The 113492-nt window shown below is 38.3% G+C and overlaps 2 protein-coding genes across 3 annotated transcripts; both read right to left on the bottom strand.

Annotated features, from left to right (window-relative positions):
* Window positions 1–2326: 2326 nt before the first annotated feature.
* LOC102508145 (complement factor H-related protein 1) lies at window positions 2327–26866 on the bottom strand. Of its 2 annotated transcripts, none has more exons than XM_032466790.1 (6): window positions 26707–26864; window positions 24215–24409; window positions 23682–23858; window positions 13312–13485; window positions 10091–10273; window positions 2327–3685 (listed from the first exon to the last, which is right to left on the bottom strand). In XM_032466790.1, exons 1-6 carry the CDS (start codon window positions 26762–26764, stop codon window positions 3660–3662), a joined length of 813 nt encoding a protein of 270 aa, XP_032322681.1. In that variant the 5' UTR covers window positions 26765–26864; the 3' UTR covers window positions 2327–3659. The 2 variants fall into 2 exon arrangements, with proteins under 2 accessions (XP_032322681.1, XP_032322680.1); XM_032466789.1 differs by lacking the exon at window positions 2327–3685 and adding an exon at window positions 7549–9640 and having other exon boundaries at window positions 26707–26866.
* A 15061-nt stretch (window positions 26867–41927) lies between these two features.
* CFH (complement factor H) lies at window positions 41928–112861 on the bottom strand. The gene is made up of 22 exons (XM_032466788.1): window positions 112684–112861; window positions 100509–100694; window positions 100087–100192; window positions 96489–96565; window positions 95097–95285; window positions 93602–93772; window positions 89416–89589; window positions 85768–85956; window positions 85191–85367; window positions 77515–77697; window positions 75666–75848; window positions 61580–61756; window positions 60604–60786; window positions 60310–60489; window positions 57669–57848; window positions 56152–56334; window positions 49702–49911; window positions 48809–48985; window positions 47948–48124; window positions 46742–46915; window positions 43537–43719; window positions 41928–43086 (listed from the first exon to the last, which is right to left on the bottom strand). Exons 1-22 carry the CDS (start codon window positions 112739–112741, stop codon window positions 42890–42892), a joined length of 3714 nt encoding a protein of 1237 aa, XP_032322679.1. The 5' UTR covers window positions 112742–112861; the 3' UTR covers window positions 41928–42889.
* Window positions 112862–113492: the final 631 nt, after the last annotated feature.

Below are 113492 nucleotides of genomic sequence, written 5' to 3'. Positions count from 1 at the left end.
AGGTGCGAATTTGTAATTCTCCCCATTTACGCAAAGCTCTCTTCCTAGGAGAGACAGCCCCCTGTACAGTTTCATTATACTGATGACATTTGCTAATTAAATCTGATGAGTAAGAAATAGCTGTCAAGAAATGTGAGGATCTGAGATTTTTAGCCTACTAAAGTTTTATTGGAGCACAGTGGCACACATTTGTATACATATTATCCACGACGGCTTTCACGTTGAAACGGCAGAGTTGAATAGTTCCAGCAGAAATCATATGGCCTGCAAAGCTGGAAATATTTAGTGTTCGACCATTTACAAAGTAGTTTGCTGACCAGGGGTCTAATCTGGAGAACCATATAACTGATAAGGCGAGCAACATTCTATTATCACGTCAAAGTGGGACATACCAGCCCAGGGCTGAGCAGTCCTTGAGTTCACGAGCTGCACAGACAACTTGGGTCCAGTGCTATCTCCTCCTACTACTTTGCTGACTCTAATCTGTACCTCGGGAAAATTGGAGATTTCTTTGTGGCCATTTCATAAAGGAAGAAAAAGCCTGGTTTATGGATGGATGTGTATGGGAGGCCAGATGCAAATAGAGCCACACTTGGGCCTCCTCCCAGGGTTAGGTGAGAATACGCTAGGTGAGCACAATTGTGGATGGTGATGCATCTAGTCCACTTCGGAAGGAAGAAGACATGTCTAAGGTGAAGCTCTCTGCTCACTCATGGGCAACAGCTAACAGGTTGGCCAGCTGGTCCAAGCTTTGAAAAAACAAAATGTAAAACTGGTGTCTAGTAGGTTCGGGGAGGAGAGGCACGTAAAAGGGCCCCTCGAGGGACAGCAAGCTAAGAAGTTTGTTTCCCAAGTAAATGCCCATCAGAGATCCAAGGCAAAGGAGCTCAAAAATCAGGCAAATAAGACAACCTGTCCTGTTGGACATCGGCCTCTTTCCTTGCTTGGGGAACCCATGGACGAAGTGGCTGTGGCAGCAGAGATGGGGGCTATAGAAGAGCTTAGACTCTGTCTGCCCCTTACCAAGGCTGGGCTGATGTGCCACTGCTGATCCGTTACCAGAGGCCAGTGCTGAACCCCCAGTGTGACTCCCTCCCCGAGTGGGACCAAGCTGCTACCTGTGGCATGCTGGTTACAGTGAACCCTTTCTATCGTGGAAGAGGTGACACCTTCCTCTCTGGGATAGGTGCATCTTCTGAGTATACACTGTTGTTGTACTTGTACCCCCCCCACACCCACAGAATTGTAGAATGCTTTCTCTAGAGCCAGTGAATCTGTGGTGGTTTTCAAAATGTGTCTAAAAAGTCTAAGCTACACCTCCCTTCAAGAGGGGAAGCTTAATTTGTGTCCCTTGAGTGGTGTGGACTCAGTAAGTCACAGGGCAGCGTGACGCAATATCACTTCCTAGATTAGGTTATAAAAAGACTGCAGCTTCAGTCCTGGCTGTGTTCTCACTCTCTCTTTTTCTTCCGCAGGGGGAAGCCAGCTGTGTATCACCAGGTAGCCCTGGGGAGAGAGGTCGTGTGGGGAGGAACCACCTCCCAGAAGTGCGCTTGGAGGTCAAGCCTGCTCTGGGACGGCCCCTGGAGACTCAGCTCCCGTGAACAGTGGGCTTCGACCTCACGAGAGATCCCAGCCAGAGCCCCGGCTCAGCCTCTCAGCCCTGACCCACGGAAACCGTGAGGTGAGAAATGTCTGTTGATTGAAGCCACTACATTTGGTCTCATTTGTTACACAGCAAGAGAATTAAGTGTCCCACACACCACTGCCTCCAGAGGGAAAACTTACTTTGCAGAAATGGGCTCCTGCCTATAGGAGTAACTGGTCTTCTAACACTTGGAAGCAGCTGCCTGCTGAGGCTCTGCTGTGGATGGTGTGGATGGAGACCCAGCGGGCAGGGTTGGGCATTGTCCTGGAACACTGTTCATGCCTTAAAGCAGCAGTGGTGCCTGAATGAGAGGGTGGGGTAAGAGTGGCCCCTATCACTGTTACATGCAGTCGCCCATTAGTGGGGTTTTGCTGCTGCAGACTTCTAGCCATAAACAGCATGTGACTGCTTCATGCGTATCAGTCACTATTAATACCTGAGTTTATATTAACTAGCCACTTAAAAACCATTAAATAGTTTGATAAGTTATTCATTAAATATATTAAATATTTCAAAATGATATCTAGCTTATGAAAAATAAATAAAACTTTAGTAACTGTGCCCCAGACACTGGTTTTCTGTGTCTGGTGTTCTGTGGTCTTTTCCTTCAGTTTTTAGGAGGTAGGCAGAGTACTGCATTGCCATGCTGTGAAATTGTTCAATAAAACTGAGAGATGCTTTATTAGGACCAAAGAAATTTATATTTATTTTAAATATCAAAACAACACAAAGAACTAGCTCAGTATACAATACACTTCCTAGTCTTCACAGAGAACTGAATTTTTCTATAAAGACATTTGTACTCAAGAAACACAAGACAGCCAAAATATCTATAAAGTCACAAGATACTTTACACACAGTTGACAAAATAATGAATTTTGATATTTTAGATTTATCTTTGTAATTGTTTTTAAGAGTCCTTAATGATTGAAAACAAAACTTAGGGCTGGAGACTGGAAAGTAAGTTCAAAGGCATTTCCACTGTAATGCACGTCATGAACCCCGCAATGAGAACAGGTGCTACACAGCGTGGAGCAGCCAGAGGCCCACCTCTGTGCTCACTTTTGGGCAGCCACGCTCGCCACTTGTAGTACACTTGTATTCACAGGGAAGCAAACAGTCCGCTTGTTGGGAGGAATACACATTTTGTGATTACACCACAGTACACTGTCCAACTTTAACACAAGCAGGAAAGCAAAGAGCAAAGTAACAATAAGTGTACGTGCTCTTCATTCAAGAGATGTTTTAGAATCTCCAACAGTAACGCAAGCACCGAGATTACTTCCTTACCTAAGAATTTGGGAAAAAGCAGAACAAAAGGGGTGTGTCCATCTTTGTATAGCCTCTACTCTTGGAATATAATTCTTATTTTCTCTTTATATGTATGGTTGCAGAGGCCAAATTTAAATTGTTCAGGGAGTTTTCAAAGTCACAGACTTAAGATCAATGCACATGAAGTTGAAAGATGAAGAGTGAGTGGAGCACACGCTCCCCCCCGAACCTTCCTCCCCTCCTCCACACACCCTGACCCTTGTGGCTTCAGCCTTATTAAGGCCACTTCCAAAGAGGAAGAGCAGGAAGTGTGCCTCAAGTAGAAATAATTTAAGAGGAAATAAGGGAACGATCCCCCCAAAAAGATTCTGCAGACTTGACCGACTGAGGAATGTGCGAAAGAAAGGGGAGGATCTAAAAAGAATTGTCTCTGGTTCCTAGAAATTACTAGGATATTCTTCTCACGTTACCCATTACTCAGTCTAACAGTACATAACATTTACTGTAACACTATGAAAAGTTTTAGAAATGCTACTTGTTCCTTATTCAAAAATACATTTTGAGTGACTTTAAATTTGGCACTGAATCTTAGAATAATCCAAACACGACTTTAGAAGTCCTAATGTTTCCCTAGTTCATCGACTCAAGTTGTCTGGTGGTTGGTGTTGCTGCTTCTAAAGAGACTCATCTGAAAGCCTCACCTCTGGTTCAGCTTCAGGCAAACTGGGAAAGAAGCTGTTTAGTGCAGAGCTGGGTGGTTGGTAGCTGATTATTGAAAAGAAAAGGGGTGAATGGGAGGAGGATCGGAGAGGCAGACACATTATTCTTTTTATTTTATTTGTCCGAGCCCTCTGATGAGCATCTAGAGACAGGCCCAGTGTGGCTTCACAGTGACTATAAGGGCCACAGTAGCAGAGACTGAAAAAATAGAAAATCACTCTAGTACTTGGTGGCAATTTCCCTACATAAACATAAAGCAACCTCAAAAGAGAACTTTCTTGGAATACACTTTTTCTGTAAGGTAAATATACTTATCTTTAGTTATTACTGTAGATAACTTAAACCCAAATAGTGGTTTGCTCCTTTATAAAGTGCTTTCACAGTGTTCGTATTTAAACCTCATAGCTGGCTCTGAAATAGATGGGACATGCTGTATTCCCATTTTATTTTTTGGTTTTTGTGGGGTTTTTTGTCTGAGTACTTTTATTTTTATTTTTTTTATTGAATTACAGTTGATTTATAATCTTATATTAGTTTCAGGTGTTCAGCATAGTGATTCAGTATTTTCATAGATATTTTCAATATTTCACAGGTTATACTCCATTTAAAGTTATTACAAAATATTGGCTGTATTTCCCTGTGCTGTGCCCTATATTCTTCTTGCTCATTTACTTTTACAAAGCAGTTTGTGTTTCTTAGCCCCATACCCCTATGTTGCCCCTCTTCCCTCCTCTCTCCCCTCTGTTAACCACTAGTTTATTCTCTATATCTGTGAGTATGTTTCTGTTTCATTATATGCATTCGTCTTATTTTTTTAATTCTACATGTAAGTGATAACATGGAGTAATTGTCTGACTTATTTCACTAAACATAATACCCTCTAGGTCCATCCATGTTGCTGCAAATGACAGAATTTAATTCCTTTTTATGACTGAATAGTATTCCATTGTGTGTTTATACCACATCTTCTTTATCCATTGATCTGTCTTGATGGAGACTTAGAGTGCTTCCATATCTTGGCTATTGTACACAGTGCTTCTATGAACACTGGGATGCATATATCTTTTGAATTAGTATTTTCATTTTCTTTGGATATACACCCTCAAGTGAAATAGCTGGATCATATGGTAAGTCTATTTTTAGTTTTTTGAGGAACCTCCATACTGTTTTCCATAGTGGCTGCACCAATTTACAGTGTACTAGGGTTCCTTTTTCTCCACATTCCCGCCAACATTTGTTATTTGTACTTTTTGATGATACCCATTTTGACAAGTTATTTCATTGTGATGATTAGCGATGTAGAGCAGTGTTCACATGTGCCTGTTGGCCATCCATATATATTCTTTGGAAAAATATCTGTTTGGGTTTTCTGACCATTCCTTCATTGGATTGCCTAAGTTTTTTTTGGTATTGAGTTGTATAAACTGTTTATATGTTTTGGATATTAACCCCTTATCAGCCATATTGTTTGCAAATATTTTCTCCTATCAGTAGGTTGCCCTTTTGTTTTGTCAATGTTTTCCTTTGCCATGTAGAAGCTTTTTAATTTGATTTACTTTGACTTGTTTATTTTTGTTTTTGTACTTTTGCTTTCACTGTCAGGCCTGAAAAAATCATTGCCAAGATGTCAAGGAGCTTATGCCTGTGTTTTCTTCTTGGAGTTTTACAATTTCAGTAAACTTTTTGAGTCTTTAATATATTTCTAGTTAATTTTTGTGTATTGTGTAAAATATTGGATCAGTTTACTTCTTTTCATATGGCTCTCCAGTTTACCGAACACCATTTGTTGAAGAGACTGTTGTTTTCCCATTTTAAATTTTTGGCTTCTTTGTCATAAATTAATTGATCATATAGGTGTTAGTTTATTTCTGGGCTCATTGTCCTGATCCATTGATCTATGTGTGTCTGCTTTTATGCCAATGCCACACTATTATAATTACTATAGCTTTGTAATATAGGTGTGTGATGCCTTCAGCTTTATTCTTCTTTCTCTAGACTGCTTTGGCTATTTGAAGTCTTTTTTGGTTTCATGTCGATTTTAGAATTATTTTAGAATTGTTTATATTTCTGTGAAAAATACCATTGGATGTTTGATAGGGATTGCATTGAATCTGTAGATTCCTTTGAGTAGCATAGACATTTTAACAGTATTAATTCTTCCAATACATGGGTCCTGAATATCTTTCTAGTTATTTGCGTCTTCTTCAGTTTCATTTATTAATGTCTTGTCGTTTTCAATGTATAGATCTTTCATCTCCCTGTTTAAATTTATTCTGAGGTATTTTCTTCTTTTTGATGCAATTGTAATTGAAATTGTTTTTTAAATTTCTCTTTCTGATAGTGCATTCTTAGTGTAAAGAAACAAAACAGATTTTTATGTATTGACTTTATAATCTGTTAGTTTACTGAATTTGTTTATTAGTTCTAACAGTCTTTTAATAGAGTTTAGGGTTATCTATATATAATATCATGTCATCTGCAAATAGTGACAGTTTTACTTCATCTTTTCCAATTTGGATGACTTTTTAATGTTGAAGAATATTACATTTATAACCTCTTCACTGAGATTTTTTACCATAGATGGATGCTTACAGACCAAAAAAATTTTTAATGAATTTTATTTGTACTTGGCATTCTGAAATATTGGGGCAATTATAAAACAATCTTGCTTTTTTCCCCCACTCTCACCTTTACAAACTCGATATATGTAAAATAGGACTCCACACCTCTTCTACTTCTTAATTACTTTAGTCAAATGCCATCGTACCTGGGGTTTAGGAGAGACTGCATGTTCCAGTCCTTTAATCACATGCTTGTCCCCACTGGCAACCAGCCCCTATCCTTAGGTGCTTTCCCAAAGTCACCTTATTAAATAGCACATATATACATTTATCACTCTCAGCACTTAATAAATTCACAGAGTTTTTAGAACTGTGAGCCAGGAACCTTGGAGGAAGACTAAATGTGTATAAGAAATATATTTTGGTCATCTGAATGACAATATAGATACATATTTTTATAAATCACAATGTCACAGGAAGAAACTCTTCCAGACTCATTTTATGAGTCCAACATTACCCTGATACTAAAACCAGATAAGGAAACCACAAGAAAAGAAAATTACAGGCCAATATCCCTGATGAACACAGGTGCAAAAATCCTCAAAAAAATAGTAGCAAACTGAATTCAACAGTACATTAGAAGGATCATACACCATGATCAAGTAGGATTTATTCTAGTGATGCAGAAATTGTTCCACATTCACAAATCAATCAGTGTGATACATCACGTTAACAAAATGAAGGGTAAAAATCACATGATCATCTCAATAGGCGTAGAAAAAGCATTTAACAAAATTTAAGACCCATTTACATTAAAGCTTTCAATAAAGTGGATACAGAGGGAACATACCTCTGCACAGTAATTGCCACATACGGCAACAGCACAGCTCACATCATATTTAACAACGAAAAGTTGAAAGCTTTTCCTATGTCATCAGCAGAGACAAGGACGCCACTAAAAGAGCTCCTGGACCCAGTTCCAGTGTGCTTGTGTGCCTGTGTGAAGGCTTCCCAACACCAGTGTATGATTCCCAGACACCAGGAGGGTACCCAAGAAATCAACTTAATTCTGATACTGTTTACCCAGAGATAAAAGCAGATTCCAAGGGTAAAGGGCTCAGTCCACCAAGAGCACCCTTCTCTTCAGACACCAGTTACACGCCCAGGTTGTTGCCGGTGCTTCTGACCAACCAGCTACAAACTGGAGGTTCCAACAACCCCCTCCAACTCAGGAAGCCAATCAAAGTCCAGGTTGTTACATATACTTCTGACCAACCAGCTGTAAGTCAGAGGTTCCCATCCGCCTCTCCTTGGCTTTAATTAATTGAATAAAATAGCTCATGAAACTCAAGAAAAAACCATTTACTCACTAGATTTACACCTTATTACAAAGAACGTTAAAGGCTACAAATCAAGAGCCAGATGAAGAGATCAAAAACTACAAGATATCACCTTACACCTACCAGAATGGCTGTTACTGAAAAGACAAAGTTAATAAGTGCTGGCAAGGATATGGAGAAAAGGGAGCACTTATGCACTGTTGGTGGAATGCAAATTGGTTCAACCACCATGGTCAATAGTATGAAGTTTTGAAAAATTAAAAATACAACTACCACGTGATCCAGTAATTCTACTTCTGAGTATTTATGCAAAGCGAATGAAAATACTAATTTGAAAAGATACATGGACTCCCACGTTGACTGCAACATTTACAATAACAAAGATATGAAAACCACCTAAGTATTCGTGGATAGCTGAATGGATAAAGAGAATGTGATATATATATTCAATGGAATACTATTCAGCCTTAAAAAGAATGAAATCTTGCATCTGTGAAAAAATGAGGGCGTTACGCTAAGTGAAATAAGTCAGAGAAAGACAAATGCCATATGATTTTACTTACATGTGGAATCTAAAAACAAAAACAAATAAAACAAATAAACCAATGGAAAAACTGAGCTCATGGGTACCAGGTATTGATGAGTGGTTGCTGGAGTCTGAAGGTGGAATGGGGGCTTGGGCAAAATGCGTGAAGAGGGTTAAAAAGTATAAATTTCCAGCTAAAAAAAAAAAGTCACTGAGATGAAATGTACAGCAGGTAACTCTAGTTAAAATACTGTACTGTATATTTGAAAGTTGCTTGGGGAGTAGATCTTAAAAGGCCTAATCACAAGAAAAAAATTTTGTAGCACTGTATGGTGGTGGGTGTTTAAACAACACAGCAACAAGGTATTACCTTAAAATATTTTACTTCAATTATTTATCTCTTTATTTTGATCTTCAAGTGTTCATGTTTTTGTGAAAATTTAAAATGTTTCTTCTAGTCAACAGATTTTTACCTACACTGTTTGAAATTAAAAACAGAAGTATCATATTTCAAAAACTTGTGATTGAATGTTTCCCAAACTCTCTGTATGAGCAAAATCATGAAAATGTTATTAGATCTGGAGATCATTACTAAAGAGGTGTCTATAATTCTCAGCATGTATTGTCTGCATCATATATATTCTTATTTTAAAATAATTATTGGGTTCAAAGGTGATATACTTTAAAGATTACAAGTTCAGAATACACTTCAGGATAAAGCAGTTAAACACCAAATCTTTCCCCTACTATCTCTAAATTTTATAGTTTTAAAAAATATTTTGTTGTGCTTCTTGCCAATCTTTGTTCTATAAAAACCTTTATTCACCACCAAAGCATAGTGTGTGTTTGTGTGTGTGTATGTGTGTGTGTGTTTATACTTGATATTGGATTTTTAAACTACTTTTTATGTCAAGATAATGATAGTTATACACACAATTAGATTCTAATTCCTCTTTATGACTTGTTTGGTTTATTATATGTGCTAGATAGACATCTTGTAGAAGAACATGCATTTCATCCTTTTTACTATACTTTTCTATTAATAGAGAAGCAAAAGTAATAACTACTAGATCTTATTACTAGCATAGGTATGACACAGTGCTTTTTACGTGTTTGTGATGTTGTTTCACAGATTCAGACAAGCATTTTTTTTTTCCATTTTCTCTGAAATAGAGTCTCAGAAAACTTTAAGAAAGTTGGGAGAATGATGGATGGAAGGAGCACTGGAGTGATTCCACCTGATTTCTCACAAATTCTGATTTATGAATAAAAGGAGTTAAACAATACTTGATCAACTGAGAAGAATTGGTTCAACAATGAACAATTCTGAATACATCTGCATATTTCAGTTTTATGGCTGCATTTTAACTGTTGTTTTATCCACAAGTAGGATACGCCATTTGTCCTTCCCGACAGGTTGCTCGAAATGTATGGGCAGGTGTCACTCTACGATATCCATGTTTACACTGAAATTCAACACTCTCGTTGGTTTTAGAATAAAGTTTTTTATCATGTCTCCATCTTAATTCTATATTATGTGTTTTCATAATTTCTTCTGAAATTACACATGCCTCTGAATTTTAAAAAAAAACATAAGACATTAAATAGTATACAAATGTTTTCCATAGAATTTCAGACTTTCAAATACAATGTTCTAACTGGGCCAGGACTTCATCCTCTAAATCTTTTCCAAACCAACTCACTGAAAATCCTTTATGGTAGATTCCATCATTTTAAACAGTTAATGATGTAAAATGACGTACTATTTAATGTAAAAATTAACTGCTATACTTAAAGAATCATAATGTCAGTGATCATATGAAAAGCTTTCATTAAGCAATCTTTTCTTGCTATTGTTGCTTGAAACAATAATTGTCAAACTTTATTTCTGCTCATACTAATATCCGTTAGTCAGCCTACAGAATGGCAATTTGTTAGTCCTTGGAAACTCTACTATAAACAGCTAAACATCATATTCATTGCACTCATTTCCCAGGATCCACGAGAAGATTAAAATACTCACCTAAGCATTTGGGAGGTTCTGACCACTCTCCATTCCTACATATTACATTCCTGTTTCCGTCCAGTTCATAGTAGGATTGGCACTGGTACTCAACGGTCGAGCCTGGAGGGTACACTGGCAACGGGAACGAGGTAATGTCTCCGTTGTCTATAGGTGGAGGAGGCCCACATTTTCCTTGAGAGTCTAAGGAATATGTTGTTAGATTTATTGAAGGACCAAAGAAAACCCTCCACAGTTCAAAATAAAGAAAGCAGCATAGTGTGCAGTATTAAAGCTTGCGATATCTAATAACATGAAAGTTACTGAAGAAATTTTCATCACTACACTGAGGCCTATTTTACAGCCGGTCCTTTCACCCCACATGAAAGTACACATAATACATTAACAAATATGTCTTCTTTGTATTATTCCAGTATTAAAAAATGTTTTCTTAGTGAATATACGCCGTGCAGATGGGTAGGTAAGATAAACAAAAAGTTCTGTGTCCTTGTATAGAACGTACAACAGTGCCTACTGAAGCCCTAGTCATTTTTAATGATTTTCATTCTTATTAGAAAAGAAACATCAGCTCCTTTAATAAAAGTCAAGAATTACAAACGTGAATAGTGGGAAAGGGAATGCTGCCTTCTTTTTCTGGACAAGGTGAGGTGGAAACATTCTGTTCATTGCTTCTGCTAAGTATTCCTTCTGCTAAGTAAACACCCCGAACATATGATGAACACCAACAGAGGAGACTGTGGAGGATGGAGAGAAGTCAGTCTGGTTGGCGACCTTGGGATTCAAGGAAGGATATTGTGTTTTCACTTCGCCCCCTGTGTGTCCTGGACTGGGCACTGAGACTGCAACCCAGGAATATTACCCATTCAGACAAGAAAAAGTGCTCATGAAGTGTTAACATCTTTCTCTTTAAGTGCAGGCCTGGGAAAGAAGTCACCTAGCAAGACAGAAACACTTTTACCAATCCTGACTCACTACAGAAATATACCGTAGAAGGAAGCTGACAGCCCTCTCCCTGCCTTGATCTGCAGAGGCCAAGTAAGGAGCCTGGACTTCCACCCACAGGCTGAGGGAACAAGACGCCTCTCTCCGTTCTCCTGCTGTCAGTGGAGGCCAAGTGGGAAGCCCAGACTTGCACCCTGCATGGCCGTAATGGAGGCCTGATAAATAAAAGATTTCAATAAAGTCCTTAGTCTCAAAAGGCAATACTCCAAACGCTCAGGATACAACTGAAAATCACTCAACATAGCAAGGACCAGAAAAGCCTCAAAACAAAAAGGAGAATCGACAGAAGACAACACTGCAATGACACAAATATTGAAATTACTGGACAACAGTTTTTAAAAATCCTACTGAATTTATAGAACTAAAAAATAGAGTAACAGATTTTTTTTTAAAAAAAAAACAAACTGGTTGAACTCTACAATATACTGCAGCTGACAGAAGGATAAATTAACTTGAATATAAACTAATTTTGAAAATAGACTGAAAACAATGGACAGAGCTTCGTGGACCTCTGGGAAGACAGCAAAAGATTGAAAAGAAAGGGGTTGGAGATCAAAAAAACTTTAAAACTATGGTTAAAAATTTCCCACATAGGGCATAAGGCATAAATCTACATACTGAAATATCTGAGTGAATTCCAAAGAGAATAAATGCAAAGAAACTTTCATCAAAATACATAAGACATACCAGATCAAACTGCTGGAAACTAAAGAAGAAGAAAAAAATCTCAAAAGCAGCTAGATAGATACTATGCAATACCTATATGGGAAAATGGTTCAAACACCAGCAGGGTTCTCATCCATGGCCACAGAGCCAAACAGAAGTCACAGCATTTCCCCAAGGCTGGAAGAAAAGAGCTGTCAACCCCAAATTCTGTATCCAGTGATGCTATCCTTTAGGATAAAAGGGAGAAATAAAGACATTCCCAAACACAGGAAAACAGAGAATTTGTCTCCCGCAGACCTCTACTTAAAGAATTGCTAAAGGAAATCTTCAAATAGAAAGGAAAATATAACAGAAAAGGGATTGAGAATTTAGTAAACAAACAGTGCAATGGACTTTAAAAATAGGGGTAAATATAAGACTATCTTTTCTCTAATGAGTTTGCTAAATTACGTTTGTGCAAAATTGTATCATTTCATAAGGTGCTCAATGTATGTGGAGGGACCACTTAAAATATTTATGTTACAAACGTGAGGAGATTAAATGGGCCTAATGGAAGTAAGATTTCCACATTCCACTTGAAGTGGTAAAATGTCTATACAGGTAGGGTGTGATAAGCCTGAATGTATGTGTTAAAACCTAGAACAATGACTTAAGAAAACAATGCAAAGAGATATGCTCAGAAGTAACGCAGAATATCAAAATTAAACTACTTCATCATGTTGAAAAATCCACAGGAAGGACAAGAAAGGAAACGGGGATGAGAAACAAAAACACACACAAAACAAACACTAAAATTTTTGGCTGCCATGGTCCCTAATATGCTAATAGTTACTTTAAATTAAATGGTCGAAATACAGCAGCTAAAAGCTGAAAATGTCAGGGTGGACACGTAAACAAGACCCAACTATATGCTGTCGACAAGAAATTCATTTCAAACATGAAAACATACGTGGGGGCAAGTGAAAAATTAGAAACACTACATACCAGGCAAAAGTTAGTTCCTTTGAAAACCACAAGTGGCTGATCTGTTATTTTCTTGGCTTCCCTTACTTCCTGAACTCTAAACACTCACGGGTCCCAGGACCAAGTTCCCAGACTCTTTATTTAATGTGCACACTAAGTCCTTGAGTAAGCTCAGCCAGTAACATGCCTTTACATACAATCCATATGCTGAAGATGCCCAAATTATATCACGTCCTTCGCAAGGCCCCAGGTCCCTATCCCATGTCTCACAGTGGAATTTCGTGTCAAACTGGAATATGTTGGGGTGTCAGAGGTACTTCTGGTATCTTTAACCCATTTATTCTTCAGGATCTTAATACTTAAGACAGGAAGTTTTCCATGATTCCAACTGTTCAAACCTGGTCACATCTTTCACAAAATAAATATGTCAGATTACTTATTCAGTCGACAAAAAAACTGGACTTTAACCGCCACTGTTTCATTTGCACTTAAAAATTGTTCCATAAGAACTACTTCCTTATATATTTATATTAACATTATTTGTCCCTGATAAATTCTTTAATATTGGGAGAGTAGGTAAGATACTCTACCTTTGCACTGAGGTGGTTTTGTCCAAGTTCCATTTAAACATGTCACTTCTACGTCCCCAAAAAGGTCATAAGGTTTGAGGCATTCATAACGTACTCTGTCACCAGACTGATATCTAGGCTTCGGGTTTTGTAGAGCAGCATTTTCCACACTGGGTGGATTCACACAGGAAACATCTGCATAGAAAGAAAAAAAATCTCTAACATAACAATCATTTTGAGTAACACTTCAACAAATGGGATGTCATTCTTGGATACGCATCACTGTTAAATTTTTGAACAGAGGCGTTGCCACGCGTCTGCAATAACAGTGTTACTCTCTTACCTACATTCTGAAAGACACCAGAGTCAGAATTACATTAAAGAATGGCGGCTGCATCTCCTTCCTTTGGGTGAAAATTTTAAAAAGGTTGGCAATCAATGTACAAGATGATCTCTTGCATTTCCATCTAGTAGCCTTAGTTTACAGAAAAGCGACACACTTTGACTACTGACAGATCAGAAAGTGACAGGTGTAAGCAGTGAGCTGAAGCTGCTTGTTGTCAGATGGAGCTGGCCGCCACCTTGTGGCCATACGTGCAATGAACACAACTTCCAGAAACCTGGCTGTGAAGGAGCCTGGGAAGAGCCAGGGCAAGCTCAGCCAAGTCTTTCAGTCACATCAAAACAGCATCAAACTCATGGAGACAGAAGACGGGTGGATTATTTCCTTAAAGAAGCGCAAGAAGCTCACGGTACAGCCCGTACTCGTCTGTAGCAGGAGCTTCTATTTCCAGAACTGCCATCAAGGAGCCTGTGAAACAAAGAGCATCTACCTGAGTTGTTCCCAGCCCAGGCTGCAGAGCTCACTCGAGGGGTTTGTGAGAAGCAAAGACCCCAGACCCTGCCCTGAGCCCTCCCCACGAGGGATGCTGCAGCGGGGCCCTCGAATGGCTGGTTTCAGCTGCAGTCAGGGAGCAAACGCCACGGAGCTCAACCCCATTCAGTAGGGCGGGTGGCGATTTTAACTGAATGTCCTCAAAAAGACCCAAGTTATTCTGTTCAAACACAAACCAACCAACCCCATACACTACGGCCGTCATATGGAGATTCTAACACACCAATACTGTCCAATTAACAAAATGTTTAGAAGATTAAAAGAAACCCCAAATTTCATTTAAAATTTTTCCTTGGATAGTTTACCCAATAACCCTGCTCCACAAAATATATCCCCACTGACAGTCTCCTGACCTTCATTCCTTTTTAGGCCTAGGTACGTGAACCTTGTAGATTCACTTTTATACTAATAGTGAATTTCTCTTTCTCTTTGGCAAATATAATACTTTACCTAGTAAAGTTCTGTGGTTCTTGAGCTGTTATCTTTGTACATAAAACCTGTTTAACATGCAGTTTTCTGTACTTGTCCCCAGAAGTTCACGTTAGTAATTCTGCAGTGGTGAGTAGAAATCTCCCTTAATTAACAAGCAGCGCAGACACGTCTGATGCAAGTGGCTGCCCTGATCTCAGACACACGCTGCTTGTCGCTGTGACGTGCTCCTTCACCAAGGTTGGGGGAGGTGTTTCACTCAAGGGATGTTCTAATATTTCTTTTCCACTACAGTGGTTTTCCAAAGGCGGGCCCTGGACCCAGTAGCTCAGGCATCACCTGGGAACTTCTTAGAAATGCAAACTGTAGCCCTAGTCTACGCCTAAGGCATGAGAAAGTCTGGGGGTGGAGCCCCAAAAGCAGGTTAGCCAGCCCTCCAGGTGGTTCTGACGCACTCTTAGTCTGACAAGCACTGGTCTCCTCAGAGCATCCCAGACCCTTAGGGGCTGTTTGATGGAGCTTCTTCTTGTTCTTCGAATTTCCCCCTCATCCTCCTGACAGACGTCTTTAGGAAAGAATCATGCCCCGTGCCTATAACAGTATAAGGGAAAGTGCATGGCATTTCAAACCACAAGACCTGGATGGGAATCCCAGTTGTCAATTGCTCGGACTAAAACCATGCAGAAGTATTTTTACCCTTTTATTTCCTCATTAAAAATTTGGAGAACATTTATCCGGGACACAGAGTCAAGACCTCTGACTGAAGCTCTCTCTCATTTGAGCACCCTGCGCAGCTGTCATTGGCACGACTTCCAGGTTATAGATGAGAAAAGAGACACACAGAAGACTCAGGATGTGAACCTGCCGGCTACCTTGCCTAGCCCTGACCCATCGGACACAGACCCTTTGACAGTGTTGCCTTCTCTGCAAATGTGGACAGTGCTTCAATGAGTTTGTTGTGAGGGTTAAATAAGGCAACAGAGTTTAAAAGAATTCCAAAAAAGTAACCATTACATTTGTATGTGTTATCTTAGTGGTTTGGTGGATTGAGTGGAATCAGCGCTCATACCTGAAGGTGAGGGAATTCAACACCTAATAGAAGAACAGTTTTGTTTTAAAGGAGAAACCATAAACCATCATAAACAGATGGTTATAAAAGATAAGATCAGTGAACTTTTACACTAGAAAAGCATAAATTCTAAGAAAACGAAACCAAAAATCTTTAGTTTCATAAAACTAAAAAAGAACAAGTAAAATTATTATGTAAATAGAAAAAAGTACATATCTTTCCATGAAAAGAAAAGCAAGCATTTATAAAATAGAGGAGAAGGGCAGGTACTTAAGTGGAACTGAACCACTCTTATGCACAAGTCAATGGACCTCAGATTAGAGCCTCTTCTCACAGCCTTGTGAAGTGGTTACTTAGATAAGGAGTGAGACTCCCTCATCTAATGTTTGTGTTTTTGCCCCAAAGACTTTCAGAGGCTCTGTTCAATGGAAAGACCACAGCAGTCAAAAAAACAACTTAAATTCCCTGGCTTTTGGTTACAGGAATGGGAGCACTACTGCGGCCAATGCAATGCAGACAAGCTACCTAGGAAGATCTTGAAAAAAACATTCATGAAATTAAATCAGATTCACCATTAAAACTACACTACCGCAAAGGAAAAAAAATCAATTAAAACACTGAAGTCTGCATACTTATTGAAAATAACCGTGAAGAGGCATTTTTGACTTTGTTTCTAGAGACATTTAGGCAAAACAAATCTCACTGTTTCTCCAGAATAGGTGGTTATTTAAATGGATTAAATGTTCCAATCAAAAGACGTGGAATGGATACAGAAACAGGGCTGTCTAAAAGAGATGGACCTCAGAGCTAGAGACACATGCAGGCTGAAATTGAGGGGATGGAAATAATACTGTATGCAAATGGAAACCAAAAGAAATCTGCAGTGGCAATATGTATATCAGACAAAATAGATTTTAAAATAAAGACTGTTACAAGAGACAAAGAACACTACATAATGCTCAAAGGATCAGTCCAAGGAGAAGATACAACAATTGTAAATATATATGCACCCAACATGGGAGCACCTCAATATATAAGGCAATTATTAACAGATATAAAAGGAGAAATGGACAGCAACACAATAATAGTGGGGGAACGTAACACCCCACTTACATCAATAGACAGATCATTCAGACAGAAAATCAATAAAGAAATACAGGACCAAATGACACATGAGGCCAGATGGACTTAATTGATATCTACAGAGCATTCCATCCAAAAGCAAGAGAATACCCATTCTTCTCAAGTGCACATGGAACATTCTCCAGAACTGATCACATGTTGGCCCACAAAGCAAGACACAGTAAATTTAAGAATACTGAAATTGTACCAAGCATCTTTTCCAACCACAATGCTACGAGGTCAGAAATCAACTGCAAGAAAACAACTGGCAACACTGCAAACACATGCAGACGAAGCAGTATACTACCAAACAACCGGTGGATCACTGCAGACATCAAAGAGGAAATCAAAAAATACACTGAGATAAATGAAAAGACAAGGATCCAAAACCTCTGGGATGCTGCAAAATTAGTTCTAAGACTGAAGTTTATAGCAATAGAAACCTACCTGGGGAAACAAGAAACATCTCAAGTAAACAACCTAGTATTACTCTTAAAGCAGCTACGAAAAGAAGAATAAACACAGCCAAAGTTAGTAGAAGAATGGAAATCATAAGGATCAGAGCAGAAATAGATGAAATAGAGACTAAAAAAAAAAAAAAATAGAAAAGATCAATGAAACTAAAAGCTAGTTCTTTGAAAAGATAAACAAAATTGATAAATCATTAGTCATACCCATCAAGAAAAAAAGAGAGAGGGCCCAAATTAATAAAGTCAGAAAGAAAAAAGAAGTTACAGCCACCACCACAGAAATACAGGGGATCATGAGGCTGCTATGAGCCACCATATGCCAACCGAAAGGACAGTGTAGAAGACATGGACAATTTCTTAGAAAGGCACAGTTTGCCAAGACTGACTCAGGAAGAAATAGAAAATATGAACAGACCAGTTACCAGTACTGAGATTGACTCAGTTATTATAAAACTCCCAACAAACCAAAGTCCAGGACCAGATGGCTTCAGAGGTGAATTGTCCCAAACATTTAGTGAAGCGTTAAGACCTATCCTTGTGAAACTACTAGACAAAATTGCAGAGAAAGGAACACTTCTGAACTCCTTTTATGAAGCCACCGTAGATACCAAAGGCAGACAAGGATATCACAAAAAATGAAAATCACAGGCCAATATCTTATGACTATAGCTGCAAAAATCCTCAACAAAACTAGCAAATCGACTCCAACAATGCATCGAAAGGATCATACACCATGATCAAGTGGGATTTATTCCAGAGATGAAGGATTGTTCAGTATCCACAAATCTATCAATGTGATACAGCACAGTAACAAACTGAAGAATAAAAACCATATGATCATCTTAATAGATGCAGAAAAAGCTTTTGATGAAATTCAAATATATGATAAGAATTCTCTGGGAAGTGGGCATAGACGGACCATACCTCAACATAATAAAGGCCATATATGACAAACCCACAGCTAACATCATACTTAATGGTGAAAAGCTGAAAGCATTTCCTCTAAGATCAGGAACAAGACAAGGATGCCTACTCTCGCCACTGTCATTCAACATAGTTTTGGAAGTCCTAGCCACAGCAATCAGAGAAAAAAAAGAGAATCCAAATAGGAAAAGAAGAAGTAACACTGTCACTGTTCATGGATGACATGATACTATACGTAGAACACCCTAAAGAAGTGATCAAAGAACGACTAGAGCTCATCAATGAATTTGGTAAAGTTGTAGGATACCAAGTGAATGTACAGAAATCAGTTTCATTTCTATACACTAACAATACAATTCCAGAAAAGGAAATTAAGGAAACAATCCCATTTACGATCTCACCAGAAAAAATAAAATACCTGGGAATAAACCTACCCAAGGAGGCAAAGGACCTGTACACTGATGAGAAAAATTGAAGATGACATAAACAGATGGAGAGATATACCATATTCTTGGATTGCAAGGATCAATATTGTTAAAATGGCCATACTACCCAAGGCAATGTACAGATTCAATGCAATCGGTATCCAATTACCAATGATATTTTTCACAGAGCTGGAACAAAACAAAAGTTAAAATTTGTATAGAAACACAAAAGATGCCAAATAGCCGAAACAATCTTGAAAAAGGAGACTAGATCTGGGGGAAATACACTCCCTGACTTCAGTCTGTACTACAAAGCTGCAGTAATGAAAACAGTATGGTACTGGCCCCAAAACAGACACATAGATCAATGGAACAGGTTAGAAAGTGCAGAAATAAACCCACGCACATATGGTCAATTAATCTACCACAAAGGAGGCAAGAATATACAATAGAGAAGACAGTCTCTTCAACAAGCGGTCCAGGGAAAACTGGACAGCTACCTGTAAAGGGCTGAATTTAGAACATTCGCTAATACCATATACAAAACTAAAGTCAAAACGGATTAAAGACCTAAATGTAAGACCAGATACTATAAAACTCCTGGAAGAAAACATAGAACACTCTTTGACATAAGTCGCAGCAATATTTTTTTTTCAAACCATCGCCTAGAGTAATGGAAATAAAAGGAAAAATAAACAAGTGGGATCTAATTAAACTTAAAAGCTTTTGCACAGCTAAGGATACAATCAACAACAAAAAGACAACCCACAGAATGGGAGAAAATATTTGCAAAGAATACAACTGACAAGAGACTAATTTCCAAAATATACAAGGAGCTCTTACACCGCAATATCAAAACAAAACAAAACAAACAAAACAAGCAACCCAATCAAAAGATGGGCATAGGATCTGAACAGACATCTCTCCAAAGAAGACATCCAGATGGCCAACAAGCACATGAAAAGAAGCTCAACATCACTAATACTTTAAGAGAAATGCAAATCAAAACTATAATGGGGTATCACCTCACACCAGTCAGAATGGCCATCATTCAGAAGTCCACAAATGATAAATGCTGGAGAGGGTGTGGAGCAAAAGGAACCCTCGTACACTACTGCTGGGAATGTAAGTTGGTGCAGCCACTATGGAGGACAGTATGGAGGTTTTTAAAAAATCTAAAAACACTTACTATATGATCCAGAAATCCCACTCCTTGGTATATATCTGAAAGAAGATATAATTTGAAAAGACATGTTCACAGCAGCACTATTTAAAACAGCCAAGACATGGAAACAACCTAAGTGTCCATCAACAGATGACTGGATAAAGAATATGTGGTACACACACACACACACAATGGAATACTACTCAGCCATAAAAGTATAAAATAATGCCATTTGCAGCAACATGGATGGACGTGGAGATCGTCATTCTAAATGAAGAAGTCAAAGAGAAAGATAATACCAGATGATATCACTTATATGTGGAATCTAAAAAAAAAAATGACACAAATGAACTTATCTACAAAACAGAAACAGACTCACAGAACAAACTTATGGTTACAAGGAAGTAAATGGCTGGGAAAGGTAAAATTAGGAATTCATAATTGGCACCTCTTGGGGAGTGATGAAAATTGTAGCTGTCTTGACTATGGTAGTGGTTTCATGGGTGTATACATCTAATAAAATCATCATATTGCACATCTGAAATGTGTGTACTTTACTGGACAGGAATCATACTACAATAAAAGTGTTAACGGCCCCCTCCCCAAAAGAAATTCATCCTAATTTGCTATAGATTTCTTCATCAAATAATAAAGATCTTTATGTGAAAAAAGAAGATGTTCAAGTGACCTGAAGCCATATGAAAATGTGCTCAACATGACCCCTCATCAAGGATGCGCAATATTATAATGAGAAGCAAACACTGCTCCACAGCCACCAGAATGGCTAAAACCGACAGACTTGCAACGCTTAATGTTACTGAGGAGGTGGAAGAATTAGAACTCTCATACATTGCTGGTGATCATTCAAAATACTAGTCCAAAGACATTGAAGAACTTTGTAGCAATGTCTTGTATAGTTAGCCCTGCTGCTAGTTTGTTATCCAGCAATTTCACTTCAGATATTCACTCAAGAAAATTAGAATGTATTTCCCCGGCACCCACTAAAAGGCTTAAACAAGACTGTCTACGGCAGGCTTATTCACAAGCAGAAAAAACAACGGAAATTAACACCAACAGGAGCATGAATAAGCAGACTGTGATATATTAATATTAAAACAAAGGAATGCTCTTTTAAAAAATACATGAATTACTGATACATTCAGTTACATCTATGAATTTTTAAAACAAATTTTGTTGAGTGAAATGTGTCAGACACAAAGAGTACATATTGTTTAACTCCATATATATGTACATACACATATATAGATATTGCTTAATAGGACTTCCCTAAGATCCTTCATGATTTATTTTGTTTTCGGCTCATTAAAACATATACTTGGCATACAGTAATATTTAAACTGTAACCAGCAGTTCAATTTTATTTTTCTACATAGCGAATAAACAAAAACAGAAAATCCATCTTTTCACCATTTTACTCCACCCTAGAACATACCACAGCTGGATTATGGTAATATTCTCCTAACTGGCCTTCCCCTCTCTTCTTGGACATCTCGATCCATTTTCTAAAGAGTAACCATAGTGATCTTGTTTCACACTCACTTTGTGTCATTTCCCTGCTTAAAACCTCTCAGAGGTTTCTTTTTCTTTTTTGAAGACATCTTTTATTCTTTAATTCAAGTAGAGTCAGTTACAGTGTGTCAACTTCTGGTGTACAGTTCAATGTCGCAGTCATGCATATGCATATACATACATAGATTCATTTTCATAGAAGGGTATTACAAGATATTGAATATAGTTCCCTGTGCTATACAGAAGAAATTTGCTTTTAATTTATTTTTGTATATAGTGGCTAACGTTTGCAAAGCTGAAACTCTCAAAGTTGATCTCTTCCCACCCCCTTTCCCCTGGTAACCAAAAAATTGTTTACTAGGTCTGCAAGTCTCTTTCTGTTTTGTAGATGGGTTCATTAGTGTCCTCTTTTTACTCTTTCTTTAGATTCTACATATGAGTAATATCATATTTTTCTTTCTCTTTCTGGCTTACATCACTTAGAATGACAATCTCTAGGTCCATCCATGTTGCTGCAAATGGCATTATTTTATTATTTTTTAAGGCAGAGTAGTATTTTATTGTATAAATATACCACAACTTCTTTATCCAGTCATCTGTTGTTGGACATTTAGGTTGTGTCCACGTCTTGCTATTGTGAATAGTGCTGCTATGAACGTTGGGGTGCGTGTATCTTTTCAAAGTAGAGTTCTCTCTGGATATATGCCCAGAAGTGGGATTGCTGGATCATGTGGTAAGTGTATTTTTAGTTTTTTGAGGAATCTCCGTAGTGTTTTCCATAGCAGCTGCACCAAACTACATGCCCAGCAGCAGTGTAGGAGGGGTCCCTTTTCTCCACGGCCTCTCCAGCATTGATCGTTTGTGGACTTTTGAATGATGGCCATTCTGACTGGGGTGATTTGATATGTCAGTGTAGTTTTGATTTTCATTTCTGTAATAATTAGGAATATTGAACATTTCTTCAGGTGCCTGTTGGCCATTTGTATGTCTTCATTAGAGAATTGCTTGTTTAGGTCCTCTGCCCATTTTTGGATCTGGTTCTTGTTTTTTTGTTGTTAAGCTGTATGAGTTGTTTGTATATTCTGGAGGTTTAACCGTTGTCAGTCACATCATTTGCAAGTATTTTCTCCCATTCCATAGATTGTCTTTCTGTTTTGCTTATGGTTCCTAATTGAACATGGACTAAAATCCAAAATCTTGATCATGGCCCTAAAATTCCTGAATTATTTACTCAACACTTTGCCTCGTCATGAGCCACAATGGTCTCCTTGATTTTCTTCAGAGAATACAGGCTTGTGGTGCATTAAGGCCATTTATCTGACTCCTCCTCTCCAGATGTCAACCCTAAGGTTGGGGGAGATTCCTAAACAACCTTACACGAAATATGCCCCCCACCTCCAGTCATGTTCTTCATATTATCTTTTATAATGTGCGTGATTCATAATTTTCAGTCCTCAATTTCTTCTTTTTTTTTTTTTTACCATTAGTGTTATTTCTACTGTCGGTCTCTCACTTGACATTATAGCCTGTGAATAAAGAGACAGTGACTCTTGTAGAGGATTGATTTCCAACACTTACGGAAGTGCTCGGTGTGTAAAAGGTGCACAGTAAATATGGACTAGATGATTTGGTGATGCGTGCAGACGTCCTGAGGACGAGAGTAGAGCTTGTTCTGAGAGGCTTTGACTGTGCTTTAGGAATCTTACTCCCAGGGTTCCCAAGTCTCTTATTCATTGAAGTAACATTTAAGTAACATTTAAGCAAAAATATGAGAAACTCCAAGTCAACTTCAACACCAATATATTCTTATTTCTAATATGGTTCATATGAAACAGTTTTCCATATTTTAAATTACAAACTGTAAGCCTAAATTTTGGAACTACGCGGTTGTAACGATGTGGAAATTATTGATACTTTTGTGCTGATCTTTTAAATTTAGCATTTACCAAAAAAAAGATAAGTGCCAAGTAAACTTGTTTGCTAAGCCATATGATTTTGCAAATGTGATATTTTCATTATCTCTCTATGACAAATTTAACTTATCATGTTATGTCAGCAGATCTTACACAGTTTTACTATAAACATTAACTTCGTGCTACTTAGACATAGAAGTGTCTTTCAAAGTTTTCCACTGTGTTTTTGCTAGTGTTTTCTATCATTACCTACATTAAATTTATGCAAGCAGACAAAGTAATTCTTAAATGACGATCCAAAGATTTGCATGTCTACCTAGACACAGTTGGACCCCTGAAACTAAAAAGATTAGGACAGTAGCAAATAGCATTACTTCACATATTTAATACTGTTGTTTCTCCGTAAGATGAGAAGAATGCGGGATCGCAGAGGACAGTGTTTTACTTACGGACACGACTGCATTTAGGAGGGAGGGACCAGCCGCTTTCTGTACAGGTGATGCCTCTCTGATTATTTGGAAGACTGTAGCCGGTGTCACAGACAATTTGTACAGAGTCACCCTCCTGGTGTATTTGTCCTGAAGATGCAGAATGACCATTTTCCACCCAAGGGAAAAAGCACTGTCCTAAAACCCAAAAGATGACTGATATAGATGTTGCATTGAAAGAGTATTACATTTTTCGTACTTCGAAAGAGAAAACAAGGGCAAAAGTTGGTTTCATAAAAATAAGGCCATGCATGTCAAAGTTAATATGCAATATCATTAAGTATTATTTGCATATATAAGAAACATTTTACGTCTAAAAATTACTTTCCACAAATATCTTCTTATAAAGGCGAATGGCACATGTCATCTTTGCTGGTCCCCCCAGTACCTGCCACCATGACTGTCTAGACTCTGTGGTGCCTTCAGGCACACCCTCTCCACTGACTGACTACGCTGAACGGTTCATCTGGATAATGATGGGGGTGTTTACTCACTGAGACACTTTGGAGTTGGGGACCATCCTTTCTCTGTACAGGCTATTGGAGTCCAGGGTGATTGTGAAGGAGACACAAATTTGTGATCACAGGTGTAGTAGAAATATTTCCCCATGTCAACGGGAAAAGTTTCTTTGTATTTGTTTTCATCGTATATGTTTCCATGTTTTATCTCCGGAAAATCGCAAGTTCTCCCTTGAGAAAAAAAAAACGGTATCCTACATGAATAAATACGGAACACATTTTACTAATCCCACCGATGAATTTATTATTCTACTCAGTTTAATTATTGCACTGTATCAGTGAGCAGAGATTGGGACAGCCTGTAGTTAGGAGTACAGAGGTACGTGAGGGGTTCCTGATGTTTAAGTTCTTTGGAAATATTTCCAAGATGAGAATCACACAGAAAAATGTAAACACCGAGGAAGAGGATAAAAGTGGTTGTATCGACTAAACCTCCCAGATGTAGGAAGTTTGCTTCTGGCCAGGTGGCAGGACTGTCTGTGGCTCTGTGTCCCTTCTTGCGCCTCTCCTTCCTGTGTCCTCCACAGATGTCCCCTCAGCATCCCAGCGCTTTCTAGCCCTCTCCTCCCAGGCCGGGTCACATGCTGCGTGGGCTACCTGTGTGAACAACTACATGTGCACGTATGAATATACATATGTATTCAGGCATTTATGTTTAGTCATACATGTATCTATGGCTGTGTGTTATATTTTCGGTGAAACAGTGAAGATAATTTGAATGTTAAATATATTTCCTAAAGGAAAAAATTAGCAACAGAGTATCCCAAGACATATTACTAAATGCTGACGAGTGTCTTCTGAAAGTACCTATGTAAGAATTTAAATATACTTGAGTGGAAATCAGGAAAATAATTTTTGATTATTACTCTACATTTAAAAAATGTAGGATTGTGTTTATTTACTAAGGCTGCCGTAACACAGCGCTATCAACAGGACGGTTTAAATAACAAACATTTATTTTCTCACAATTCTAGCGGCCAGAGGTGCAAGATTGAGGTATGAAAAGGTTTGGTTCCTTCTCTGGCCTCTCTCTTGGCTTCTCCCTGTGTCTCTACACGGGCTTCCCTCTCTCTGTCTGTGTCCTGATCTCCTCCCCTCAGACCAACACTAGATTTAATGACCCAGAGCCCACCCTAATAACCTCATTTTGACTTAATTACCTTTTTAAACAACATACCTCCCTGTACAGTTACATTCTGAGGTCCTGGGAGTTAGGACTTCAACATATGAATTTTAGAGGACAGAATTCAACCTGTGCCCACTAAATACACAAAGATGTTTCTATTTACACAAAAGTGTGCTTCTACAGGGCGGATTCCTCGCTCTGTTGAGAAACATTGCTACGACTCAAACTTACAAGGCATTTAGCTCAAAGACTCCTTTTAGAAAGAGCTCACGGAAGGAGAAGAGTTTACACTGGACAGGAATCTTTGTTATATTGTTGTTATTGCTGTTGCTAGTGAAGGAAGTTGCCCCAGTAGAGACTTATTTAACATACAAAACCAACCATGCAGCAAATTATTAAAGTGAATTCTTTTTGTAAGTTAAGGAATAAAACATCGTGATTTGCCTTCAGTTCATAAATGGTGCAACGAGGAATCCTAAAGCATATCAGAGGTTTTGTTTACAGTAACTTGGAAAGGAGATTTGTTTTTTATTTTGAATAAAGTAAGACAGTAAAAAGATATTGTAATGAAGGATTTATAAAATGTTTAAAAGAAGGAGAGAACATATTTACGTTAAGAAAATCTTAAAGATTGTATATATTTATAAAAAGAGCTTTTAGAAGTAATACCTAGAAATACATTCGTTCTTAATTTAAAAGTAAGTTAAAGACTCTACAATTATGTTTCTTATGTCTAAAATATAATTATTTAATCTACAACAATTGCATTCAGATAAATTAACATAGACTACTTCACTGTAAACGTGAAAACACTTTAGTGAACAATGTCCTAGGGTTAATGCTCTAAAAATTATTTACTGAAATATTAAATCGATCATGATATTAATGACTTAAGTTGTATTAAGGTATAATTAACATAGTGAACTGAATATATTTGAAATGTTTGATTTAATGAATTTTGCCCTATGAATCCATGAAACCATCACCATGTGCAAGATCATAAAGATACCCATTGCTCCCAAAGTTTTCCTTGCATTAAAAATAAGAACCCTTCATTTATTTTGAAGTCAGAAGGTTCCTAATGTTGTGTGAGCATATTCACTTCGTAATGAGCGTTGAGAGTCTTTTTGATGTAGAAGTCAAAAACCAGAGAAAGCATAATTCCTTTTTCCCTTGGAAGAGTATGAGATAATTTTCCTCTAAGGTTACAGTTTGTAAAGATGACACAATACAGTCAATTCCTACGAGTCTATTATTGAAATATAGAGACACGTGAGAGTAGATAAAGCATGAAGTTACCTTTAAAAGGCAAACTGAGGGTTCAGCTCTGTTTTCAACTTACTTTGTCCGTGAGCACAGGAAACCCACAGGGGGAGGAGGACAGTGGTTAGTAGCAGCATGTCCGATACGCCCACCGGTACGTTCGTACAAGGACCTCCCGTTGTGTTCCTTGGGGTTTTAAATCTGCTTCACTAGCAGTTGTTAAGTGTGACTCTGATTTAAGGGCATTACCATGATGCTAGTTAACTGAGGTCACTTTGTAAATATCAAAGTTCAAAGAGCTTTGAAAATCCATGAATTCCGGGTAGTGGTTTCACAATAATTTCTTGAGTTCATTCCCTGACATGTACGTGTACACCTGTTTCAGGGACGGTAATAGACGGGCTCCCACAGTGATACAAAACACTAATTTTTAAGTTAAGCACTTCTTAAAAAAAGGTGAAGTTCTTTCTCAACCCGGTGAATCACGTGAATAACTGAGTCCATGTCACTAACGCCTTCTTCTGTCCTTTATTTACCTTCACCACCTTCTCCACTTAGGGGTCTATGAAGATCAAAGTGTATTTAGAATTAATTTCACCATCTGTGTTTTCTTGTGCTTAAGGCAGCAGTGATTTTTAAAAACTCATATGGGATCACACTAGTGAGTACAAGAGCTTCAGCGTATTCTTGGCATTAAATATTTTTTAACGTGCTTTGAGGCACCATTGTTTTAAATAATATCTTCAGGTACATACAATAGTATTGCTTTTCTTTTAGGAATGTAACTCAAGAATTCTCACCTGTTCTTTCACTGACACTGATTGCATTGTTTCTTTATTTTTTATATGTATGTTTATATTTATATAGCCATTTATATTTGTCATCATTTAAAATACAATTACTTAATATAAGAATTCTTTTCAAGCAGATAATTAATGTGGAAAATATAATATTAGTATAAAGGAGAAAAAAAGTCACCCTGCATTGAAATTTATTTATTTATTTCCTCACTGTAACTACAATGGTTTCAAACTATTAAATAATTTATTAGGGCTATGAAATGAAGACTTCCAGAAGAGCAAAAGAGCGTATATTGGACTAAACATTTTATAAATAAAAATTATAAGCTAACACATATGATTGAACTGACTACATGAGAGAGGAAAAACAAGGAGAATAAAGAAAGCGTTCAACCTCTGAAAGAATGGAATCAAATTGTGAGATCCGAACTTAATTATTTTCTGAACTTAGACAACACACTCACGTCCACGTGGCACATGGATGGTGGAGCTCAAGGAGAAAGCAAGGGTCTCATTTGTGTGAAAGTTCAGAGATGTGCCTCTGGGGCTGGCGGAACATCCGCCAGGTGAGAAGAGAAATCTATGAAGGTCCACCCGGGAAATTCCTCATAATCTTCATTATCTCTCATTAAAGTATCTACTAGATCTACATGAGCATTCATGGGGCAAGACTCCAAGCATCCCAATGGAAAGAAATTGCTGCAAAGCAGAAAACTAAAAATTTCAAATATGTGCAGTGAGGAGGACAAGGAGTTGGGAGTTCAAAGCCAGCATAGCTTACTGAATACTTCACATTTTACTTGAACCCAGATGAACATGTCTGGAGTAAATACTATGTCCCTGGACTTGACTGACGCAACACTGAAACACACCGACCTTAAGGAAAAACAAACCTTAAACCCAAGACCGCACGGGGTAATAGTCTTCCACTAGGAGCATAACTTCTATTCTGTGTTCCTTTGTGAGACGGTTAGACAGGTGCAGCATTGAGGGGAGACAGAGAAAACAGAGTGGCACTATTTTCACTATTTTTAGGAAAATAATGAATAAAACGAGCAGGAGGTAGTTCTGCTGGCTTTCCCTTGGCCTTCCTCCCCATTACAGACCTCACTCACTGCTCAGGGAACAATGCATGACATCTTCCTGTTGCTCAGCGTGTCTCTCCCGCTTCTGCATTCTGGAATAGTCCGCCATAGGGAATAATGACAAGATGTGTTCAGTGGCCCACTGGAGCCACTCTGAGACTGAACTGAGCTAAAACTCTACTGTTCAGCTGACCTCCTCACGTCCCTGCTCTTACTGGCTGCTGTGGATCATGGTCACACTCTGGGTCTCCTGGAGTGTGCTGAGACCCAGTATCCAGTAATCCCCAACATTCCTGATTATTTCTTTCCCTCAATGCACGAACACCTTGGTAAACATCCATAGGTCCCTTTGGGGAAGGCTGGGAGGAGAACGAATACTACAGATCTCCGGGAGTGTACCATCTTCCCTTTTCACAGATCCAGTAGAATTCCCATCCACTGCATCCCTAGGGACAGCAGGCTGCATGAACTGCCATAGGGCTCTGTGAGCACGGCTGTTCTGATTGCTGCTTTCACTCTTCGTCATGCTGGCCACAGTCATTTACCTTTGGCAATTAATTGCAGCCACATGGCCTTTTTGCTTCAATTATAGCCATCACATTTAAGGTTCCCACTGTCGAGGCAGCGTTTCCCACTGTGACTTTCTGACCTGGAGAGGAGAAGAGTCACAGAGCTCTCCAGGACACTCGGGCTCCCACTCCCAAGCTTGTTTCGCACAGTCGTGGTGTAAGGGCCCTTCAACAGTGCCGGAGCAGGTGTTCACTGCTAAAAGCACTCTCATAGTCCAGGCTCCCTAAGCCTTTGGAGCTCTTCCATTCTGGTACACAGAGGCAGTCCTGGCATTTCAGCTTCACTTAGTGTAGGCCACCTTGTGGTCAGGGGATGAGCAAACCTGCTAAACAGAGCCCTATTTAACCCCCGAGTTACAACATTAGTTCCGAATCTCTGCTTCGTGGGCCCATAGCAGTATATTCTGCTGGATTCCACTTTATGTTCCTTCCACCGTTACCCCCCACCCTTAATATCCATTCCTATGCGTATTTCCTCAATTTCTATCCATATAAATGGGTCCAAGATACCGTTCTTCTGGAGTACAGCACACCGCCTCACGGGTCACACATTGGACCTCACCTGTCAGAGCTCCCTAAAACTTGATTCTCCTGATCAGTCTAGAAACAAAAGGAATGGTAGTGGTGTGTCCCGAGGGAATCAGCTGTGTCCTGCAGGGCAGTGTCTCAGCGGAGGCCGCTGGAGTTTCCTCAGGCAAAGCAGGGCTAGTCCCTCAGATCCCGTTGGAAGGACTGCTTCTACCGGTAAAGGAGACAGCAGAATTTAGGGGTTCAATGTCCAGTTTTGCTAGGTTCTTTCCACTTAACTCCTTTTCAGTTTTGAGGATGTGATTCCTTCCCACTTTGACAGCAGACATCCTGTGTGGTTGGAAATTTAATTTGCGTTGTAATTCAGGCACTGGTAGGGTGAGACTTGGTTCATTTTTCAGCGATCTCAGCTCTGAGGATACAGGAAATAAGCGTTTCTTTCAGAACCAACGTAAAAATTTTAAGGGGATTGTGCAGCATCTGAACTGTGACTTTGAATTCCTGAGCTCCTCTTTTCTACTCTTCACTTATCTAGTAAAATTAGGATCAACCAGCCAATCTAATTATACTCATTAGTTTGACAAAAACGTGCTAATATGTCAAATACGTGCCTCCTGTAAGTATGATTTATAGCGTCCGCTGTTGATAGGCCGTGCGTCTGTGTTTCCACACATGCCATGGCCATCAGTGCCCTCTTTACTGCTTGTTGTAGATTCCTTAGTGCTCTGCGAATACGTTCCAGAAATACCAGAATCAGTTCCAAAAACTCATCATTCTTCTGGAACCACTCACGTTACCAAAATCTCCATCAGTCAGACTTCTCCAGATGAACAGAACCTATATTCTCTATCAGTATAATACAAACACACATACACAGGGTGACAGAGAGACAAAGAGAGACAAACAAACACAGAGACATTGAGATTTGTTTAAAGGAAATGGCTCATGTGAGTGTGAAGGATGGCAAGTCTGAGATCTGCAGGGCAGGCGGCAGCCTGGAAACCCAGGAAGGCTGTACGTCGCAGTTTGAGTTTGAAGGCAGTCTAGAGGCAGAGTTTCTTCTTCCTTGAAGGATCTCGGTGTTTTCTCTTAAAGCCCTCAACAGACTGGATGAAGTACACCCACACTAAGGAAAGTATTTTGCTTTGTTCAATGTCTGTGATTAAATGTTAATCACATTAAAAAAAATGCTTTCACAGAAACATCTAGACTGATAATGTGACTAAACAGCCGAGTAGTGCCGCGTAGCCAGGTTGACTCAACGTAAACCAGCACACTGATGAACTCGGATTTTTCCTTCAGGAGATTCCCAACCAAACTATGGAAGATCCACCTGGTCTCTTCTTGTTGCTTGTAGTCAAATACATGAGATCAAATATACCTTGAAGGATGAACTGTCAAGCAGAAAGGAACCAGCACTAGATGATGTGAAAATTCTCAGCTTATCCACGTGTATGTACTCACCATCAAGGCAAGAGGGGCTGGTCAACCCTTTGCTTAAAAGGTGAGGCATGTGACTCGAGATGCAATCCGACAGCTCATCCTAGGCCAGCGCCAGGGACCCTTTATGCAGGAGAGATCTGTGATGGGCCCTCAGGTCTGAGAGCTGGCGCCTGCCAGAGACTGACGAGGCTGTTGAGAATGTTCTCCCAGCAGAAATGCCTTCAGCCTGGCCTGAAAGCAACAGGGACCACACAAAGTAAAGGAAGAATGTCTTCCAAGATAGGTCCGTGGATACAGAGGTCTGGGCCAACAGGGTCTCTCCTCACCGTGGTCCAAAAAGTTGGGGCTGCCACGCCAGGGCACCCACAAACAGAGCATCAGTTTCACAGAGGAGTTTTCTCAGGCTTGACATCAAATGGAGTTTCTCCTGCTGGGTTTTGGATTTGGCCAAGACCTCAGACTCCCTCTTTGTTTCGATTTCTCCCTTTTTGAATGGTAATCTATCCTATGCCTATCTTAACATTATATTTGGGAAGCGTATGACTTGTTTTCTGGTTTCACAGGGTCACAGACACAATAGGAATTTTCCCGAAGGTTGGACCAGAAACTGAGTCTCACCTGTAAATGCTTTAGAAGATATTTAGATGGAATTTGGGCATTAGAGTTGATGCTGAAAAGGGTTAACACTTTGGAGGATGTTGGGATTGGATGCATATATTTTGTACCTGGGAAAGATATGAATGTGAGTGGTTGCAGTGTGGACATTACGTGTTGAACAGTGTCCTCTAGAAGATCTTTTAGAATCCTTACACCCAGGGCCTTAAAATGTTGCCTTATTTGGAATTCAGGTGTTTAAAAGGTGTAATCAAGTTAAGATGAGGTAATTATGGTGGGCTCCAATCAAATGTGAATGATGTCCTCGTAAGAAGAATGTACCAAATAAAGGCAAAGACACATAGGGAGGATATTTTGTAACAAGAGAGGCAGAGATTAGAATGTCGCAGCTGCAAGCAAAACCAAGTTTGGATGGCCACTGCCAGAAGCTACGAAGCAACGGAGAAAATTCTACCCATTCTCAGAGAGAGCATGCTATCAAAGGCACAAATGGAAGCAAGAGGAAGCAAGCGCTATTGTTATTCTTTTTTTTTTTTAATATATTTGTTAGATTTTATTTCTTGAGTAATAAAATTCTAGTGTAGAGCACAATTTTTCAGTTCTATATGAACATACATATATTCATTGTCACATTTTTTTTCACTATGAGCCTCCACAAGATCTTGTTTATATTTCCCTGTGCTATACAATATAATCCTGTTTATCTATTCTACATTTCAAAATCCCAGTCTGTCCCTTCCCACCCTCCCCCCCTTGGCAACCACAAGTTTGTATTCTACGTCTATGAGTCTGTTTCTATTTTGTATTTATGTTTTGTTTTGTTTTTAGATTCCTCATATGAGCAACCTCATATGGTATTTTTCTTTCTCCTTCTGGCTTATTTCACTTAGAATGACATTCTCCAGGGACATCCCGTTGCTGCAAAGGGCGTTATGTTGTCGGTTTTTAAGGCTGAATAGCATTCCATTGTATAAATATACCACTTCTTCATTATCCAGTCATCTGTTGATGGACATTTAAGCTGTTTCTATGTCTTGCTTATTGTAAATAGTGCTACTATGAACTTTGCGGTGCAAGTGTCACTTTGAAGTAGGGTTCCTTCTGGATTTAGGCCCAGGAGCGAGATTCCTGGGTCATATGGTAAGTCTATTCCTAGTCTTTTGAGGAATCTCCGTACTGTGTTCCACAATGGCTTTCCTTGCTTCCCTCTCCCACTCTTAATGATTTAAATGTCTTCTTTTACAATTTTGTGATTATTCTTTTCATAATTCATGGCAGTTATCACCTTTCCAGTTATGAGTTTCTCATTTTTATAGCATCCTGCTTCTTTTCAATTTTGAGTAGACCTGTCAATATTTCTTTTAGCATGGGTTTAGTGTTGCTAAACTGTTTTAGTTTTTGCTTGTCTGTGAAGTTCTTTATCTCTCCTTCTATCCTAAAGGATAGCCTTGCTGGATAGAGTATCCTAGGCTGCCTCTTTTTTTCATTCAGGACTTTGAATATATCTTGCCACTCCCTTCTGGCCTGTAGTGTTTGTGTAGAGAAATCAGCTGAAATCCTTATGGGTTTCCCTTGTAACTCACTCCTTGTTTTCCTCTTGCTGCCTTTAGGATCATTTCTTTATCCTTGATTCTGGCCATCTTGATTATAATATGTCTTGGTGTGGGTCTGTTTGGGTTCTTCCTGTTTTGGGGACCCTCTGAACTTCCTGTACTTGGATATCTGATTCCTTTAGGTTTGGGAAGTTTTCAGTCATGATTTCTTCAAATGCCTTTTCAGTTCCCTTTGTTACCCTTCTGGAACACCTATTATGCATAGGTTGGCACACTTTATATTATCCCATAGGTCCCTTCTATTGTTTTCATTGTTTTTTATTTGTTTTTCTTTCAGCTGTTCTGATTGGGTGCTCTCTGTCGTCCTGTCTTCTAGGTCACTTATTCGTTCCTCTGCATTTTCTAGTCTGCTTTGCACAGCCTTTAGGTCAGCTCTCATCTCAGCAATTGAGCTTACTAATTCTACTTGGTTCTTCTTTATAGCTTCTATTTCATTTTTGACATATTTCATATCTCTAAACACTATCTGTTTTAGATCCTTCAGTACTTTGATCACTCCTTTTTTGAAATCTTGATCTAGTAGGCCATCAATGTCTATTTCCTTGATCGTGCTTTCAGGGGATTTCTCTTGATCTTTTAATTGGAAATGGTTCCTCTGCTTCTTCATGCTGCTCATATCTCTCTGGCACTGTGGCTTAAGGAGTATGAGTTATCTAGTTCTCCTGGAGACACTGTGCTCTTAATGATTTTATTGAGAGGTCTTTGTGTCTTTGCCCTGTTTCTCAAACTCAGCTTGCTGTTTCCAGAGGCCCTCCATTGGCACCCTGTTGTGTGCTCTCCCAGTGGCTGTAGGCTAACAGATCGCACCTCCTCCCAACACTGGGTCAGGTGCTAGGCTCTTATCTGGTGGGCAGGCAGGTCACTCCCCCTCCTGATGCTGCAGTCAGATGCTGCGCTCGGGGGAGGCAGGTGGGCGGATCACGGCCCACCCCCAGCACCGTGGTCAGGTGCTGCGTTCCTGCTAGGAAAGCAGGTTGTCACCTGCCCTTTCCTGGCGCCAGTAGCTCCGCTGCTCTGTGCAGCTGCCCGCTCCGCCTCGGGTCGGCGTTCCGAAGGTGGGCTCAGGGAACACCGAGGAAGGGCCCCGCCCCTGCTCCGGGCCAAATCTCAGCTCCTTGTTTGTCTTGGCAGCAGGAGTTCTCTGAGGTGCCAGGGCAGAAAGATCCTATCTGCCTCCAGCTGTAAAGAAGTCTCAGTCCTGCCCAGGAGGTTGCAGAGCCCCCAGGCGCGGATTCAGGTCTCAGCACCCCCCCCACCCCCGCAGGCAGCTGCACACAGGAGGAGGTGGCGGCTGTGGCTGCGCCTCTCCTCTCTTCTCGGGAGAAGCGCCAGCAATGGTGGCGTGGGTCTGAGGAGATATAGGCTACGGCACCCCTCCCCCCAGGGCACACCAGCCGTGTTGCTTTCCTTTTTTCGCAGTTTATGGGGGACCAAGGTTGTCCTGCTCTGTGTCCCCTCCCAGCCACGGACCGCAACCCCCTGCCATCCCCCGGGGCCGCCTCAGTGCAGCCACCCCCGTCCTCCACCCAGCTTGGGCGGCCTGTCCCGTCCCCAGCTGCTGGCTCGCGTCTCGGGCTGGGTGTCACGGGGACCCTTTGTGCCTGTTTAACTCAGTTCTGTTGGTCAAGGGATGCTTGGGGCAGATCGGAGCCTCAGAGGCTCCCTCTCCATCCCGCTGGCCTCTCCGTTGGAGGGGGGAGACCCAGCGAACGAGCGCCAGTCCTCCTTTGCCGCTGCCTCCCCGCGGGATGGGTCCCACACTGTTTTGCTTTTTCTTATTTCTTTTTTCCTTTTTTCCTGCCAGATTCTTGGCATCTTTGTCTTTCGAAGAGGGTGATATTCTGTCGGTGTTGGCAGGAGCTCTGGTTGGCTGGATGGGTCCAAAGATGTGAGTTTTGGTGTATTTGTGGGAGAGGGTGAGCTACCAGCGTCCTTCTACTCCGCCATCTTGCTTTTCTCCCTATTGTTATTCTTATGAGAACCCCAACCCCATCCATAGCAGCCACCCTGATGGCCTCATGTGACCACAGTGACTTCCAGAGATCCTACCTCTTAGTCCTATCACATTAGGTTTGGTTTCAACATCCAAACTGGGGCTTTATTGCGTCTTGTTTGCAATGCTGACAGTTCTTTGAAAAGGAGCTAACGAGAGTTCTCTTTCATGTGTATTGATACTTTTACGATGTTGCCATGTGCTACCTGAATTCAGGTCATAAACTGATGAGCAGTGATTTGTACTTAATGCAGATCTCAAATATATGTTGATGACAATATAATAATATTGGACACTGAACAGTAAGTTTCAGTGGTTTTAACTATAGGAGTGAAACATATGACTAACAGAATTTGGCCAGTAAAAACAAAGGTCTATTGACTCAACAGTTGATGGACACTTGGGTTATTCCCATTTTGTGGCTATCCATTGCAGAAAAGGCAAAACTGGGCACAGAAGAGAGATTAGTGGTCCCCAGGTGTTGGTGTTGGAAGGAGTCAGTTGTCTGCAAAGGGCCAAGAGAGAGCCTCTCAGGGTGAACGGACTGTCCATAGCTTGATTAGCTGGTGATTATGGAACTGTATTCATTTGTCAAAACTCCTTGAACCATCAGGTAAAAAGTGTAGGCTTTACTGTAGGTAAATTATACCTCAGGGAAAATGAAAACAAAACCCAAAAGGTCCAGAAGAAACAGTAAAATTGGGGGGAATAACCAGGGCAGTAACCACTTGAAGAATTCCAGAGATAAGTGAAAATAAATTCTGATCATTGTGCCTCAAAGTTAAACAAAAGGCACAATGTTCTGTTAGGTGTTTTGAATTTTGTTGAGCACGTGTTCCACATTTGCAAGTATTGCTAGTCCTGATCCACAAAACTCTCTGCAGGAAAGTTGTATTTGTAAGCGGGCCTGGGCACCATCAGGCTGTGTCTTGCCATAATATTGTGTTTGATAAAACTGTCATCTGTCATCTCCTGGAAACTAAGAATGCTGTTGATCCTTAAATCTTTCAAGGAAATCATTGCAAAAAAATAGTAATAATAAAAACCAGAATGATGTGGGTTAGGCACTTCTTGCTTCATTTAAGAAAGATGTCCAAAGTAGGGGCATGTGGGCTCAGACTAGAGATGGCCATTTTATAAAGGGATGATGGAGGAATGTAGCTTTGAAAAGGGATTTGAATACTTTGTGGTCTTTAGTCTAAATGGACTGAAAATGGAATGCTGTGTAGATACATAGATAGTGTTGAAAAGGCAACTATTCCTGTGTCCCAAACTGGTACTCAAGCATGCATGGCTTCTAACACACAGCTACTTTCCTCTTGAGTCTGGATTGGAAGAGCACATGGGAGACAAATGGATTTATTTCCAGAATTTCAGAAAGCATCTGTCTAGAGTTCAGATACAGAGGAACTGACCTAGAAGTCTATTAGGTTTGTCAATGTGGAGAGACAAGGTTCAGTAAAGAAAATGTGCAAAGCAATAAACCAGAAGCTTGAGATTTGTCAAGCAAGGGACTGACTCCCCCGGCAGGGTTTTCCTGTGGTTCGATATTCTCTCTCTAAGGACCTGCCACCGTGTTAGGGTCTAACCAATCTGAAGCTGCCATGCGACAGAGACTTGGGGAGAGAGCACATGGAAGATATGCTTATCTAAGGTTTTCAGATGCTGAACATAGACCTCTTAGCTGTATTATTTCCATTTAATTTAAAATAATTACATAACTCTAACAGGAATCTATTTTTATTACAGAATAACTGCAAATACCAAACATCAAAATTTAAAAGTCAACACCTGGTGGTTCTTCTATCAAGCTCTGTAGTATACTTTTTATAGAAATTTTACAGCAGCTCCTTAAAATATTACATTCTCAGTTTCATTTTTTAATTTCATGTTTGTGAAATACTTGCTTAAAATTACTCTTTTTGGTAAATTAGACTTTAATAAAGTTAAATTTTATGCTCTTCAAAAGACAATGTGGAAAAAAGGAAAAGAAAAGCAACGTACTGAGAAAATATTCACAAAATGCCCACCTGACCAAGTTGTTGTATCCAGAATATATTAAAAAACGATTGCAACTCAATGAGGAGACAGACTACCTAATTAAACGGGGGAAAAAAACTTGAATAGCTACTTCACAAGATATATTAATAGGCAAAACACATTAAAAAATATATCAACATCATTAGTGATCAGGGAAATGCAAAGTAAAACCACGGGAAGATATTGCTGTACACTCATGAGAATGGAGAAAGTCAGAGGGACAGTAGAGCTGAAGCGGTAGGGCATATGCTTAGCATGCATGAGGTTGAGGGTTCAATCCCCACTACCTCCCCTAAAAATAAACAAGCAAACCGAATTCTGCGCACCCAGAATCTTTTTTAATTAAAAAAAAAAAAGAACAGAGAAAATTAGAAAGAATGACAGGACTAAGTATTGGTAAGAACGCAGAGCAACTTCAACCCTTATATGTTGCTGATGGGGATATAAAACGGAAGCAGCACTTTGGGGAACAGTTCGGTCGTTTCTTATAAAGTTAAACATACACTGAATCATAGAACCCAGCAGCCTTACCCCTAGATTTTTGCCCAAGAGAAGACATATATCCACACGAAGACTTACACTTGGATGTTGATAATAACCTTATTTATAATAGACAAAAACTACAAACAATCTAAAGATCTATCAGCATTTGTAGTACAGGAACAAACTGTGGTCTATCCATACGGTGGGGAACTACTCCGTGATGAACACACATGAACTCCTGGCACATGCAACGACATGGATAGATCTCGAAACAATTGTGCCGAGCCAGAGAAGCCTTACACGAGAGTACTATATGATGACATTTCAGTGAAATCTTAGAAGAGCCAAATCTGATGCACAGTAACAGGAAACAGATCAGGGGCTACCGGAGGGTGGGGAGTATGGGCCTGGATGGGCACAAGGGCATTTTGGGGGTGATGAAACTGTTCTATATATTTGATTGTGGTGGTGGTGCTACATTAGTGAATTTCTCTAAAGTCGTCAAAATCTTTTGATCATTAAAATAGGTGCATTTTGCCTTATGTGCACGTTAAAATTGATTTTTAGAAAAATGAAAGGGAAATAAGAGGCATTAGCAACATAATCTGGTTTACATTTTGTCAGTTCAAATCAAATCAAATTCTAGTTCGGCTTCTCTGAGCCTGTTCTGGTCATCTCGACTGAACGGGGATAGCCAAAAATATGAACTTCGTATCTCCAAATAAAACTTCTGAAGATAATTTATATTATTTCTACAGCTAACGAGTTCTTTACACTTTTACATTGTGTCTACGTTTTAAATTTCAATGTCTCCCAGGTTCTGTGATGGGACTGCAGGGATAGTGGATGTCCTCACTGCAGCCTTCAGGATGCTGACAATACATAGCGCACACAAATCACTGTTATTTAGAGAATTCAAATCATAAGAAAATATTCTTTATGAAGACCACTGTTAAATAGAGTCTACTGTTCCTCTAACTCTTCAGAGCCACCTCACAGCCTTATGTTTCATTTAAGCACAAAAATAGTACTCTATAGTTAAAAAATTTCTTGCTGGTCTTTTGAATTTTTAAAAAAATTTTAAAACTTTAAAATTTATTTTTAAACAACTTTATTGTGGTGTAATTTCTGTGTGGTAAACTACACATATTTGAGATGTATAATTTGACGAGTTTTGATAGACGTATACACCTAACCTATGAAACCACAACCACAATCAAGATACCTGACGTTTCCTTTTATGTCTTCCCTCTCCCCTTCCCCCTATAGGTTTGTTCTCTATGTCTGTGAGTCTGTTTCTGTTTTGTAAATAAGTTAGTTTGTGTCTGTTTTTAAGATTCCACAGGTAAGTGATAATCATATGGTATTTTCCTTTCTCTTTCTGGCAAGAGTACTTTTAAGAGTGATTCTAAACCATTTTATTTTTATTCCGTAGGTTTCATAGCGAATAAAAGTCCTTGAGCTTAGTTTTTCTTGATGGGTTTAATAGACTGATTCCTCCTAAGGCATTAGTATAAACCTGAAGTGCTTTATTCATACTAGACTTAGCATGTATTACTTACCACTTACACTTTCATGTGAGAATAAGGCCACTTTTCCCCTCAAGAGAATTGGATGTGTGTAGGATATGTTCATTATTCTTTAATTTAAAGAAGAAGTCTGAGATTTATTCAGAAATATTCTCACATTTGCATGGAAGGAAATTAGTCCTTATCTATGCATATTAGTCTCATTTTTTAGCTTAAAAACCTATGACCTTCCACTAAAATTAAAAAAATACTTTGTGTTCTCATTGTTCTGGTTACTTCCCTAGACTGAATCTTTACTGTTTTTTTTTTTTTTTTCTTCTTTCCAGCTTTGTCATCTTGCATATAATCATTTCCCCCTCTGGTGTTTCACTTTGCAGACTCAAGCTATAACAAGACTCTCCTCTCTAGTACCTGTTTAATGTGCTGGATACATAGTCCATTCTTTAGTACCTCATCTGGTGATATTCTCCTTTTAGTGTTTTCATCTTTTAGAAATACGTATCTATAGATGTTATGCTTTTTCCTGTGTGCTTTTTGTTTCCTTCCAAAAATGCTAGATATCTGAGTACAATTGGGCAGAGACTAAAGACATTTTTGATGAATTTTATTTGTAACTGGCATTCTGCAATATTGGGGCAATTGTAAAAACATTTCACTATTTAATTCCCGCTCCTGCATACTAGATATGTATGAAGTGTTAGAAATTCACAGCTCTTCTCCTACCTCTTAAAAATAAAGTCTTCAATAACCTTAGTCAAAAGCCGTCTGAGCTTGGAAATTCATACTCCTCCTTTAAAGTAAACAGATGAACTTGGATGCCCCAAAGTTAAATCTTCTCATCTTCTCTAGGTTATCTGCACTAACCAGGATTTCCCTGAGAAAAAATATGATGGTTTTCTTCTGTTTCTACCTGACCAGATTCACCCAAACCCAACACACTGTGGTACATGTGTATATATGATGGGATACCACTCACCCGTAGAAAAGAATGAAATTTTGTCATTTGAAACAACATGGATGGACTTGGAGGGTATTATTCTTAGTGAAATAAGTCATACAGAGAAAGATGAAAATTGTGTATCACTTATACGTGGAATCTAAAAAATGTAGCAAAGAAGTGACTGTAACAAAAAGAAACAGACTCCCAGATACAGAGAACAAACAAGTGGGTACCAGTGGGAGGAGGGCAGGGGGAGGGGCGCACAGGGCGGCGGGATAAGCAGCACTAACTACCACACGTGGGAAGCCAGCCGCGAGGAGATACTGTACAACACAGGGAGTGTAGCCAGGGCTTTATAATAGCTGTAAGTGGAGTATAGCCTGTAAAACTTGTGACTCACATTGTTGTACACCTGAAACTATTGGAAATCAACTGTAACTCAGTAAAAAATACTAAAAACAATAACCACAGGAAAAATTTCCTTTCTGTTTTGGAGATTTGACAACCAAAAGATCCTGGAAGTATGGGCACTTCAACAGTGTTGAAAACCCCCACTTAGCACCGACAACACAGTTTCTCGGTCCCAAAGCCTATTGTGCAATACAGAGAATCAGAGCTTTTTAAAGAGATGTGTGATGATGGGTGCTGGGCCTGGGAGGTATACAGTGAGACTGGATCATCGGTATTCTGCTAAAAAGGAGGGAAATGCTCAAAGGCCCATGGGACACAAGAAAATCAATCAGAAGCCAGGTTCAGGAGGCACTCACCACCAGATTTTGGATAATTTGAGCTTCAGACAAATAACTCACTTCAAATAATTGATTGTGATACATTAAAGAAATAAAAATCTAGGAGTCCATGCTGATAACTTTTTCTTAAGGGGAAACATCTTAAAACCATCATGGAAGGTTACTATTACATCAGGCCCTTGCTCCAAATATTGAAAATTAAAGGTCAAAACTAAAGGTTTGGCAAAACTTTTTAGGTGAGTTTAATATAAGAAGAGTTGGTAAATTAAAACTCATCTTTACACAGAATGACAATTTAGAATGCAGAAAAATGATAGAATTGGATCTTAAAAATCACTATTTTCTAGCCAAAAGTGACATAATTGATTGTAGTCACATGTTGTAAATAGATTCTACAACCATTAGGTGAAAATTAGGAGAAATAGTATATACAGAAATGTTAACATTGACAGCAAAGATAACTTGCCAGTTGTAACAATATTCATTTAAAGGTGAGAAAACTGGCTGTGACCAGTGCTTCAGATTTAGATCCATGAGCTCCAGTGCTGATGGCCCATGCTTGTTTTCCTAAGAAAGCCACTGGGTTTGATGCAGCATGGAGTAACAGGATACCACCTTAAAATATTTTTAGCTTAATTATTTAGAGCTCTATTTTCACCTTAGGGTTTTCATGAGTTTTAGAAATTTAACATGCTCATAGGGCATGAGTGGGACTTTGTGCTTTGCACCCAGAGATTGACACATTGTAATTGACTGTACTTCAGTAATAAATACAATACAACACAATAAAATAAAATAAAATAAAATAAAATACTTATAGGCAACTGATTTAAACCAACTCTGCTGTTTGACATGTATAAACATAAAAATCATATTTCAGACTCTCGTGATTAAATGCTTCCAAAACCATCTGTACCAGCAAAATCATGAACATTTTATTAGATCTGACATCATTACCAAAGAGGTCTCTACAGTTCTCATCACATACTGTGTTACTTTGTATATATCTGTATTTTAAAATGACATATATTATGGTTTAAAGGTGATATACATTAAAGAGAAAAAATTGAGAATACAAGTAAGTGAAAAGGAGTTAAAACCACATTTATTCTGTTATGTCCAAATTCAACTATAGTTAGTCTTAAGTATTTATCCTGCCACTATTTTCTCTATAAAAATGTCTTCAGTGTTTAAAGCATAGTGTGTGTATGTGTCTGTATTTATACTTGATGTTGGGTTTTTAAAATCACTTTTCATGTCACATTAAGACATTTATTCATCCAATTTGATTCTGATTCCTCGTAATGATGTGGCTGAATTATTAAATGTGCTCCATAGGCATCTCATACAAGGTCACATCTTTCACCTTTTCTGGGTGCACTGTTTACTGACAGGTCAGCAAAGGCGGGAAACGACTCTGTTCATCTTACTACTAACACAGGCATGGCATGGTTTTCTTTTTACTTATTTGTGAAGTGCTATTGTTTTGAAGATGGAGACAAGCATTTTTCCCCATTTCCCTGAAAGAGAGAGGCTCAGAAAGCCTGAGAAGTTGAGGAGATAGATTTGAGAAAGGTGGGAGAATGATGGATGGAAGCGGCACTGAAGTGATTTCTCACCATCGATGTTTTATGAATAGGACACACAGCATTTTTATTTGCCAGGTTTTAATGAGGTGCTTTTACGAAGTGAGATTTATTGGTCTCCCAGATTATAACTGCATCATCCACATAATATTTAACACAAATTCTGATTTATGAATAAAAGGAGTTAAATGATACTCCATAAAATAAACTCAGAAGAATTGGATTAACAATGAACAGTTCTGACTACATCTGCATATTTCAGTTTTATGGCTGCATTTTAACCGTTGTTTCACCCACAAGTAGGATACGCCACTCGTCCTTCCCGACAGGCTACTCGAAAATTACGGGCAGGTGACTTTTCACGGTACCCACGTTTACATCGAAATTCAATAATGTCGTTGGCTTTAGAATAAATTTTTTTAGCATATCTCCATCTTAACTCTATGTTATGTTTTTCCATCATTTCTTGTGAAATTACACATGCCTCTGAAGTTTAAAAAAAACATAAAACGTTAATTAGTATACAAATATTTTCCACAGAATTTCAGATTTTCAAGCAGAGTCTTGGACACTGGTCCAGGACTTCATTCTCTAAATCTTTTGCAAACCAACTCACTGAAAATCCTTTATGTAGATTTCATCATTTCAAACAGTTAATGATGTAAAAATGATGTACTGTTTAATGTAAAAATTAAATGCAATGCTTAAAGAATCATAATGTCAGTGATCATATGAAGAGCTTTCATTAAGGAATCTTTTGTTGCTATTGTTGCTTGAAACAAAAATTTTCAAACTTTACTTCTACACATACTACTATCTTTTAGTCAAGCAATAGAATGGCTGTTTGTTAGTCCTTGGAAACTCTACTAGAAACAGCTAACCATCATATTAATTGCACTCATTTCCCAGGATCCACGAGAAGATTAAAATACTCACCTAAGCATTTGGGAGGTTCTGACCACTCTCCATTCCTACATATTACATTCCTGTTTCCGTCCAGTTCATAGTAGGATTGGCACTGGTACTCAACGGTCGAGCCCGGAGGGTACACTGGCAACGGGAACGAGGTAATGTCTCCGTTGTCTATAGGTGGAGGAGGCCCACATTTTCCTTGAGAGTCTAAGGAACATGTTAGATTTATTGAAGGACCAAAGAAAACCCTCCACAGTTCAAAATAAAGAAAGCAGCATAGTGTGCAGCATTAAAGCTTGCGATATCTAATAACATGAAAGTTACTGAAGAAATTTTCATCACTACACTGAGGCCTATTTTACAGCCAGTCCTTTCACCCCACATGAAAGCACACATAATACATTAACAAATATGTCTTCTTTGTATTATTCCAGTATTAAAAAATGTTTTCTTAGTGAATATACGCTGTGCAGATGAGTACGTAAGATAAACAAAAAGTTCTGTGTCCTTGTATAGAATGTACAGCAGTGCCTACTGAAGCCCCAGTCATTTTTAATGATTTTCATTTTTATTACAAAAGAAACATCAGCTCCTTTAATAAAAGTCAAGAATTACAAACGTGAATAGTGGGAAAGGGAATGCTGCCTTCTTTTTCTGGACAAGGTGAGGTGGAAACATTCTGCTCATTGCTTCTGCTAAGTATTCCTTCTGCTAAGTAAACACCCCGAACATATGATGAACACCAACAGAGGAGACTGTGGAGGATGGAGAGAAGTCAGTCTGGTTGGCGACCTTGGGATTCAAGGAAGGACACTGTGTTTTCACTTCGCCCCCTGTGTGTCCTGGACTGGGCACTGAGACTGCAACCCAGGAATATTACCCAGTCAGACGAAAAAAACTGCTCAAGTAGTGCTCACATCTTTGTCTTTAGGTGAAGCCACCTAGCAAGACAGAAACACTTTTACCAATCCTGACTCACTACAGAAATATACCGTAGAAGGAAGCTGACAGCCCTCTCCCTGCCTTGATCTGCAGAGGCCAAGTAAGGAGCCTGGACTTCCACCCACAGGCTGAGGGAACAAGACGCCTCTCTCCGTTCTCCTGCTGTCAGTGGAGGCCAAGTGGGAAGCCCAGACTTGCACCCTGCATGGCCGTAATGGAGGCCTGATAAATAAAAGATTTCAATAAAGTCCTTAGTCTCAAAAGGCAATACTCCAAACGCTCAGGATACAACTGAAAATCACTCAACATAGCAAGGACCAGAAAAGCCTCAAAACAAAAAGGAGAATCGACAGAAGACAACACTGCAATGACACAAATATTGAAATTACTGGACAACAGTTTTTAAAAATCCTACTGAATTTATAGAACTAAAAAATAGAGTAACAGATTTTTTTTAAAAAAAAAAAAACAAACTGGTTGAACTCTACAATATACTGCAGCTGACAGAAGGATAAATTAACTTGAATATAAACTAATTTTGAAAATAGACTGAAAACAATGGACAGAGCTTCGTGGACCTCTGGGAAGACAGCAAAAGATTGAAAAGAAAGGGGTTGGAGATCAAAAAAACTTTAAAACTATGGTTAAAAATTTCCCACATAGGGCATAAGGCATAAATCTACATACTGAAATATCTGAGTGAATTCCAAAGAGAATAAATGCAAAGAAACTTTCATCAAAATACATAAGACATACCAGATCAAACTGCTGGAAACTAAAGAAGAAGAAAAAAATCTCAAAAGCAGCTAGATAGATACTATGCAATACCTATATGGGAAAATGGTTCAAACACCAGCAGGGTTCTCATCCATGGCCACAGAGCCAAACAGAAGTCACAGCATTTCCCCAAGGCTGGAAGAAAAGAGCTGTCAACCCCAAATTCTGTATCCAGTGATGCTATCCTTTAGGATAAAAGGGAGAAATAAAGACATTCCCAAACACAGGAAAACAGAGAATTTGTCTCCCGCAGACCTCTACTTAAAGAATTGCTAAAGGAAATCTTCAAATAGAAAGGAAAATATAACAGAAAAGGGATTGAGAATTTAGTAAACAAACAGTGCAATGGACTTTAAAAATAGGGGTAAATATAAGGCTATCTTTTCTCTAATGAGTTTGCTAAATTACGTTTGTGCAAAATTGTATCATTTCATAAGGTGCTCAATGTATGTGGAGGGACCACTTAAAATATTTATGTTACAAACGTGAGGAGATTAAATGGGCCTAATGGAAGTAAGATTTCCACATTCCACTTGAAGTGGTAAAATGTCTATACAGGTAGGGTGTGATAAGCCTGAATGTATGTGTTAAAACCTAGAACAATGACTTAAGAAAACAATGCAAAGAGATATGCTCAGAAGTAACGCAGAATATCAAAATTAAACTACTTCATCATGTTGAAAAATCCACAGGAAGGACAAGAAAGGAAACGGGGATGAGAAACAAAAACACACACAAAACAAACACTAAAATTTTTGGCTGCCATGGTCCCTAATATGCTAATAGTTACTTTAAATTAAATGGTCGAAATACAGCAGCTAAAAGCTGAAAATGTCAGGGTGGACACGTAAACAAGACCCAACTATATGCTGTCGACAAGAAATTCATTTCAAACATGAAAACATACGTGGGGGCAAGTGAAAAATTAGAAACACTACATACCAGGCAAAAGTTAGTTCCTTTGAAAACCACAAGTGGCTGATCTGTTATTTTCTTGGCTTCCCTTACTTCCTGAACTCTAAACACTCACGGGTCCCAGGACCAAGTTCCCAGACTCTTTATTTAATGTGCACACTAAGTCCTTGAGTAAGCTCAGCCAGTAACATGCCTTTACATACAATCCATATGCTGAAGATGCCCAAATTATATCACGTCCTTCGCAAGGCCCCAGGTCCCTATCCCATGTCTCACAGTGGAATTTCGTGTCAAACTGGAATATGTTGGGGTGTCAGAGGTACTTCTGGTATCTTTAACCCATTTATTCTTCAGGATCTTAATACTTAAGACAGGAAGTTTTCCATGATTCCAACTGTTCAAACCTGGTCACATCTTTCACAAAATAAATATGTCAGATTACTTATTCAGTCGACAAAAGAACTGGATTTTAACCACCACTGTGTCATTTGCATTTCAAAATTGTTCCATAAGAACTACTTCCTTATATATTTATATTAACATATTTTGTCCCTATTAATTCTCTGATATTGGGGGAGTAGGTAAGATACTCTACCTTTGCACTGAGGTGGTTTTGTCCAAGTTCCATTTAAACATGTCACTTCTACGTCCCCAAAAAGGTCATAAGGTTTGAGGCATTCATAACGTACTCTCTCACCAGACTGGTATCTAGGCTTCGGGTTTTGTAGAGCAGCATTTTCCACACTGGGTGGATTCACACAGGAAACATCTGAATAGAAAAAAAGAATTATCTCTAACATAACGATCATTTTGAGTACCAATTCAACTAATGGGATGTCAAATATAATTTCATGGGTAATTTAAAATCAATAGTTAATGTGTCATGAAAGACTGCTAATTTTGATATATTTACATGTAAGCTTGAGGAAAAGGAGATAGAACAAAATCTGTTGGTATTATTTAAGCTTCTATATCTTTAATCTCTACCCTAGACTTTACTTTGAAGTTCAGACACATTTTGTAGTTCAGTGAAAATGAGTTTTACAGGCCATCTCTTTTAGAGTTTAGTAAAGTAAGTGTTATAAATTATATCAATTCAGAAGGAATTTATAAACCGTAAGAAAATCATAAAAGACCACTTGACATCAGATTTTGTTCACAATCATCTTTTATGAATTGTAATTTTATCACCTTAGACAAATAAACACAGTAGGCACTTCTTTAGAGACTTACATGCTTTGAAGACTGCCATAGCTGAAAGCAGATGATTAATTAATAGATCCAAACAGAAGATGTGGAAAACTAACAGAAAATAAATGTATAATTTCTGAAAACACGGTTTAATGATATTTTTGTCAAATGCTTAACGGGCTGCTATGATGACTAATGTATAATTCATCAGTGAGATCCAGGTGAACGTCAAGTACAATAGATTTCAGCTATGGTTCTAAACTGAAATGTGCACAGAATCCCTTGGGAATTGTTACAGCCATTTCTGGTTTGCATCCCAGACTGTTTGATTCAACAGGTCTGAGTGAGCCTATGAGTTTGTGCTTGCATATCTAACAGTTCCCCAGAATATGCTAATGTTGCTATTCCAGGGACCATACATTGAGAATTATTGGTCTATATGATTAACCACTGAGTATACAATTCCATCCCTTTATGTTAAGGCATAAACCTTCTTTCACCATATCTAAAAGTAACCTATGTCCATTTTCTAATGATGCTAGAGGCAATTTTCTGTATTATATTACTTAAGACACTTAAGTAAATAAATTTTCAAATTTTATCAAAGTACCTCTGCATGCTGGTCTTCCTATCCATTTGCTATTAATACACTCTACAGTATTGGATCCATCCAGTTTGTAATATAGTTGACATTTAAAAGTTAGTTTTTCTCCTGACTTATATGATTTCTTCCTCTTGCTTGTGAGTACAGCATCTTCAAAGTGGGGCAAGTTAACACAACTCGTGTCTAAAAGAAAAAGAATATGTACTTGTTTAGTACATCTTTAAAAATACATAGTGGCCAATAATTATATTCCAGAAAAATAGGTCTATATCAAACCAATGAATTCTGTACAATATTTTTCTTATAGCTTCAAAAAATAAGTTACAAGTCTTGACTTCATTACATTGAAAGGGTTTACATTCATCAAAACTGTAACATGGGAATGGTGATATTCAAAGAGACTGGTGTATATATGATGCCTGAAGCCATAACTCTCTCCTTCAAATTCTTTTTCCCCATTACAGGCCACCTACATTATGTATGTATTTCTATCCTTTTGCTTGTATTGAAATCTGTTACCTTGAATTCTGTCAAGTATCTTAGAAAACTGTATAGTTAGAACGACTGATAAACTAACAGTACAGTGAGTCGTGGTGAGATTGGTGAGCAGAGGGCAGCTGTGACACAGGAAAAGAGCTGAGAGTTCTGCGAGTATACAGCAGAGGATGCTGAGATCGCACCCAAGATGACGCGAGCTGATGCTATCAAACTTTTCTTATTACTAGGGTTATTAATTCTCTACCAGAATCCCAAACTTTCCAGAGATAGCTGCTAATTCTAGCATTACTGCCAAGTTTCATATTTGTACCACTTATGTTCTGAATTAAAGGTATTTATCAGCCTTAGAATAAATTAGATACAGTATACCTATGCATTCTGGTGGATTGGACCATTTTCCTCCTAAACATCTTATAGATGCAGGTCCGTCAGTCCCAAAGCCTTTGACACAGTCGTATGTAACTTCTTCTCCATACTGGTAACTGTCTGATGTGTGAGAGAGAACACCATTCGGAATTGAAGGTGGTGGCGGTTCACAAGGAAGTCCTAGGAAAAATGAAAAAAATGACTTCATGTTTCACAAACTCTGAAATTTAATTTGATGTACTGGTTGTCACATTTGGTGGTTTTAATTGAAAATAAATGATTATATAGGAGCTTCCATCACATTACAGAGAAGGTGCACAACCGCTTCCTAAAATCACCATTCTGGTGGGTGCCCAGCTGTCCCCTTGAGCAGGAACTCAAACTGAAAATACCACTGTAGTTATGAAAGAGACTATCAGTGCTCTTCTAACCAGTTATGAGTAATAAAAGGAAACACACAATTCATCATCATGAGAGAAGTACTATATGGTATAAGAAATTAAAAGGGATATTGTAGGAAGAACTTAAGAAACTTTTTGAAAACCTGGTGGCAACCCAAACACTATAACTTATACGAGAAAGTTTCAGGGATATAAACAGGTTGACCTATATGAATAGGTACGTTTAATTTTACTGCACACCCAATATTAATACAAAACAAAATTTCCAGAATTAAAAGTGATTCTACACTGAACCAATGAAATTAATAAAAAAGACAGATTTGATTATGAAAAAAATTGGTAAAATGTATAAATATATATTAATATATACATGATACATACATAATTTTATATATTTAGAAATCTAAAGGATTCTGTCTCATGACTTTGATGACAAGTGATTAGTTTTAATGAATTATGCTGAAAACAGAATTTGGGTTTGCATACTGTTCTCACCTACACACCGAGGTGGAGAACTCCATTTTCCCATGTAGCAGGTTGTCCCATCTTCTTCAGATAACGTGAAACCATCTTCACAAGTATAATTTAACTTGGTGCCATGTGCATAGACCCTGGGTTCCAATATTTCTCCCCTTTCTTCTATAGAGCTGTATGATTGAATGGTTCCATGGTCTATATGAGGTGGTTGAGAACATGAAATTTTCTCTGTATGAAGAATAGAGATCAAATGGTCAAGTGCAAATATGTTTAAACTGAAAAATACAATCAAATATTTTTGATTTTAAAGTAAAAATAATTTGAACAAATTAAAGAATATAAAAACCAGAGAAATATTCAAATCTTGCAAGATGTAAGTCTTCATAAACTCTATGCTACTATCCCTTCAAACAATATGCCCCTTCATCCTTTTCTAAATTTAGTGTTTATTGAAGTGTAGCTGATGTACAATAGTATATTAGTTTCGGGTGTACTGCATAGTGATTTGATACTTGCATACCTTATGAAATGATCACCAGGATGTCTACTAACCATCTGTCCCTACACAAAGTTGCTATAATACCATGGACCATACTCTTCATTCTGTAACGTACACCCCCTGGCTTCTTTATTACGTAACTGGAGGCTTGTACCTCTAATACCCCTGCCTCTATTTTGCCACCCCACCGCCACCCACCTCTCTTCTGGCAACGAACCATTTGTCTTCTGTGTCGGCACAAGACTGTTTTCCTTTTGTTTTCTTTGTTTTCTCTTTTTAGATTCCACATGTAAGTAAGATCATGTGGCACTTGTCTTTCTCTGACTTACTTCACTTAGCAGCATACCCCTGAGGTCCACCCATGTTGTCACAAATGGAAAGATTTCATTTTTTTATGGCTGAATAAAGGTCATATATATACAAAACATCTTCTTTATCTTCTTGTCAAAGGATACTTAGCTTCCAAACCTTGGCAATTTTAAGCAACGTTGCAGTAAACACTGGATTGTGTACCTGTTTTCAATTTAGTGTTTTTGGTTCCCTCAAATAAATACCCAGACACGAAATTGCTGGATCATATGGCAGTTCTATTTTTAACTTTTAAAGGAAACTCCATACTCTTTTCCATAGTGACTGCCCCAATTTACAATATCATCAAGTGTTTGCACAAGGACTCCCTTTCCTCCACATCCTGCCAACACTTGCTATTTGTTGTCTTTTTGATGATAGCCCTTGTGATAGGTTTGGGGCGATATGTCATTGTGGTTGTAATAAGCATTTCCCTGATGATTAACGATGCCGACCATCTTTTCATGTGTCTGTTGGCCATCTGTATGTCTTCTCTGAAAAAAAAGGTCTATTCAGGTCCTGTGCCAATTTTCTTATTTGAGTTGAGTTGTATGAGTTCTTTGTGTTGAGTTGTATGAGTTCTTTGTGTATTTTGAATATTAACCCCTTATTAGGTATCTCCTTAGCAAATATCTTCCCCCATTCAGTAGGCTGTTTTTTCATTTTATTGATAGTTTCCTTTGCTGTGCAAAAGCTTTTTAGTTTCATGTAGTCCAATTTGCTTGTTTTTGTTTCTGTTTTCCTCTCCTGAGGAGACACATCCAAAAATATATTGCTAAAATTGATGTCGAAGAGCACAGGGTATGTCTTCTTCTAGGAATTTTATGGATTGAAGAGTTAAGTATTCAATCCATTTTCATTTTATTTTGTACATTGTGTTTCGAGGCAGTCCAGCTTGACTTTTCGCATGTAACTTTCCAATTTTCCCATCATTTATTGAAGAGGTGATATTTTCCACTTGTGTATTATTTCCTCTTTTGTCACAGATTAATTGACTACGTAAGTGTGGGTATATTTCTGGACTCTCTATTCTGTTCCAAAAATCTATGTGTCTGTTTTTGTGCCAGTACCATACTATTTTGATTACTGTAGGCTTGTGGTACAGTTTGAAATCAGGGAGCATGATATATCCAGTTTTGTTGTTCTTTCTCAAAACTATTTTTGGCTATTTGAGGTCTTTTGTGTTTCTATAAAATTTTTAGAATTATTTGTTTTAGTGCTGTGAAAAATACCATTGTTATTTTGATAGATATTAAGTTGAATCTGTACATTGACTTGGGTAATATGGTCATGTTAATAATATAAATTCTTCCTATCCATGAACATGATATCTTTCCATTTGTTTTGTCATCTTCAGTTTCTTTCATCAATGTCTTACAGTTTTCTGAATACAAGTCTTTTACCTCCTTGGATAGATTTATTTATCCTTTTTGATGCAATTGTAAATGAGATGGTTGTCTTGATTACTCTTTCTAAAAACTTGCTCACACATGACATGCAATGCATTTCTGCATATAAATACTGTCCCCTGAAACTTTAATGAATTTATTTAGTATTCTAATGGTTTTTGTTGATGTCTTTAGGACTTTCCATATATAGTATCATGACATCTGCAAATAGTGACAGTTTTACTTTTTCATTTCCAATTTGAATTCCTTTTATTTCTTTTCTTCTGTGATTGCTGTGTCTAGGACTTCCAATAATGTGGTGAACAAAAGTGAACAGAGAGGGCATCCTTGTCACGTTCCTGATCTTGGAGGAAATGCTTTCAGCTTTTCACTGTTGAGTATGATGTTGGCTGTAGATTTCTCATATATGGCCTTTATTATGTTCTTTCATTTCCATTTTTATGGAATAACTTTTCCATTCCCTCACTTTCAGTCTGAGTGTGTCTTTCGATCTGAAGTGGGTCTTTGTAGGTAGCACATATATGGGTCTTGTTTTTTTATCCACTTTTGATTGGTGCATTTTGTCCATTTATATTTAAAGTAATTACAGATAGGTATGTACCTATGGCCATTTTGTTAATTATTTTTAAGTTGTGGTTGGGTTTTTTTTGTTTGTTTCTTTCTTCTTCTTTTTATCTCTTTGTGATTTGATAGCTATCTTTAGTGTTATGTTTTGATTCCTCTTTTTCTGTGTGCATGTATCCATTTCAGATTTTTGGTCTGTGATTATTATGAAATTCATATATAACAAGCTATATACATATGTGATTATTTTAAGTTGATAATCTCTTAAATTCAAATACATTTTAACAACCCTGCATTTCTACTTCCCTCATTATATTTTATATGCTTTGTTTCATGTTTCCATTAACTATTTATTGCAGATACAGATGATTTTACTAGTGTTGTCTTTTAACTTTCCTACTAGCTTCATAAGTTATTAATCTACTATAGTTACTGTATGTTTGCTTTTACCAATAAGAGTTTTTCTTTTATAATTTTCTTGTTTCTAGTTGTGGTGTTCTTTTCCTCTTAGAGAAGATCCTCTAACATTTCTTGTAAAGTCAGTTTAGTGCTGCTAGACTCTCTTATAATTTGCTCATCCGTAAAACTGTTGATCTATCCTGATCTGAATGATAGCCTTGTTGGATAGAGTATTCTTGGTTATAAATTTTTTCCTTTCATCCCTTTGATTGTCATGCCACTCTCTTGTGGCCTGCCGAAGTTTCTGCTGAAAAGTCTGCTCATGGTCTTAAAGGAGTTCCCTTATATGTGGCTTTTCTCATGCTGCTTTTAAGTTTCTCTATTGTTTTTTTTTTTTACAGTGTTGCTTACTTTTTTTCCTTTCTCTGTCCTTATTTTTTACATTTTTAATTGAGTTCTAGTCATTTAACAATGTTGTGTCAAATTCCAGTGTAGAGCACAATTTTTCAGTTATACATGAACATATATATATTCGTCACATTATTTTTCGCTGTGAGCTACCACAAGTTCTTGTATATATTTCCCTGTCCTATACAGTATAATTTTGTTTATCTGTTCTACATTTTGAAATCCCAGTCTGTCCCTTCTCATCCCCCACCCCACTGGCAACCACCAGTTTGTATTCTATGTCTATGAGTCTGTTTCTGTTTTGTATTTATGTTCTTTTTTTTTTTTTTAGATTCCACATATGAGCAATCTCATATGGTATTTTTCTTTCTCTTTCTGGCTTACTTCACTTAGAATGACATTCTCCAGGGACGTCCATGTTGCTGCAAATGGTGTTATGTTGTCAGTTTTTATGGCTGAATAGTATTCCATTGTATAAATATACCACATCTTCTTTATCCAGTCATCTGTTGATGGATATTTAGGCTGTTTCCCTGTCTTGGCTATTATAAATAGTGCTGCTATGAACATTGGGGTGCAGGTGTCTTTTTCAAGTAGGGTTCCTTCTGGATATATGCCCAGGACTGGGATTCCTGGGTCATACAGTAAATCTATTCCTAGTCTTTTGAGGAATATCCATACTGTTTTCCATAGTGGCTGCACCAAACTGCATTCCCTCCAGCAGTGTAGGAGGGTTCCCTTTTCCCACAGCCTCTCCAGCATTTGTCATTTGTGGACTTTTGAATGATGGCCATTCTGACTGGTGTGAGGTGATACCTCACTGTAGTTTTGATTTGCATTTCTCTGATAATTAGTGATATTGAGCATTTTTTCATGTGCCTATTGATCATTTGTATGTCTTCATTGGAGAAAATACAGGGAAAACATTATCTCACATACATCTCAGCAATGTTCTCCTAGGGCAGTCTACCCAAGCAATAGAAATAAAAGCAAGAATAAACAAATAGGATCTAATTAAACTTACAAGCTTCTGTACAGCAAAGGAAACCATAAGTAAAACAAAGTGACAACCTACAGAATGGGAGAAAATTTTTGCAAACGATGAAACTGACAAAGGCTTGATCTCCAGAATATATAAGCAGCTCATAAAACATAAGAAAAAAACAAACAACCCAATCCAAAAATGGGCAGAAGACCTAAGGTTCTGTATTTTTAGTTTTTACCCTTTAAATTATAATGTGTCCTCATGTGGACACCTTTGGGTTTATCTTGTTTGGGACTCTCTGGGATTTCCAGACCTGGAAGTCTGTTTCCTTCCTCAGGTGAGAAAGTTTTTAGCTATTATTTCTTCAAATAAATTCTCTCTTTTTCTCTCCCTCTGGGAACCCCTTAGTGAAAAATTTTAGCACACTGTATGTTGTCACTTATGTCCCTTAAGCTAGACTCATTTTTTAAAATTCTTGTTTCTTTTTGCTGTGCTGTTTGGGTGATTTCCACTACCCTGTCTTCCAGATCACTGATCTATTCATCCGAATCCTCTAATCTGCTGATAATTCCCTCTAGTGTATTTTTCATTTGAGCTATTGTATTCTTCGGCTCTGTTTAGTTTTTCTTTATATTTTCTAACTTTTTGTTAAAATTCTCACTGTGTTCATCCATTCTTCTCTGGAGTTCATTAAGCATCTTTGTGGTCATTATCTTAACTCTTTATCAGGTAGATTGCTCATTTCCACTTGTTCAGTTCTTTTTCTGAGATTTTTTTCTTGTTCCTTCATTTGGAATATATTCCTGTCTCCTCATTTTGCCTAGTTCTCTCTGTTTATTTATATGTCATTAGGTCAGATAAATTTCCCAATCTTGGAGAAGTGGCCTTATGTAGGAAAATTCTGTGGGGCCTAGCAGCACGCTCCTTTTTGTAAGATCTATACACCAGATCTATGTGCTGAGGAGTGCTCTTCTGTTGTTGTGGGGCCAACCACTGTGGGTGCACCGGTAGGCAGGTCTAACTCCCTACCTGGTTGGCTCTCACACTCTGCTTAATGTAGTGACTGCCAGCCCACTGGTTGCAGGACCAAGTTCTGGAGAAGCTGGCTGCAGAGCCCAGGGGTACCCAGGTTGGTGCTATTCCATACGTGGGCAGGGCCAGGTCCTAATTCAGCAGCTGTGGGACCCAGAGAGGCCTGGGTTTGGTGCTGTTGCCTTGTGGTTGGTCAGCCCCTCGTGCTAATAAGCTGGAAGGAGAACTCCAATGGGCATTTGCTGGCATGGTTTCTTCATGGTAGAATGAGCTCCCATAATGTCTGGCACTAGCATCTATGTCCCCGGTTGCCTTAGCCTCCCTGAGAGGCTCACAAAGAGCAGCAAGTCAGTCTAACTCAGGCTTCTGTCCAATTACTGCCCCTGCACTGGGATGTGGAGCACGTGAGATTTTTTGTGTGCCTTTTAAGAACAGAATCTCTGTTTGCTACAGCCCTCTGGCTTTCCTGTATGCAAGAAACTCTTGACTTCTAAGTCAGACACTCTGAAGGCTCGTCTTCCAGGTGCATGACGCCCTGGCTGAGGAGGCCAAATGCCCCTTTATTTTTGGCCTTTTGATCATGAGGAGTAAAATATGCATAAGCTGAAAATTTACCTGGTATTTACATAGTAACCCAAAGATTTTACCTGTATTTACCTCACAGTAGGAGTAGAAGAATATTTATTACTTTATATACTTAAACTGTGATTTACTATTTCAAGATGAAGTAGAAAAGATAGACCTTAATCTTGATTTCTACAAAGCTTAGAGGAATATTAATTATATTTAAAAGAATGTTATAAAGCAAGTTATGCACTACTGACCAACACAATGTGGGATTGACCACCATCTTCCATCTTTGCACTCAATTTCTTCTGCATCTTGATTTATATAATTTTCTTGACAGAGAACAGATACTTTTTCTCCATTCTGATAATTCACTGTAGTTGTCATACTTCGAGTATTGGGAAACTGAGGTGGAGGTGGGCATAATTGTACTTGTGCTTCTAAAAATATTAAAATTAGATTTCTTGATTAAAAATCATGCTAGAAATATTAAAGGAATAATTTTCAATAAATAGAGAACTTTAACAACATATCATAAGTGATTAAACAGTAATGATGTTTATATATGGTACACTCTAAAGCTTACTTAGCCCTTTAATATATCACACTTGGCTTATAGTCTCATGGTCTTACTTGTAGTTTCTTTTATTCTTTCTGTGGTCAATGTTGTATGATTTACGTACAACTTACGTTAATTATTTCTAACCATTAGGATGTTCTAACTGAATTGCTCACTCAAGTACAGGCTCTAAGTAAAAACTGATACCAGGGTCTTTTTTTTTTTTTTTTTTTACAGATATTCATGATCAGATGTACTGGAATTAGATTAAAACCCTCACAAGGTGATCTGTCATTGGAAGCTGGTTTGCCAGAGGAGAAATTACACTTAGTCAATGTTCAATTAATTTGATACAGCTTCTTGGCCAAGGTAAGAATTAGATATATTCACTGGGGTTTATATTTAAAAACTGGGATGGTTTAAATCAATGTTTTAATTTTCTGTCTTAAGAAATGAGAGAGTAAAATTAAAATTAAGTAATTAGAAGGAAACAAAATTAAGTCCACAAAAGAGAAAAAATTGAGAAAGATGAATAGAAAAGAGAAAACAGAACATTAACAAAGCAAACAATTAGAGAAGAGAGGAAATGGAGAAAATTAAGAGTGCTAAAATTGGTCATTTGAAAATATTAATAATATTGAAAACCAAAATCATAGGGAGAATAATCAAAATAAGAGAGAAACAACTATCAAAACCAGGAATGAAAGACGTGACATCATCAAATACACTATAAAATTAAAAGAAAACATAATATTAAGTGATTAGAAGGACTGTACGTTAATCATTTCATAAATTAGGTAAAATGGAGATATTTCTTGAAAAATACAAATATATATATATGTATTTGTACATACACAGATACACTGATACTTAAATAGATACATGGATAAATATGTAATAGTTAGGATAGGCATAAGCACATTTGTGTGTAACGTAAGAAAGCAAAAGCAATGGTTTTCCCAGAGTAACGAGCACACCTACTGCCCAGGTGTTGATTTAAGCCACCATGTTTCTGGGTGGTTTGTTACACAGCCGACTAATGCACAACGCAGTTAATGTTTAGAAACTATTGTGGTTAGTTTCTAAATTACCTTCCAGCTTGAAAATTATTTGTAATGATTAATAGCTACTTAAAAAAAAGACACAAAGATACTACTTTTACAAGTTAGGAAGAAATAGAAGAAATTTTTGAAAATATTATAAAAAAGAGTTTACCTTCTTCACAGGTTAATTCAGGATCCCATCTTCCATTTATACAGACTGAGTATTTGTGTTCTGGTTTTCCTCGACATTTGTAACTTTGGTTGGTGTTATGGTCAAATTCAGCATTATCGTGTAGTTTTGTCTCAGATCCAGGTATTTTTAACCATTTACACCTCTCAAGTTCATCTGTTGCTATAAAATGAACATTTTTCCTTGAAAAGACTAATTACAAGAATCAAGGCAATTATTTACAAAAACATCTATGAAGTAAAAAATATGGTGAAATTACAATTTATGCCTATAAATGCCACCAACCAAGTTATTACTGATCATATTGCTTGAGATGGACTACTGTGAATAAACATGAGTCCGATGTCCAGTTTTTGAAAATTCAGAGAAAATACCCATCCCAAAGACATTCTGAATTTGGAATCGAAACTTGTTTGAATGATCTGCATAATGAATAGTTACCACGTGACTGAATTCATTCCTATGCTTGAAATATGTGCAGATGTTCACATTCACTTGTTTCTTGAACTCAAGCATGTCTGCATTATTTTTAACCCTTCATCTTAAACATCAAAATAAAAACAATTACCTGTGGACACAGATGTATCAAGTTGCTAGTTTATATTTTTTCAAGAAATGTAATGAAATATAATAAGATAAATAATAAGAAATATAATACATCTAAGGTGTGTTGTAGAGAATCTTAATGTTTAACCAGCTCTTTTGCACAATCACCAAAAAACTACAGATACTTGAAACTAGAAAATGAGTAAAGTTACAACCTGTTTTCTGTATATATACTTAGAATCTTTGAGAAGCCATGTTATTCACCAGATCCTTCTATAATCCAATAATATTATCATGCCATAATAACAAAGTTTTGCTGGCTCCAGTATAGGTTAAGTATGGACTATAAAAGCTTTTTATATAACTACATATTTCAAAAATTCAGTGCAGATGGAGGGTTGTTTTTTTTTTTTGATTCTGACAAAACATCACTGGAGGTCTTTGGTAGTATTTGTTAATGATTTGTTAATGATCAGAGTCAAGTGAGGATAAACAGAATAAAGAAAACTCAAGTAGTTGGCCAAAGAAAAGTAATGATTTCATAATGCAACTCTGAGAAAAAAATGAAATAAAGGAGATAAATTTAAAACACACTAGAGGCTTGAGAATTAGTCCTATTTTTAGGATTTGCTCAGAGTGTTGAGGGAGACAAAACAGGTAGTATTCAAGGAATGGCGACTGATGGAAGATCTACAGTCAAAAAGAGCAGTGGTAGGTGTGTCATTGTTCTATGATTGACTGGTTTCTGAAAGGAGAACAGACTTACTTCTTAGGAGAAAATAAACATAATAAAGAATGAAAGCTAGACTAGATAGAGTTACAAAATAAACATTGATAGAAGAAAATTGGAGTAAATCCTATTATAGCTGAGGGGAAGTATGTTAGGCTGAATGTTGGTAGAGGATTATGCTTTGGAAGGAAAACTCTGAGATCAGGAGGGTAATATTTGAAGCAGACGTTTTGGCATAACTCAGAGTGAAAAGTTGGGAATTTTCATGCTGGATGTTACCTGGGTTTTTCCCCCATATGAAATGAGATGAAGTCACTTGTGGAGATAGAAGAGGACAAAAATGAGGTTTGGTCTTGAAGAACTGGCAATACCTTGGACAGGGATGTGTCCAGCAAAAAAGGAAGGATTAATAAGCAATAAAATCTATTAATTACTTTAACACACTCCTACTGAATGTCTCCTGTATGTCAGCTGGTGTTCTGCGTATCGGCAGTACATCAGCGAACAAAACAGGTCTGAATCCCTGTTCTCACGGAGCCTGAGCCTAAGCCCAACCTCCTTCTTGGAATAATTAATGACTAGAAATCTGACGGACACACCTAGGACTCTCTTGGAACGCAGGACCCAGAAAAACTCTAGGAAAGAATTCACTCTTACGGAAAGGTGCAGAAAGGTGTCACGATTGTCCCAGTCAGTCGTCAAAGGTTCGGTCATCCACATATCGGGATGACTCACTTAGGGCGAAATGCATCAGCCAGGCCAGCTTCCTGGCCCAACCCTGACTGCCTCCTAGGACTGAGCCACCTACTGACGGAGCGGGCCTGAGCCCACCTGCCTTCTAGCACATTAACTTCTTTTTGCTGCGTTTGAAACAGACTGAGAAATTATCATTGTTAGAAGCTTTGAGACAGGCAGAATTCCTGTAGGAATGTATCAAATGAGTATTTTCTCAACTTTATTTTTTTGTTTTAAAGGTCCTGAAAGAAAGGGTAGCATATAAAAACAAAAATGGTATTTCTGCAAAGATAGTTATCTTTTCCTGATAATTAGTACTCATATTTTAATCATGTGAATATTTATAAGTAAGATTTAGCTTCATACTTGTAAAAATAAACAATGTTAATATCAGGACAGAAAGATTCATAAAATTATATTGTTAGTTTATATTTTTCCTCTTTAGACACACACGGAATTATAAACAATAAATGTTTGGCATCATAATTTAAGATCTGACATTTTCAAGGATAACTCTAAATTCAACAATTTGGTTGCAAATATAATTCTTGCAATCAAAATATTACACTTTAGGAAGCATATTAAATGTCCATTTGAGAAGTGTATTCTCACCAATGCACTTAGGAAGCTGGGTCCACTTTCCGCTAATACATGTGATTGATCTGGGTCCAATCATTGTAAATGCTTCTTTGCAACTGAACTCCACTGAGTCTCCATGGTGATAGGGAGGGTCAGAAGCCCCGACGGAGCCATGATCAAGGTTGGGTATGTCTCCACAGGTACTCGTCTCCTCTGTGAAAGTTTCACAAAAATATTTTTGTCTTTAAAATCTCATTTAAGTGTGTATATGAATACAAACAAAAAGTGTTGCTTTACCTTTAAATATTACTATCTTTTATACATTACCAACACACACAGGCAAAGCTGTCCATTCTCCATCAACACATTGAATTTTATGAGATCCCTTCATCAGAAATCTAGGACTGCAAACATATTCCACCACCTCACTGTGTCTATATTCTTCTTTCTGCATGTCTTTAACTTCCGCATTGAGGAGCAGAGGAGGTGGACCACACGGCTTTACTCGCCCTACAGTGGAAATATTGTGTAAATAACAGTTATACTGTCTATTTTACAACTTCAAAATCCAGCAAATGCAGGTTTTTTCTCTAATTAGTGTATTATTTATTATATCATTTATTTTAGCATTCTTAAATGATAAATAAAGAATGATAGTGACACCAGATTCATGTTTCCTAGTTCTGTTACTTATCCTGAATTAGCGTGTTACAAGTCTGCATAAGCCCAGAAAACACGTTCAATAATCTGGATATTCTTTATTTGTATGTAAACCAATTAATCAATATGACTGTGCAATTTAAAGTAATATTCTTATTCCATGGAAACATTGTATCAAAACTTCTTGAAAAAATATGATCTTTGGGAAGAGCATTTGAACAACAAATTTTAACTTTGATTCAGGCATACATGTGATTGAATGGACTATATGCTTCTTGAATATTGTTTAGATACACTTGATGAAACTTGAAGTAAGGCCCATGGTATCATAAAATGTCCAATATTAATGGTGGAACTGCAGGCAAAGGAAAACTAACAAAGAAGTCCCTCCAATGTTAGACTGTTTATATGCATCTATGGATACTTTCAGTACACATTTAAAGCAGCACCTGGAGGTAAATACGGAAATCTGAGGTATCGACTACTCAGCACATGACCTTGGTGGGCGTACCTCTGGCTTAAAGCTTAGATTATAGACGCACTGGAGGTGGATAGAAAATTAACAGAGGGGAAAAAAAGGTTGATATCCAAAATTCTAACTCTTGTTCCGGCAATATTGAGATAAATATTTACAAATATTTACCTTTACAGGTTGGAATATCAGGGGACCATCCAAAGTGGTAGCACTGAACTGAATCTGCTCCAACCATTGTAAGTCTTTCTCTGCAGGAGAATTTCAACACATTTCCAACTTTATATTTATTCTCCTTTGGATAAACATCTAAGTATGCTTCTATTTTGGGAATGTTGCATTCTCTTTCTATGAAAAAGATAAATAATTTAGAGTATACATTATATATTCTATATAGAGAATAGTGAATATATAATTAATCATCGCCAAACTAAATTTTACATAAGTCATCTAAAAATGAGGTGTTGTGTACTGCATGTACAGAGAGGCAGAACATAAATCCTTTTCATTGAAAAACACTATACGTAAACTTTTACAGACCTTCTAAACACATATGGGACTCTTTGAGAAATATTAAGGTATTGAACATTAATGTATGTGTCCTGAAAATTTATTTGTAAAGTCAACTTTCTTATACTGGATCTGATGTTACCACTGACATTTATAAAATTTAATGTTACATGTTCTTGTATTCTCAAAACATAAAAGTATTTGCTCTTCCAGAAACATTAAAAATTGTTTGATTACTATTTTATAAGTGAAAAAATCAAACTGAAACATGATAAAATTGAACTATAAAGCAAAAAGAAGAAACATTTTCAAGGTCACATAGGCATATTTTAGGTGCCTTGAATATTTATTTAATATACAACTATTCATGTATTTTTAATTATTCTGATTCAAAGTAGGAATGTATAAAATTATCCTTAAAATTTGTGAACTTTTGTGACCAAAAAATTGTGCACTTTTCAGGGAGGTGAGTATAGCTCAGTGGTACAGTGCTTGTTTAACATGTACAAGGTCTTAGGTTCAGTCTCCAGTACCGCTATTTAACAAAGCCTGCATTTTTATGATTTGGAATCCCCCTATCTGCCAATTATTTAGTGAAATTTAAAATTTGAATTTAAAATTTAGAATTATAGTGTCAGCTGATTTTTCAGTAGAAACTCTACAGGCCACTGACATATTTACAGTGATGAACGGGAAAAAATTATACCCAGTAACACTCTACCCAGCAAGGCTCTCATTCATATTTAATGGAGAAATCAAAATCTTTACAGATAAACAAAAGCTAGAAGTATTCAGCACCAAAAAACCAGCTCTGCAATGAATGTAGTCTTGAGGGGCTTTTTCTTTTTTAAAGAGGAAGCATTCTGGTGTAAACTGTTTAAGTCTAATTAAATTTTGCCCTGAGGTCTTTTTTTTAGTATGGATGGTTGCCACGTCTTTCTTCCATGTGTGTTGGCTGTCATCCCTTTGATTGGGGGTGTGGCCAGCGCTGTGTTGATCAGAGCCTGCTCTGATTGCTCAGCGGGCTCCCTTTTTATTCTGTGATTGTCGCAGCCCTGACAGGGCCTGGGTCTGCTCCCCGGTTGTTGGAATGGGGGCACTCAGACTTGTTTCTAAGCTGTGGTGTGCGGTTGATGTGGTGGGAGCACGTCACATACTTTGCTGATACTGCCCTTGTCCCTGCTTTAGCCGCAGGAGTGTCAGTACTCTGCTCTGGTTTCCCCCGGGTTCTATGCCCTCAGAGATACCAATGTGGATCCTCTGACATCAGGCAATAGGATCTGCTGTAGTGATCATGCAGTCACACATCACCATCCGCGGTTTTCTACCGGATAAGCGCCGTCCCCAGTGCTGCATCCGCGAAGCAGTGAAAACACTGCTCCTGCACTCACCCCTGCGATGCGCCAGAACTCCACTCATTGCTTGTTCATCTCAGAGCCATGCAGTCACAGAGCCACCAGTGCAGATCTGCCAGTGTTACGCATTGGGACCCAGAGATTACGCAGTGCACACCTGGATCCGCAGTGCGCGACGGGGTCAGCACCACCCCCAGCGCCGCAACCACGAGGGTACACAGGTCTGCTGAAGACTCTGCTCCTGCACTTGCCCCTGCTGTGCGCCAGAACTCTGCTCCTTACTTGTTTGTCTTAGAGGTGCGAGTCCACAAAGGCACCCACGGAGCAAATCAGACCCCCCTCCGCCTGGCGCTCTAACAAATCTCAGTCCCACCTATGAGGTTGTGGAGTCCCTGGGGATGGATTCAGGTCTCAACCCCACCTCCGCCTGGAAGCCACACACCAGTGAATATGATCGCAATGGCTAAGTCCTGCCTCTCTTCTCAAGAGAGGGCGCCAGCAGTGGTGCCATGGGCCTGCTCAGTGGCTATGGCTCAGCTGTGTTGGGCCCCTGCTCACAACATGCTTTTTTAATGGGGCTCCCAAGCTGTTCTGTTCTGTATACAATTCCGGACACAGCCCACAGCACACGGCAGCCCCCTGAGGCTGCTTCTGTGCAGTGGGCCTGGCTCTCTGCCTGGGCTCCAGCAGCCAGTCCCACCCACCCCCGATAGCTTGCGTCTAGGTCCAGGGATCACAGGGACTCTTTGTGCCAGCTTCCTCAGCTCTGTCAGCCAAGCGGCTGCTACGTACTCTGCTGAGCCTCAGAGGTTCCCCCTCCATTCCTGCTGACCTCTCCACTGGAGAGGGGGCGTCCCAGTGGAAGAGTGCGGTTCCTCCTTTGCCCCTCCCACCCCATGGGACAGGAACTGCGCTAATTTACTTTCACTTCTTTTTCTTCTCCTCCCAGATTTTGTGAGGAATCTTCTTGTCTTTTGAAGTAAGCAATGTTTGACCAAAGTACAGCAGGTGTTATGAGTGAATGAGTGGGTCTGTGGATGTATCTCTTGGTGCCGTCATGGGAGAGGGTGCGCTAAGAGCAGCCTTCTACTCTGCCACCTTGGCAGTCACCAGAAAAAGCTTTGATAAAATTCAATATTCATTTCCTGTAAAAGATCTCCAGAAAGAAGGCATAGACAGAACATACCTCAACATATATGACATATATGACAAACCCACAGCTAACATTACACTTAATGGGGAAAAGCTGAAAGCATTTCCTTTAAGATCAGGAATGAGACAAGGATGCCCACTCTCATCACTTTTATTCAACATAGTTTGGAATTCCTAGCCATAGCAATCGTAGAAGAAAAAGAAAAAAAATCAAGATTGGAAAAGAAAAAGTAAAACTGACACTGTTTGCAGATGACATGATACTATACATAGAAAGCCCTAAAGAAGTGACCAGAAAACTACTAGAGCTCATCAATAAATCTGGTATAGTTGCAGTATACAAAATTAACATACAGAAATCAGTTGCATTTCTATAAACTAACAACAAAATTGCAGAAAAATAAATTAAGGAAGCAATACTATTTACCATCATACCAAAAAGAATAAAATACCTAGGAATAAACCTACCCAAGGAGGCAAAGGAACTGTGTTCCAAAAACTATAGACACTGATTAAAGAAACTGAAGAGGACATAAATAAATGGAAACATATACATGTTCATAGACTGGAAGAATCAATATTGTTAAAATGGCCATACTACCCAAGGCAATATACAGATTTAACGCAATCCCTATCTATGACGTTTTTTCACCGAGCTGCAATAAAAAATGTTCAAATTTAGGGAGGAGGGTATAGCTCAAGTGGTAGAGCACATGTTTAGCATGCACAAGGTCCTGGGTTCAATCCCCAGTACCTCCTTTAAAAATAAATAAATCTAATTACCTCCTCTCCCCAAAATAAAGAAAAATGTTAAAATTTGTATGGATACCCCCAAAAAACATAAATATCCAAAACAGTTTGAAAAGGAGACTGTAAGAGGAGGGGCCAAGATGGCGGAGTAGAAGGATGCTCGTAGCTCACCCTCTCCCCCAAATACACCAAAACTCACATCCATGGATCCACCCAGCTAACCAGAGCACCTGCTGACCTCCAACAGAACACTGCCCTCTTCAAAAGACAAGGACGCCATGAATCTGGTAGGAGAAAAGGAAAAAAGAAAGAAGAAAGAATAAAACAGTGAGGGACTGGCCTCACGGGGAGGAAATGGTAGAGGAGGAATAGTGCTCATTCACTGAATCTCCCCCTCTCCAATGGAGAGGCCAGAGGGATGGAGAGGGAGCCTCCTAGGCTCGGATCTGTACAGAGCAGCCCTTGACTGACAGAACTGAGTTAAACGGGCACAGAGGGTCCCTGCGACACCCAGCATGAGACGCGAGCCAGCATCTGGGGGACAGGACAGGCTGCCTGAGCCCGGCGGAGGACTGGGGTGGCTGCACTGAGGCAGCCCCAGGGGATGGCAGGGTGCTGTGTGCCGTGGCTGGGAGAGGACACAGAGCAGAGCCACCTGGGTCCCCCATAAATTACGAAGAGGGAAAGAAGCAAAGCAAGACTGCTGGTGTGCCCTGGGTGGAGGGGTGCCGTAGCCTTTGTCTCCTCAGATCTGCACCGCCATTACTGGCGCTTCTTGTGAGAAGAGGGGCGGGGGGTAGCCACAGCCGCCTTATCCTCCTGTGTGCAGCACCCTGGTCGGGGTGGGGCTGAGACCTGAATCTGCACCCAGGGACTCTGCAACCTCCTAGGCAGGACTGAGACTTGTTTACAGCCCAAGGCGGATACGATCTTTCTGCCCCAGCACCTCAGAGAACTCGCGCCACCAAGGCAAGGAGCTGAGTTTGGGCATGGAGTAGGTGCAGGGCAGTTCCGTGGTCTTCCCCGAGCCTGCCTACGGAGTGCTGACCTGAGGCAGAGCAAACAGCTGCCCAGAGCAACAGACCAACCTGCTCCAGGAGAGGCTGGGTGGCCATCAGCCTTCCTGGCAGGAGTGCAGCACCTGAACATGGTGCTGGGAGGGGGCATGATCTGCCCGCCTACCTTGCCTGAGTGCAGCATCTGATTGCAGCTTTGGGAGGGGGAGTGACCCACTGGCCCACCGTGAAGGAGCACAGCACCTGACCCAGTGATGGGAGGGGGCACGATGTGCTTGCCGACAAGCACTGGGAGCAGCATAGATGAGGGCACCCACAGAGGGCCTCTGAAAGAGCAAGCTGAGTTTGCAGAACAGGGTGGAGACAGAAAGACTTCTTGATCAAATCATTAAGAGCACACAGTCTCCAGGAGAACACATCCCTTTTTAAAAAATTTTTTTTGTTATCTGTTCTATTTTCTATTATCTTTCTAATGTTTACTTTTTAAACAATTGTATGTCTACAGTTTAACACCTTCTGAATTTTTAAAATCTTTTTATTATTATTAATTTTAAAAATCCACCTCATTTCATTTTTAGTTTCTCTTGGTTTTGATCTCCAGTTATTGATTATACACAGGTTTTAAATATTTTTTTTTGATTTTTTCTCCTTTTTTAAAGGTTTTTAAAAGACGTCTCAACTCAATTGCTATTCTGCTTCAACTTGTTCTCCTATTATTGATTATACACCGTTTCCAAACCATTTTTTTCTCCCTTCTTTTAAAATTTTCTCTCTCTTTTTTTAAAGTTTTATTCCTGCATAGGCTTTAGATAGATAAATAAATAAACTCCTTAAGGACCACAATAGATAACTGATTCTCCATAAGCCACAGTGCCAGAGAGATATGAGCAAGATGAAGAAGCAGAGGAACCATTTCCAATTAAAAGATCAAGAGAAATCCCCTGAAAGCACGATCAAGGAAATAGACATTGATGGCCTACTAGATCAAGATTTCAAAAAAGGAGTGATCAAAGTACCAAAGGAATTAAAAGAAATAGTGTTTAGAGATATAAAATATGTCAAAAATGAAATAGAAGCTATAAACAAGAACCAAGTAGAATTAGTAAACTCAATTGCTGAGATGAGAGCTGACCTAAAGGCTGTGCAAAGCAGACTAGAAAATGCAGAGGAACGAATAAGTGACCTAGAAGACAGGACGACAGAGAGCACCCAATCAGAACAGCTGAAAGAAAAACAAATAAAAAACAATGAAAACAATATAAGGGACCTATGGGATAATACAAAGTGTGCCAATCTACACATAATAGGGGTTCCAGAAAGGGAAGAAAGAACAAAGGGGTTGAAAAGGTATTGGAAGAAATCATGACTGAAAACTTCCCAAACCTAAAGAAGGAATCAGATATCTAAGTACAGGAAGCTCAGAGGGTCCCAAAGAGGAAGAATCCAAACAGACCCACACCAAGACATATCATAATCAAGATGGCCAGAGTCAAGGATAAAAAAATGATCCTACAGGCAGCAAGAGAAAAACAAAGTTATAAGGGAACCCCCCATAAGGCTCTCAGCTGATTTCTCAACACAAGCACTACAGGCCAGAAGGGAGTGGCAATATATATTCAAAGTCCTGAATGAAAAAAAAGAGGCAGCCTAGGATACTATATCCAGCAAGGCTACCCTTTAGAATAGAAGGAGAGATAAAGAATTTCACAGACAAGCAAAAACTAGAAGAGTTTAGGAACACTAAACCCATGCTAAAAGAAATATTGACAGATCTACTCTAAATAGAAAGGAAGCAGGATGCTACAAAAATGAGAAACTCATAACTGGAAAGGTGATAACTATCATGAATTACAAACACAATAAACACAAAATCATAAAAGAAGACATACGAATCATTGAGAGTGGGAGAGGGAGGCAGGAAAATATAGAATTTTTTTTCTTTCTTTTTAAAATTTTTTATTCTCGGTAGGATGGGTTTGAGATCATGTTACTATCAGTTTAATAAAAACAGTTATAGTAATGGGCTAATAGACTTACAAAAAAGGGTAACCACAAGCCAAAAACTTATAAGGGAGTCACTAAAACTAAATAAAATTCATGATAATACAAAGGAAAACTACCAAACCACAAAAGGAAGAAAGGAACAAAGAGGAAATACCAAATCAACTGCAAAGATAAGTTCAAAATGGCAATAAACACACATCTATCATTAATTACTGTAAATGTTAATGGACTAAATGCTCCAGTCAAAAGGCATAGAGTGGCAGACTGGATAATAAAGCAAGAACCTTCAATATGCTGCATATAAGAGACCCACTTTAGGGAGAAGGACACATATAGATTGAGAGTGAAAGGATGGAAAAGGATATTCCATGCAAATGGAAAAGCCAAAAAAGCAGGTGTTGCAGTACTGATTTCAGACAAAATAGACTTTAAAACAAAGGCCATAAAGAAAGATAAAGAAGGACATTTTGTAATGATTAAAGGAGTGATACAAGATGAGGATATTACACTCGTTAATATATATGCACCCAATATAGGAGCACCTAAGTACATAGAACAATTACTAACAGAGATAAAGGGGGATATTGATGGGAATACAATCATAGTTGGAGATTTTAACACCGCATTAACATCACTAGACAGATCTTCCAGACAGAAAACAAATAAGGCAACAGAGAAATTAAACAATACAATAGAAAAATTAGACTTGAATATTTTCAGAGCATTACACCACCCCAAAATAGGATATACATCCTTTTCAAGTGCACGTGGAACATTTTCTAGGATTGATCATGTACTTGGGCACAAAAGAAGCCTCAACAATTTTAAGATAGAAATTATCTCAAGCATTTTTACTGACCACAATGCCATGAAACTAGAAATCAACTACAGAGAAACAAAGGAAAGCATGAAGATTAAACAACATGCTATTAAAAAAAATGGGTCAGAGATGAAATCAAAGTTGAAATTAAAAAATACCTTGAGACAAATGAAAATGAAAACGCCACCACACAAAATTTATGGGACGCAGCAAAGGCAGTGCTAAGAGGGAAGTTTATAGTGATACAGGCCTTTCTCAAAAAAGAAGAACAATCTCAAATAAACAATCTAACCCACCATTTAAAAGAATTAGAAAAAGAAGAGCAAAAACCCCCAAAAAACAGCAGACGGAAGGAAATAATAAAGATCAGGGAGGAAATAAATAAAATAGAGATTTAAAAAAATAGAGAAAATCAACCAAACCAAAAGCTGATTTTTTGAAATAGTAAATAAAATCGACAAACCTCTGGTCAAACTTACAAAGACGAAAAAAGAGAGAGCACAAATAAGCAAAATAAGAAAGGAAAATGGAGAGATTACAACAAATAACATAGAAATACAGAATAGCATACGAGAATATTATGAAGAACTATATGGACCCAAAATGGATAACCTAGAGATGTACAAGTTTCTCAAAATATACAGTCCCAGGACTGAATCAAGAATAAACTGACCACTTGAACAAACCAATCACTAGAAATGAAATCGAAATAGCAGTAAAAAACCTCCGTACAAATAAAAGTCTAGGACTGGACGGCTTCACTGGAGAATTCTACCAAACATACAAAGAAGAACTCATACCAGTCCTTCTCAAACTCTTCCAGAAGATTGAAAGGAGGGAATACTCCCAAACTCATTCTATGAAGCCACCATCACCCTGATACCAAAACCAGGCAAAGACACCACCAAAAAAGAGAATTACAGACCAATATCACTGATGAACATAGATGCAAAAATCCTTACCAAAATATTAGCAAATAGAATCCAACAACACATAAAAAAGATTATACATCATGATCAAGTGGGGTTCATCCCAGGGACACAAGGATGGTTCAACATATGCAAATCAACCAATGTAATATATCACATCAACAAGAGAAAGGACAAAAACCACATGATCATCTCAATAGATGCAGAAAAAGTATTTGATAAAATTCAACACCCATATATGACAAAAACTCTCACCAAAGTGGGTATAGAGGGTACATATCTCAACATAATAAAAGCTATATATGATAAACCTACAGCCAGCATAGTACTCAATGGTGAAAAACTCAAAAGCTTCCCACTAAAATCTGGGACAAGACAAGGCTGCCAACTATCACCACTCCTATTCAACATAGTCTTGGATGTCCTAGCCACAGCAATCAGGCAAGAGAGAGAAATAAAAGGGATCCAAATTGGAAAAGAAGAGGTAAAAGTGTCACTATATGCTGATGACATGATACTATATATAGAAAACCCTAAAAGGTCCAGACAAAAACTACTAGAAATAATCGAAGAATTCAGCAAGGTAGCAGGTTACAAGATTAACATTCAAAATCAGTTGGATTTCTTTACACTAATGATGAATCAACAGAAAAAGAAAGTAAAGAAACAATCCCCTTTAAAATAGCACCCAAAGTAATAAAATCTAACCAAGGGAATAAATCTAACCAAGAAGGTGAAAGAATTATACACAGAAAACTATAAACCATTGATGAAGGAAATTAAAGAAGACTTTAAAAAATGGAAAGATATCCCATGCTCTTGGATTGGAAGAATCAATATTGTTAAAATGGTCACACTGCCCAAGGCAATCTACAGATTTTATGCAATCCCTATCAAATTATCCAGGACATATTTCACAGAACTAGAACAAATCATAATAAAATTTATATGGAACCATCAAAGACCTAGAATTGCCAAAGCATTACTGAAGAAAAAGAAAGAGGCTGGAGGAATAACTCTCCCAGACTTCAGACAATACTACAGAGCTACAGTCATCAAGACAGCATGGTATTGGTACAAAAACAGACATATAGACCAATGGAACAGAATAGAGAGCCCAGAAATGAACCCACAAACTTTTGGTCAACTGATCTTCGACAAAGAAGGCAAGAACATACAATGGAATAAAGACAGTCTCTTCAGCAAATGGTGTTGGGAAAACTGGACAGCAGCATGTAAATCAATGAAGCTAGAATACTCCCTTACACCATACACAAAAATCAACTCAAGATGGATCAAAGACTTAAACATAAGACAAGATACAATAAATCTCCTAGAAGAAAATACAGACAAAACATTATCTGACATACATCTCAAAAATGTTCTCCTACAACAGTCTACCCAAGCAATAGAAATAAAAGCAAGAATAAACAAATGGGACCTAATGAAACTTACAAGCTTCTGCACAACAAAGGATACCATAAGTAAAATAAAATGACAACCTATGGAATGGGAGAAAATTTTTGCAAATGAAGCTGACAAATGCTTAATCTCCAGAATATATAAGCAGCTCATATGACTTAATAAGAAAAAAAAACCCAGTCCAAAAATGGGCAGAAGACCTAAACAAGCAATTCCCCAAGGAAGAAATACAAATGATCAATAGGCACATGAAAAAATGCTCAATATCACTAATTATCAGAGAAATGCAAGTCAAAACTACAGTGAGGTATCACCTCACACCAGTCAGAATGGCCATCATTCAAAAGTCCACAAATGACAAATGCTGGAGAGGCTGTGGAGAAAAGGGAACCTTCCTTCACTGCTGGTGGGAATGCAGTTTGGTGCAGCCACTGTGGAAAACAGTATGGAGATTCCTCAAAAGACTAGGAATAGACTTAGCATATGACCCAGGAATCCCAGTCCTGGGCATATATCCAGAAGGAACCCTACTTGAAAAAGACACCTGCAGCCCAATGTTCATAGCAGCACTATTTACAATAGCCAAGATACGGAAACAGCCTAAATGACCATCAACAGCTGACTGGGTAACGAAGAAGTGGTATATTTATACTATGGAACACTATTCAGCCATAAAAACTGACAACATAACACCATTTGCAGCAACATGGACGTCCCTGGAGAATGTCATTCTAAGTGAAGTAAGCCAGAAAGAGAAAGAAAAATACCATATGAGATCACTCATATGTGGAATCTAAAAACAAACAAAAAAAACCCCCATAAATATGAAACAGAAATAGACTCATAGACATAAAATACAAAGATACAAACTTGTGGTTGCCAAGGGGGCGGGGGGTGGGAAGGGATAGACTAGGATTTCAAAATTTAGAATAGATAAACAAGATTATACATGGAATAGCACATGGAAATATACAAGATCTTGTGGTAGTGCACAGAGAAAAAAAATGTGAGAATGAATATATGTTCATGTATAACTGAAAAATTGTGCTCTACACTGGAGTTTGAAACAACATTGTAAAATGACTATAACTGAATTTAAAAAATGTTTAAAAAAGAAAAGAAAAGAAAAGGAGACTGGAGCTGGGGAAATCACACTCCCTGACTTCAGACTATACTACAAAGCTACAGTAATCAAAACAGTATTGTACTGGCACTAAAAACAGACACATAGATCAATGGAATGAGATAGAAAGTCCAGAAATAAACCCATGCACTTATAGTCAACTAATCTACAACAAAGGAGGTAAGAATTTATAATGAAGAAAAGACAGTTTCTTTAATAAGTGGTGCTGGGAAAACTGGACAGCTACCTGTAAGAGACTGAAATTAGAACATTCTCTAACACCATATACAAAAATAAACTCAAAATGCATTAAAAGACCTTACTGTAAGACTGGATACTAACAAACTCCTAGAGGAAAACAGTAAGAATACTCTTTGACATAAATCACAGCAATATTTTTTTGAACCAGCTCCTAGTGTAATGGAAATAAAATAAAAAATAAACAAATGGGACCTAATTAATCTTGAAAGCTTTTGCACTAGCTTGGATACCATCAACGAAATGAAAAGACAACCCACAGAATGGGAGAAAATATTTACAAGTGACACAACTGCCAAGGGAATAATTTCCAGCATATACAAACAGCTCATACCTTAAAAAAAAAAATCTTGGTTGTTGGCTACTATCCGAGTGCTAAATTTATATGTAGATAATGACTTAAGAAATCCACGATCATCTTAAAACTCTCTTTTACTTAGAATAAAATCCAAGCTCTTTATAATCCATCTCTTGCCTGTACTTTCCATAACATCTTGTATGTCTTTTCCCCTATCAATCCAGACTCCAGACTCTACATTTCAGAGTTTTAAATAGGTTAGTTTCTCTGCTGTTGCACTTCTTATTTTTCATACTGGAATGAAGGCTGATCCCCAGTTTGTATCTTTCACCATTTTTTCTTAGACTACTTCTAGCATATAATAGGTGGTGACAGCCTGAAAAGTGAAATTTAAGTGGGCCCTAGACACTGTCAAACAAACCTGTCTCATTTCTGTAATAAACTCACTCTGTGTGTCTCTCGAAGTCTCTATTTTAATTTCTTCTCTGTCTAGTGTTCCCTCTCCCCCTTCCCCTGCGTACCACTCAATCTCAGATGACTCTGTCTCCTATATCAAAGGAAAACAGAAGCCAGCAGCACCTGCTCCTTTCCAGCATGAGGTTTACACATCCATTTCCCTTCCTTCCTCCTGATAAAAAGTTGGAAGTAGACATGCTGCCACTGAAGACCAGCTTTCCCACAGGAGCCCTGGTTCCTCTCCCTCTGCCTTCACGGGGAGCCTCGTGTGTTCAGTCTCTGCCTGCTTCCTTCTCTAGTGCCCCCTCATCTCTGCCATTTAAAAATACTTAATTCAGTGCACAATTCCCTCCAGCAAAATTCTGAACCTCCCACTCTCTGGCACAGCCAAATTATTGAAGAGTTATGTCCACATGCTGTGTTAAATTTCTACCTAATCTTTTTTTTTTCAGCAGGTTCTATGTAGTTTTATGGATGTATACTCCATCCCAAACTCTCTGCTACAGTTATTGTTGGCCTCTATGTAGCCAAATCCACCACCTTTTAACATTCTTCTAACTGGACATATCAACTGAATTAGAAATATTCACCATTCTAACAATCATAATCATATTTAGATAACAATTTCCTTGATTTTTTTGTATGGCAGGTACTGTGGCAAGAACTTTATATGAATAATTTAGTCTAATAACTAAAATTCTTTGAAATATTGGAACATTAGTAAATACTAATCCATTTCACAGATTAGGAGTGTGAACAAAATTTTAAATAGTCTTGGTTGTTGCCCTAAAACACATGCTTAACAAACTGTAGAATTGGAAATGGAACCCATCCCGGCTGACTCCACAGGATTCACCACCATTAGTCGATCTATTATACATCCTTTTCCATTGATCATTTCTTCCTTTCCACATCTATGAAACATTCATTTCAACATTTTCTCCCTAAATTCTCTGGGTCCTCCTTTTTCTATCTATTTTTCCATTTGTTCCTCTTCTGACATCTAAATGTTGGAATGCTTCAACTCAGTCTTGAGCTCTCTTCTCATTCTACATTCTTTTCCAATTTGATGTGAACATTTATAGGGGGATAATCTCACACGTGTATCTCCTGGCTACACTCATATATTCAACTCTGTAGTTTGCATATCCAATTTGTACGGTCCATGGGAAGCCCAACCATAATGTGTCCAAGTCAAAAGCTGCGCTGCTCTTTCCAAAGTGTTCTCTCTCTTGCCAGTACCACTTGATGAAATCACTTCCATTTACCAGCTTGCTTAAGAGAACAATTGGAAAACAAACATATGAGTCCCTTGAGCTTCAGATCTTTCTGTCACCCAACATTTAGTAACACTACCTGTGTTTTCTGCCACCAAAATATATCTCCAAACTGTCCTCTGCTCTGCATCTCCTCAGCCATCACCCTATCTAATCCCACTCTTTCTCACCCCACGTGGCCTCCTGAGTCTTCTCTGCCCCACCAGAATCACAGCACACAGGAAAAAGAACTTTGAAGTTCCAAATAAAAGTACATCACTCCTTTCCTTAAAATTCCTTATGACTTTTCATCAATCATAAAATTAATTCAAATGTTAACGTACCCTGAGATAACCTGGATAAGCTTTCTGTTGCCTCCTATCCAGCCTCCGCTCATAAAATCCTCCCACATCATGAGTACAATCCGTTCACCTTCATATCTCCCAAATATTGTTTTGTTGCCAAAGCTTTGCACATACTGTTCCATTGGCTTGGAACACACAACATCCACTCAGTTTTCCACAGATGGAAACCCTGTTTCTAACCCTGGAAGAAAAAGGCAGCTGACTGGCAACTATAAAGGAGATCCATGTTACAGTCCTCAGAACTCATCAGAGTCAGAAAGTAGAGTGCTCCTCTCAGGACCTGCAGAAATGAACCCTCGACGCAGGAGCAGAAACTCAAGAGCAAAATAGCTGAGGAGGGCGTGAGACACTGTAATTTGGGTAACAGGGGAGACTTTGCACTTCAAAACTTTCCTTCCTCCAAGTTTACATTAAACCTGATTTTCATAGTTGTTCCTAAAAGCTACTCTAGATCAGTCAAATTTGGGGAAAAAAAAGTTTGACAATTATTATTAATGTTGTCAATCTTGGAAAAAAAAGACCATCTGAGGAAAAAGTACTTACCATAGCACGTGGGTTTATCGGACCAGCCATCCACACGGCACACTATGGTACCCGTGGTGTTTCCCCCGGGGCTCTCGAACCCCTGCAGGCATTCATAGTGCAGCTCCTCGTTGAGCTTAAACCACGCGCCCTCACTGCCACTTTTGGCTCTGGCATTCTCAAATACCGGCTTATCACAAGACTCTGATGGGTAACAGAATCAAACGTTTCATTTCTCATGTTATGTAGTTCACCATCTCATTAAGTCTCAACCCAAGGTGGGAAAGGGCTTTACTAATTAGCATGTGCTAATCACTCATGATGTAAAAATAATTTAAGAATACCAGTGATAGATCATTGTCCTGAAATTGTTACTCAAAATGAAAAAAAAATACATTTCTACATCACATTTTTCTCAATAGTCTCTCCGAAAATTTTATTTTACAAATATTTTCCTTAGTTTAGTTATCTTTTGTATTTATCCCATGCTAGTAATGAAACAGGCCGTTACATATGTATTGTACTATTTTTAGTAAAGAGGAATAGCATTATCTGAATTAAATGCCAAATTTATGAGAAGTTGTGACATATATCCCAGAGAAAAAATTGGTTAATTTAATAAAAAGAGTAATTTTCAACAAGGCGAGTAAAATTTTAAACATTCTATAAAACTCTACCTTAAAACATACTAAGTTTTAAAGTTCACATGCTGATTTTGCTTTCCCAGATGTGTTTCTAACGGCTCAGTATTCCTTTATACTTACCAAGGTTGAATGCAGAGGTAGTCTATTGTTTATAATTAGTTACAGGAAAGTAAAATGTTAAAGAATAGCCTTGACTTTCACTAACACTGTAACAGACTGATGTTAATAAAGGTTTGAGTAATTCATCTCAAATTTCACAACGTGTTATGTAGCCAGCTTCCTTAAAACTTTGAAAAAGGCAAAACTAGACTAGCCAAAAAATAATGGACCTTTTCTCTTCCATAAAGAGAGTGTGAGAATGGAAAATTGGCCATATATTAGTACAAAATGAGTTTGATATGGGGACAACTTTCATCATTTTCTCTTTGGCTCGTGCTCGTACTAAGCATAGACATTGGGGGAAAAAAGAAATACAAAGGAAACAGTAGGAATGAATATTTTAAATATCCACTTCACTTAAAGTGAATATATAAAATACTACTTCAAAAATAACACTGCGTGGCTTTGGGACGAGGAAGACAATCTCAGCAAACTGTTCTTAGGAGATCTTCATACACGTCTGTGTGGTGGGGCAGGAAGACCTTTCAGGACAGCAGAGTTTGGTCCCATGTACAAGTGTTTCTCTGTCTCCACTAACTAGATGTTTTTGAAGACGTCCTAAGGGACAGAATGTTTCACAAGTGGGTCTACCCTGCAGTTTCAAATCTATAAATTATACAGGGTATATTATTTGAAGATTATGCACTATAAACCCAAATCTTGACCGAAAAACGTAACTTTTATGTTTAGGAGGAAAGACTGACATAAAAGTCTCAGACTATAAACAGGTACAATCAGCAAAAAGGTACCAGCTAAAAATAACCAAGTTTATACCAGAGTTCAGGTAAGTCTCCTTAGCTAAAATAGTGTTTAATAACAGGATGTTTTAAAGTGAAAAACCTGGAACTCATGATATTCTACCCTGCTAGTGATTAACCATAAAAGGAAAAATGATGTACATTTTCTCAAAATTTTGTCGACTATCTTGTCAAATGCAGCCACGGGACCACATCAACACCTCACCCCCTAGCAAACAAACAAACAAACAAACAAACAGAATGAAGTCAAAGTAAACTTTTGTACAGTGATCATCAGCATAATGAATACTGAACTAGTCAGTGACTTACTGATGCACACGGGTTGAGCTGACCATCCACTCTGCAGACAGGTGAGTGACCCTGATGTCTCACCATCTTCTGTGACATACCCTGGTTTACACTTATATTGTGTTTGTGTATTTAGGGGATATGTAAACTCAGATTCAGAAAAATATCCATTCTCAATGTTTATATCTGATTTTGAACATGTTTCTAAAAGGGAGAAAGCATAAGGAAAAGAAAAGAATATATTTGATAAGCATTTGTGTAAGGACCCAAATAATACAATAATGTAAAAACTGAGAAGTTGTTTATAAATGAAAATCTGAAAAAAGTCCTAAACATCCAAGTTCCTGTGTCAGAGATAACTAGCTACGAGTTTCCAAAGATATTACATCAAGACACTTTATTAATATTTTTATTAACAAAGCAAGATTTCAAATACTCAGACTCCCATCTGTGAAATTATTAGAAATCAGTTTGTCCAGTGGATCTGGCATCCTGCAGCATGTCAGAGCCCTGTTAGCAGTGTGTATCCTCTCCTGGAACTTGCTGGAAATATTGCCTAGTTGGAACTCTCAGGCACCCCTGAGCAGAGTTAGCGGACTGGGACATTTTAGATCAGGTGCTGATCTCAGAGAATCTCCCACCGTAGTTACCACAGCCTTTGTTTCTGAGAATTTGAAATGTTTGCCCTCAAAATTAGGTGCTTAAAATCAGTTTAATACATGGAGTTCAATGAAGATGACAAAGATCAACACATTTATTTATGTCTCCCCTTTCCCCCTCCATTCCTTAACTAGCTGCTCTGCCTTGGACTTCCAGGATTATACTGAGGAGAGTGCTGAGAGGACGCGCTCTTGCCTTGCACTGGATCTTAGAGGGAAAACTTTCGGTTTCCCCTGCTGATTATAATGTTAACAGTTGGCTTTACGTATCTGACCTCCATTTTCTTGAGCTCAGTACCTTTCATGCCTATTTTATTGAGCATTTTAATCATGAAGGAATGTTGAGCTTGCTCAAATAATTTTTTGGCCTCTCTAGAGATGACCATTGCAGTATTCTTTGTTTTTGTTAACATGTTGCATCACATTTACTGATTTGTGTATTTTGAACCGTCGATGTATCCCACAGATAAATCCCACTTGGTCATAATGCATGCACCTTTTAATGTGCTGCCCAAATAGATTTGCTAGTATTTTATTGAAGTTTTGTTTGTTTGTTTGTTTGCATTTCTGTTCACTGGTGACGTGGGCCTGTAATTTTCTCTACTTCTGGTATCTATGGCTTTGGTGTCAGAATGATGCTGGCCTCATAAAATGAGTTTGGAAGTTTTCTGTTTTCTTTGATTTTTCAGGCGTTGAAGAAGGACTGGTACTAATGCTTCTTAAATGTTGCACAGAATTCACCCAGGACGCCACTCGTTCCTAGTATTTTCTTTGTGGGGAGGCTTTTTGTGGAAATTTGCTTCAGTCTCCTTATTTTAGACTTTTACATCTTTTTCTTGACTCAGCTTTGGTAGGTTATATGGATCTCAGAATTTGCCCATTTCTTCTGAGTTATCAAATTTGCTAACATATTGTCATTCATTGGTCCCTAAAGTGATTTTTATTTTTGAGGAATCTGGCATAATGGCTCCTCTTTCATTTCTGATTTTACTTGTTTGAATCTTCAGCTTAAGTGTTCTTTTTTTTAGCCAGGCTAAGCTTTATCAATTTTGTTTATGTTCTCATAAATCCAACTTTCAATTTTGTTGATTTTTCTTTTGATTTATTATTCTTGATTTGATTTACTTCTATTGTAAACTTTATTTTTTCCTCCTTTCTGCTAACTTTGCTCTTAGTTTGTTCTTCTTTTTCTAGTGTTTGAAGGTGTAAATCTAGGTTTTTATATAAGATCCTTCTTCTATTTTAATGTCAGCATTTTTAAAACTTCCTTCTTAGTATTGCCTTTGCAGTATCTCGTGTTGCATTTTGTTCTCATTTACCTTAGGATATTTTTTAAGTCCCTTTTCATTTCCTTGTTGATTAACTGCCATTCAAGTGTCTGTTGTGTAGTTTGCACCTGTCTGTAGATCTTCTCTTGTCTCTTTTCTTTTTTCTGTTACTGATTTCTAGTTTCATTCCAATGTGTCAAATAAAGTACTTGGCATGACTTCTGTCTTGTAAAATTTGTCAAGACTTGTTTTGTAACCAAACATGTCATATCCTTCCAGAGATTATTCCATGTGGACTTGAGAAAAATGTGTAGTTTTCTGTTGTTGAGTGGAAAGTTCTGTATATCTGTTAGGTATTTTTAGTTTACAATGTCATTCAAGTCTGCTTTGTGTTTAACTTTATCACCAAGCTGTACATTAGATCCCCAGAATTATTCATCTTATAAAGGAAATCTTACACCTTTGGACCAGCATCTCCTAGTCCGCCCTCATTTCAAGCCCCTGGTGAGTACCATTCTAAGCTTTGTTTCTGTGGATTTGACCCTCCCTCTCTCCTGTCCATTGTTTCTTTGAATTCAATCTTTTCTCTTCCTTTCTTCCCTTCTTTTCTTCATTCTTTCCTTCTTTCCCTCCCTCCTTCTTTCCTTCTTTCCTCTCTATCATTCTCCCCCGCCCTTCCTTTCTTCCTTCTTTCTTATTTCACTTAGCATAGTGTTCTCGAGGTTAATTCATGCTGTAGCAAATGGCAGGAGTTCCTTCTTTCTTGTGACTGAGTAATTTTTCATTTTCCATATACAGATCACATCTTTATTCATTCATTCATCTTTTTTACTAACACTTAATTGTTTCCAAAGCATCCCTGTTGTGAATAAGGCTAATAAACATGGGACTGGAGGTACCTCTTTGAGATATTGATTCTATTCCTGTTGCATACGTACCCAGGAATGAGACTGCTGGGTCATATGAAAGTTCTGTTAATTTTTTTGAGAAAATTCCACTTTACTTTCTGTATAGTTGTAACAAATTAAATTCCAAAGTGTACAAGGATTCTCTTTGCTCCAAAATCTTGCCAACATTATCTCTTGTATTTTTGATAAAAGACATTCTCAAACGTATGAGGTAATATCTCATGGTGGTTTTGATATGTATTTCAATGATGAATAGTGATTTCAACTATCTTCTCATGTACTGGCTGGCCATTTGCGTGTATTCTTCAGAAAAATGTCTACTCAGATTCTTTTGCATTTTTGAAGCAGATTATTTGCTTTTTTCTACTGCTGAGTTGTGAAAATTCCTTATATATTTTGAATATCAACCTCTTATGAGATATGTGGCTTTCAGTTCCATATTTTGCCTTTTCTCTTCTTGATTTGATGAACAGAACTTTTTATTTTAATATTGTCCTGCTTACATTTTGGTTTTGGTTTTGATTTTGGTTTTGTTGCCTATGCTTTTGTTGCCATATCCAAGAATATTATTGCCCAAACCAGTGCCGAGAAACTACTTCCCCAAGTTATATTCTAGGATATTAATGGATTCAGGCCTTATATTAAAGTCATTCATTCATTTGCAGTTAATTTCTGTTGGGGTTTTCACATAGGGGTCCAGATTAACTCTTGTTTGTACATAACCAGTTTTCCCTGCATCACTTACTGATGTCACTATCCTTTCCCACTGTGTATTCTTGATTGATTTTTTAAATATTAGTTGACACATGGGTTTACTTGTGGGTGTCAATTCTGTTACACTGACTATGTGTCTATGTTTATACCAGAATCATACTATTTTAATTATTACTGCTTTCAAGCTATGGTCTGAAATCAGGTTGTTCTTTCTCAAGATTACTTTGATTATATGGGGATATTTTGTGATTTCATATGAATTTTAGGATTATTATTCAACTTAGTTTACATAAGTAGGATAAATGTAAAAATGTAAAATATGCCATTGAGTTTTATTGAATGGTTTGAGAATGATTGGCATAAATTCTCCCTTAAGTGTTTGGTAGAATTTACCAATGAAACCATCTGGTCCTTAGCTTTTTTTTATTGGGAGACTTTACATTTCTGATTTAATTTCATTTCTTCTTTATAGTCTGTTCAGATTTTCTATTTTTCTATGAATCAGTCTTGTTGGGTTCTGTTTCTAGGAATGTATCCATTTCTTCTAGGTTATCCAATTTGTTGGCATATGATAGTTCATTGTTCCCTTTATGGTCCTCTCCATTGCTGTGGCATATTGTGTAATGTCTCATCTTTCATTTCTGATTTAAGCTATATGAGTTTTATCACTTTTTTCTCATCTAGCTTTAGGTTTGTTCATTTTTTTAATCTTTCCACAAAATAAGGTCTTTTGTGGTCTTTTCTATTATTTTTTCTGGTTTCTATTTCATATATTTCTGTTCTGATGTTTGCTATTTCCATCCTTCTGGTAACTTTGGGTTTCGTTTGTCTCTTTCATTTGAGTTTAAAATTGGCTCGTTTACTAGAGTTCTCATTTTTTCTTAATGTGTACTTTCCTCACTGTAAACCCTCCTCATGGAAGTGCTTCTATTGTGTTTAAATTTTCATTTCCTTTAGAATGTTTTCTGATTTCTCTTTGCTACCTCTTTTGACCCATTGTTCAGAAATGTTTAGCTTCCTCATATTTGTCAGTTTTCCAGTCTTCCTCCTGTTAGATTTCTAGTTTCATATCATTGTATTCCAAAATATATTTGGTATAATTTCAGTCTTCTTAAGGTTTTTAAGGCTTGTTTTGTGACCTGACATGTTATCTCTCCTGAAGAATGTACTGTGTGTGCTTAAGATGAATATGTATTCTGCCATTGACTGAAATTTTCTGCAAATGTCTGTTAGGTCCATTGGTTTAAGTTTGGTTTAAGTCTAATGGCTCATTATTGATTTTCTGGGCGAATGACCCATTCATTTTTGAAAATGGAGTATTGAACTCCCCTACTATTAATGTATTGCCGTTTGTTTCTCTCTTGAGATCTTTTCGGTTGTGTTGAATGTATTTAGGTGCTCCAATGTTGGATACATGTATTTACAATAGTTGTATTCTATTGATGACTTGACCTCTTCATTTTATAATGTCTTCTTGTCTCTTGTTACAGTTTTGACTTAAAATCTATTTTCTGAAACAAGTATTGCTACCCCTGCTCTCTTTTGATCTCCACTTACATGAAATGTTGTTTTCCTTTCATTCAGTTTAGCCTATGGGTGTCCTAAATGCTGAAGTAAGTCTCAGTTTATTTTCACCTAGAGGTAGTATAGAGTTGAATCTTCTGTTGGTTCTTCTTTTATTTTTTTAAATGCATAAAGTCTTTATGTCTTTTAATGGGGGCATTGAATGCATTTACATTTAATGTAATTATTAATAGATAAGGACTTACTGATGCCATCTCATTAATTGTTTTCTGGCTGCTATGTAGTAACACTGTTAACTTGAATTTCTCTTGCACCCTTTCTTAGAGAAGTCATGATTTTTCATAGTGGTATACTTTGAATCCTTTATCTTTTGTGTATCTACAACAGGTTTTGTGTGTGTGTGGTTTTCATGAGGCTCACACGAAATTTGTTACAGATAAACAGTCTATTATTAGTTGGTAACAAATTCATTTTGATGGCATACAAACTTTACCCTTTCAGTTTCTTCCTCAAATGTTTTCTGATGTTACAATTTACATATTTTATGTGTGTAGTAACATTTTCATGATTTCACATTACTAATTAACGTCATTTATTTCAGTTCAAAGAACTTTCAGTATGTCTTGTAAGACACACCGAGTAATAATAAATTCCTTCAATTTCTATTTGTCTGAGAAAGTCTTTATCTCTCCTTCCTTTGCGAGACTGCTTTTCCAGGTAAAAAATTCTTCAGTGGCAGGTTTTTATTTCATCAATTTGAATGTGTCATCCCACTGTCTGCTGCTGTGCAGTGTTTCTGCAGATTTATTAATCTGCTTATGTCCTTATGAGAAATCCCTTTTGCATGAGGAGATTTTCCTCTATGCTTTAAAAATTATCTCTTTGCCTTTGAGTTTAGACAGTTTTTTACAATGTGTTTTGTAGAAGATCTCTCGATTGAATCTGTTTGCAGACTTATGAGATGCATGATCTTGAATGTCTGTATCTAGCCAGATGTGAGGAGTTCTCAGCCATTATTTCTTTACATAAACGTTCTGCCCCTTTGTCCCTTTCTTCTCCTGGGACTCCCACAGTCTCTATAATGTTTCTATTGATAGTCTCCCACAATTCCAATAGTCTCGATTCATTCCAACAGTATTGTTTCAAATGGGTTGTCTTCTGCTTCACTGATTTTTTTCCTGCTGGATTGTTTACTGTTGATGCTCGTGACTGTATTTTTCATTTCATTCATTGTATTCTTTACCTTTACTATTTGGTTCTTTTTGTTTTCTATCTCTCTATTAAACTTATTTTTTTGTTCAATTGTTGTTTATCTGAGTTCTTTTAATTGTCCTTCTGTGTTTTCTTGTATCTCACTGAAATTTTTGATGTAACTCTTTTGAATTCTTTATCAGATAAACTGTACATATCCATTATTTGGGGTCACTTACTGGAAAGTTATTGTGTTTCTCTGTTTGTAGAATGCACCTTTGAGTTTTGCGCTCCTTGAAGTCTCATGTTGCTGTCTTTACATACAAAGAAGCAGGCACTTCCTCTAGCCTTTACAGACTGACTTGGGGAGGGAAATACATTTAGTCACGCTGCTGGCGACTCTGAGGCTTTTTCAGACCTTTAAAGGGTACACCTGCTCCATACATTGTGATCCCTCTTGGGGGGAGAATCTGCAGTTCTTGTGTTTCTCTGAATCCAGCAAAGCCGACTGTATGCCGGCAACTTCCTGGTCGGTTTCCCCCAGGCCATGCTAAATGTTCACTTCTGTGTGCCTTCTCACAATCTCACAGAGACAGCCTGGCATTTGAGATGCGCTCACTAGCCATCTTCAAAGGCTTGCATTGCCACCTTTGGGGACATACACAGGGAGCTGGCCATGCAGCAGGGGAATGTGCAAGTTTTAAGGGTGCAAGCAGGGTTCACAGGCACGGTGTCACCAGTGGCTAGAGGGTGGGCTTCCTGACGGTGTCTACAAAATGGACAGTAGAATCCATGTCCCCTGATTCATTCCAGCCCTGGATGCTGTGCACCTAGCTTCTCCCCGCCCCTCAGCCATGTAGATTACCTCAGTATTCAGATGGGCCTTTAGATCAGTGTTGAACAAGCTGGGAAATTGGCCCTTTCTCACATGCGTATTTTCCCCCAAAGATGACATCCTGTGCTGAGGGGGACTCTCTTGGCACGGAGCTGTGCCACTTTATGGGAGGGGTGGCTCAGGCACAGGGAAGTTGTTCCTCCAGCACTCCTGGACGTGTCCAGTCTTGAACCTCAGCACTCCGGCTGTGTACTATGACTCCTCTAGCAGACTCCTAGACTCCCACACAGGTACTCTCATCCATGGGTGACTGTGTTTCTATCAGGAAAGACTCTGCCATCTTGGTGACTTCCCTCTGTTATTACAGTTTTCTTCTTTGTGGTTCTATTTCTGCTTTCTGGATTAAGGTCTAGAAGCAGGCACATTTATTTTGTTATATGCTTATCAAGAAACTTAAATATACAGTCACATACACTTGTGAAAAATAACACTAAATAGGCAAAACAAGAGAAAGTTGATATAAACATTTTGCAGCAGATAATATAGCTGAATCTTAGAAAATTATAGACATACTGGGATCTCAGACCAGTTAACTTACTGACACGGACGCATTTGGCAGGAGGAGACCAGCCATTCTCTGTACATGTCATTGTGTTCTGATTATTTTGAAGACTGAAGCCATTAAAGCAGCTAACTTTTACAGTTTTACCCTGTAAATATTTTTCTTCTCGATATGGGACTTGTCCATTTTCCAAGTAATTGAAAGTACATTGTCCTAAGGATCATAAAAATAATAGAAAATGAAAAAAAATAACATAAATTTAATAAAATAGCACATAAAAAGTTAACTATTCTATTTACATCAAAAATAGCATATAGCAAGAAAAACTAAAGCTACTGTCAAATGTTTATTAAAAAAGAAAAAAATTCCATGTTTTTTATCTTTTAGTTTTTAATAATTAAAATACATACAAATGTGCAGATATTCCTGTAAAGTCTCTATATTTCTCATGTGGTTTCCATGCAAAGCCCCTCACAAAAGGAAGACCTCTCTGGATCTTTTTGCTCACAGAACGAGTCCCCCGGCCTTGTCTTTGTTACACAAGACTTAACTGTACCGTTGTCTCTCCCATCTGGGAAGATTGATACATATAAAATTAAAGGTGTTTACTTACTGAGGCACGGTATTTCTGGAGACCACCCTTCTCGTGTGCAACGAAGGGAAGCCCAGTAGTTTCCTGAAGGCGGCACATAGTAGCGATCGCAGTAATAGTGAACTTCTTGTCCTACCCTTGCTGGAAAGTAGTGTCTGTATGGATAATACAGGCTTCCATGTTTTATTACTGGGAAATCACAAGGTTTCACTTGCAACAAAAAAAAAAAGTATAAATAAGGTTTTACCATAATAAACAATCAAATTAGAAATTAATTATTTCATCTCAATTGTATCCTCTTATTAGCATAATTACACTCATTGCATTCTGGTTCCTGGGAAAATAAAAGTTATAGAATATTCTGATGCCTGAGGTATGTAAGGAGGTCCTTGCTAATGAAAATCAAATTATGTCTTGTGGGTCATGTGATGTAAAGCTCACGTGTAGGCTCTCTTGGGAGAAAACTATATAGACCTATTGAATGAACTCTCCTTAAGTACATATGTCCTAGCCTTCGCTGATAAAATTAGCATCTTAATGAATAGATGATGAAAGTACACATTTCATCCTGTGGTTCAGCTGTCTTCTTTTTCTTTCTTTTCCATTCTCATCAGAAATCAGAGCCCTGGGTTTTATTCTCAGAAAAAGTCAATGTAGAAAGAAAACAGGTTATTTTTAGACGAAGACTCAGTTTAGTTTTCTATTTATTGGAAATAATGTGGTAAATATAGAGAAACATAACAATTTCCACTGATCACTTCACACAGAAAAATAACATTCTTACTTACGCCTTAAACCAGACAGTAAGGCTTGTTTTCCTTTCTTTACTTAATCAGAGACATAAGCAATAAATAATTCTTACTATTCAAATGGTTAAGATTAAGGTAAATATTTGAGTGCTTATTTCTAACTTTAACTGGAAAATGATACATTTTTCACTATTTCTTATATATATTTTGAATGAGGTATAATATAATTACATTTTATGAGTCATTCTTATATATTGAATAATTTTGACAAATATGCTTAAATGCTATGTTGTTTATAACAGGTTTATACAAAATATTTTTCAGAAAAATTTGCCCTTTTTATTGGATGGTTTAGAGATAATCTACTACTTTTAATACCACACTAGTATCTATTTTTTATCATGAAATATGATTGTATTACAAGAAAACATATGCAACAATTAAAAAAAAACTTACCATACACACACAGACACACACACACACACAAAACAACACTAATTACCATCTTCATTTTCCTTAAGTTCGATGATCCATTTCCTTTTTTGTAGGATTAGATAAATTTTTCAAGTGGTTTTTACAGACTTGCTATGTGAATTACTAACTTTGAATCTTTGTGGATCCTAGTGTCTCTCTTTAACAAAGATTTGTGAGTGACACCTTCTCTTGATACAGACTATTGGCCTGTATTCTACATCTCTCTTCATTGATTTTGAAGCTGCCTCCCTCTTTGAAGATTGAAATGCTCAGTCATTCCCTTTAAGTAACATTCTAGTTTTTTTCACACTCTTTTTGGATATTTAGAATATTTTCTCTTCACCCTAGGATTTTACAAATTTCATCAGGTTATGTCAAGATATGTATATTTAACAATATTTCTATGTTGGGCAAGCTTGAGTCCTTGTGTCTGCAAGAACTGATTCTTAAAGAACTCAGTTAACTTTGCTATTAAGTTGTAGAGGAGCGATGTGAGCCCTGATGATCTGACTGTAGAACAAGTATGGCTATCTATGCCATTATGATATGTCATAGAATATGAATACAGCAAAATAATCCACTGAGATTTGTGTACAAAAGGAGGGCATAACTTGAAGTAGCATTGTTATCCTTTTGCTATTCTCTTTCATTTGGGCATATTTAAGTCTGTCTTTACCTAACAAGATCATTTCCTGAAACAAATATAATATTCCACATATGGTCTGATCACTTTCAACACTGGCAGGACTTAGAACAGCCTCATTCTCCCTCTCACTCTTCCACCAATGCAGGTTCTCGTCCCATCAGCAGCTTTGGCTGTTCCATCATGGTGTGGGCTCAGACTGATCTTAAAATTGATTAAAATATTTACTAATTTTTAAAACCGTTTCTCATCTTTCTGTACATGTGTAGCTGTCTGCCTTGATCCAAGCTCAGGATTGTATAGTTATCAGTGCTTAATCATGTGATTAGCTCCAACTTAGCACTTAGGTTTTCTGAAATGATGCATCTGTCCTAATGCAGGTTCCCCTCCAGCACTCCTATACCATTCCATTTGTGAATCTGCACTGTGTTTCCTCTACACCATTAAACTATTTGATGACACAAATGAGGAATGGAGCAGGACTCAGAACAAAGTCCTGCATCTGATAATCAGATAAGCTTATTTAATGAAATTATGAATGTGATAAATGACCTAGCTGGTAAATTTCTCCATCGTATCCGCAAGAACTTCAGAAGGTCCCATGTGGGATAACCTAGTTAAGATCCAGATTGGGTGAACTACATTTTCATAAACCAAACTTACACATAGTTAAATATTTTCCTTCCATTTCTTATACACATTGAAATCTGCTTCGTACTGATAACAGCTTCCTTTTTAAGGGACTCATGCTTTGGAAATTCATTCTGGACTTATGCCTGGAATTATCACTGGGGTCACTGACCTATTATCAGTATCATTACGTTTTCTTTCATGGAAGATCCAGTTTAAGGGCAATGATTCTTTACAATGAACTGTGATGTATAAAGAAAAGAAGTATGATTGTAGAGACGGAAAACACTTGACAAAAGGCAAAAGAAGCATTCCTAGAAATAAAATACTCTGTTCAGTTAAGTGACATTTTTCTAAATGTGATGGTTTTAGGAAATTCCACAGTATCTTCTACACTCCTCCCTTCAAAACTTAGAGCCTAATTCCCCACCCCTGAGTGTGCTGGACTTAGTGACTCACTTCTAAAGAATATCTGTGGCTGAAGCGACAGTGTGTGACCAGGTCATAAATGGTGTGGAGACTTCCTCCTCTCTCTCTGGGATCACTAGCTCTGTGGGAAGTTAGCTGCCCTTCAAGTGACCTGTGGAGACACCCAGGTGGTGAGGTACTGGCTCCCTGCCAAAATCCAGGTGAGTGAGCCTTCCTGGAATCAAATACTCCAGCCCAGCTGAGCCATCAGGTGACTGCAGCTTAAGGCAATATCCTGACTTCAACTCAAGAAGAGTAACTCAGAACTAGCCAGCTCAGCCACGCCCTAACTCCTGACCCATAGGAGCTCTAGGAACATAGAGGTTTGTGCTTTAAGCCAGTATGTTTTTGAGGAAATTTGTTATGCAGCACTAAATAACTAGCATACTAGGTGTTAGGTGATACTAGACTTACTCAATGTTTTAGTCGAGGTATGAGAATTGTATTAGTTAGAGAATTATATACTCATACACACAGTCACATATGTAACTTTGAGTAGCAGATAATTTAGAGTTTTTAGTTTACAAAAATATTTTTATTCCTTCTTAGAATTGCTTACCTTGAAAAGCAAAGAGTGCCTCTAAAGCCTCTACTTTACATACACAGGAAGGCAAATATTTGGATTTATTCTGTCCCCATTTTTATGTGTTTAAGAGAAATAAATTTTAGAATTAAGGAGCAGGTCAAGATAGGAATGGAACTTACAGGTACATCTTGGAGCAGGTTGCCAGCCACTGCCGGTGCATGTTGCAGTATTTCCATGGATTGCAGGATAAAAGCCAGTTTTACACTCATAACTGATTTTATCGTCAGCTCTGTATTTGGTTAATTCAGGTGTGTAAAAACCATTTGGAATATGAGGAGGATCACATGTTTTTTCTGAAAAGAAAAAGGTTATGTGCACAGTATAGACATCACTATCCATTAAAAACAGTCAAGTATATGAAAATAAAAAGGGGATGTTATTTATTTGTTCTTAGCACGGCACCAAATGTCACTGAAATGAGCACAGCTTCCTGCTGTAGCACTCATATTTCCCTCTACCGTATTTCTCTTCTGATGCAATCGTGCCCTCTGGACTTTTGACCCCTCTTTCACTGAAGTCAACACATACTGCATGATAGTCCATACCTGGCAATGAATTCATGATATGTCACTTCAGCTATTCTTTCCACTTCCTGCGAGTCCCTTGTCTCCTGTATTTCTCATAAGTACTATTTACAAATATTCTGAGTCTCCTTCCTCCAGACACATGGTAGGATAGCACACCCTGCCCCTCTGAAGTAGACACAAATATATGGCTTGCCCAGGACAATAAAATGAATGTGGAAGTAATACGTTTTCCTTTAGGGAGGAAGTTGCAAAAGCCATTGTGTGAATGTTTATGTTCTTTTCCCCAGAGCTGCAGTGATCAAGGAAGGCCATGGAAGGATGATGTCTCTATCCCCGAATAGTGAGCAAAATCCCTACTGATATACACTTCAATTGAAAATGAATAGGAAATAAAGTTTATTAACCCACTGAGATGCCACAGAGGTTCTGAAATACATTTTTCTTACTATAATAGCATAACCTAATCCAGGGTTTGAAAAACCTTTTATATAAAGGACCAGATCAAAGGTTTCTGTTGCAACTATTCAGCCCCACCCTTGTATTGTAAATGTAGCCATAAACAATGCAAAACACATGGGCATAGCTGTGTTCCAATAAATTCTTTTTTTACAGAAAAGAGGACAGGCTGGATTTGACCAGGGTCTATAAAGGGCTATTCCTGGACCCAGTCGGCCCTAATGTGTAAAGCTTTCCTCAGTCATCTACGTCAGCTTTGCTGTATCTCAACAAGGGATCAATTTGTAATATTTCTTTCCTAATAAAATCCCATGACTTTAACTATTGTAAGAGAATTTTGTTAAATTAATTAAGAAGAGAAAAACTTCCAGTGATTACTTTCAAACAGTGTATGTAAAACTCTTGATAAAATTTTAATTCCCTACTCACAGTCTCCATTAAAGTAACTAATGCTATTACAATATTGCCAGGGCAAGGCCTCAATTCAAAAAATAATAATAACATTTGGGGCTTTCCAAAAGTGTGGGACTACAACTTTTCTACTTTTAGAAACAACCATTAAGCATTGGAAATAAAGATAATTATTTCAAGGCCAGCAGTCTGTGTTGTGAGTCAGTAGAAAGTCCAGTCTGTACAGGGAACAGACAGATGTGGATCAGAGGTGGCTTTATTTAGCAGGTCTGTTTATTCCTGTGAATGACTTGTTATCAGAGACTGTCCCTTCTTGAATTCAGAGACCAACGTCTGACAAATCACCCTCAAGTAAAACCCCTGACACGTACAAATCATAGACCAGACGGAAGACAATGTGTTTTATCCTAGATTATTTTATTTCCTTTTATTATTTAGCTCCAAATTTCTTAAATATTTGGAGCAAGTTAGATATCTAGATTTAGAACTTATCATCATCAGCAGGCAGATCTTTCCAATGTGCCAGGAAAATAAGAAATACCTGTATCATTAGCTGAGGTACAGAGAGCGGAGTTTCTTTTAATCAGAGACTTCTGCATGTCTAGTCAATGTAGAAGTCACTGCAGGAGAATGAGGCATGCTGTAAGAGAGAGTGCATGCTCATCTGATTTGGGGTGAGCCACTCTTTATTTATATTGATCCTTAGCAAATTATCTTATGAGAGAGAGTACCGATGCCCATGCTGGCATCTAAAGAATGTAGTGCCCTAAAGCAGACAGTCTTGAACTTTTAAGCGATGCCCTGTGACTGAGAAAATGAAAAAGAAATTCTAAAAGGAAAATGTCTTATAAATGTGGAATCTTGTGTGTGTGTGTGCGTGTGTGTGTGTGTGTTCATGTAAATAAGTCAAGTTTCAAGAGATATAAGCCTAGGAATTGTACTAACACATATGGAAAAAAATAAATTTCCCATTGCTAAAACAAATATGTTCTAAGCAAGAGTTTTAAGTAGGTAGCTAAGTGACTGTGATTATAATATGGTCATAATATATATAATATATTATAATAATTATAATTATAATATAATGCTTATATGACTTCCATGAAAAAGTCATGTTATCCTGAGTCCTATGTCCAAGTAAAATTAAATTCCTGAAGCCTTACTTTGAATTCATTGAAACATTATTCTCATATGTATCCTCAGTACAGGAGAAGAGGCCTCCTATAAAATTAGTCATTTATAAGCAATATTTTGGTGATTGGATAGATAAACTATCTAAAGCTGAAGAGGGCTCCGAAAGTAGAATATATGGCAGAGGTCAGTGCCAGAGAACGTGTGCCCTACTGTCTTTGCTCAGAAACCATGAATTTCATGAAGACAGACAGCTGGACTCCACACACCCTCAGCCTCACACAGATCTCACGTGGTTGTGTAACTGAGCAGGACGCTGTGGGGCTTCGGGGAACATACCCCTCCCCTGTATCCTCTGGTGCCCAAGAATTCATAATGTTAACCCCTGTGACACTGCCTGTTACCTTCCCAGTAACTAATCAGAGAATTGTGCACAAGCTGACAGCACACCCTGGGACTCCCCTCCCTCATCTGGGCTTTAGAAGTGCTTTGCTGAAACTCCTCGAGGGGTTTCAGCTTTCTGAGCACTAGCTCCTCCGGACTCCTTGCCGGGCACCTTATAACAAACGCTGCACTTTCCTTCACCACAACCTGGTGTCAGCAGGTGGCTTTACTGAGTGCAGGCTGGCAGACCCAAGTTTTGTTCAGTAACAGTTTCAATTGTCTTGTGTTCATTAACCTCTTTCTAAAATACTGTCTAACAATGCCAGAAAGTAAAGGTCAATCAAGGGTGCGGGAGGGTATTTCTTCCAAAGAGCTGCTCATGGGCTCAAACAAACAAACAAAAACTTTTAAGAATAAAATCAACTCAAAAACTATCTCTAGTTTTTGTAAAAGAGGATCACCAAAGCAAGCATTATACATGTTATTATGAATCACGTGATTTAAAGTCAAGGGCTCTTAAGAGGTGAAGGCCACAGTATGGCCATACCTGTAAAAGTCGCCCTCTTAGGTCACGTGCCTCTGAGGTCATGTGGGATAACACTGTGACTTGTCTTGCTCCGCCCTCATCATAAGCTAACTCACTGCTTTTCATAAATGTTTGCAAATAACAGTTATTACCATGCTGTTGCTATATCTTCTTGCTCTTATGGTTTCTTACATTCCTCAACTAGCGGTATTGTCCCTTCCAGTCTGTGACAGCTGGAACCATCCCTTTCTGAATGAGGCGGGCTAAGGAGGACACAAAGCACCAGACACGATTCCTGGCGGGAAAAGAGCCCAGTGGAGACGGGCTTTTCGATTCTGTGTAACGTCCTTCCCTCATGAAGCCTACAAGTTAGGAGTAGTTTTCAGCACTGTCACCGCTGTCGATCCCCGTGAAGCCTCTGGGTAAAGAAATGTCCAGTTTCTTCTGTTTAATTCCATTGTCAATGAACACTCACCACATCTGGTGTTATTATAATTTAGTTTTTAAACCTAAATGCAGGGCTCTAGGAGAGCAATCTCACTGTTTGAGAAATATACACATCTGGGAATTAGGAAGCCGATTATAGTCCTGGCTCTGCTCTAGGTTTGCCTTGTGACCACAGACCAAGGATTAAACAAGCTACTGAACTTCTCTGGTCCTGTGTGTGTCTGTCTTCAGAGTGAGAGCAGCACACCAGTTGGCCTCAATATGGGCCCTGCACACATAAAGTGTGAAGATATACTGTCTTTGTAATAGTTTTTTCCTATAAACATTAATACTCCATTGTGAAACACAAATAAATTGCTTAACTATAAGGTATATATGAATTAAAACAATTGGTAAAATATGTAGAAAAAAATACAACATTACCTCTACATGAAGGAGCTGGGACCCATCCAAATTTAGTGCATACGGTGTCTCCTCTTTCACTGTATTCATACCCACGTGCACATTTATATTGCATTCGTTCTTTTGCCTTATAAATTTCCTTTGGAGATACAGGATATCCATGTGAAATGTCTGGTGGTCTGCAGGCAATTTCTAAATAAAAGGGATTAAATTCCAAAATGTGTGTTATATATTAAAGGGCTGTGTCCCAGACACTTACATAAAGATACAAATTTTGTTTCCATTAGGTAAATCAGGCAACCAAACAAAAGTCCTGTTTTGACTTGTTTGCTTGATGAATAATTTATGTTTTTTTAACCTTCATTATTGAAGGAAGTTAAAATTCTGATGTAAATTATGTTGCTAATTTAGTCGGTTTGGAGATACATTATTCCTCTTGAAATAAATAGTGACCAGTAATAGTCATCAACTGTATGTATAAAATCGAATACAGAAATAGGCTAACTGTGGTAAGTAAGTACTTTGCAAGAAGTAAACCCCATCCGCGAACCTCTAGAGTATCCAGTAACTGCTATACTGAATATAAATGTGTCTGTCATTATTGACTTAAAGAACTAATTTTGTAAGAAAGAGTTCCCAGGGAGAGGAACACTTAGCTCTGCATCTCTTTGTAGGGTAGACTAGATGAAGACAGTATAAATGATTTGAGGAATGTAGATAATGTTAAAAAATTAAATGTGGCAGAAATGTCTGCCAAACAGGTATCTGTAAAATGGAGTATGGTACTTTTAAATAAACTGAACATAATCTATTATTACAAAACCCAAAATCATCATATTGGTCATGAGGCACAGGTCAACAGTATTACAACTAAAGAAGTGCTGACTTACGACTTGGTATAGAACTTTTTTTTTTAAGACAAAGATTTGTTTAATGAATTCATTCAGTTCAGCAGTATTTATACTACACTCACAGTGCAAGTATAAAACAGGAAAATTTCCTAGAAGTGTTACTCAAAAACAGAATATCATCATGATGGATCAGTAGAAATAAATAATGAATGTTTAGTTTTTCAAATAAAAAAAAAAAAGACCTAGTCTCAAGGCCAATATTAAAACTTGTAACAGAAATCCTTAGGATTTTATTTTAGTCATAAGAATCAACTACAATTTAATTATGGTTAAGAGCATGGATCTTGGTGTCAGCTAACCTAGGTTTGAACCTTAATGACCATATATGCCATGCTAATTTTGGACATGTGATTTGATTTCTTTACACCTCGATTTCCTCAATTATAAAACAGAGGTGAAAACAGTACCTACACTGTAGTCATTTTGGATGTAAAATGAGGAACCTGGGAAGAACGCAGATCAATCCCTAGGAAATAGTGCTGCGTAAGTGCTCTGACTGTCAGTGTCTGCAGGTTCTGTAGGGCGCACGGTGTTTTGAAAAGCATACTTTCATGAGAAAAGTTAAAGTCATTCAAATAATCAAATGAACAGTACATGGATCTTACCCACACATTTCGGTTTTTCTTCACTCCACATACCACCTGTTGAGCAGTGTATTTGTTTAGGTCCATCAAGCATGTAACCTGAATTACACTCAAACTGTACCACTTGTCCAAAAGTGTATTCTTGGCTTGGTTCCTGGGCACCACTGAGAATTCCATTCTCTGGTTCCGTCACTGGTGAACACTTAGTAACTGAAAAAATAAATATAGCATTTTCTAACAGAAATTGAGGACTTTATCATGAAAAATAAGTGAATACATATATATGCTTATATATATTATGTGCATATATAATCAATAGCAAGATTGGAGGAAATAGCTTAATTTTTTTAAAGATGCATTTGATATACCTGTCAGCCAGAAATAAATTCTACTAATTAAAAAAAAATCAGTAAGTTTATTTCTAATTCTTTTCTATGGGAGTGAATGAAGAAAATTACTTTTTTGAGTTTTTGAATGATAGTTCATATTTTTTGCAGTAGCAAACAAGTGTTTCTTAAATAATTGAGAATTATAAAGTTTGGGATAATTAAAACAAAATTTCCATCTAAGTCCCACAATGATATAAAATTGTATTCCTAAAAGGCGTAAAAGCAAACCTTCTGATTATGTTTACTTCAATAAATAAATAGTCTTTAATTTTCCTTCTTCCCCTCCCCTTCCTCCTCCTCTTCCTCTCTTTCCCTTCTTCCCTCTTTCCCTGCCTCCCTCACCCACCCCCCCCCATTGTTCCTTCTTCCTTGCTACTACTCACACCTCACCATGGACCTAGGAAACAATGATTCTTAGTGATCTCTTCTATTTGCATGATGATTAGAGATCGGAATTACTAATTCAAAACTTGGGAACAGGATGTATATTTTCTCATCTTTTATGGATCAATAAGAAAGGGCAGAGCTCTCCCTCACTTCCTGCCTCTTGTCAGGAGGACTAAGACCAGAGGAAGACTCTCCTTGTCAGGCAAGAGTGGGAAGGCGTCTAAATCACATTCTCCACTCCAGCTATTACCAGAGATCCCTGTGCTGGGGTGGTTATGTGGGGGACCGCCTTTTCATTAATAAAGCTGAAAATCTCATCTTCATTTTGATGTGATATCTGTGTTTTTTCTAGAGGTTAGAATCCAAAAGGAAAAAAAAACTTAGATTTTTTTCATCTCTTATGCTTCGAATATTAGATCAGATGAGGCTGTATTTATATTTGGTTATTGAAACACATAACACTGTGGCAATAAAAAGATTAGACATCCACTCTATACTACAGGAGAATACACAAAAATAATATGAGGAAGAAATATTTAATTATAGACTTTCAGAATATTTTAATGTAAGATATTTCAAAAAACCTGATATTTTAAGTATATGTTTTAATATCCTTGTAGATCAGTTTTGTATCTACCTTCACATACAGGAACACTGTTGCTCCATCCATTTGTTTCACATTCACGGAAATTCTGCTCACCTAGCATCTGATACCTGAAAACCAAAAATAACAGAGTTGTGAGCTAATGTGTGTTTATATGCAGTTTTAAGTGTGATACTATTCCAAATGTCCAGAAACTCCATTTCAGGGAAAATTAACAGCATATGCCTCCTTCCTTTCTTTTCTTATGAAAGGCCCTCAAGCCCTCAGGTACATGGACTTGGAATAAGCAGAATCCTTGGTTGACGACACAAGCTCATGATTGCTTCATGGGCAATGCACATTTACTTTTTCATTGAGTCAATTAATTAGTTACATTTAACAACTTAACAATCTCCATGAACCAAAAACAGAAGCTAGAAAGTGATAGTTACCAACAGCTACCGTACGCCACCTTGTGCAGTCTTACTCCAAACTACTCCTTTCCACAATTGTATTATTTTCTCGACACTCTGGACTTTTAACTTATCAAGGATAGTTCTAGCAAAAATTTCTTAGTCTGTGGTTTATTTTCAGCCCGTCTCCATCACTCCACCTCCCTCCGCGAGATTCTTTCCAGAGCGTGGTCACCGAGTCAAGTCTGCTTGTATAAGCTGCTCAGGGTCGAATTATAGTAAGTCATCAGGCCTTAAAGTTGAAAGCGCTATACTTGAAGGCAAGCTCCTTGGGGCAGGGGCAAAGTGTGCAGTCATCAACAGAGGCTTTAGATGAAGGCAAAGCATCCTTATTATAGGGGACAGCTGAAGGCAAAAAAAAAAAAAAAAAAAAGAAAAGAAAAGAAAAGAAAAGAAAGAAAGAAAAGAAAAAGAAAAAAGCCCAAACTTTCCCTCAAAATAATGGAAGGCATTTGATAACCACAGAACTTTGAAAAAAGGCCTTTCATAAACTTCTAAATTGTGCACACACCAATGTTTCCTTCATCTGCAAATAAGAGCTGTTCCGCCCATTACAGAAGGAACACAAACCAACTTCCTCCCTCAAAAAACACTTCCTCCTTCTCTGACTGCTGTGGGTTTGTCCCTAATTCTCTGAGGAAAGAAAACATTTCAGCAGATGAAATGGGAGTCACGGAACTTGAAGTCAAACAGGAACTCTGTGCCTCACACGCAGGCACGAAATAATTGGTTATGAAAGGTTCTTCTCTGGCGCCTCTCTTGGTTCCACCTTATAACAGAGAAAGTTAATATTTTAATGTTATAACATTATTTTCAATCTGCACCAGGGACCCATCCATTTGCTCACATCTCTTTCAGGGGTTCTGCAAAATTCTACACAAAACCGCCTAGGGTCACCGGTAAAGCCCATTCACAATTCTGGGGAGAATCCAGGTAACAAGTCAAGTCTAACCTCTTCCTTCTCCCTTTGTGCTTGGTCCAGCTTCACTGGCCCGCAGGGGGCCGCACGCAGAGCCCTCCGCCCAGGCCCTTCACACCAGAGCTCCTGGTGCAAAGCGGCGGCGCCAACGCCTCGGCGCAGGTCTTGTGTGGAAACGCCGCCCCCGCCACGCAGGACACCGGGATTCAACATGGCGGAGGTGGCTGTGTGCAGAGACGCTGCTGCTCCTGCGCGCTGGGCCCTGCAGCCGCAGCCGCGCAGCCCCACCCGCCCCTCCGCGACGAGGGAACAGGCAGAGCGGCCCCGCCCACAGCCTGGGGGGCGGGTCTCCCGCTCTAGAGCCCGCCCTCCCACCGCTGCTCCGTGAGGAAAGCGGCTTGCTTCTGAGCACGATGCGCTCTAGTTCTGCTGGCTCGAAGACACCAGGCCGAAGGACCAACTCCAGACGGTTGGCCTCACCAGGGCCCGTCTGCGTGGGGGGAGGAAGGGAGAAAGAAAGACTGTCCAGACGCTGGTTTGGAGAAAAGTGAGGGCCTGTGTTTCCGCGGCTCTCGGCGGCAAAGCAGCAGGAAACCTGCGCGGAGGCCCTGCTGTCGCGGGGAGGCCGGTTCCCCACGCTGAGCGTCCTGGCAGGCGGCTGGATTCGGCCGCGCCGTGTTCAGCAGGGAGGAGGCGGACGGGACACGGGGCAGGCCTGGCAGGTTCGCCGGCAGAAGCCGTGGGTGTAGGAAGCCCGCGCCGGCAGACCCCGCGCCTGGTCAGGAGCTCCGCACCCGCCCCGTGCTGGCCTTGTCACAGCCCGGGGACTTGCGCTTCACTGACAAGTGTCTGGTCCTGTTGAAAGCACCAGGCGGGCGGTGGAGACGCGGCTACCCAGAGTTTCTACAGGATGAGGGAGGCAGAGGTGAGCGGCTCGGAGCCGGAGCCAAGGCAGGTATGTCCGTAACCTCTTCACCAAATCATGAATCTTATTATCACTGCGACTTAGGAGATCTAGAGGAGGACGTTCACGAGTTTTGATCCCTTTTGTCAGGTCACGGTGGAGCCTGAAGGGGCCAGCCTAGCCTGGATTGAAAGGGTTATTTCAGAGGAGAAGAGTGGGGCCGACTGGACGGTTCAGGCCCAGATGGTCTTCATCTAATTGGTCACGTGTAGAAAGGTCAGCAGTGACGACTGAAGGTTGGGGTAAAAACTCTGAAAAATCTCCCTCGTGTGGTGACCAAGGAGAGACTAAGTCATAAGAACTGACACGTATCGGGCTCCGCAATACCCCAGGACTCTTCTGAGGGCTTCACGTGCGTGTCTTGTTCATCCCGCCCATCAGTCCTGTGATACGCTCCATTTGTTTCTGCTTTTATACGTGAGGACGTGGGAGTAAAAAGATTTAAAAAAAAAATGCATACACTTATTAGGTGATAGTTTTGGAATATAAGCTTACTCCAAAGCCTGAGCTTTAAAATGTATTTGATTGTCTGAAATCAAGAAGTAAGTGAGGAAAAAATAATAAGATTCCAGCTGTAATTTCTTGATCTTATTTATATTATTTATATAGTATAAAATTGTCATGGTCCCGTTTTCTCATGTATGATGCTTTCTTCAAAATAATTTGGCCTGGCTGGGAATAACAGGAAAGAAAGAACGCTAAGGAGGTAACACAGGGTTAAGATTAGCCATAGAAACCCAGTAGGTGGTTGGAGACCACAAAGTCAATGATTATGAACATAGCAGCATTTCTGGTCCATGTGATAGGAATGATGTGAAGATTGTGGAACCTTAAAAAAATAGTAGTTACTATGTCAGTGTAAAAGTCTTGTTTCTCCTAAATTTTACAGAATTTTATCTAAATAGATACCATGTATTCTAATTTTGTTACCATTCCCACTGTGCCTGCCATTGCCACCTCCCATAGTGCTCTGCACAGAGCAGAATTTAGTGAGGACTTGTTGCAGTGAATTTTTATCTAAATGCATACTACTTTCCCACCCTCCTGTAACTACAGTTTATCAGAGTAATTATAAGTCATTTTAATTTTTCGATGTTGAGGAGAGGATAATTGTACTCAAATATAATAATTGTTTTCATTACAGTTTAAATTTTCAGGGGTTGCTTGTATGTTACTTATAAAAATGCTCATAGAAAAATGTAGGAACTGTAAACATATAAATTAATACAGTTTCTATTTACTATTTCAGTTACAGATTATCTGAATTATAAACCTCTTTTTGTATTGACTACCTACCCCTCATCACACGTATAAACAACCTTTGCACCGTATTCAAACTTAGTTCCTTCTGCAAGATGGAAAGAACCAAAGCGAGTGTCTCCAGGATGTCCACAGGGCTTTTCTAAAATGAATGAAAGGGATATAATATTAGTAATTAGCATGGGGATGCAATTTACATAGGGGTTCAAGGACACAGATGTTTGATATTACATTAGACGACAAAATTGAAAATATGGAAAAGTGACAAATGGCAAAGATATCTGTATGCTTTTTTTTAATTTTGGAAGATTACAGACCCTTTTTAAGAATAATGAGTATGTACTGTTTTGTATTTAAATGACAACAGTGATGAAATTAAGCCAGTATTGCTACAATATCACTCAGTATTCTCACAACTAAAATTTTTCATAGATTTCACAAATGTAGGCATTACTTACTCTGACATATCCTTGACGGATGAAGAGACACCCATTTCCCACCAATGCACGCCATGACAATACTTCCAAGGGTTCTGTATCCAGGGTGGCATTTGTATATCGCCTGAGTGCCTTCTTGGTATGTTTGTGCAGTCCAGGAACCTGACAGAATTTCTGTTTGCTTTCTTGGAGGGGGTTCTGTACAATCTAAAAAAAATTAAAACAAAATAGGTGTTTAAATAACTATTTAAATATATAATATGTTTAGGTTATTTTTGCTTAAAAAAACCTATTCAAGTCCATCCAAATGTATGTCTTAGTACATATAAAATATATATTTTACCTTACAGAAATTAAATCTACATAGATTTGTAAGAATGACTTTCCAGATAAATAGTTCTGCTTCACTCTATTATTCTTAACTGCTGCACTGCAGTCTACTGTTCTCTCATTAATTCAGAAAATATTTGTTGGGCACTATTCCAAGTTCTGAAGAAAAAACAATGAATAAGGAGACAAAGTATCTGCTCTCAAAATGTTTTCACTCTAGTGAGGAATTAGTTATTAAATAAATATTCAAAGAAATGTATAATGTGCATTACAGGTAGATAAATTCTATTTAGAAAAATAAAGCATGGGAAGATGATACACAATTATGTAGGAACATTCCAAATAGGGTAGAATGGGGTGGAACAGAGCAGCTCCTCCTGCAGGTTGGAAAAACAGCAGCAAATTGCATGTGGGGAGAGGGGGCTGTGGGTGCACTGCACGTTGAAAGGAATTGGAAATGGTGGGAGCAAAGAGGATGAAGTGAGTTGGGAAGGACCTGTTTTTTGCAAACGTACTGTCTCTGGCTGTTTCTTACCTGGATATGTTACCAACTCAGTGTAGACTGAAGCTCGGGGTTTGTCTGGATACAGGAATGTTAAGGAGGGAAGGAAGAACCAGACAAACTTTTGGAGGTGCATCTAATGTGAAACATTCTAAAACTTTGCAGAATCAGAGTGCTTTGCTGGAGCCGAAGTAGCTTCTTAAGGGTGGACTGAAATTTCCTATAGTCTCATGAAAAAGCCCTAGGAAGAAAAAGGGCTACTTCATGCACACAGCTGGTATCCTTATCAAGACACGTGCCACATTTGAAAGTCCCTCAGGGCGAGATTTAAAAACAGAGGTCAAAACAGCAGAGGAGCAAGATCATGCTATCCTTGAGTTTGGAACGCGGGAACAAGAAACCAGCGAGATGCTTGCTAAAAAGCTCAAGAAGGTCTCCGCCTGGACACTTTCGAAACCTGAAGTGGACTCGCTCAAACGATAGGTGCAGCCTAGCCCTATCTGAACCCAGTTCCTGACTGGATCAAGAAGGAGTGCTCATGTCAGTGGTGGTAAGTAATACAAACTTTATCATCCCATTTATTTCATACAAAATGTATTGCTTTGGACAAAACTGAGGAGACGCACAGAGAAGCAGAAAAATGTGATCAGAAATAAATTTACCTAGTAAAGAAATGAAATTAAATCTAAAGAAAGTAGAAAGCAGTAGATAAAAATGCTGAGAGCACGATTCACGCTGCAGATCCTCAGCGACAACCAGGGTGTCTAAGCTGCAGGTGTCTAGGCCCTTGGCGGCCCTCCACAAGGTGACCTGTGCTTGCACCAGCTCTCATCCCTTGTGCATAAAAGCACCCCCTGGGGTGGCTGAGCCCTCAGAAGCGACGACTGGGCGTCTGAAATCTTCACCAGGCGTGTGCTGTGCCGGCTGCTACACTCCCTATTCTGTGCTGCCTCCTGAAGTTGGGTACCCTTGGCACTGAGGGGGTCAGCTCTAGAGTGTGAATCTGACTGACAGTCTCAGATCAAAACCACTGGAGATGAAATGGAATAAAGTTGAATCCTTACTCTTTTCAGAAAACTGTGACTAAATATCAAAGACACAACTTTAGTGAATAAAGCAAATTGTAAAAAGAGTATACACACATTAGAATATTTTTAATATTCCATTTATGAAATTTAAAAAATTCTATTTATGAAAATATAATCTGTGCAAAATTCAAAGGAAAATTAACTGCAAAATTATTTTCCACACAATAGCACTTCTTGCAATAACAAAAGCATGAGCACTACCAAAGGGACAATATCAAAGGATAATAGATCATTTTCTTAAAAATGGCCAATAATTTAACATTACTAAAAGTCAAAGACATGAAAATTCAATGTAAATGATATTTTTTGACAGATTTCAATAACATATAAAGGAGATGACATTCAATTTTGTAGAAAATGAAGTGATACAAATATTATGATTAAGTGAAATTAGAGGTATAAATGACTATAATCTTAATAGAAAGCAGTTTGGTGGTATTTATAAAGAATCTTAAAACTACTCATGTAAATTAGCAAATAACTTCAATCTGAAAAGAGGTATCCTAAGGCAATAATAAAAGGTCAACTGAGATATTTGTGTACCAGATGTTTATTCCCAGTATTTTTTATATTAAAATATTAATCTTATCAAATTGTGGTGCAGTCATCTGAGGAAACATTTTCTGGGTTTTAAGCATGTGTTTTGGGGAATATTTAATAATGCGGGCAAATAGTAACATGAGACCAAGGCAGGTGGTGGCATGGGCTTTCTGCCTCTAGAGAACTTGTATTAGATCAGGGATCAGAATGGTTAGATTTAAAGCTGACGTTTCAACAGCAATAGCAGAAGCCAGAAGCCGTGAACTGGTCCCTCCAGTTTGCATAAAGCAGTAACCATCTACCTGGAATTCTATTCAAAGAAATAATTTTTCAAGATTCAAGATTCTGATTAATAAAATTTGAGAGATTTTGCTATTACAGATTCCCATTAAGGGGAAAAAGACGTACTTCAGTAAAAGGAAAATGATCCCAGGCTTGTGGTTTGTGATGAGAGAAGAAACAAAGAACAAAGAAAGTAGTACAAAAGCGAGTAAATCTAACCACACGCTGACTATGAAGCAGTAAAACTGTATTGTCTTGTGTGGTTTTAAATACACACACAGTCACACACACAGACATACAGTGCATGACAATAGCGTTTAACTGGGAGAAGAGGACTTAAAATTGAGGACGTATAACTTGAAGACTCACAGTGTCCAGGGGACTGGAAATGTATGAGGCTGCTGTGATCCCTTTGATGAGGGGTCAGCTCGGCTAGCCAGCCACCCCGTCTATTTAGTCAGACACGAATCTCGACTCTGCTGGGATGGTACGTTGCTAGATAGAATCCTAAGCAATTAATTTTAAACAAGGTGATTATCCTGGATAATTTGTGTAGGGGTGATTAAGCCACTTGAATGGTTTTAAAAGCTGAGCTTGATCCAATTAAGAGAAGAAATTCATTCTTCTCTCTGACGACCTGCCCTGTGGCCTTTGCACCTGCTCATCATCACTGCCTTAGACAGTCTCTTGCCTTGTGATACATCTTTCTTCCGATAGGCAGGTAGGTAGACAGATAGGCAGATAGATAAATAGATAAATACATGATAAACTTTTACTGACTATGTTTCCCTGATGGAACTCTAATAAATTAAACTTTGATAAGAAGGCATGTTTTAATTTCTAAACTAATTGTCAAAATTATAGAAGCATAATTGAAATTAAAAACTTCCAGTCTACTTGACAGGAAAAGATTAAATAACAAAATATAACTCAATCAAAGGATAATGAGCTCAGCGAGGGAAAAATATGGCAAAGGGGATTGAGTATTAGATTTTAATTCAAACATGTCAGTAATTTTGTTGTACAGGAGCAGATTAAATGCTTCAGTTCAAGTCAGTGGTTTTTACTAAATTAGTATCTGTCTGCACTCCCATGTTCATTGCAGCGTTACTCAGAATAGCCAAAGTATGGGCACCACCTAGGTGCCCCTGGGAGGTTGAATGGATAAACAAAATGCTGTATATACATACAATGGAAAGTTATTCGCCCATGAAAAGAAGGAAAATTTTGCCTTTTGCTACAGCATGGATGAATCTTGAGGGTATTATGCTAAGTGAAATAAGTAAGTCAGACAGAGACAGTTAAAATCTATATGGTATCACTTATATGTGGGGGTGGGGAAAGAATAATGGGTAAAAGACTTGAATGGTCTAAAAAGAAAACCAAGTGATCAATAAATTTATGAAAAATTGTTCAAACTGCAGGTGAAAATTAAAGTCATAATAAACCATGAATAAAATAACATGACTGGCAAAAATTTTTAATGTCAAAAACTCCCACCACTTGGGAAGAACATGGAGCCTTACGTACTGCTGATGGGAGGGAAAACTGGAACCCTCACAACAGAAAGGAGCTTAGCAACTCATAGTGAAGTTGAAGATACGCATTGTTTATCAGCCAGCAGTTTTAGTCCTAGGAACGCAGCCTGGAGAAACTCATGCACACGGTGAACTAGGTTTCATGTATGGTAATATTTTACAGTCAAGTGTGATCTTTATCATAGTTAAAAATGGAAATGACTCCAGTGGCTACCAACAGTTGGATGGATTCAAATTTAGAGTACGTCTATGCAGTGGAGTAGTACACCAGTGCCACAACATGACACGAAAACAAATAATGATCACAGGAAGTAAAAAGGCACAAAGGTACGCCAAATACGACAAAATTATTTCTTCTATAACAAATTCGGTATATAACAGGGATGTGTACACACACTGTGAAGCTATGAAGAAAGAGCAAAAATATAATTACCATAAATATTAAGATGATGTTTTCTTCTAGGTGGAAGGGGTACTGGCCTAGAAAAAACCCATGGGGATATGGGGACACTGGGAATGTTCCACCCCTTGGTATGGGTAATCATAATTATTTTTAATCCAGTTCATGCATACTTTTTTCACTCATATTTCACAATAAAGACATTAAAATAATAGAATCTGCATATACTATATGATTCTTTATTTTATTTTATTGAGTTACAGTCAGTTTACAATGTTGTGTCCATTTCCAGTGTAGAGCACAATTTTTCAGTCATACGTGAACATACATATATTCATTGTCACATTCTTTTTCACCATGAGCTACCACAAGATCTTGTATATATTTCCCTGTGCTATTCAGTATAAACTTGTTTATCTATTCTATATATACTTGTCAGTATCTACAAATTTTGAATTCCCAGTCTGTCCCTTCCCATCCCCCTCCCCCCGGCAACCACACGTCTGTGAGTCTGTTTCTGTTTTTTATTTAAGTTCATTTGTCTTTTTTTTTTTTTTTTTTTTTTAGATTCCACATATGAGCGATCTCATATAGTATTTTTCTTTCTCTTTCTGGCTTACTTCACTTAGAATGACATTCTCCAGGGACACCCATGTTGCTGCAAATGGTGTTATGTTGTCTGTTTTTATGGCTGAATAGTGTTGCATGGTATAAATATACCACATCTTCTTTACCCAGTCAGCTGTTGATGGCCATTTAGGTTGTTTCCCTGTCTTGGCTATTGTAAGTAGTGCTGCTATGAACATTGGGGTGCAGGTGTCTTTTTCAACTAGGGTTCCTTCTGGATATATGCCCAGGAGCATGATTCCTGGGTCATATGGTAAGTCTATTCCTAATCTTTTGAGGAATCTCCATACTGTTTTCCACAGTGGCTGCACCAAACTGCATTCCCACCAGCAGTGAAGGAGGGTTCCCTTTTCTCCACAGCCTCTCCAGCATTTATCATTCATGGACTTTTGAATGATGGCCATTCTAACTGGTGTGAGGTGATACCTCATTGTAGTTTTGATTTGCATTTCTCTGATATTTAGTGATGTTGAGCATTTTTTCATGTGCCTATTGATCATTCATATGTCTTCATTGGAGAAAACATAGGAAAAACATTATCTCACATACATCTCAGCAATGTTCTCCTAGGGCAGTCTACCCAAGCAATAGAAATAAAAGCAAGAATGAACAAATGGGACCTAATTAAACTTACGAGCTTCTGCACAGCTAAGGGAACCATAAGCAAAACAAAACGGCAGCCTATGGAAAATTTTTGCAAAAGTGAAACTGACAAAGGCTTGATCTCCAGAATATATAAGCAGCTCATATGACTTAATAAGAAAAAAAACAAACAACCCAATCCAAAAATGGGCAGAAGACCTATATGATTCTTAATTTCCAAAAAAGTAATTCATTAACAAAATGACATAGAGAAGAATACGCAAAATGAATGACAAAGCTCAAGCCTACTGTTTGTAATTGCTAATGTTTTTAATACTGCTTGCTGCTTAATTTAGATATAACTACTCTTGATACGAGGACAATTTCATCAGTAGACCCTCAAAACATTACTTTCAAAATGGTGAATTCAAAGATACTTCTCACCATATATATATTTATTGATACTGTTTTCATTGCTAAACTGCTTGGGTTTGTAATGATGGTTTAACTTTCTATTCTAGAACTTCTTTTATAAAGGAAAAGGAAAAATTAATCAACAGAGTGGGATCCCATTATGGAATATATCCATTACAAAAACGTTCTACAGCATTCCGTAGAACAGAAGGCTCCATGTGCAACTTCATTTTTACGTAATAAATAACACTTGTGTGGGCTTTCATATGCGCTCTTCGATGTTTTTGCAAACGTTTAGTTTAGCACACTTGTTAGGAAACTGCAATCAATGATTCCGCACTAGTTTTGATTTCTAAAATTTAAGTAAACATACTTTCCCTCCACTAGATGGTGCTAACAACCTATCATAAATCAACACAAACCACCTGAGCCTCTTCCTACCCACCCCTGAGGGAAAAAAACCCCCCAAAATCCCAAAACCAAAGCCGGAGTTTTGGTTTCGTTTTTTCAAGTTAATGTTCATGTTTTTAAATGGAAAGTTCGTGTTTAATTACAGGCTAATATGTGTGTTTCCCATTTTCGAAATTCAGATCCACTGCAGGGCGTTTTGGTTACTAGAAAAAAAGGTGAGTTAAATTTCAAATGTAGATGCCAACATTGTGAGTGGAAAACTACTTTTCACTAATATATTAACATTTTGATAAACTTAATTACTCTCCTATCATTAAACTACTGCAAGGAAAAAGTAATAAAAATTTTCGTATCACTTAATTTATTCGAGTTAAATGGTTTTTATTAAAGTAATGAATGTGTTCACCGGAAGAGCAGTAGTATGTCTGTCCCTCTTTAATTTCTCTTAATGACCAGACATAAAAGTCAAGGATGCATCTCTTTCATAGACTCTCCCTACCAGCTTCTCACAGGATGTACTCCGTGTACACAGATTCACTAGCTAGAAAGAGTTCTCGTATTGATTACACTTTTTACTTCAAATGATATTTAAAACTCTGGTGTTTTTTTCTGTAAACTTTAAATGGCATCTCTTGACCCCTTAAGAAAAAGATGTTATCTCCTCTTACTCCATTTTTCCATCTTTCCACTGCCATCTTCACAACCTTAGTTCTGAGCTCCTCATCCGTCAGCTTTGCTGTGAGTCAACCTGCTAACGGGTCTCCGGGCGCCCCCTCTCCCACTCGCCGCGGAGCTACAGCGGTTTCTGCAAATTTGGCCGCGCCGCTCCTGGGATTCCAGTTCTTCTGTCACTTCTCCTCAGACGACTCCACCCCGAGGCCTGGGCGCCGTGTTCGGCTCCTGCCGTTCTCTCTGATCTTGGCTTGTCACCCCACCCTTTACTCACTGTGCCAAAGCCGCCCTGGTTTCATTGTTGGTTTATATTTGGTTAAGCATCTCCAGCGTACTTTTTTCCCCTGAGGCCTTTTGCACACATTGTTTATTTTCTCCTCCTCGAACGCTTTTACCGTCAACTTTTGGTGGCTGGCTTTGTCTCATCTTTCAGGCTCTATCCCAATGTCTCCTCCTCCAGGTGACCTGCTTATCTCTCGGCTCCGAGGCCAGCCAGGCTACGACTCCGTCTCCACCACCCGTCTCTGCTCTCTTCCCTCGGCCCCTGCTTTGCTGCCTTTATAATGATCCACCATCACGTTTGTGTTTGCTACAATGTCATCTGTCCTCCCATCAAAATGTAACCTCCCCCAGCACAAGGCCCCTCACGACAATCTTGGGGGTACGTATGAAAAGAGAAAGGGAAGAGAAGCAACACACACTCTACCCAACTTCGCCTGAAACACTTAGGCGACTTCAGCTGGTTAAAGAATTAGAAATACAGGAGATGCCCTGAGTCCTCCGGTTTTACAGAACCACTTTTTGTCCTTCGTGCGCACTTGAATCTCCTCCTTGTCATCCCCATGTGGCTAAATCCTGGTCAGCCTTCAGAGCCTGCCCAGGATGTCTTCACAGCCCTGACGTGTTTCTCTCTCTTCACTGCACCTCTCACAGACCAGCTCGTCAACCCCACTCAGCTCCATCCTTTCACTCCAGTTTGAGTTTCTTGCCTCCCCTATAGGCATTTTTGTTTATCGCCATCAAAATGCTTTATATGATAAAATACAATATATTATTAAAATACAAGAATCATCCCTTTTGCTTTGCCTCCTAAGTGACCTCCTTTTGGAAAGTGCTTGACATGGTACCTGGCACGTAGTCACTCAAAAAGGCGATCACTGAATGGACGGATAAATGAGTGTGTGAACAGAAGAGCGTGATGCTGTCTCGGAGCCTTTCCACTGTACTGGGAGATTATGGGTAACCTGGGGTGGGGGGCAGAGTAGACGGTGGCAAATGTAACAGATAAGAGAAGACGTGGGGATGCATGTTGAGTGCACTTCTGTCGCATGAACCCAAGAAACTCTAACGCCTGTAATTCCATCCTACATCTTCTCTGTGTGTCCTAAGTTTGAATTTACGTTATGCTTTTTGAAGTCAGGAATCAATTTAGCTTAAAAAAAACTTTGGGTAACTTTTGAAGGAACATTTCTACAATCACTTTTCTATCTATTACATTTCTGGTAACAAGGTTTATGAGAAACTTGTCTCTCTGAGTTAAAATGTCAAGACAAATCAAGTGTCCTGTCAAATCTTTTTTCCCCTTTCGTTTTATTGTTTTTGAGATTTTTTTCCCTGTTGCATTAGCTTACTTTCTCTGAGCCATTTCTATAATATTTCCTTATAACCTTAAGCTAAAATGTAATGCTTTATTTTTTCAATGACATCATGTCCTTTTTGTGCATTGTGTTCTGAGACTGGGTAAAGCTGTTAAGAAATGGGTAAAGGCACATTAGTTAAGTGAGCGTGGGACAGACAGGTTGGCAGAATTCCAGGGGTGGGCAGGTGTGTGGGTTGAGAAGGAGGAGGAGGCAGGGCTGGGAAGAAGGAAACGTGGCAGAGGCAGTGGGGCAGTCCCGGGCCGAGAGGGTACACGTGGGTCACCTTAGGCCGAGGCTCCAGCCCTCGCAACCAGAGGCCAAACGTGAAGCACCCTTCCTAACCTGTGCCTCCACTTAGACCTGAAAGCTTCCTTCACGCTAAGGGGAGTTGTAGCAGTACTTAGATAATTTAGTTCTGGCTTAAAATCCTGTGCGGGCGAGAATAGCAAATGCACTCTCAGGGTGCCTAAGCTTCCAGTCCGCAAGGCTCTCCCTCTCCTGACATTCCTGTGGGCATCTTCTCAAAGCGCCCGCTAGACCCCTTCATCCGTCGGCTCTTCCTTCCTGGGAAAACCTCATCTTCCGGGGTCCTTACCTCCTCCTCATTCATGTCTGCCTTTCCCCACCAAAACTGTTGCAGAAAACTTACCAGCATGTAATAATTCACAGTAAATTGTGGTGAATCATAATAAATTTAACTATCCCAAAGCATTTATTCCAAGTATTTGCCATGCCACATACACTTCAGACTGGTTGAATTTATAGTGTTATGCACATGTGAGACATTGTAGGAGAGAAGATACTGAAGATAATTGGGCCACTGGTCCACTTTAAATCACACCATGCAGATCAACATCCATTCTACTATCTCAGAAAATAGGGTTTTTGGTGTTTTTTTTTTTTTTTTTTTTTTTTTTTTGGAGAGGAGGGGATTCTTATTTATCACACTAGAGTTGAAACATAGAATTCAGAATTGTAGACCACTATCACAAGTTTTCTGGATTAGGCAACTAGACATAACATTCACATCTATCCTTATAAAAGAGTCCTTTTTATTAATTTGTAATTAATTCTTATGAACATAATATCAATTCTTCTTTTTGTACTAGATTTAACTCAAATTCAAAACCATGTATAAAAAAATAAATTCTTCTCTCTCTGTCAGAATAGAATCTCTCTTTGATATGTAACATATTTCAGGTCCCGAAAGAACATTTTTGCCCTTTAAACCTCCAGAATTAGGAAACACACATCTCTCCAAACAACAGAGCCAGCGTGTATTTGAACATGTTTCAGCTGAGTTTTAATTTATTTACTTTGATCAGCCTGAAATTTCTGAGCCATGGTTAATTTCAAAGAGTATACACTTTTTGGACTTTAAATCTAAAAGCTTGTCTTGCAAAGCTTGGTGACAGGATATTCCAGACAGCAGAAACTATGCAGCATTACTGAAGAACTGTTATTCTAAACTTTGTAAACCTGACCAAATTCTTAGTAGCCTGGGGTGACTCTCCAGCCGTAACCTTCCACAAGGAAACAGCTGAGGTTTCTGCACGAGTAAGGATGTAAATGCAAACTACTGCATTTACAAGGTACTACTTGGTCTCCAATATCTTTTTTAAAAAGTGGGGAAAATAGAAAATTGAGCTTATAAATTCTTCCTCTTGGCTCTGAGCCTTTTTAAGTAGTGAATAATATTTTGTGAGGAACGTTCACTCTTAACAGGACAGGGACCATTTATGAAATGCCAAAGCGCTGGATCTGGTGGAGTAAAGCAGATTGTGACAGTATACACAACTGTCTTTTCTCAGTTCCTCAACTTAGCATTCAGCACTTAATTTAGTATTTCTCAATACTCAGTTTGTGTTCCACATCTCTTTCTACGTGGGAGACAAAAACAGAGGCAGAGGCTGATGTCTGCGTGGGTGTCATTAAGGATCAAGGCTACTGCGTTGAGTGTGATTTCTGTTAGGGCGAGCGAGGCTGATGAAATTGACGTTTCAACTAAGTTTCAGAAACATTTGGCAAACAAGGAATAAAACCAGTCCTATATCCACTGAAAGTTCACGTAATTTTTCTCTACTAGTTTGTGCCACATGTGCGCTTTTGTGAAAATCATGAGGCTAATCACCTCAGCATTCTTTTAGATACAAAAGCTGTACTTTATCTAAGAAATGGGTATATAAACAAGTGAAATGAGTCCATTGGAATCGCTTAGGTAAGCAAGGCATTTAAATCACTGTTATTTAATTTTTACCATGTTTGTAGCACCCAATTTTAATAGTATTTCAGATTCTGCTTTGTCATCAGTTTAAACAGTTTATTTAAACTTGGCATCAAGTCTCATCAATTCTAGCTCACCAATGAGCTAGAAACAACAAATCGTCCGTACATGACAAATGCAGTCTACGTAAAATCTCAGCAAAGAATATGCAAATTGTGAAGCACTAAAAGTATTCCTCTTAAGGAAGAGACAAAACCACTCGTGTAAAGTAAAAGATGTTTGCTATGATTGGTAACATTAACATTATTCTAGAACGCTTTGCCAATGCAATCATATTTTGGTATATTATGTTGTGATATTAGTTATTATTAGTTGTAATATTTTTATGGTTAGAGAAATGACTGTATACTTGGTTTAAAAAGTGGTTGGATATAAGATTTACAAGGTAAATATCAAGCAATAGCATATTAGCATGCATAACTAAAAAAAGACTATCTTTCAAAAAGTATTAAGCATATTTGAGAAAACCTAAAATATTACTAAATATGCAACTTAAAAAAGGTATGTCTTTATTTTCTAGACTGAAAGGCCCTCAAGGGAAGAGGTTTTGTTTTATTTGCTAATATTCCTGACTGATTAGAGGCTGATTTCAAATAAGCATTCAATCAAAATTTGGTGACTAAGTGAAAAATGTTGGGATTTTATGAATGACAAAGTTTTAAAAAGTCAATCGAATATCTCTCACATAATTAGTTACCTATCATGAACTAGGAAACCAAATTTCCTCCGAGAATTAACATTTTCAGCTTTCAAGAGAAAGCCTCTTACACATTAAGCTACAGAACGGTAATTATACCACTTTTTTTAGACCAAGTTTTTATTACCACTGTGAAAAGCATGTTAGCAAATGTTTTGCAATATAGGAAAAAAACCTTTTTACTCTTACCTTCTGCAACACAAGCAGCCCATAACATAAGCCACACAATCTTTGCTGGAAATCTCATTTTGAGGGTCCTTCAGGGGTACATGTAGGGGTTGACGTGCTCACACTGTGTCAGGCTCTCCTCTGCTGAAAACTGTGAGAAGTACGGGAAACTACTTGCTCCAAAAGGAAGTTGAAACACAGCTTGGGAATTAAAGGGGTTGCTGGATGCTCCGCCCATCAGAAAGTCCTGCATAGTAAAAGAAAAAAAATTGGCCAGGAGCCCAGAGTTTGAGCCGATTCTCCCTTCACTCCCAGGGAAAGTGAATGCTGCCCTTGATTTGTTTTTATAAACTCAGGCATGTTCTTCATTGGAAACATTCGGGTTCTAAGAAGGTGTACATAACTGGCAATAGCCTCTTTCATAAACCCTCCAATTACTCAAACCCCGTTCAGATCTATTGTGTGTAAACCTCAGAAGATTAAAAAGAAAATAACAGCTCTTTTAAAAATCATTGACAGAACTCGAGGTTAGGAAATACCTTCACAATCAAGACCCAGATGGCAGGGACAGACTTTGCCAAGAATGCAGTGCAGGCTGACCCGGGGGCCTGCTTTCCCTGCAGCTCGTGAAGTTAGTCTTCTAAGGACTAGTTATGTAGGTGTGTGACGCAACAGGCTCGCTCTCCTTAGGCATGAATGAGCTTAATAATTCAAAAATCAAGCAATCGAAATGCTGAATTTTTTAAACTTTGCACTGGAATGTAATATGCACAGGGAGATGGTAAGCAAATGCTTTGCTGGGTATGGAGAAAGTGAAGACGCACATGCAG

This window comes from Camelus ferus, chromosome 23 (genome assembly GCF_009834535.1).
Source record: "Camelus ferus isolate YT-003-E chromosome 23, BCGSAC_Cfer_1.0, whole genome shotgun sequence".
NCBI lineage: Eukaryota > Metazoa > Chordata > Mammalia > Artiodactyla > Camelidae > Camelus > Camelus ferus.
This window is presented reverse-complemented; position numbering and strand designations above follow the sequence as displayed.

Coding starts and splice junctions, on each gene's coding strand:
- LOC102508145 (XM_032466789.1), bottom strand. CDS start 26,764: ATGCTGCTACTAACCACTGTCCTCCTCCCCCTGTGGGTTTCCTGTGCT. Junction 10,274..13,311: donor AAAACCACCTCAGTGCAAAG/GTAGAGTATCTT, acceptor CATATTCCTTAG/ACTCTCAAGGAAAATGTGGG. Junction 9,641..10,090: donor AGAACCTCCCAAATGCTTAG/GTGAGTATTTTA, acceptor TTTAAAATTCAG/AGGCATGTGTAATTTCAGAA.
- CFH (XM_032466788.1), bottom strand. CDS start 112,741: ATGAGATTTCCAGCAAAGATTGTGTGGCTTATGTTATGGGCTGCTTGT. Junction 61,757..75,665: donor CGATAAACCCACGTGCTATG/GTAAGTACTTTT, acceptor TCTTTTTCATAG/AAAGAGAATGCAACATTCCC. Junction 48,986..49,701: donor TTCTCCACCTCGGTGTGTAG/GTGAGAACAGTA, acceptor CATTTTTCCTAG/GACTTCCTTGTGAACCGCCA.